We start from the raw sequence: 138,278 nt of genomic DNA, 5'->3' as shown, positions 1-138,278 counted from the left end.
GGACTGAAGAATCCAGGCGCAGGGGAACCCAACAGTTAGTTGAAGTAAACTCACTGATACGCTTACAGTGACCAGAGTCCTGGTTCTGGACTGAGGAAAGTGAAAGACAAGAAAGTGATGAAATAAAGACAGACAGTCGACTTGTATGAGAGCTCTTTATTGTCTTCCCGGGGCAGTCGTCTGTCACTTTTCCATCTTTCCCTTCTCTACATGTTTCTAATGCAGACAGCGCCGTGAGGCCACGCCTCCTACTCACCTACACAGAGTTCAACTACCGTGACATCGTCATACGCCGTGTGACATCATTATAACACCGTGCGAACGTGTTCTGCTCCCCATCCACGGAAGATAACGCCAGCGGGCAACATTCAAGCTTTATTCATCAAAAATAAAAAACACACCTTTTGACAAGAAACAGTACCGACATGGAGGACGGGCGGTGGGCGGGGCCACGGGTGGAGCAAAGGGAGGTGGAGGCGGGCGGGTCAAAGATGGAGGACAAGTGGCACATTCACAGTTTTAAGGTGAACAGAGAGGGCGTATGTTTGATCTGAAAATCTGAAGATTTTCTGATGGAAGTTCTGAATAGTTTAAAGGTTCAGGTCACCAAAAACATCTGGATTTACAAAAGATGACATCACTTCCCCTTTTCCAGCTGTCATGGAAAAAATATCTGACTAGAAAGATTTTTTGAAGCATCTTCCTAAATACCAAAACACATGACCGACTTCCGGCTGCTGTCATCCTCGTGTGGGTGTTTTTGGAGAGCTGATCTGGGACCTGTTCGCTCGTGCTCAGTGAGGGTTAAAATAAAGACGGTGCTGGAGCTGAATCTATAAACCAAAGGGAGGCGGGGGGGGGCACGAAGACCCTGACGGATCTTTTAGAAGCACTTGCGGTGGACGATGGATGGTCCGGCCTCGTCGTACTCCTGCTTGCTGATCCACATCTGCTGGAAGGTGGAGAGGGAGGCCAGGATGGAACCGCCGATCCACACTGAGTACTTCCTCTCTGGGGGGGCGATGATCTGAGGGAAGGGGGAGGAAGACAGTTCAAGTCAAAGGTTTAAACGCTGTGAGAGTACTGAATATTCAATCTGGCCTTTGGTCAGCCCCTGAAAGACCCGAAGACAAGGTGCGTTTGTCTGTGGTATTTGTGATAACATTTTATTTTATTTTGAACACAGCTCCGCTTCCGATAGTTTGGACTTTACCACTTCGCTGAGCCAAGTACCGAAGGTTTTAACCTGAAAATATCATGATTTTACTCATTAGTCATTAAAGTTGTAATTAAAGTATGTGGAATGGGTGTTAAAGGGATAATAAAGGAACAAAGGTTGTTAATGATTTTAATGGGTTTATTGTGCATGCTCTTTTACCACATATAATGAAAGCCATCACTATTTTATACCTTAAAAGAGTTGTTAAGTTTTTACCTAAGGTGTCTGAGGCATCTAAGTGGAGGATTACTTAAGGAGGACACTTTTAATTAATGGGAAGTCATCTACCTCTTATAATTTACTAAATGCGTTAATGAAGAAATGAAGTTCTTTTTAAGTTTGTGGCTCTTATAAGAACTTGAGAAATGAAAACTCTTGAGATCAAGGTGTTTTTAGTTTCTCCCTTTTCAGAATGGGTTTTCAGAGGTAAGGAAGAACTACGAAGAACCCTCGTAACACTTTCGTCTGTGCGACATCTTAAACTGATTTTGAAGTGAAGCGATGAACCCGTAAAAATCTACTTCACTTGTTCAGACAGACCTTTTCAAATCACGATGTTTTTATGTTTTTCGTCCTTGTAGAACCCCTGTTATACCTTAACAAATCTTTACATTGATGCTTCAAGCAAGTCTATGTGACCTTTGCTGAGCATCGTTATTCTGCAGTTTCAAGCGATAATGTCATTTTGAGAATATTAAGAAAAGCCAGACTTCAGCGTGTAGCGAGTAGAGTCAGCAGAAACATCCGATGGCGTTTACGAACCCAACATTTTATTTCTAAGAGAATGGCTGTGCTGTTTCTCCTTCAGAGCTCTCACCTTGATCTTCATGGTGCTGGGAGCCAGGGCGGTGATCTCCTTCTGCATGCGGTCGGCGATACCCGGGTACATGGTGGTTCCTCCAGACAGCACGTTGTTGGCGTACAGGTCTTTACGGATGTCGATGTCACACTTCATGATGCTGTTGTAGGTCGTCTCGTGGATACCGGCCGACTCCATACCTGCAGGACAGGGGGCGAGGCGATGGGTTAAATGGTGGCCAAAGTGTCGACTTCACCAGGCAAAGCGACAGGTAAAGCGACGGGTGTCTGACCGATGAAGGAGGGCTGGAAGAGCGTCTCGGGGCAGCGGAACCTCTCGTTGCCGATGGTGATGACCTGCCCGTCGGGAAGCTCGTAGCTCTTCTCCAGGGAGGACGAGGTGGCCGCCGTCCCCATCTCGTTCTCGAAGTCCAGAGCGACGTAACACAGCTTCTCCTTAATGTCCCGGACGATCTCCCTCTCCGCTGCAGACGGACAACAGAGACAGTCAGACAGGTTAGGAGACACTTCGGCAGCGGCCGGAGTCCGACGGCTACCGAGCGGCGAATGTGTCCAGGTGCGCTGTTGGTGTCGTACCGGTGGTGACGAAGCTGTAGCCTCGCTCGGTTAGGATCTTCATGAGGTAGTCGGTGAGGTCGCGTCCCGCCAGGTCCAACCTCATGATGGCGTGAGGCAGAGCGTAACCCTCGTAGATCGGCACGTTGTGGGTGACGCCGTCACCGGAGTCCAGGACGATACCTGGACAGACATACCGAGACAATCTTTATGTTCTCTCCAGGCTCCTGCCACATACATTCCCATATTCGTGTTCATGAACTTTACAGCGCTGTTTTGTTTATTGATCTGGGATTTAATATTGAGTCACATAACTGGCCTCTTTTATAACTTTGTCTCTTTGAGGTTTGACCTGAGCAGAGCATCAACCCCCCCCCCCCATGAGAAATACCCTCCCCCGGGCAGAGAGCCATAAAAACGAGCAGCAGAAGAGGACAGCACCAGAGCAGAGAATCGGCTGCGACACCCCTGAAAGGTGCGGCGGTTTAGAGCCTCTGTTTTCTTACGGCGCTTCAGCCGGGAGGAGCGGCGACTGTTCGACACCGCGGCGCCTTAGCTGAGGTCAAATGGTCAAAACAACGTGGCAACGCGGTTCCCTGTTGCCGCTCTTCATCATAAAAGCTTTCTAAACAGCTCAGGCTGTGACACAAAGTGAACGGCTGCTCGTTTACAAAGTCAGACAAGGCTCTTAGAAACAAAACAACACGCTTTACTTTTTATTTGACAGGACACAACCATGGAGACACCTCGCAAACTGAGCAGAACTGAGTATCTGACAGCACCGAATAAGGAGGATGAGTGTGGTCCAACCTGTGGTTCGTCCGGAGGCGTACAGTGACAGGACGGCCTGGATGGCCACGTACATGGCAGGAACATTAAAGGTCTCAAACATGATCTGGAAGCAGAAGGAAACACACAAACAGATTACTCCATCGATACACGTTTCTCAGTTCATCAGTGACAAAGCTCACGAGAGACAGAGATCGGTTAACTCATTTCTCCAGTAAAAACATTATCTCCTCTAATGTGAAGATTTGTACTGTTTCTTTGCATTTTGTCAGCGGTGGATTCTGGGGGCTCAGTCAGATCCTGAAGAGACCTCAAAGATCTCAGATCCGTCAGGTTGAATTTGGGGGGAATGTGTGCAAGAGACGTGTGGGTCATTTCACAGGATGAGAAAAGTGGGATGTAATGATCTGGTATTCGGGGATCTGACGGAGAAGGTTTTTTTATTTCACTGTTCCTCAAAGCGTTCAATTGGTCAGACTGAAGAACCAGTTTGAAGCGTCTTAGCAGAGTAAATGTAAATCTCCATAACTAAGCATCTTAGGTGACTACAACCACTCCAACTGTTTTCCTTTACACAATCTGACGTCAGCTACGTCAGCCGACGCCACCGACATGTCTTGTCAGTTGTCAGCCGTGTAATTACACGCCTATGTGACAGTGCGGTGTGGTTGTACCTGCGTCATCTTCTCCCTGTTGGCTTTGGGGTTGAGAGGCGCTTCAGTCAGCAGGGTGGGATGTTCCTCTGGAGCCACTCGCAGCTCGTTGTAGAACGAGTGATGCCAGATCTGACCAATCACAGAGCAGAGACAGTCATCAGCATGAGCTGCGATCATCAGAATAACTACTGCGCATGAGCGTGAAGACGTGTCTCCATAAATATCGTTCAGTGTGAGCGAGACCTTCTCCATGTCGTCCCAGTTGGTGATGATGCCGTGTTCGATGGGGTACTTCAGGGTGAGGATTCCTCTCTTGCTCTGAGCCTCGTCACCAACGTAGCTGTCCTTCTGCCCCATGCCCACCATCACTCCCTGAGACAGCCAGACAGACAGTCAGACAGACAGACAGGCAGAGAGACAGACGGCACGGTGTCGGACGTTCTGGAGACGCCGCCTGCTGGACGAACTGTTTAGATCAGAATGAGCCGTGTTACATCCGACACTACTTTCGATGCTCAAAGTCTGAGCCTCAGAACTGTAAAAGTGGCGTGACTGACTCTGTGAGTTCCAGGGGTTCGGGTCGACAGAACCCGAACAGGACCCTGGTCCTCGCAGCCCGTGACGATGGTTCCTAATGTAAACTTTTCTGAACCGATGTGTGAGTCCTGACGTGTGATGCGGCCGTTGTGTTCACGCTCTCAGCTGCTAAACCTGGATCTCTGTTTGCTGTCACTGCCTCTTGTGACTTTACACCTGTTTGTATGTGTGAGGCGATGAACAGGTAGTAGCAGTGTTAGCATTAGCATCGGCCTGTGCCTGTGTGTGGACCGGTCAGCTGTCACCTGGTGCCTGGGCCGGCCCACGATGGAGGGGAAGACGGCTCTGGGGGCGTCGTCTCCGGCGAACCCGGCCTTACAGAGACCGGATCCATTATCGCAGACCAGAGCGGTGCTCTCCTCATCATCACACATGACTGCAGGGGGCGCTGTGGACGAGCAACGACACTATGACACTGACTCACTCTGTGGAGAGACGGAGAGAGGTGAAGATTAGGTGTAGAGGTTATCGATAAAGCGAACGCGAACACACCGCAGGAACGAAACGGAGTCTGGAGACATGCTCGAGTTGTTCTGGAGGTTTCGTGGTGTGACCACCTGCCGGAGGCGCTCTTCTGTCCATCGACCTAACATCTGGTCCACACATTACACACAGGCTCAGAGAGACACCATGTGAATTCGAGTCTGACAGCAGACTACGACTAACTCACTGTATTTATGAGGTGAAATGACGGGGAAGCGTCTGTTTTCTCCTGCGTTTCAACCCTCAGCAACTTAACTGCGAAAAAGAATTTCGCAGCCGATGAAACTCCAGGGATGATTATCTCTGCAGCGATACCAAGGGAATGCATCCGCTCTATGGGGTTGGGGTATTATGTTTTAAAACTTAAAATATGAGCATGTAAATGTAGACAAAAATCCTGAAAATGATCAAATGACCCCTGAGAGGACATGATTAACTCGTTTAATTGACTCCACACAGGGAGCGCTACTGCTCTGCATGTCAGCAACCAAGACTTTTAAGGACTTCGTTACCCAGAGACCCCTGCTAGGTGACATGTGCAGCTGCCTGTTTAAAATGCTCACTGTGAGAAATGTTTCCCCGGATTTAATCGATCCTGTTAACAGTGAAACTACCTTCATCTAATAAAATCATCATCTCTTCCAGCTGTTTGTGTTTCCAGCTGAAATTCAAAAATATAACGATATAATAATTTATGAAATATGAATAGGATATAAGGGATTAAAATAAAATAGAAGATGGAAAATAAACTAAAAAAGAATAAAACAGCAGAATAAAAATTACAGTGCAATGTGATATATGAGTAAATAGAGCCACATTTAATGTTGGTGTCTGAAGGAGGATGGATTTAAAAAAAGGTTAAAGACACTTTAGCAGCAGCCAGACAAACTGAAAACAGTTTGAATCGAGAAAATAGATTAAAAGGTGTAAAAAGAGTCATCCAGGCTGACGCTGTGAGGTTTCTGCTCCACCCCGAGACAGAACATATAAAACGGCGTAAACAGCGTCGGTGCATGACGCTCTAAGCCTCCAACGCAGACCACAAACTCTGGGCTTGGGAGACTTTACAGCAGGTAAACAAACAGAAAGTGACTGAAAACAGTCAGACAGGAAGATGAAAATAAGAACCAAACACACACAGTGAACGACGTCAGTTCCCAGACAGAAAACACCATCTACCATCCGACCCTCAAACTACAGCATCCAAATCACCAAAATTGGAGTTGTGAGGTTTTCACGTGACGGCAGTGACCCCCCCGCCCCCGGGCCCCCGGGCCCCCCGGCCTCCTCCGCTGAACTACTACTGTCCTTTACTGAATGAACAAGGCACTCTGGGAAAACTTCCTAATTAGGACATGGAGCAGAGTCCTGGCTGTGTTTGGTATGCTCTCTCTCCCTGCGTTCACCCTACCTCGCTCGCCCGCTGCTTTTCTCCTTTTATGCTCTCTCTCTCTCTCCGTCTGTCCTTCCTCGTCTCTCTTCATCTCCCTCTCTCACTGTGAGACAGAGATGACTTGACACCATATTTAGTCATGAAATTTGGGAATCAAATATTTATCAGATTTTTTCTGCCAACAAGAGCCTCACAGGAGAAGGTGGGTTCATTCTGCCCTCAGTTTCGTCTGCTTCTCGTCCGTTGTATTTTCATCATAGTCACTAAATTCGCTGAAGAAGCAAATCTTTAAAAGTGCCCCACACGCATATATAGTTTCATTTTTAAAGCAGACACGCAACCGGGTGCACTGGGCTCGACACAACCCACCACAACTCAGAACCAGAGGCTCGCCGCCCAAAGCCGGCTGCGAAACGCAGGCGCCAGCAATCCTTCAACGCGTCTAAACATCAGAACGTATGGTTGTTTTCCTCAAACAGCCGCTCAGCGTAGTTTTTTAATCAAACGAACAGGAGGAAACAGTGACTTTGCGGGGGACTATTTTCAGCGGCGGATGAATCCATATCTGGTGCCGTAGTGAGCGTCTGTGGCATCAGGACCGTGTGTGCGTGTTGGACTGAGTCTGAATAAACTACAGTGTGTGTGTTCACGGTGATGGAGGAACATGTGTGTGGCTCACTGATGTGTTTTAAGAGTTTCTGGAAACAGAGGAGCTCTGAGGCTCAGGGGAACCAGACACACCAGACTCTTGGATTTGTTAAAAGTCTGTTTTAAATGTAATGAAATGCAAACGTCTCTGTGTCTTCAAAGTTTTAAATTCATTTTAGAACCTCTGTAGAAGGAATGGAGCTAAAGACAAAAGGTAAAAATATTAATAGTAAATCAAAGTTATGAGATCGTGAGACAAATCATCAGCAAGGAAGTTGGAAAGTGTCAAAATGTCACTCAGTAAGTCAAAATTACGACCTGCTATCTGATACTTTGACTGATTGCGTCACAGTGTTGACTTTCCATTACCTTTTTTTTCCTACTCAAAAAAATCTATCTTCACTTTTGCTGACTTCCACGGTTTGTTTTCATCAGGCCTCGGATTTTTTGTGATTAAAATCACTGCAGGAAAATCTCTCATGCAAAGTGGTTTTGGTTCAGGTGGATCAGATTTCACTCACTGTCCCTCAGTTTAAAAAACTTCACCTAGCAGCCCTGCAGGCGGGAGCTGGATTTACTGCCCCCTGCTGGAAGAATTTTAAACTATCTCAATAAAAATCACTGAGTGAGACAGAAAACTTTGAATATTCTCAGACTTGTTAAGTCGCAGCCGCTACAAACAGATGTTGTTCAGGTCACAGTAAAATTAAAGATGTAATTATCTGGGGAATAGAGATTTCTGTGCACAGAGACTGAGATCCATACGATCGATACGTCCGCAGGGTTCGGTTCCTAGCTTTTTCTGGAGCCTCCATCGTGTCTTTCATCAGTGAGCGAGGTTCGCTCAGTTGAGCTGCTGATGACGACCGTGAGATGTAGTAGAAAGCTCTAGGAAATGCTGAAGATTGAGCAAGATTGAGTCTGAACTTTCACATTTAAATAATGAAGTAATTATCTAAGGAAAATTGACAAAAATTAATTTATGAGCACCACAGACACTAACCTTTAAAAATTAAAGGCAGACTGTCCTTCTGGGCCTCCGTAGTTTGTTTTGAAAATATAACCCCTGTCTTCATATCTGAGCTGTACAGATGTGTCAGGGTTCGAGTGTTTCATGTCAGTAAATTACTTTTGAATTGGCAGATTAATGTGTTCAGGCGTGGTCGGACTCTGTGAATGAGCCTGCCAGTCAGAACTCGGGGCCAAAGGAGAAAAAAGAGGCAACGAAAGCTTCAACTCAGCACCAAGAATCACATCACACTCACATCTCCACCTGAAAGATTCAGCCAAACTTCACTCAAAAAACGCAGACTTTTAACGGACACACATTACAACTCAAGATGGACCTCAAACATCAGCAGCTCGTGTAGAGAAGATATTATTCACAAAATGACAGTTTCTGTTTTCTGAAGCAACTTTCAACAAACTCTGAAGCCAAAGGAAACTGAGACGCTGCAGTTTGGAGACTAAACTTCAACACTAAAAACACTCAAAACACAAGTCTAGTCTGGTTTGCATCTGTTTGGTCCGATTCTACCGGCAGCTTCGGGACCAGCAGGTGCAACGCGATGGGGAGGAAAAGGAGAAGTGAACCATCAGCTGCAGAAAGAGGAGACAAGGAGAGGGAGGCTCGGAGGTCATTGAAAGGAAGAGGCGAGGAGGTGAGAGAAAAGACAAGGAGCTGGCTGAAGCAGAGGCGAGATGATGGAGAAGGAGACGGGAGGAGTATCACGACAGTACAAGAGAGACAGCTGAGGAGGAACAGAGAGGAGGTGAACTCTTCAGAAACGGAAGACTCCGTTTAGAAGCTTCTGAAACACTGAGGAAATGACAGCAAAGAGGAAAGGAGGTGAAAGAGGAGGAAAGTGGATGAGGGAGGAGGAGAGGAGGAAAACTTCAGCCACAGCTTTTCCATGATCAGAACACTGGAGCAGAAGAGGAGATGGTTCAGGAGCACCCAAGACATGGTGCAGGTTTTTCCACAGGCGAGGAGGAGGTGAAGACAGAGAGGAGGTAGTTTAGGAGCAGACGAGCTGATCAAAGAGGAGACGGCAGAAAACCTTTCGCAGCTTTTGTCAGTTCTGTCACATTCACTCTGAGAGCAGAGGAGCAGAAAAGAGAGGAGGTGTAGCAGGAGGTGCTGAGTCTTACCGTGGCAGTGCAGGGCCTGCTGGGACGTGGGGAGGGGGGCAGGACAGAAGTGAGAGTTTGAACTGCTGCGACTGAGTTTATCAACCCTCCACCTCCTCCATCCATCCCTCCATCCCAAACATGGCACGGACCTCCTCCCTTCTCCCCCCCCACCCCACCCGCACCCCCCACCCCCCTTCTCCCCTGCTTGATTCCTTATAGGGCAGACCCTGAGGGAAGCAGCCAATCAGACGGCTTGTGGCAAGCTGAGTTTTCTCCCATCATTCACTGCATTCCTCTGAGAGAGAGAGAGACAAAGAGGGAGAGAGAGACAGACAGACAGACAGAGAGGGAGAGACAGAGACAAAGAGGGAGAGAGAGACAGACAGAGACAGACAGAGAGGGAGAGACAGAGACAGACAGAGAGGGAGAGAGAGACAAAGAGGGAGAGAGAGACAGACAGAGACAGACAGAGAGGGAGAGAGGGAGAGAGAGACAGGCAGAGACAGAGACAGACAGAGAGGGAGAGAGAGACAGACAGAGACAGACAGAGACAGACAGAGAGGGAGAGAGAGAGAGAGAGACAGACAGAGACAGACAGAGAGGGAGAGAGAGACAGACAGAGACAGACAGAGAGGGAGAGAGAGACAGAGAGAAACAGACAGACAGAGAGGGAGAGAGAGACAGACAGAGAGGGAGAGAGGGAGACAGAGACAGACAGAGACAGACAGAGAGGGAGAGAGAGACAGACAGAGACAGACAGAGAGGGAGAGAGGGAGAGAGAGACAGGCAGAGACAGAGAAAGACAGAGAGGGAGAGAGAGACAGACAGAGACAGACAGAGAGGGAGAGAGGGAGAGAGAGACAGGCAGAGACAGAGACAGACAGAGAGGGAGAGAGAGAGAGAGAGACAGACAGAGACAGACAGAGAGGGAGAGAGAGAGAGAGAGACAGACAGAGACAGACAGAGAGGGAGAGAGAGACAGACAGAGACAGACAGAGAGGGAGAGAGAGACAGAGAGAAACAGACAGACAGAGAGGGAGAGAGAGACAGACAGAGAGGGAGAGAGAGACAAAGAGGGAGAGAGAGACAGACAGAGACAGACAGAGAGGGAGAGAGGGAGAGAGAGACAGGCAGAGACAGAGACAGACAGAGAGGGAGAGAGAGAGAGAGAGAGACAGGCAGAGACAGAGACAGACAGAGAGGGAGAGAGAGACAGAGAGAGACAGACAGAGAGAGAGAGAGAGACAGACAGAGAGAGAGAGAGAGACAGAGAGGGAGAGAGAGACAGACAGAGACAGACAGAGAGGGAGAGAGGGAGAGAGAGACAGGCAGAGACAGAGACAGACAGAGAGAGAGAGACAGACAGAGAGGGAGAGAGAGACAGATACTTTACTCAAGGAAAAGTACTCATACCACACAGTAAAAATACTCCATTACTCCAAGTAACAGTCCTGTATTCAACATATTACTCAAGTAAAAGTATGTGAGTATAATACTTCAAGAAAAAGTGGAAACAGCGGTAAAATGTCCGAGTGTTACTGTTTCATATCAGATTCATTTCATTTTTGAATGAAAAGTCACTTTAGCGATTAATAACATGGCTGCTATGGATTTTCTGTCAGTCAACTAATTGATTAATCGACTAATCGTCTCAGTTTTATTTTAGTCATTTAACTGGTAACTAAATGCAGTGCGGAAGAAAGTACGATACGTAGTCGAGTAGCAGGGAAAGAAATCCTCAGGTAAAGCACCTGTACCTCAAAACTCTTACGGCTACTTAAGTGGTAGCAGTACTCGAGTAAATGGACTTAGTTACATTCCGCCGCCGGCAAAGCATTTCGTATCCTGATAAAGTTATTTGAGAAACATGTGATTGAGCAGCTGATTTTCTCCAGTCGGACGTTACTGAGAATATTTTGAGCCATAAGACGAGAGAGGGCGCCGAGCAGAAGAGCCGCGGCGTCCGACCACACTGCGCTTGTCCGGCTGGAAACGAGGGAGAACCCGTCGCCTGACGCCTGACAGTTATCTTCGCTGCCGGGGAGTTTTTGCCCGTGATCTTCTCGGTTTGATCGTTTCATGTGCAGCGTTTAACAGCAGAAGCACAGCAGCTTTGAAGCGGCAGCCCCAAACAGTGATCTATGAGCGCTGGGCTCGAACCAAATCTCATTCGAATCTGAGCGCGTTTAAAAAACGTTTCTCCTCTCATGGCATTCAAGACGAAAAATTTAATGTTTATATATTACACAGAATATATCTGTTCTTTCTTTCTTTAATTTAGCCATTTTTCCCTCCATATGAGAACAGCCCTACTGGTCCAGCTCTCCTAAAGGCGTTTTGTGAGTTCCAAGGCCTTGAGGGCAGAGGGTCTCGGCTGTTGGACAGATTGAAGACTAAGGTTTAGCCTGAAATAACAGGGACTTGACGTTAGAGTGACACAGTCAGTGTGTCTGGTTGAGTGTCTGTTGAAGGTCAGGCAGAGTTCGGTGACACTGTCGCACACCTCAAACATCGCCGCCACCCACTCTGTCTTCTAGTTTCTGTCTCGCACCTCCCGTTAGCGTGTCCTCAGTCCAGCAGCTAGTCAGCAGTCTCCAGCAGTCCTGGAGCCAGTCGGGTTCAGACCTGACAACCCCAGAATGGACTCATCTGTTTTTCTCTGTTACTTGGTTACAGTTGACATCTTAAAATAGCTAATTTCTCAGTTAGGGCTCAAACTCAGACGTATCTCTGTATCTCACACGGATTTAATCTGCCGCTGGTTTCTGAAGGGTTGACGATGGACCGGTTACCTCACCTACTGACCTACTGCAGTTAGAAATCAGTGCTTTGTCACTGGGGCTTGACGGGGAGTGACGGGGGAAAGTGATTTCTCTCCGTCCATTTCACTTCCTCGTGGCCTGGTACTGGTCCGTGTCCCAGGTTGTAGGATCCACTGCTGGAAGTGAGTGAGTGATGAAGTCCAGCTGTGTTGATGTGAGCCCTCCACACTGCTCTGCTGCTCTGTCATGAGACGGAGACACTGACCTCCACTTCAACTCTGCAGCTGCACACTGACTTCACCGCAGCCGGTGACCGACAGAGTCACTGCTTGTCCCACGGAGGCACCAGGCTCAGCCACCTAGTGACCAGTGAATCCAACCCGCTGACCAATCACAAACCGCCCTGTCGGAGCCGGAGAGTCCAAAACGGACAAAGCTGTTGTAGCTCAACAGCTAATGATGTTCAGGCCTGGGAACAAAATGTAAGAGAGGAGTAAAAGGGCCGGTCCAGAGCGGACAGAAAGAAGGTCAGAGAGATGATGTGTCTGGTGGGTTTCGCCAGTGGTAGAAGAGCTGCTCACATCCTTCACTCGAGTAACAGTACCACTACAACAATGTTATATATGCTGCTCCTTTACAAGTCCTGCGTTCATAATCCCACTTAAGTAGAAGTACAGACGTATTATCGCAGGACTACACACGGACTTTACACTAGTTTTGTATTTGTATCCATAAGTTTATCAGATGTCTTTGAATGTACAGTCATGTCGACATAGTGCAATGAAAATTAGAATATGTTTCCCTCCGAAATGCGGTGGAGCAGAAGTGTAAAGTGGCATAAAATGAAAATATTCAAGTAAAGTACGTCACCGAGTCTACAGAAACAAATACTTTGTGAAGACGCACGGATGAATGTTGCCGTGACAACTTTTTTAACACTCGTGTCCTGGAGAGAAGTTGAATGCGGTGGAGTCTGATTTTTCTGACCGCGTCAGCCGTCGGTCGGCTGTTGATGATCCTGGCTGGTCCGCTGCCCGGTAGGTTCAGACTCGGGTATTCCGCCCGCTGGATGTGAGGTCGAATCTGCAGCTGACTCAGATATATGTTTGAATCCTCCTGAGGCGGCCGAGTTTCCATTCTCAGCTGTGTTACTGACTGATTTACACCCATTACCAGCACACACCGAGCCCAGGGCGAACACGCTTTCTATGAAGCAGCCAATCGGAGGCCTGAGATGTAACTCACCTGTCGGTCACATGTTCTCGGTGTCTTTACACAGTAGTAATCCAAACCCGAGTTACACATGTGGCTACGAATAAATACACTTAATGATTTGTGTCTCCAACTCTAATAGGTATGTGTTAAATAGACATGTTGTGCTAATAAAAAAAATCTAGGGGAAAATAAAAACAGTATTTTCATTCGACCATAAAAAAAACACGGCTAACCCTTCGGGTCTCACAGTGCGACACAAAGCGTACATCTGTGTATGAACACGGAAAAAATAAGCTGCAAATATTTTGTCAAATAGTCGATCAGTGAAGTCAGTGCCAGCAGCTCCTCGGCCGTCTCAGATTTCCTGATTTCCTCTGTTTTCAAACCACAGGAAACAGAATATCTTGTTCTGGACTGTTGGTCGGACAAAAAAACACATTTGAGGACGTCAAAATAGACTGCGGGAGATTCTAACCAGCGGTTTTCACAGTTTTCTGACGTTTTATAGACAAAACGATTAATCAATTCATTTACAAAATAAGCAGCAGCTTATTCAATAATGAAAATTATTGTCCTACTTTCCTTTGAGTCCCCGATTTACCTTTTATAATCAGTATAGAAACATGTAATAACTGGTTTGTGAGCAGGTCTAAGAACAGGTTCATTAATGGTCAGTGTTTGTTCTGCACGTTTTATATTATTCGTGCTGTGTTTTACTACGTTTTCTTCATTATCTGCAAGCTGATTATTTAATATTTCAGACCCTGCATCCTTTTCATCCATACGTGGAGGCTTAGTGCTTCCTCTCTGTCTGTGTCGGTGCATTACTGTATATCTTTGCTTCTCACCGCTGCCCACGACACAAACCGAGCGGCGACATCGCTCCGTGGCGCCGCCAGAGGTCGAAAGCTCCCCGGGGAACCTTTGAGGTCATCGTCAGCTCTGAAACTAAATGTGATTTACTGGTTAAATACGTGCTGACGTTCCCTCCGCTGAGGCCGTTGGTCTGTTTTGATCAGGTCGCTGATCGTTGATATCACTGATACATCATCACACGTGCAAAACTAGTTCAGATCATACACTTAGAAAAATAAGAGGATTTTCTGTTGTAAAAAAAAAAAGAGACAAAAAACCTTTTTGACTCAGTGGCACAAACATAAGTTCCTCTTCGACACAGTATACGTGATGGCGCATATGTCCGTATACTAAAATACGTACTCTATCCATTTGTCCCTGTGCAACCAGGGCTCATTATCACTGACAACAGTTTAATCCATATAAACCACCTCTGTGTGTTATTTACTAGTTTTTACATCCACTCGTCTTCTGTCTGTCTCTCTCATCTCCTCATATGGCAGTGTAGCATGTTCATTCACACACACACACACACACACACACACACACACACACACACACACAATACACTTAAGCAGCGTGCCAAAAAGTGACATACTCAGTTTACATGATGTAGAAGAAATCCCCATCTGAAGAGATCCCAGACCTGATCCCGGACCATCCCGAGCACACACATAAACTCACACACGTTTTTCTATGGCTGTGAGGACGCTCATGGACATAATGCGTTACCCTGACCTAAACCTGAATTCTAAAACCAGGTCTGAACCCTCAAACACCCTTGGAAGTTGTGAGCACCAGAGAAAATGTCCTCACAGCAAAGGTTTCAAACTTTTTCCACACAACCAAAGAAACACGTGAGTACACACACACACACACACTGATCCCAGACTCATCCCCATGTTAGGCCGGCAGGAGATCCTGAAGCTGTGACGTGACGTCCAACCTCCAGCTCAGCCCTCCACCTACTGCAGAGTCTGAAGATTAAAGGACGATTCTGCTATTTTACAAAGCCAGCAGATTATGGAGCCCTGAAACTGACAACACCTAGTAAAAGGTTGTCAAGTCAAAAACGGAAGTGAAGGCATCAGGAACAGCATCTCATTTTCTTCACCTTGAAACGGGGCGGATGATGAAATGTGTGTCGAGACAAAAAAAGAAGAAAACGGAAAATGAAGGAGCTGAAATGATAGAATGAACTGTTTAAATAAAAAACGGTCACGTGAAATGAATGAGCTTTAATTCATTTTATCATCTGACTGGTGGTAAAGGAAAAGTATAAAGCTTTATATTTTTTCTACGCACCATTAGAATAATTTAACAACATTATTCTTTGACGTATTTAGTTATTTATTTGATTTGTCTGACATCCTTTGACTACATTTTGTCAGTTTCAGGGCTCGATACCAGCTAACTGTGATTAGCTGTACACCGTCAGTCCTGCCAGCGCCCCCTAGAGTCCGCACTGGTCGTTACAGTCTGAAAGTGTTGGGCAGAACATCAACATCCTGATCATTTCTCTGTTCTAGTGAGGACAAACATGTAGAGTTTGTCCTGAGGGCGGTGCCTTCGAGGACAGATCAGGGGTCATTTAGAGCAAGAGGGTTCATCCTCTGGAGAGCAGGAAGGAGATCAGGACTGGATTTACAGCTTGTATTTTTAGGCAGATTTGATCATGTGACTGAGATCTATTAGTTTTAACAATGATTAGTATTTGCAAGTTTCTGTAACAAGTATGAGAACCATGTGTGTATTTACGACGTCCCCTTGATTGTTTTTTCGATCCAGAGATCAATTAGCATCTTCTCAGACTTTCATCACGGAGGAGATGCGCTGAGGATGACGTGTCTTCCTCTGTGAAGGCCGAGCCGTTGACTCACGTGACCGGTCGTTTAGGTTATGAAGAACGACGGTCATCACCACAGTGTATCAGATGGCTGCTGATAACAAACAGCCTTCAACTATCCACAAGTTCAATGCCTGCTTCTCTTGAGAGAGGCCTTGTAAGAAGACACTTACAGGTTAAGAAGGGTTTTCTGAATACATCCACCTGGATCCATAAGGCTTCCTCCACACTCTCATGTCATTAAGTCTACTGGACCCTGACCTGTCATCTGCTGTCCCCTGTTGTTTTTTCTCATTTTCACTTTTAAACTGAGTCTGACTTTAAAGCAGCTTGAGCAATGTGATTTTGAAGTTGTACAACAGAATTTCACTGATTGAATTGGAGATTGCAGAGCGGGATCTAAACACCAACACTTCAGACTGGTGTTTTTTTAAGTGAAATATTTCAATGCTTTAAATTCTGTGGTCTTTTAATTTCAACGTGAGTTATTCAGTAGTACTTGAACTTTACAAATAGATATAAACGATAACGACTATATGTTGCTTCTGTTCTGAGCAGTGGCTGTTGCCAGGTTTTCACTGTTCATTCCCTCTGGTCCTCTTGCACAAACACTGTTAATGCAGCTAGTGTGTAACATTACGGAGCGGTCTGAGGGGGGGACAGCAGTCTATCTCCTTAAAAAGACAAGCCCAGCAGGCTGGAGGATGGAGGGAGGATGGAGGGAGGAGGTCGGTCTGATCGTGGCGGTGAAAAGAAGCAAAAGAATGTTTTCTGTTTCCGAATGTTTTGACTTGAATGTTTGGAGGCCGCTTGTCTCCGCATGTGAAGGACGCCTGAGTGGTATCTCTGTGTTTGACTCATTCAGGAAAAACTGTCCATATCTCACAGCACAGAAAAGCCCCTTGTATGGAGAATTCTGGGAAATGTAGGAAACCTCGAGCTGAAGCAAAGGAGTCACAGGAGGAGGAGGCTGAGACAGAGTCTTGGCAGGGATCAGGATTCACCATTCTCCCATATCTCAGCATGGAAGCAGCTCATCTCTTGAGAAAAGCAGCAGTTCTGATTTCCTTCCCTGAGCAACAGATCCTGAATGCTGCTCCCCGACTTCCTCTTCTGGCCAAAGTCTCGAGTCTCGCCTGTTGCTGGTTTAGAGACTAGAGCACTTGAGGTTCAGGAGCGAGAATGGTTGTGTTGAAAACGTCAACATGATTCATGCTTCAAGTCAACGTTGACTTGTAAGCTTTATCACAAAATTGAATTAAAATTTTATTTTTGCTAAGAAATCAGTCTACTGTGAATCTCCTTGGTGTTTGGTCAAAAAAGTCGTCTCATTTATTTTTATCAGTGGCAGCAGCACGGTTCTCTGGTTGGCAGTACCTGTTGGTCCAGTGCTTTGGTCCAGACTGAAACATTTCAACAACAGTCGGACAGACTGTGATGAAACGAGGTTCAGACGTTCATGTTCCCCTCAGGATGAACCTTAGTAGCTCTGGCTATCCTCTGACGTTTCCCCTGCGCCATCATCAGGTCGACATTTTAATTTGTCCAGTACTTTGGTTTATGACCGGATACCTGCGCAGCTAACGGCGTTCCCACCAGCCTTAGGCTGTACTTTGTTTTTAGTAGTTGAGATAACAGTTGTTATTATCAGGCTTTCACAAAGACAACCCGAAGGTGGCGCTAGAATAAAAGTCAGGAGAACCTCAACAGTTGGCATTAGAGTCCAAGGCTCAGGAGTAGGTCCTGATACCAACCCGTCGTTGAGGGTGCTCAGTGATTCACACCGAGTTGTTTCATCAGTTCTTCGGCCTCTTCGTCGACGTCACCGGTGGTGAAGACTTTCCCTGTCGATGTGTTTCCCCTTACCTAAATCTGAACCAAACCTTATCCCCAACCCCACCCGGTCGTCTTAGGACATGCTTAACCTGACCCCGCCTAGTTATCTCTGCTACGCCTAACCATAACCTAACCTAAGCCCTAACCCCAACCACAGAGGCCGGGAGCCAGGGGAAGCACTATTCAAAGGGGGAATGGACACAAGCCCGGCTTTCTGCTCCATAACATCCTGGGTGGGACCACCTACTCCCAAGCCCTGGAATGAAATGCCCCCCGATCATCAGCGCCAGTGGGATTCACCCTCTGGGAATGTGTACAATGTCTGCCGCTGGTCTCTACTACAAACATCCTGTATTGCAGTTTGTAGGATGAGCGGTTTGAAACCGTTGCTACGAGCAGGTATGAAAGGAAAACCTATGAAATGCGTTGTCAGTGAGCAACTGCTCCTCATTGTTATTGAAAAACGGAAATCCAGGCAGCACTACGTTTCTCTCACAACAGATTCCTTCTGCAGATTACTAGTGTGCAAACGTCATTTCTAGGGGACTGGGTCTGGGGAAAAGTGTCTCCTTCCATTTGGCAGCTGTTTGATACAGCTCTGGATGGAGTCTTCTCCAGGCCACAGTGACTGAGGCTCATGGGTATCGTAGTATTTAGAGCCGTCCACCTATTGTACCAAACTGAGGGAGGAATGTGTCAGGATGGAGATGAACCTTCTCTGCACGGTGACCGTAACATTTCTCTGCAGCGTGTTACAGTTATCCAGCAGGCTCCACAGTTCGGGATCACTCAGGTTCTCCTTAAAAGGAAACTTTACTACGAGGAAACAAAACTTCCTGCAACGGAGACACCGCCCTCTTTACTACTCCTCTGCAACCGAAACGTTCTGGGAAACTGCAGGAAAAAATGAGCGACACATAACAGAAAAAGTCGAGTAAGAACAGATGAAATAGAACATAAAACATGAAACAACAGACAGCAGTGGGATCTGTCTGTGTCTGTGTCCTAACTCCAAAAAAGGAAGCTGGTCGGTAAATAAGAGGAGACTTGGCATCACGTTCTGCCTCCTCCTCCTCCTCCTCCTCCTCCTCCTCCTCCTCCTCCTCATGTAAGGAGAGGAAACATGGTGGGTGTGGTCTGCTCGTGTCTCTGCAGAAAGTGTGTGTCTCCTCATAAAGACTGTGTACAGTAGTGTTTGTCTCTGAGTGTGCGGTGTCCGTCAGTATGTCCTTGTTTAGTGGTACAGTGTTCGTCTCCTCCTCCGCCCCTCCCACAGCCTGTGTCCTTCATAACTTCATACCAAACTAAATTATTTCAGCTCATTATTTTCACCCAGCTTCACTCATCATGCCTCAGTCCATTAGCTCATCCTAAAGGTTTGACTTATTTCAGAGGCACCATTGTTCTGCCTTCCAACTACACATGTGTAAATCTGACCCTCAGTGCTTAATATCTTTATGTTCCAGCTGCTGAAAACATATTTGGTTGTGTGTTTTGGTAACCTAAAAACAACCAAATGCCTCGCACACCCAGAGGGGCCAGAGCGTCTGTATGAAGTGACCGTCAACCAAACAACCACTAAGAGACACAAAACCACCGTAAAGAGACGCAAAACCAACACAAAAAGATACAAAAACCACCACAAAGAGACGCAAAACCACCACAGAGACGCAAAACCTCCACAAAGAGACGCAAAACTAACACAAAAAGATACAAAAACCACCACAAAGAGACGCAAAACCACCCCAAAGAGATGCAAAACCAACAAAAAAAAGTTGCAAAACTACCACAAAAGACGCAAAACCGCCACAAAAGATGCAAAATCACGAAAAATCACACAAAAAAATCAACACAAAAAGATGCAAAACTGCCACAAAAGACGCAAAAACCACCACAGAGACGCAAAACCAACACAAAAAGATGCAAAACCACCACAAAATCAGACAAAACAACCACTAAGAGACGCAAAACCGCCATAAAAGACGCAAAATGAATAAGACAATAACAAACGTCAGTCAGCTACGAACAGCTGCGCTGAGTCATTTCAACGTGGTTCCACTGGTGCCTTAAGACGTGAGCTAACCAAGCTAAAGTTGCATAATTGGCTCCACCTCTTTTTATGAGTTGTAAAATGTAAATCTGAGTTACCTTCACTGAACTTGGGAAAACATTCAGGTTTTCACGGTTCGAAGAGTCATTTTTTCGTTTTACGTGGAGCCGCTGTCGGAGACGTTTTGCACCAGTCGGGAAAAGACGCGTGAAGCTGCTCCCAGTGACCGTGTTCAACTATAAAGGTGCGAGGATCCGAATTCAACACTGACCTTCATCAAGGTTCACACTCTTTTCATTGTTAAGAAAGAAACAACCGGGACTTAATTTAACGTGTTTTAAAGACACACGAGTTCACATCACGCCTGGTTTTTTTTGTTCAAACTACAGAACACGAGTCTCTGGAGAGCTTTGCCTCTCAGAGCGTGCATGCTGGGAAGTCTGTTAATGTGCTAGTGTTGTGTGTTTGAAAGCTTCATGTGATGAGCTGAGCGAACTCTCAGCACTTCATTCATTCACCTCGTCGTTTCCACTCAAGAGACCTGAAGTCAGAGCAGCTCGCGTTTAAAAGTTCCGAGGTCGGAAACTGAAAACCCGACGCTCTCAGTTAAATGAACTCGAAATGACCAAAACTGAACATATTTATGTTACGTTGATGAGAAAGGACGAGTTGGTTCTACTGAATTCCTGCGGGATGTTTCACAGTCACCATAACGTCAGACCCCAGCTATCTGAGCCCAGTTTAAGATGAACGAGTTACAGTGTCCACGTCCGTCTGCAGCAGCCACGGTCACGATAATGTCGTAGCGCGTCGACTGTCAACAGGGACGGTCTCGGTCCCGAGCCGGTCTAAAGACTGGGACTGTGGGGAATGTTGGAGTGGGAACATCTTTCCGTCTCCTCCGTTCGGTTTAACATCTCACTCACTTTACACTTTACGTCATTCTTCCCATTTTCATGTGTTACAGTCACAACGGCCTCAGTGTGACTCCACCTGCTTCACCTCCATTCATTCCCACTGAGAGCACACACACACACACACGTGTCCCACATCAGTTCTGAGGACGCTCATTGACACGTTGCATTCCCTAGCCCCTGACCCTAATCTGGACCCGATTCTGTCCTGGGCCCTAAAACCAGGTCTGAACCCTTTAAACAGCCTTCTGAAGGTGTGAGGACCAGACAAAATGTCCTCACAACGATGGTTTCAAACCCTAATTTGTCCACACAACCATAGAAAGAAATGTACACACACACACACACACACACACACACACACCCTGCCTGGACTTTGACCGAAAATGGGAAAACAGCTGGACTCCTTACAGGGACGGTCTGAACCTGTTTCTGATTGGTCAACTAACATCAACACACAGCGAGCCGGCGCGCACAACCAGCTCAGGAATGTGTGTGTGTGTGTGTGTGTGGTTGTGAAATCCTTTATCTGTGTGTTGGTTCAGTGTTTTTCTGTCTCTGGCAGCAGGAGACTGAGAGCTGCTGCAAGCTGTAGGTTAAAGACACAACGAGGGAGTGTGTGTGTGTGTGTGTGTGTGTGTGTGTGTGTGTGTGTGTGTGTGTGTGTGTTTATGGAGTTGGAGGAACAACTCTGATCCTGGACTTCAGTAAAAGTAAAACTACCTGTAAAAATACTCTGTTACAGGTAGAAGACCTTCATTGACAATGTTACCTCAGTAAAAGTCCTTAAAGAATCAAAGTAACGCGAGCAGGGAAGGAGGTTGTGTTATATCTGTATATTCTACGGTCCGATTATTGTGGCTGATGCATTCATGCGTCAGCAGCGGTTCACAGCTGGAGCCGGATGTTTGGAGCCGATTGTAACTATTCTGCCGGAGACCGAACCTCGTGATTCTTTTTATTATGGATTAATCTGATGATTATTTCCTTCCTATTCGGGAAAAACAGTGAGAAACGTGAAAGTGAAACCTTCGCAGTCTTTGTTGTGTCCGACCGACAGACCGAACCTAAAAATGATCAAACATAAATGAAAATGATTGAAAGGAGAAGAGAAGCTGGAACCAGGAAATATTTGGTGTTTGTTCACGGAAAGTGATTTCAACATTTATCGGAGTAGTTGCCAATTAATTTTCTGCCAAACAACCAATCCCTAACTGCTTGTATTTACTGTTGGGTCGTTGAAAGCATTATTTTTATAAATCCTAATTTGTCACGTAACTAGGAACTAAAACTGTCACATACTTTAAATGTAAGTGCGGTAAAAAGTAGGATATTTCCCTCTGACCTGTGGTGAAGAACAGAATAAAGTAGCATAAAATGAAAATATACCGAAGTGAAGTACAAGTACCTCAAACTCAAGTACTTCAGTACTAGTGTGAATGTACCGTGTTACCTTCTAGGTTTGTGTCGTTCTAATAATAATCTGTATGTAACTGTATTTACATAGACATCCACGTATTGCACAGATATGTTGTTCAATATACTGTGCAACATAAAGCGATGAACTCAGAACTTTAAACATGGGATTTTCCTACTGTGGGAATGGAGCTGTAGGATCCTGAATATAGGCTTTTCCAATATGAATTACACCTACACTCAGGGACAAAGCAGCATCGGATGCAGTTCTCAGCTTGTTTCGTGTTGCTCCTCCACAGGTCTCGGGGGTAAATCGGGGCATTTAGATCAAATGTCATGTGTTTCATCACATGACCTTACAGCACAAAGCTGATCTAACCGAGCCGGACATACATAAACCAGCGGTTTCAGCTCCTAGCGAGGGTCTGGGGTCCGGGTCTGACTGCCGCAGCCGATGCAGACTCCCGCGAGATGTGACCGGAAGTGCGTACCTGCAATAGTGTGTTTGGAAACGGCATTTTTCCTGGTAGGTTCGACACGTCCTTCACATTTGTAGTTTTTGGCCCAAATTAACGAGCCATCGTGGGGTTCATACACAGCAACGGACTGGCCGAGGACACGCACCTTCTCCTCCACCTCCCGCCTCGCGCCGCAGCGCCCCCCGCTGGCCGGCTGCTGTCATCGCCGCGTCGCTGTAGTAACACTCGGCGGCCCGCAGGCGGCGCCGTCTGCCTGGATCCAACGACTGAAGGCGAAGGAACCTTCAACGTCGGATTCGCGCTGCCGGTGGGTGGTTGAGTCCCCACGTGCCGCCGTACGCACGGTGCGTCAGCGTGTTGACGGTCGAACACGTGGGAGACAACAGCATCAACAAGTCGCCTCTTTTTCACCCGAAATGAAACACGAAATTCTGTTTGTAATTAAATGTACTTTGCTGCTCGGGGAACTTAGATGCAAGTCTGAGGCATTTGTACTTCATTCCTCTTCAGCAAACGTCAGAGGGGTAAAAGGAGTTCACTGTTAATTCGCCATTTTCATCTCATTACTGACGCATGATCATCATGCGGCGAAAGAAAAATGAATCATCCAGAGCGTTTTGCGTGGGGGTATTCCCGGAAAACATCCAGACATCTGGTCGGACTCCACAGAAAGAGAGACCAAAAAAAACCCCCAAGAATTTCCCTCATATTATCTCACACACACACACACACACACACACACACACACACGTTTGTACTTCTACTCTTGAGACGAACGTCACTGACAACTTCAACTTTGATCTAATTTTAATCTCAACCATAACAACAAGTCTTCAGAAATGAAAAGTGGACTAAATGTCTCCAAAATATTCGGACTTTCTAAAACTGTCTCTAAAAACAGCACAACCTTTAAGAAATGTCGTCACTTTCTAGAAATCTAGTGACTTTCCAGAAATGCTTGACATTTTCCAAATGTCCCCGCTTGAAGAACGCCCCCTGGGACAAAAAAAAGGAAACCGGTTCTCACAAAGATAGGCCCAGAACAGGACACAAACACTGAGCTTTCTCCTGGTGTTTCCCCAGAGCCGCCCGTCCTCTATTCTTCCAGGACATCACGAGAACTCGCGGACAGACTGAAGTTCATCCACTCAATTTCCCGTTTCCTGTGTGAAGTCACGGCCGTGAAGAGCAGTACTAACACCACAGTGTAGAAGTACTCTGTTACAAGTAAAGGTCCTGCATTCAAACTGTACTTAAAGTTGTAGTATCAATGTATAAATCTAGTACCAAAACTAAACATACTCATCATGCAGAATGGCCCAGTTCAGAAAAACACAAGTTCCTGATTTATAATTACTGACTTGAATTCACCTACAAGCTGCTGGGGGTCTTAGCCTGCAGCAACACAGCAGAGTACCGTTGTAATTTCTGTCTGAACAAATACTATGAAATATTTATATACGTGTACATGACACTCACATGTACACAAAATACACCTCTACTCAGAGGTGAGTCCGAAGCGAACGAGCGTTCGTGCAGGAGAGGGAAGAAGCTAAAAGCTTCCAGAGAGCTCGTGACGAAACATCAGTTCACATCTGTCACCTGCTGTCTCCAGCTGTTCGCAGCTGCCCGAAGCGAGGCGACAGCCAACGTTCCCGAACGTCACCGACCGAACGGCCGCTTGAGACTCCCATCATCATCATCATCATCATCATCATCGGCGCGTCCACTGCAGACTGTGAGAGACAGAATCTGAGCCACAGAGCAGAAGTCCAGACACACTGCATCTCCCATAATGCAACACTGTCTTTCATTAGAGCTTCCCTTGCATTCTACTTCCGTCTCCAAAATGTCTGCATTTACAGTCATAAAAACGTCTCAGAGTACAAAAATGTCTCCAAAATGTCCTCACTTTCCTATAAATGTCACAACTTTCCTAAAATGTTCCAACTTTCTAAAAATATCCTCGCCTACTAGAAATGGCCGAATTTTCCAACTGTCCTGACTGTCCATAATGCCGTCAAAATGTCCTCACCCTCTAGAAATGTCCTGCTTTTGGAGAGTGTCCCGACCTTCCACATGCGCTGGCCAAGCTCCTCTGCAGAAGCACAAAGAAACGCGCTGGAGACACAGCGGAAAGTGAGCGCGACAGACGAAAGACGCATCGAGCTGCCCCGCCTCTGAAAGCGGAAGATGTCCAGCAGCGCCATCAGGACTGGCAGAAACCAGTGGGACCCCGGCACACCGCCTGCAGTCCAGAGAACTCTGGTCAGAGATGGTTCCTCTGATCCCGAGCAAAAGCCAAGCGACCCACCACAACACCAGAACTGGGTGGCAGAGGAACGGCAGCCGGAGCTCTGGACTGATGAGCCGTAATCTGGACCAGAGTCTGCAGGCAACCGGGTAAACTGGTTCCTGCAGCCTCCTTTTGGAGTTGGAGCTTTTGGTCAGAATTACTCTTCAGATTCTTCTCCGTCGTCGGTCCCATCAGGAGCCACAGGCCCAGTAACCCTGTGGCAGGTTCTCCAAGATGCTGGAACAACCTACCGGCCAAGAACCTGGCAAACTGTGTGCAGGTGGACTGAGGTGACGGGGGTCACAGCAAATACTGATCACATCTAGGTTTTTTCTCTCTACTGCACTTTGGATGAAGTTCACTGAGAAGTAACAACTGTTTGTGACCTTTTGTTTAAAAACGCCCTCAGTTTTCTTCTAGAAACTAAAACCTTTGCTCAGTGCTGTGTACATACGTGTCCGTACATGCTCGCGTGTCTTGGACCTCGAGCCATTGTGTGGTCTGGATTGTGCGTATTGCTGAACTGATTTCACAATTAAACTCTCACCATTTTTTTTCTTACCACAGCAGTTGGCAAGTGTTTTTATTTTCAGTCCGACTGAACAAAACAAAAGACACATCACGCTGTCAGGACCATCATCGTCCTCATCCTCGTCCTGCCTCGACATGCGATCCACCTCGCTGACTCACAGTGTGTGTGTCAGGTCACGTACTTGTGGAAGGAAATCTACCAGATATCAGATCCAACCTGGGGAACAGATGTCGAGAGCTGCCAGGGGCTCGTGTTCATGTTTTAACAGCACACAGGCAGCGTCCGTGGGGGCAGGTCTCTACAGGTTCAAGTGGGAAGTTGAAACGCCCGTCAAAGCGATCCGAGGGTGCGATGGTTGAAACCAGCGGTGGCGAAGGCAGTGTGGACGTGAGCTGTGCAACAAGTCCTCCAGTAACCTCCAACACCAACATATGAATCAGATGCAGACTCTCATTTCCATTGAGGCAGCTGTGAGGAATTTTAGCTCCAAAACAGCTCAGATGAGACGAGATTCAGCTTCATTGTTACTGGAACAAGTTCAGGCACCGAGGCCACAAAGTGCAGCTGAGCGTCTCACCAGAATCGCAAACAACTTAGCAGTTGTTCCTTTGTCTCGATGACAGTGAGCCGTTATCTCGGGTTTCTGTTCTGTTGTGGACGCAGCTCGGATCGGGCTGAAAGACCGCGGCATGTAGGACATGCAGACTGAAGTCCGGAAGCAGGTCCCGAACGACCCAGAACAAACCCGCCGCTCTCCGGTCGGCCCTGGTTTGGGTTTAGTCAGGTTTGAGCACAAACAGTGGTGGAATGTAAGTAAGTACATTTATTGAGTATTTTCTTGTCATGCTGCTTTCTACTTCAACCCCACCGCACATCCAGTGTCTCACTGCTCTACATTTCCCCGACAGCTGTAGGTCCTGGTTACGACTACTCCGATAAATGTTGAAATCACTTTCCGTGAACAAACACCAAATATTTCCTGGTTCCAGCTTCTCTTTTCCTTTCAATCATTTTCATTTATGTTTGATCATTTTTAGGTTCGGTCTGTCGGTCGGACACAACAAAGACTGCGAAGGTTTCACTTTCACGTTTCTCACTGTTTTTCCCGAATAGGAAGGAAATAATCATCAGATTAATCCATAATAAAAAGAATCACGAGGTTCGGTCTCCGGCAGAATAGTTACAATCGGCTCCAAACATCCGGCTCCAGCTGTGAACCGCTGCTGACGCATGAATGCATCAGCCACAATAATCGGACCGTATAATATACACATATAACACAACCTCCTTCCCTGCTCGCGTTACTTTGATCCTTTAAGGACTTTTACTGAGGTAACATTGTCAATGAAGGTCTTCTACCTGTAACAGAGTATTTTTACAGGTAGTTTTACTTTTACTGAAGTCCAGGATCAGAGTTGTTCCTCCAACTCCATAAACACACACACACACACACACACACACACACACACACACACACACACACACACACACACACACACACTCCCTCGTTGTGTCTTTAACCTACAGCTTGCAGCAGCTCTCAATGTCCTGCTGCCAGAGACAGAAAAACACTGAACCAACACCCAGATAAAGGATTTCGCAACCACACACACACACACACACACACACACACACACACACACACACACACACACACACACACACACACACACGCATGAATGCATGAATGCATCAGCGACAATAATAGAACCATATAATATATAAATATAAACAGTGTAAGTATAAACTATACTTAAGTAAAAGTAGGAGGAAAGGAAGTAAAAGTCTTGCATCAAACTGTAAAAGTACCAGAGTGGTATTAGATAATTTACTGAGGTCCAGGATCAGAGCACGAAACCTGCTTTGTCGAGGTCAGTGAATGATGGTGGTCGTGGTTAAAGGCGACTGTTGATGAAGCTGTGTTGTTGCAGCCTCTGTGCGGGAACCGCTGCGGTGTTTTGACTGAAATACATGAAGACCGTTGTCGATGCGGAGCCGCTGTCGGTCTGGATGAAGTCTGAGACGTTAAACGGGGACTGAACTGTGCAACCGGGTCTCCTGGACTCTACACTTGTTCTTTCTTTACAGCCGCTGACTCACGTTTCTCTACACAGCAGCTTCAGTCTGGTCTAAACTGGGCATCACTTTTCATTGCTTGGTCAAAATACATTCTATCGGCACATCTTTCAAAATGTATCACCTGTTTTCTCTCTCAGACTGAGCCACCACCAAACCTCTGTGGATTTTCAGCCCATTTTACACGTGTTTGCATACTGTTGTAAAAACTGTTAAAGGTACGTTCTAAACCTAAAAACAGACCCGACATTTACAACAGTCTGCTACATCTACACCTAAAAAGACATAAAAACTGAGGCCTGTTTTCATCCCTTCATGACCTCTATGAAAGACCTGTTCCAGGTGAGGAGAGGGGGCAGGTGAGGCTGAACCCAGGACAGTGTGTAACCGTAGGGGACGATGTGGTGTGACAGACTTGGAGAGAACAGTGAAAGTCAAGTTCCAGAAACATCCCTGAGATGAGTCTAGAACTGGACTGGAGTCCACCTGTGGAAAACTGAACTGACTGGGCTGAGTCTGGAAAGGCACACGCCTGTGTATATGAGGTCTCGTAATTCAAAAGGGAGAAACCGGGCAGGAAGGGCCTCGGTCAGGCAAGTGACCAAGAACCCAACGGTCCCTCTAACAGAGCTTCGAGAGTCCTCTGCAGAGGCGGGAGAACCTGCCGGAAGGACGACCGTCTCGGCAGCGCTTCCTCAATCGGGTCTTTATGGTAGAGGGGCTGGACTGAGGCCACTGTGAGTAAAAGGCAAATGACAGCCCGCTTTAAAGGCGTCTGAGAGCAGCAGCCGACACAACACTGGAGTAGACGTAAACCAGTCGGCATCACGTTTCCTTCCAAACGCATTTGCTGCTGTGAAATAACTGGCTTTAGATATAAGTCCCTGGAGACAGCGTTCACTGAGTTGAGACCTAAAAGCACAGATGAAAACCGTGGAATCCGGTTCAAACTCTGAAAAAACTAGTAAGCAGACCTTGAGTCGAGAGGATTTTGTCTCACAGTCTCTTTATAATCTAAACGAGGCTCTAAAGACCTGTAGATTATGTGGAGCTGTGTGTAAGAGTGTGATGAGATTTCAGAACCTTGTCGTGGACAGTTGTTGGACTGATGGATCTCACAGGCAGAAGTTCTGAAGCAGGACCAAGACTCTCTGAGCCTTGGAGGATCTGCATTTACTGGCAAGAGAACAAGTCCCGACCAAAAAGACGAGATAAAATCAATGAATAGATCAAGTTTGGCTAAAGCTTTGGCACAAAGAGATGTTCGGATCGGCTGCGTTTGTGTTTCCTTGGCTCCAAGACCACGACAGGCGGCTTTAAGACCGACCCTGTTCCTGTTTTCTTTGATTTAACTGAACCTTTAATAAATTTCTGTCGTAAGTGGGCTTTTGTTATGAAGGAAGTGAACAGTTTCCCTTAACAAAAAGTCATTGTCTTGGACCTGATTACTTAACAACGGGGTGCGTTATTTTCACGAGAAGCTGCCGGGAAAATCCGAAGCATTCGCTCCTTTGAAAACAAACAAAACGTGGAAGTGAACGATAGACGGGATTAAGTCCTCGCAGCCGTGAACGTGATACTCGGTGCCACAAAAGTCGTTCGATGGAAAAGATGGGGGTTTTTTTTCTTGCTACATCAGCTGAGTAAAAAAAAAGAATTTGGGTTCAAGTTGATCCTTCTTTAGTGGAAAGCAAAACTAGAAAATGCTGCTTAAGCCAACACTGACCTGATACCTGGATGGTTGTGGTTTACACTCAGTCCTTTACATCATTTGACCAGACTTCTTTGAGTTGTTTGTTTCTATGAACTGTCACTGTTGCTTTTATGTTTTACAATCTCTGTTGGTAATAAGAGTCTAATTTGAGTTAAGATTGACAGGATTTGGCCTTGATTGAATCTATTGCCAACTGCAACAGATTGAAGTAATCTCACTGTATTTACAGATTTATGAGTTTTTGAGAAAATACGACATTAATTACAGATATAAATGACCCGTAACTGTTGTCTTTATGGCTTCTAATCTTAGTTCTGCTGTTGCGTGACAGGGTGGAGCTTTGGATATCCTACCCTGAGGCTTTATTCCAAGTTGAGGTTTTTCTCCTGGAAGTGTGTCTTTGTGTTTCCAGCCCATTTCTGTCTCCGCTGACTATTTGAAATCCCTGCATTCTGCTGCCTGACTAATTTCCTTCCTGACGATTTCTCCTTTCAGGAACTTTGTTGTTACCTCACTGACTGTCCCCGCAGGTCTTTATTATGGGCTGGGTTTCCCTTTCCTTTCTTCTTGTGAATTGTTTTCCTCATTGTTTTATCAGTCCAGACTGAGTCAGACTTTCATTTCACTGCACCGAATCCCTGCTTGAAGGAAGTTTCCTGCACATTACTAACGACTGTTGCTCAATCCGTGATGAGTCATCTGGAGTCGAAGCAGTGGCTGCTGGGAGCAGAGTGCTTTACCTGTTACTCACTTCTGAGTTCATACCTCTGTGATGTATTTGATCCTACCTGTGCAGGCGTGCGATCACTCGGGCTTGTAAACAGTTTGACCTCTTCATGGCACTGAAATGTACGTAAACGGAGAACATAGAACTTTTTGGTCAAACTCTTACAATTTACACAGACTATGTAAACTGTGACAAGGTCACAGGTCACTAGTTTTTATAAAGGCTCAGGAGTCAACAGGATAGAGTCGAATGTTGGACGGATGGTAAAGAGTTGTTTGGAACTAATTTGTGAATTTGAGCTGTTTAAATAAAATAGCTTTAACATGATTTAAGGCTTCTACGCTCAATTCAATTCAATTCAAAAGTTTTATTTGCATAGCGGCAAATCACAACAGACGTTATCTCAAGGCACCTGAGACGGAGTCGGGTCCGGACCTGATAATGTTGTGGTGAGAAACCCGTAATCCTGTGAGAGCCCGTATCAGCAGCGGGTTGGTCTGTCATCTGTAGCAGTTCATCATGCAGCTGCCACTTTTTGTTGTGTTCTGCATGAATCCAAATGGCAACAAGCTCTCTGAACGCCACACTGTCGACCATCAACAGACTGTGTGTGTGTGTGTGTGCGGTACGAAGGGACCTCTTTGGTGATTTCTGGGAAACGAATCCTCATAATCCTCCCCCTCCCACTACTATTAATACCAGATGATGCATATTCCAAATTCACACAGTCATTTTGTTTTTAATCTCCTTTATAAATAAATCTCAGAATCTCAAAATCCAAACAGGGGAAATTAAAATCTGGCAGATTATCCTCTTCACCAGCCGTCAGCCACTTAACTCACAGGACTCGCTGTCGATCAATACATAGCTAATAATGAGCCAATCGAATACACAGTATGAAAACTCTCTGAAAGGAGCCTTTCTGCATAATTTGACTTTTGATACTTTAGTACATGTGGTTGACAACTTACTTCGCTTTACTTTGAATGCAGGACTTGTAACAGAGTCTTTACACAGTGTGGTAAAAATAATCTGAATCTGTAAAGTAATGATCACAAATAAATGTAGTGGATTAAAAGGTAGAATATTTCCACTGAAATATGGAGGAGTAGAAGTAAAAAGTAACAGAAAATAGAAATACTCAAGTAAAGTACAAGTAGCTCATAATTACAGAACTTGAGTACATGTGCTTTGTTGCTTTCCACCACTGCTCGCAAGATTCCAATGATTATGAGTGGTATATAAATCCGTATAAACCATCGGTTTGACATTCAACACACAACGTACAGTGAGTTCGGTAGAGTCAAGGCACATTTCACTGATTTCAACGCCTGAGCTGCTGTTGGAGAAATATTGTAATTGACACTTTCATAACACACGACGTGGAAACCTGCCACAGGAATTTCTCATCCCGTCCTTCATGAGCAGGTGAAGCTGATTCAACAACGCGATTGCATTATGAGAGAACTCCCGGTTTCTCATCATCAAGTGACTCTCAGCTCTGACATTTGGCTGCTGGATGATCCCGGAAACGCACCGTTCAGATCCCACCTTCCCTCAATCGTCCCTTTCTCAATGTGAACGTCGGCGCACGTTCAGTTTAACCGAGAGGACACAGAACAAACAGTCAGCTAACCAATAACAAGGCCGAGCTCATGAAGGACTACGCGTGTTTTTTGTGCTTGTGCGATGAAAATATGTCGATTGTTTTCCATTTTTTCCAGTGTTTTCCCTCCTACGTAGTGCCACGTCTCCATTTGTCATGAGTCTGGATCACTCTCTGTCAACTTGGGATTGGCTGAATCGAGCTTATCGCAGAAGGAAACAGGAGAAAAAGAAAATTCAATGGCGTTTCATCAAAGCCAAATTTCCCATGAGAGGTGTGTGCTGCTTCAGACAGTGATGTACTTTAAATGACACGAACGGAATGGTCCTGAAAGTCACACCTATGCAAAGGTCTCCCGTGTAGTGAGCCTCGTAAATCTGCGCTCTGCTCCGTTGGGGGGGGGGTTTCAGTTTAAGTTCGTCATCCACGATGAAAGTAGAGCTCAGTAGACAATTAAGCTGAGATTTCAGCAGGATGACTGCAGCAGTCTGAGTATCCGTAATGAGAAAAGTCTCTGAGGTGATCCAGTTCACTCAGTCTATGGGCAAGCGTTCCGCTGACACTCTTCCTCTAGACATCGAGCCGACGCGAGAAAAACCTCTGATTAAAGTCCGTTTCTCAATTCGTGATTGTGTCTTGGCATCGGTTTCCCCTCAGACAAGTTCGGTCAGAGACACTAACGTCAAGGAATTTTCCGTTTCTAACAAAGGGTTGAAACAAACACGAACATGTAGGAGAGACGAATTAGACGCGGTTGTCTTCTCATCTCATCGTCATGACCGTCCTGGTCTCGGGGTCTAAGGACGAAGGTGCCACATCCTGTACAGACTGAGAAGCCTGAGGAAAATGTTTGATTTGTGACAATTCATTTCATCAATAAAATGGACTTGACCAGATCTATTCATCTATATGTTGTTACTACTGTTCGTAATGTTTTTCCTGTTTAAAGCAGAAAGAAAACTAACCGGGACCAGTGTTGTGTTCCCTCACAATATTTTGTGGTACTTGGCGATTGGATCCCCCTGATCCGCAGGGAAAGGCTGAGCTATATCGTGTGTGGCTAGATAACTGGTGGAGCCAGTTATTGGAGCTACTTCAGCAGCGCTGATTGAGACAGACTGTCGATGTGATTATGACTATAACCATGGCAGGATGCTGTCTGTGTAGTCTCGGCTGTGCTCTGGTAGTTCCGATCCTGGCTGGGACAAATTTGTTTACAACAGCTGTTACACGGAGCAGTGAGCACATCAGCCGTAACTTCACGAGGGCCGCGGGCCAGCCTTTTGGAATGAGGAATGAGGACTTGCCAAAAAGGTTCTAAGTCAGAGTTCTGGAAGTTCGACCAGAGTGAGAGGAGCAGAACTCGCTGTCATAGCTCAGCCGGACCGACATGAGAAACAAAAAACTATCGGATACATTTTTGGTTTTGTTCATAAAGTTTATTCTCAGATCACAGATCACGACAGAAACTGTCACTTCACAAAAATACTGTTTTCACTTTTCAGAGTCATTCGGTCGTCGTTCACATTTTCAGTCACACTCGCCACCAAAACCTTCTGTGTAGCTTCATTGCGAGAGAAATGTTGGTCAAAAAACATTCATTATGTCAGTTCATATCAGCAAACTTCACAGTTTCCTTTGACTTTCACTTTCTTTGACGAATCTGAAATAAATCACTCAGTTTCTCAACCTCAGAGACTGGTTAACATCTTCTCTTCTCTTCTCTTCTGACTCTGGGTACAAAACTATTTACCTAAATCTTTATATAACTGGAGCTTGTCCACAAGTTAGTTACAATATGTTAATATCAAATAAATATTTAATGAAAAACCATGGCGGTCTTCATTTAGCCGGTTTGTTCAATATGAACCTTGTATCTGTTGTGTTAAAGATGATCTTAACCCTAATGCAACTGCACATGAACATAGTTCAAAGACGATTCAATTAATAAACGTAGTTTCCCATTTTAACAAGCCGCCCTGTCTGTTGTTGAATCCTAAAATCCTGCTCTCAGCTGTAGTCCAACGATATCTTTTATTTTGCCTGGTCTGACACGTAAAACAATTTTTCGTGAAACAAGTTGATTTGCACTGGAAAAAATTTGGCTCCATCTACTTGTTTTAAGAAAATTTGCATTTCAGGACAAAAGTATGAAAAATGTTTTGCAGCGTTTACGTACAGCACTTATGCAAAGAAGGGAAACGTTCATAAATTCCAGCACTTTCATAGCTCTGAGGTAAACATTTCTGAACAGCACAGCGGCTGCCCACCACTTCAAAAACCTTTTGGTCAGTTAAGAAAGCTGCCAAATCCCTTCTGAAACCCGTCAGTCACTTCGAGCCCCTATCCATCGCTTCAGAAACCAATCGGTTCTGGGCCCCATGAGCCAGTTCGTAAACGTTCAGAATAAATCAGTTCAGGAAGTTGTCGATAGGTTCCCAAATCAGTTCAATCACTTCTCCGCCAGTTTATAAACTCTCCATCAGCAGATTTGTACACAGCGTCCCAGCCAGCCAGTCCCAGTGGGTGAAGTAGGGGGCGTAGTTGCACTTGGACTGGAGGTGGTGGAGGTCGTGGTGGCGGGCCCCGCCGTACAGCCCCAGCGGCACCAGGCGGTGGGTGGCCCAGGGCAGGTCGTAGCCGCAGTGGTCCTCCACCGACAGCCAGATGTTCACCACGAAGAAGGCCAGCTCGGTGAGCGGGTGGCAGCCCAGCAGGAGCGGGTTGGCGGCGGCGAAGAAGCCCAGGCTGAGAGTCTCCCAGGCTCCGGAGTACTCAGCGGTGAGGGCGAAGGTGGAGGTGTAGGTGTGATGCATCTGGAGGAGGAGAAGAAGAAGCGTGAAAGTGGAGGAACGACAAAGCTCGGCTCTGTTTTAGGATTTTTAATGAAGCGAAGAAAAATTTAATGAGTAAACCCATCAGTGGATTATTGATTGTTTTATTGTGTTATTATTGATAGTGAAGGATACATTTATGGATAAACAGTTGTTCTTGTCAGACCAGGAATCCAAAACCCAAAGAGGTTCAGTTTAACATCCACAGTTTAGAAAGCAGAGTCAGGCAAAGGAGGGCCTTTTACTTGAAAAATTACTTTAGCCATCAATCAATTATCAGCACAGTTTGGATTATATTTCTGTCTTCGGCGACTTAACCGATTAATTGACTAATAATTTCAGCTGTAGATACGGAGTTTCCATCCGGCTGAATCAAGTCAGTCTTCAACAGCCCAAAATCACAGAGGTCTTTATCACTTAAAGGTCTTTACACTCTGTACGACATGCGATAGATTAGGAAAAACTCCCCCGAAAAATCCCTTTCACAGGAAGAACATGGAAGAAAGCTCAGGATGAGCTGCAGAGGCGGCATCGGAGGGGATTTAGAAAGAGTTAAGACAAATGCTACGAACCTTGTGGAAGTTGTGGTACAGCCAGGGCACTCTGTGGTGCAGCAGGTGCCAGACGAAGCTCTGGAAGTCAAAGAGCAGCAGGCAGACCAGCACCTGAGCCAGCAGCCGGGGGAGGGTCGGGGCCTCCTTGGGCAGGTGGACGGGCCTCAGGTACCAGTGCATCACGGTCAGCGGGAAGATGAAGAACAGGTGGTTGTAGAGCGACCGAGCCAGGCATCTCTGCACCGACTCCCAGCTGACGGAGCTCTGAGGCTGCAGCTTGTACCTGCGCACCAGGGCCCACCTGGTGGACAGCAGGTCCAGCAGCAGGAAGGGCAGGCAGAAGGACAGGTAGACGAAGAAGGAGAAGAGGACGGGGAAGAAAGGTGAGTGCAGAACGGAGGAGTGATCCAGGAGGAAAGTCCAGAGAGGCTGCAGCATCCTGCGTCAGATGACTAAAGTCCCTGTCAGTTCGGATTCTGAGTCTGAACTCAACAGCAGCTTCATCATCCCAGCTGCTCTTGCTCAGCCCTCACCAGAAAGAAAACATCTAACCCCACCCCCAAGCCCGTATAAGGAGGTGCTGCTGAAGTGCCCAGCAAACGAGTCCTTACCTCTAAGAGGGTTCCGGGAGACGCGGGCCAGGCTGAGATATTCTGTGGCGGAAGAGAGGAAGACATGTCCCCCTGTCCTCAAAGGGACAGAGAAGCTGTGGCGTTTGTTTCTGTCACAAACAAATCTGACTCTGGCCAAGTGTGGACTCATTCATTTCCCACTGCAGATGTGACCGTATCATATGTTATGCTACGAGTATATGATATTAATGATAAAAAATATGAAGATGAGGAGTTTTCTCACTGTAATAATCAAACTTTCTGAAATAAATCCTGTCAGGGCTAAAAGCCAGTAGAATGACTTCACCCCGATCACCTTGGATTTATTCAAACCTACAGGACCGTGTAGGTCCAGTGAACTGTCGGAGCCTCCGCACGAACTAGCATCACACACTGAAAACAGCAGAAACAAAAGGAGGCTGGTTGTTTTCAAGTTTAAGGCTTTCGACTAGAAGCCACTTGGAAGACTGCTCAGTGTGTGAGTTCCCTTTATCAATGAGTGCTGGGTGGACGAAGCCTTATGAAGCTCTGTGGTTTTCAACTCAGCAGAACAGGGACATCTGGTGGTTTGTAAAACGAAGGGCAGCTGAATCACTACAACACCCCGCTGAATAGTTTGAGTTTCGCACGTGGCAATAAAAGTCCAAGAAGTGTGTTATTAAATCTTTTGTGCAGAGGTGCTGCATTGAATATAGATGTTAATGTGTAATATGTGACAGTAAACTGATTAATCAATGCTTCGTCCAAAAAGCCTGGACGCCAAACGTTTGTGCTGACAGGAAACACGATTGTACGTCGCAAAACACTGACCACGATCTGCGCCCCAGCCTGCGACACCCGCCCCTGGTTTTGGACAGGTTGAAGAATTACCAACCCCATGACACCGGGCCTCATAAAAAGTCTCCAGTTGGAGACACAAGGTTTCCACATGACAGCATGTTGATTTGGGAGAGTGACTGTGTCTGTATTTGTTCACAAGGAGACAGAAAATGTTTTATTTTTAGGTTTTGCTCTCTGATAAATCATCAACGTCTTTGTCATCTACTCTAGCTCTCTCCTTTACTTGATTTCAGAGGTGGCAGTGAAGGCGTCGACAGACTGTTCAAGTATTGTTTCTGCGTCTGATCTCAGGTCTGAGTTTCTGTTGATTCTCTGAGCTGACGGAGCAGTCAGATCGATAACTGCCCTGGTGAACTCATCGTCGTCCTCCTCCTCCTCATCATCATCATCATCGGGGGCTCGATTTCTCTCTGGGGTGAAGTGAAGGGGTGTTTTTGAGTCTGAACCCTGGACATTTCAGCACAAGGTCAGTTTGCTTCAGTGTACATTAAGAAAAGCGAAGAATAAGGCGTCCACAGTGAATCAATCTGTACTGCCTCATCAGATCATCAATGTTGTCTCTCTGCAAGTGCCTGAATGTCGCTGAAGTCTCGTCTTCAGTGACCGAGATCCCCAGAGATCAGACTATAAACCAAATCACAGTCGCTTATCCCTCGATTCTCCCATTCAATCCAGATTCTTCATGAGTTACCAGGGTTTTTTTAAACATTTTTATCGGTGACTTGATTAAAGCGGCTTCCACTTATTCAAGATTTTTCGATGACTTTTGTGAAACTCCAGTTTCACATAATTACTAACTGTAATGATTAACAATGTGAAAAGATTTGTTGAATTTATCTGATAAATGTGTGGAACTTGGGCGATGTAAAATTGCGATTATAGCACGTGGGGAGAAATAATCATGAGAGTGATGGGGGGGCGTTTCCGAACTGACGACTTTATCTCTGATGGGGAAAATACCACACTACTCTACCCTTCAAAGGCAAAACACAGTAACGACATACTTGGTCAAAAGTGAATTATAACCTGTATCTGACTTTCTGACATCTGTTCTACCTTATGAAAATATTATGCCAATGAAATGTGTCATTTCCATGAAAACAGCTTTTTCAATCTGCAGTGACAAAATGGAGCTAAATACCAGGACACAGTATCCGTACTTTGTGTAATTATACTGCACTCTGACAGACTGGGTCTACTCCTCGGCGTGTTCCAGACAAACCGAATCACCCAACACGTTTGATGCAGTCGTGATAACTCTCGCTAGGCTTTTTTCGAAATTTTCAGACATCGTGGACAAAGCCAGTTTACGCGATTTGTACGACTTGTACGTGTTTGCGAATGAGCACGTACATCCGCTCACACACTGCTAATGGAGAGAGCAGAGCCCAATGTGCAGAAGCTTTATTTTGTATTTGCTGGTGAAGCATGTATTACATGGATGTGTTTTTACTGCATGGTTTGTGTGTGATGACGGGGGGCTTAAAAAACTTTGCTTAAAAATAAGCCAAAAGAATCAAAAGTAGTTGTTGGGAGGGTCCATGCATAAGCTGGTTGTCATATGTTGCCAATGCGATGAGGCCCAGGACCTGCGTCGGGATGTTTGTCGTAGATCAGGACCAACTGGACCCATTGTCATCTTTGGAAGGCCGGGGCCAGAAGTCTGTAATGATGCTCCTGCGGTCCGATGGTATCAAAAGAGATGATGAACGATTATTTAAACATCTCACATTAGTCTGTTAGAGTTGTTCCGTACATGCGTGAACGGGTCTCTTTGCACAAATCAGCAAACTGAACTGAACAAAGTGATTCGATTCAGCGAAATGATTGGCGATTTCCACCTCTGCAATCTGCCGGAGGAGGCGGAGTCACTTCTCAACCAATCGGGAATGAAAGGGAATGACCGACGGCAGTGGCAAATCCAGCGGGAAATGTATTCAGCTGACGAGGAGTCTTTTGTCCTTTAAGGAAACCGGCAGGGACACACTGATCCGACTCATGTTCCTGTGAGGTAAAGCAGTTTGGGCTGTTCGGAGGTTAATCTCCACCGTCCTGTAGGTTTCCAGCATGATGGAGTTCGCTCAGAGTGGAGAACCACAGCGTGAAAACAGCAGCCCTCCTCCAGAGACAACAAAGAAAGATTCAGTAGGGCTGTCGCTTTTTTAAAAAGTAAAGTTCGGACAAAGTTGAACTGTCACTTGAACCTTTCGTATTAATTCAACACAGTCTGTAAATCATTATGCGTTATCCTCTGGTTTCTGGGCCTCGGCCGCCTCACCTGGGCTGCAGCGGCAGGTGAGTCCTCAGATTAATGGTGGTTGTAGAGTCAGAGTCCAAAAACAGCCTCATCTTTGTTGCTCGTTTTACCATCTACAGTGAAGAACCCAGAAAATTCCTCACTCTGCTGCGTTAGCGGCACGTGCATCTTAAATGTAGATTATAAAGACACTAATCCTGCTCTGACTCTCGCTGTCACATGACTTCAAATAAATGCTGCTTTTTCCACGATCCCGTCCCCATGTGTTTAGCTTTGGTAGCGGTGACCTGGTGTGTTTCAGGCCCGCGCTGTCATTGTTACTGCCGTCTGAAAAGACACTGGACAAAGAGTCTAATGAAGACGCAGCCGGCGAGCTGACTGAGCATCAGCGGGACAAAATGAAACCTAGAGAGAGAGTGTGATGCTGCCTTCATGTGCTGTGGGAAAACAGGCCAATGCACAACTACCCAGAGCAGCTTCAGTCATGGACAGATTATGAGATAATGGGGCCCGTCCCCCACATAAGAGCGATGCACCCTGAAGTTGTTTTGTAGCCTTTTCAGTGTTGCTGTGGTGGTTGTGTGTCTCTTTGTGGTGATTGTGCGTCTCTTTGTGGTCGTTGTGCGTCTCTTTTTGTGCGTCTCTTTGTGGTCGTTTTGTGTCTCTTTGTGGTCGTTGTGCGTCTCTGTGGTCGTTGTGCGTCTCTTTGTGGCCGTTGTGCGTCTCTTTGTGGCCGTTGTGCGTCTCTTTGTGGTCGTTGTGCGTCTCTTTTTGTGCGTCTCTTTGTGGTCGTTTTGTGTCTCTTTGTGGTCGTTGTGCGTCTCTTTGTGGCCGTTGTGCGTCTCTTTGTGGTCTTTGTGGCCGTTGTGCGTCTCTTTTGTGGCAGTTGTGCGTCTCTTTGTGGTCTTTGTGGCCGTTGTGCGTCTCTTTTGTGGCAGTTGTGCGTCTCTTTGTGGTCGTTGTGGCCGTTGTGCGTCTCTTTGTGGTCGCTAGGTCAGGCCTCTTTTGTGGCAGTTGTGGGTCTCTTTGTGGCCGTTGTGCATCTCTTTTGTGGCCGTTGTGAGTCTCTTTGTGGTCGCTCTTTGTGGTCGTTGTGCGTCTCTTTGTGGCCGTTGTGCGTCTCTTTGTGGTCGTTGTGGCTGTCGTCTCTTTGTGGTCGTTGTGGCCGTTGTGCGTCTCTTTGTGGTCAGTAGGTCACAGCGCCTCTTTGTGGTGGTTGTGGTTGTGCGTCTCTTTGTGGTCATTTTGTGTCTCTTTGTGGCCGTTGTGCGTCTCTTTGTGGTCACTCTTTGTGGTCGCCTCTTTGTGGCCGTTGTGCGTCTCTTTGTGGTGGTTGTGCGGTGGTTGTGCGTCTCTTTGTGGTCATTTTGTGTCTCTTTGTGGTCGTTGTGCATCTCTTTTGTGGCCGTTGTGCGTCTCTTTTGTGGCAGTTGTGCGTCTCTTTGTGGTCTTTGTGGCCGTTGTGCGTCTCTTTTGTGGCAGTTGTGCGTCTCTTTGTGGTCGTTGTGCATCTCTTTTGTGGCCGTTGTGAGTCTCTTTTGTGGCAGTTGTGCATCTCTTTGTGGCCGTTGTGCATCTCTTTTGTGGCCGTTGTGAGTCTCTTTGTGGTCGTTGTGGCCGTTGTGCGTCTCTTTGTGGTCGTTGTGGCCGTTGTGCGTCTCTTTGTGGCCGTTGTGCGTCTCTTTGTGGTCGTTGTGGCCGTTGTGCGTCTCTTTGTGGTGGTTGTGCGGTGGTTGTGCGTCTCTTTGTGGTCATTTTGTGTCTCTTTGTGGTTGTGCGTCTCTTTTGTGGCCGTTGTGAGTCTCTTTGTGGTCAAGCAGAGTCTCTTTGTGAGTCTCTTTGTGGCCGTTGTGCATCTCTTTTGTGGCCGTTGTGCGTCTCTTTTGTGGCAGTTGTGCGTCTCTTTGTGGTCTTTGTGAGTCTCTTTGTGGTCGTTGTGGTTGTTGTGCATCTCTTTTGTGGCCGTTGTGCGTCTCTTTGTGGCCGTTGTGCGTCTCTTTGTGGTCGTTGTGGCCGTTGTGCGTCTCTTTGTGGTCGTTGTGGCCGTTGTGCGTCTCTTTTGTGGCCGTTGTGCATCTCTTTGTGGTCGTTGTCAAGCGTAGCGTCTCTTTGTGGTGGTTGTGCGGTGGTTGTGCGTCTCTTTGTGGTCATTTTGTGTCTCTTTGTGGCCGTTGTGCGTCTCTTTGTGGTCTTTGTGGTTGTTGTGCATCTCTTTGTGGTCGTTGTGGCCGTTGTGCGTCTCTTTGTGGTGGTTGTGCGGTGGTTGTGCGTCTCTTTGTGGTCATTTTGTGTCTCTTTGTGGCCGTTGTGCGTCTCTTTGTGGTCTTTGTGGTCGTTGTGCATCTCTTTGTGGCTGTTGTGCATCTTTTTGTGGTGGTTGTGCGTCTCTTTGTGGTCTTTGTGGCCGTTGTGCGTCTCTTTGTGGTCTTTGTGGTCGTTGTGCATCTCCTTTGTGGTCGTTGTGCGTCTCTTTGTGGTCTTTGTGGTTGTTGTGCATCTCTTTTGTGGTCGTTGTGCGTCTCTTTGTGGTCTTTGTGGTTGTTGTGCATCTCTTTTGTGGCCGTTGTGCGTCTCTTTTGTGGTCGTTGTGCGTCTCTTTGTGGTCTTTGTGGTTGTTGTGCATCTTTTTGTGGTGGTTGTGCGTCTCTTTGTGGTCTTTGTGGTCGTTGTGCATCTCTTTGTGGCTGTTGTGCATCTTTTTGTGGTGGTTGTGCGTCTCTTTGTGGTCTTTGTGGCCGTTGTGCGTCTCTTTGTGGTCTTTGTGGTCTTTGTGCATCTCCTTTGTGGTCGTTGTGCGTCTCTTTTTGTGCGTCTCTTTGTGGTCGTTGTGCGTCTCTGTGGTCGTTGTGCGTCTCTTTGTGGTCATTTTGCGTCTCTTTCGCGGCTGTTGTGTCTCTCTTTGTGGTGGTTGTGCGTCTCTTTGTGGTGATTGTGTGTCTCTTTGTGGCTGTTGTGCATCTTTTTGTGGTGGTTGTGCGTCTCTTTGTGGTCTTTGTGGTCGTTGTGCATCTCCTTTGTGGTCGTTGTGCGTCTCTTTGTGGTCTTTGTGGTCGTTGTGCATCTCCTTTGTGGTCGTTGTGCGTCTCTTTGTGGTCTTTGTGGTTGTTGTGCATCTCTTTTGTGGTTGTTGTGCATCTCTTTTGTGGCCGTTGTGCGTCTCTTTTGTGGCCGTTGTGCGTCTCTTTTGTGGTCGTTGTGCATCTCTTTGTGCGTGTCTTTGTATATTATATGTATGATAAATTGTACATTTTCTGGTCCATTTCCATGTCTGTAGCGTGTTTGTCTCTCGGTCAAGTATTTGTGTGTTTTGTTGTCGTGTCTGACGGTAGACTGAGAGAAGAGTTGTGTTGCCGTTGCTCCTAACGTAGAAACGTTTTTGAGTTTTCCTCTGTGATGAATCATCCTGACCAATTCTGCTCTGTACCGGATGTCAGGGGAGACAGTGAAGGCATCGTGATTTCAGTTTTGTTTCCTGCTGTCAGCTCCGACTTCACGTTCAGTTTCCATCTTCCTCATTGTTGATGTTGCTTCACTTCACTACGCATCACAACTGACGGGACGTTTTTTCTCAACTCAAAGGTCGAAGCCTGAAGAACTGACAATGAGGTGAGCTGTTTCTATCCCGTCTTCACTCTGCAAAGTGCTTCATTAGCTCTGTTCTGTTCAGGACTGTCTCAACCCGATCAGCTGTTTGTCTGTTTGAGCCCCTTTCTGACCACAAAAGCAGGAACCCGATGATGCCCAACGTCCGAGTGAAGCTGGGTTTCGTTTTTCAGGAAATTATGACATTCTTTGGTTTTTAGGTTTAAAGGACAGAATCTAAGAGTTTATTTGTGGATCGACATATATGCCAGTGAACATATTATACTGGGTGTGTGTGTGTATATATACATAGAATTTTCTGCATTAACTTTTCTTTTCATCAACCAACCTCATACTCTACATGTTAAGGCCTGGTTCCTCTGCGGCAGAGCGCAGAGTCCTTGCACGCCTGAACATGTACCTCACTGGAAGTGATAATAGTAAGGACGCAGTACGAAGCCGTCCATTATTACCGTGCGCTCACAGCACCGGCGTCCGTCTCACAGGACTATGTTACCGAGGACTGAAGCTGCTGCTGCCTTTTTACAAAGGCCATGAAATGGCTCGTGTTTCACTCGCAGTATACGTTACATACCTCCAGTGTCTTTTCTACGGAAAGCCACAGAGGCCAAAAGCACGTGAACCTGACGTCTGAAGTGACAGGCTGACAAAGCCTTATGAGATTTTCGTTTGCGTTGCAGTGATGCGGGCGAGGACATCCGCTCCAGGCTGCGGCAGCTGCAGAGCCGCTTCACCTGGGATCTGAAGAAGGAAGACTTGGAGCTGGACGACCTCAGCTGGCGGCTGCAGCACGATATAGACCTGGGGTTGGGACAACGGGGGGCAGTGGCCCATGCCTACAGCTTCTTGGCTTACGTGAGGTACAGGACGTTGTGGTGTAGAGATGAAAGATTGAGACAAAAAGGGGGGTTAAAACCACTCGTTACCCACCTGACTTTGCACGACCGAGGTGAAAATGCGTGGATCCGGGGGGCAGATGTAATATAGCTGCTGCTGCTGTGGACAGTTGGTACACGGTGAGGTACAGGCTGCAGTTTAACCTTGTCTTAAAGACATCTTACAATGATTAACAACAATGATCTCATAATGATAATATCTTAAACATTTAAAGTTACCAGCCAAAATACTGTAATTTTATCTACTTTATACATTGGGTTAGTGTCACCAGCTGTTTATGAGTTTCTCTCTTTAGTAAAGGTGAGACACTCACTGCTGGTGTGTGAATTCAGTCAAAGGCCATTAACAGAACCTAGGTTATTATTACACCGCTGCATTTGCCGCTTTTATTTTGGTACATTTTACTTTGATTGTGAAGGCAAGTTTGACTTCTGGTACTTTTCAAGGCGTTTCTCAGTTTGAAAAAAAGCTAAGCACAGTGAAAGATCATGCAGTTCTGTCTGTTAGACTCTGTACAGCAACAGAAACTCAGCCTGCGTCTCGAGAACTTTAATGCAGATCAAATTTTAAAAAAATTGTGATCTTTTTTCATTTAAAATTTTTTAAGTTTTATTAAATATCTGCTTATGCCTCAGCGATGTCAGAGCTAAATGTCCACTAGCATCGAATTAATGTTATTCTTCCCCGGTACATGAAAACCAGAAAACACTGGGACAGCCAGTCTCTGTCGTCCTCACCTGTCTGTCCTCAGGTATCTTCAGGACCAGCTGGAGGAGGCGGAGTCACTCCTCAACCAATCAGAGGAGAAAACCAGAGAGTGTTTTGGCGAGGAGAGCGAGCCGCGGCTCATTGTGACGTATGGAGACCTGGCCTGGCTGAAATACCACATCGGAGACGACGAACAGTCACAAGCCTACTGTCAGAGAGTCCACGACATACTCGTATGTGTACATATACTCTTAAAGGAGTAGTTCAACATGTTGGGAATGCCTGCGTGTTAAGTACAGATGTGGTTAGCTTAGCTTAGCATAAAGATGCAGCTGTAGATTGGTATCTAGAGAACAGTCTGTGTACTCTCTCCAGCCTGGGACAGTGTCAAGAAACGTAAATCATGGCTGTTCGTAGTTGATCTGCTCAGGAGCACCGCTCCTCCTGTGACCTATGGAAGGTAAAGAAGCAATAAATGGAATCATGGGTGTTTGTTGTTTCATGTAAAATGACTAAAAGTCTTCGTAATCTCTTGAAATAAGTGCTTTGTTGGGGGTAGAGGTCTACTCGGAACCAAATATAAAAGCCTTGAGAGAATATCCATTTTAAAAATACGGATTTATGCCAATTTGAGTTTGGCTGGTTTGTTGACGTGGTGTTGCAGCAGCAGTCACACTGAACAAAAACTGGCTCTGTTTGGTCACCAAAGTTTTCAATCATTTGTGGGTGGACCAGACTCACAGTTAGAGCTAGGACCCCTGTTTGGGACTGATGACCAAAGATTTCACCATTGTTCTCCCACAATCGTCAACTTTCATCTCAGTCTAAAACCCCACAGGGTAGAGGAGCCTTCCGGGAAAGTCATTTCTATCAGTCTCAGCAATTTTGTGTTTTCATTTTGGCTGATTTGACCTGTTCTTGGGCTGAAGTTGCTAAAAGTTTGTCGAGATCATAAAACTCCAGATGGTCAAAAGATAATTCTCTTTTTTTTTAAAACAACCTGTTAAGAATCAGGAGCAATCAGGAAAAGTCCATTTTCTGTTAAAATCCCTCTCTCAGTGGGTTTTTTAAAGACTTGTCATGCATCTCAATCCCTGCAGGTGAAGTATCCTGTTGAGTCCTCCACCGATCTCAATCCAGAGGTTTATGGAGAGAAGGGCTGGACCTTCCTCAAGTTCTCCATGTCCTACTACCTCAAAGCCATCGACTGTTTCCGCAAAGCGCTGGATCTGCAGCCTGACAACTGCGAGTGGAACAATGGCTACGCTATCGCCCTCTACCGCACAGAAAAGGTACTTCCATCAGTCGATCGATGAGTCAGACTGATCTGCTCGATCAATATGACGACAGCTAATGGAATGACAGCTGTAGCCGTTTACCACACTGAACCGGTCCAGTCATTGAACTGATGGCTGATTTAACCAGTTAATTTCCACTAGTGAGTCAACTGTTATGTTGCGACACCTGTAGCCTTCAGCTGTACCAAACAGCGACACGTAGTTCATAGATTAGCGATTTGATCAGTCGCTGGAATGTCAGGGTTTGGTCAGCATGAATGATAGCATACTTCACTTCTCTGACGTGGCAGTTGAAGTTCACCGTAGATTCGTGTAGTCCGGCAAATTAACTTTGGTCTGATCCGCAGAACACTTCGGAAACATATCCAGAAGAGTCGCCGGCCACCAAACAGCTTCGTCGAGCCCTGGAGATCAACCCTGATGACGGCGTCCTGCTTTCCATGCTGGCTCTGAAGCTGGTCATATACCAGAAACACAGAGAGGCTGAAGCCCTGATGGAGAGAGCGCTGGAGGTCGGACCCGATGACACTCAAGTCATCCGCTACGTAGCCAAATTCCTTCGCAAGCAGGTAGATTCAATTAATATCTTATATATACATATATCGGTTTAGATGAAATAGGACAGAAGGTAAGCTCACACTTGGGGACGGTATCGCCGAGGATGGATCTGATTTGGGTGTGACAACTGATGGGACTAAGCTGGTCCGGATCTGTTCCAGTCCCGGTGAGTTGGTCTGTTCCTGTCAGTTGTTTCTGCAGATTAAATCCTATATTCTGTGATATGTAAAGACTCTAATCTTCAGTCGTTCGCATAAAGATCTTTTGACCATGTTTGATATCTGCAACTGACGTCAGCGACTGATGATGTGGCTTGTGTGTTGCCAAGGGACACGTACAGGTAAATAAACATCCTTACCTGAGGCTAGCTTCGTTTTACAGAGTTCACTCAGCTCCAGGTCTCCCTGTGGGTTCTGCGTTCCTACTCACCTCCCCGTCCAGGATCTCACCAAGCTCTGAGCTTTTCTGGCCTCTTCAACACAAACGTCTTTGCAACAGAAACAGAACGAGCCGCTGTTGTCGTCCATGTTTCTTTTTGGAACAAGATCACGTGACAGTCGGTGTTCTCTGTGGAATTGTGGGGTCGACAACCTCCAGAACTCCAGTGGTGACTGAGCAGTGGTTCAGGGTGTCTTCTGGTGGATTCAGTCAGTCTGCTCCTTCTCGACTGTAAGAGGCTAAAACATCTGAAACAGTCCACATGTTGGTTTGTCTGGTTTTTAGAGGTTTCAGATCGTCTTCTGGTTCAAGGTCAAATCAATAAAACTTAGTTATATTCTCTCAGATTTCCGTCCTGGATGGTTTTTCGACCCCTGTGGTTACTGGTGGTAACAGATGAGTTTGGTTGCTACACGTCCTACAGTTGTTGCTCTGCTCGCTTAAGTGGCCTGCTGTTATTATGTGGCCCACGGCAGCGACGTACCGACAGTCAGCAGTGCTGTGTGCCAGTAAGAATCGTCATAAACTACTGGGGAGTTTTGACAGTTGGCAGTGGGAGAGCAGTGCTACACCACAACCGTTAAGACATATATAACTAGGAAGCAGCATTATTTTAAAAATAACTATTTTATTATCTAAAAATCTTCTTCAGCACAAAAAAGTAGTTGGCAGCAACACATTAAGAGTCATTCACACGCACACCATCTGACAACGTCTGTATCAGATTAACACACTAACGCAGTGCAGGAGAAGCTAACAGGCTATACACTGGTCATGTTATCAATACCGTCCATAGGGGGCCAGCTCACAGCAACGTGGGCGGTGGGCACTAAAGAAAACAGTCCAACCAACTCCACGCAACCATTCGTCATAACAGTCCAGGAAGAAAATCTACTCAAACCCACCATCTGCATATCAGGAGTTCTACAACACACAGACGGACACGTAACCTTGGGTTTACAGAACACAAGATACATAATGAATGTAAATATGGATGGACCTCACACACCCACACACCAGGCTCTCCTACAGACACGCTGCCGTAACGAACGTCTAAACCACTATCCACGAGAGAACTCCCTCACAACGCAGCGGGGTCGTCGGTCATAGTCAGCGCTCTACAGGTGAGCATGGAGCCGCAGGATGCAAAACTCGCTCTACTCTCATCAGTAGTACCAACATGCTGCAGGCCAAACCTTCACAGAGGGGAGAAAGGCCAGAATAAATCGCCAACAGGTGCCCCTGCCGGTGCAGTCAGACACCCATGGCTACGTGGAACAGGGAGGGACAACTTCACTTCCGGTCACAAACTGACCCACCGCCTTCAGTGTGACTGAGGCTGAGTGTGAGCACAGTGTCATACCTGATAAGTGCTGTTTCAGTGCTTTAAACGCTGTCCCTGTTCCAGGATCAGCTGGATGATTCGATCGAACTGCTCCAGAGAGCGCTGAGGAGGGGCAGCCACTCGGCTTTCATCCACCACCAGCTGGCTCTGTGCTACTTGAGGAAGAAGAGGAACCTGTTACCCAGAAAACCCCACCCCGAGAAAGGTACCCCTCACCGTCCTGCACTATACCACTGTAGGACGGTGTACTGATGTTATAACATACCGCGCTATGTGATACTAACTTCCACTACCCTGTGATATACTGTGCAATGCCGTATTGAACCGTGGATTTGTGCTATATTAGTGTCATATGGTTCGCTGTACCGACCTGTGCTATGGGTACGGTATACGCAGCCTCGCAGTCGGCAGCATACCGTCTACCGGGAGCAAACCTGTCCAACTTCCCTGGCTGTGGGAAATTTGAAGTTCCAAGCAGCAGCTAATTAATGTTATGATTTCATTTTAGAATATTTAAGGGCATTTATTTGGTCCCTTTACTAAACTGACTAAACAGTGGAACCACTAATCATGTTCGGTTTGTTATTGCAGAGAACCAGGACTTTGAATTTGAGTCTGAACACATTTTTTTACTCATTTTACTAATGTGCCCCAATCTGACCCTCCCATTAACAAGTAACAAGTAATGCAACCCATCACTTCTACTGCTGAGGACTTAGTAATGTAATTACTTTTCGAGTAACTTGGCCAACACTGTAACACGTGATGCCACACTTTGTTAGAGGTGCAGCACTGGAGGCGTCTCAGCATTTATCACCTGGAGGAAGCCGTCAGGGTGAAGAGCTCCTTGAACCACGCCAAGGCTGCCCTGGCGCTGCAGTACGCCGAGGAGGATGACAGAAGCAGGTACCGCAGCGGTTTGCGTTTGTGCACACAACTATACTGACTTTCTGTCTTTCCCGCTCTCTCCCATCTGTTTTCTAGCCCTTTTTTTTCTTTTTTCTGCTAGCAAGGACATAAAAACAGCGACATTATCAGGCACCGGTCTCCTGCATCAGCTTATAGCTAACGTGTTAGCTGCATGTGCAAATTCACAATATTAATCTTTATTTCCCCCTAAAAATGCAGAAAGACTAAAACAAGCCTGAATAATAGCCTAATAATATATAACAGACCTGCACCACGTGTATTCAGACCAGACTAACGGCCACAGACATGCTCCTCTGTCCGAACGTGACAGTAAACCGAGTCTCTTTGGGCTCTGGACGCCCGGCCGGACAAAACGCGACATTTGATAACGTCACCGCTGGCTGACGACATTGTGGCGGGCATTCTTACTGGTTTCTGGTCCTTTACAGGAAACAATGCACAGACTGATTGGTAGGTTAATCAATAACGTAAATAATCGTTGGTTGCAGCCCTTCAACAACTGACAGCATCAGTTCACCAGTCACTTGAGGACTTTGGTTTGCCCTGGGCCAGAGCGTCTGAAAGAAGTCACTGTTAACATTCCTCGCTGGAAAATCAATCGAATGACCACGATGACTCTCTTTCAGTGTGTGTGTTGTAGGGGGGGCGGGTTTCACACGTCTGTGCCCAGCATCTGATCTGTCCATGGTCACAGGGAGTCTTCTGTCTCCTCCTTCGTCTCCCCGCAGGGCTCAGGAGATGTTTAATGATGTGCTGCAAAAGTTAGCGGGGGAGAACGACAGCATCTGTCAGTTTGTCTATCGCTGCTACGCCGAGTTCTGCCACTACCACACCATCCAGAAAGACCTCGCCATCACCTACTACACCAAGGTGCGGCTGACTGCGTTTGAATAGTGCGTCAAGGTCCAATGGGACCAGATGAGGTTTGGGGATTTTAACATCACCTGCTCTGCTCTGTGATTTTGATCCTGTTGTACTCACTTCACAGAAAAACAGGTCATTGCGGCTGTAATATGACAGGATTCGAGTCACTGCCCAGAGCAGGTGACGTTAAAAAAACCCCAATTTTGAGAAGTACGGTGGCCCCTAAGGAGAAAGCACATTCAAGAGAGGCGGGGAGTGCGGGAGTCTGAACGGGGCAAGTTCAACTCGAGAGTCCAGACTCCCGAGGACGTGAAGACCTCAACACTGTACCTGGTCCGCTCCCAGGGAAAAAAAAGGAATTGACAGTGAACAATACATATTAAAGAATAGCGAAACTGAATAGAGCCCGCGCGACCTCTGTTCCTTTTATTGTTATATATTCTTATATATTTTAAGTAGCGTAATAACGTAACATGTATGGGCCCCCAGAGCTCCACGGGGGCAGTGCTGTTGTTAAAGGGGACAGATCGTGCACACTTCCAGGTCTGTATGCAGCCCCTCGGCTCAGGCCCCCCTCCCCGTGAGCCCACTCTGCTCTGATTGGCCGGATCTGGAGGCTACGAAAACAAGCAGTAGTCACATTAGTAGTCATTTTTTTTCTCATTCTGTCCTTGAAATGTCGAACTTCTGAGAGTCTGAAAAATGCGAGTGGACAACCCACTGAGCAGCCTTAGCAACAGCCATAGCAACGACGGCTGTTTGTGGGCGTGATGAACGGTCTGACGTCTGTTCCGGGGAGAAGTAGCGTTATCATTGCAAACGAGGCGTTCAGGGCTTTTGATTTACACCTCAAGTTTGGAGGTTTGACCACGTGTGACAGACTTTTAACATCACGACGGGATAGAAATGACAGAAAACCTTTAAACTGTCCAATAAAAACATCTCTTGATTATGGGTCGAGCTTTACTTTCAGTAAAACTGGCACCAACAGATACATTTCAACTCTGAAACAACATATCAAAATGCTGCGGAGATGTCCGAGCCAGCGACAGGGCTGCCGAGAGCCCCCTCTCTCTGGGGTCGTATCAGGAGCCCAGCTGCTGAGACGACCGCTCAGTCCTCATATCTAAACATTGGACCAAATTTACGACAGGCATTATTCGGATAAACTGACCAAATATTCGAAAATCTAAACGGTTACTTTCTCTCCTGATTAAAAACAATCTAAACTTAAAAACCGGACATAATAACAGTTGCAGGATTAGAATCTATAACAGCTTTATCAAGTCGCTGCTTATCGAACCCATCACTGTCCCCCCAGTGTCCAGGACGACTTCCAGCGCAGTACGTTTTGGTATAAGTTGCATTTCTGGATTTGCATGTTTCCCTTGACGTTTTTTGCTTTGACTCTTGTACGTGCTTTGTCCTTAGGGGCCACCGTACTTAAGAGGTGGAGAAGAAACGGCCTGGCAAAGGTTTAAAGAATCCTCAGTCCCCAGACCAAATGATCGACACTTTAAAACATTACAGACACAAATTGAGCAAAGAAACACGGTTCAAAGTGTTCGTCAGCTGACAGCACATTCATCCCTCTGCGGTTTTCTACTCTGTTCTGTTCAACAGGGCCTGGAGTTCAGCACCAGGACGTCGGAGGGGAGGCACTGCATAAAAGTCTGTCAACTACTCACTGCTGTTCGATTTCAGGCCATGTATTCTTTCGCTCTTTCGCTTCTTCTTCCGCGAGAAAGTCATTTAATCCTTCAGCCAGACTCTGCTGCTCGCATGAAATTCAGTCCATTCAAATCTGATGGAGTTAAATGTATGTGCTGATAATCGAGTCTCATGTTATATACACCGATGAGCCAAGACACCGTGACCACTCACAGATGAGGTGAATAACAGCGACGCATGTCGAGGTCTGGGTTGTATCAGACACTAAGTTGACAGTCGGCTCTTGTAGTCCACATGCTGGTGGGAGGCTCCCGGTCAGTAGTGGTGAGGACCTACAGACAGCGGTCTGAATGGGGACAGACCACGAACTGGAGACAGGGTGTTGAGGGTGACACAGTCTCTCCCGTCCTGTCCCAACCGACTGAAGGACGACTGTGGCACGAGTTGCAGAAAATGTTAATGACGGTTATGGGGGGAGGGAGTCACAACACACAGCGCGTCGTCCCGCGGTGGATGAGGCTGTGTAGCCTCAGACAGGTCAGAGTCTCCGTGTCGACCCCCGTCCACCGACGAAAGCTCCAATAATGAGCATGGGAGCATCAGAACTGGACCTTGGACCAATGGAAGAAGGTCTCCTGGTCCGACGAGTCCCGTTTTCTCTCGCACCACGTGGGCAGTCGGGTACGTGTGCGCTGTTTACCTGGGGAAGCGATGGCGCCAGGATGGACTGTGGGAAGAGACCAGGCGGTGGAGGGATTGTGATGCTCTGGACCCGGTTCTGCTGGGAGACCCTGGTCCAGGCATCCGCTTGGATGCCGCCTACCTAAACACTGTTGCAGACCAGGTACTACACCCCTTCATGGCACTGGCCTCTTTCAGCAGGATACTGCTCCCTGCCACATTGAACATGACAAAGAGTTCAAGGTCTTGCCCTAGACCCCAAATTCCCCAGATCTCAGTCTGATTCAGCATCTGTGGGATGTACTGGAACAACAAGTCTGATCCACATCGGCTCCACCTCACAGCTTACAGGACTTAAAGGATCTGTTCTTGGTGCCAGATACGACAGGGACCTTCAGAGGTCTTGTATAGGTCTTGAAGAGTCCAGGTCTGGGCAGGTCACAGGCGTTTCGGCAGCATGTGGCGGAGGTGGTCATAATGTCTTGGCTCATCAGTGTCGCCTTAAATGACTCACTTTTACGTGTATCGCTAATCTGGTGTATTTGAACCACATTATGTAATTGAATACATGTGTAAACCAGTGTAATCGATTACAGTGCCCTAAAAAGTTACATCATATCTAGAGTCATTTACTATAACCCTCTGAATGTAACCTGATATAATCTGATCTGATAAAGTTAATCTACAGTAACTGAACTTCATCTTTGAAACAAGAAACAGGAAGTAATTTTCATGCGTTTTTCTCCAGAAACTGAAGCAGATCGCAGAGCGACGTCTCTCCAACAACCCCAGAGACGCCAGGGCCTACGGCATTCTGGGAGCGTTGGCCAAAGCGGAGGGCGAGCGGACGAGGGCGGTGGAATATTACGAGAAAGCTCTGGAAAGTGACGGGAACAATGACGAGTATCTGTCGGCTTTGTGCGAGCTGCGTCTGGAGCTGGAGTGAATCCCCACGAGGATGATCAAGGATCCTGAGTGAAAGTACAAGTTTTACAGGCCACAGTGATAACACTATAATCCAGCCTGTGAGTTACAGTGTAATTTCCCTGTATGAGTCAGGTCCCAGTGAAACACTGACTGGTTCCTCCTGGTTTGAGTGGGAGAAAACCAGACTGTGGAGAAACACGGGAATCTCTGAGAATTTCTGCAGACACTGGGCACCTGCAAGCCAAACCCAAGTTCGGACAAAATGGCGTCAAGCAGACGTTGTCTGATTAAAGAGTGAGAAGGGCAGAGCAGCCACACATCATATTCCAGCCCACAGACTCTCTCTCTTTAAGTACAAACAATTTATGTCTCCTTTCCAGTAAAATACCGAGCCGTTTTCTTCCACTGGACCAGTAGGACCCAGCCAGTGGTTTATTGATTGACCTGATTCACACAATGAAATTACACAGGCTGGAGAATGGTGCTGCCGGCGCTTTAAACGCAGCTTATTGTACATAAATTCCCGTCAATGCCGACTGTCTTACTGCACTGAACATTTTTTGATCATTTGAAATGCCTTCGTTCACCTCAGCTGTTTCCCAGCGACGCAGCTCATTCGTGGTTTCTATAATTTACCCAATGTCTCTGCACGTTGTTTCCCTTGAAAGGACAAAGTCTACATAGCAACTAACGATTGAATATTCCCAGTATAGGGTATTATCATGCTTCTACAGTATTACATGAGTGTTTCTGGGTACCTGTGGCTCTCTGTGCATTGTTTGATATGCGACAGGAAGTTAGGATCAATGCTAAGTAAAACATACCTGCTGCATCGACAGTATATCTCTATGTTTTATGACATTTCTCTTATCTTTGCTGGCTTATGTAAAATGCTGCATAATTTCACATCTTCAGTCAAATAAAGTTGGTAGAGTTGGTCCAAGTGCTCGGAAGAATATGTGACCTTATGATTAGATAACTTTATTTTAAAGGGTCACAAGCCAACAGGGTGGGAACCACATGGGGTGGATTAAAGTACTTTCAAACAGCTGGAGACCGATTGTGTCAAAAACTGTCCCCCTCCTCAGTCCTAACCGAGTCCAGCCTGAACACAGACATGAAACACATGTTGACATGATTCAGTGTGACCTTCACTTCCTGAGGACGTCGTGATCGCTGATGTCCCTCCAGAATAAAAGCTCCAGAAATCCACTGAGAAACCAGAGGAAAAAGAGGCTGCAGAACTTCATTCAGCAGCTTTTAATGGGACACTTTGACTGAATGTGAACAAATACAGGCTAAATGGGGCTCAAGTTGTAGCTCACAGAGTAACTCTGTGAATCTACTGCAACATTATGTTCCTTTACTTCCTTACTTGCCCCAAAGCATTGTGGGAACTGCTCCTTCCCATCTCCAGGCCCCGGTCAAACCCTACACCCCGACCCGACCGCTGCCTCCTCTGCCTCTGGATGTTTAGCCGTCCCATCGCTCAGAGGACCCTGTGGTCCCTCATCTGGGTCAGACTCTTCTTTGGACAAAAGTGTTTGCCACATGAATGTCATGTAGAATAGTCACCAAAATAACGATAAGCATTAGTGGTGTGATACACAGACGGACTCTGAAACGAATAAATGATTCAAACACAAAAGGTCAGCACATCTATCCAGAAAGACCGGCCCCGCTTGTCTCCAGCTAAACCAAACTACAACCGTCAGTCTGTACGAGAACAAATAATCTAAAAGGAAAAGTAAAGACTCTCTTCTAATAAAACACCAAAAAGACTTCTACATCAAGTCAAGGATATAACGCTTTTACGTAAGCTCTTAGAGAATACATCAAATCTTATCAAGGTGATCTGATTATTACTGTGATCTTCATTTTGTGCTCTGCTCTCTTCTACTTCCCTTTCTGCCTGTAACGGGCAGTTGAGGCTTTTATTTTGAAGGATAAACTGGTCTTTCTGTCATGAACTTGTCGAAGCGTCATTTTAACGGAAAAACCGGTCTCGGTCCTAAAGACAAGTCCCATTACAGGGATTCACGTTTTTAAGATTCGTTAGAAAAGATTTTTATTTTAAGCTCTTCAGACTAAAAGAACCAGCAGAAACCTCAGTATCAAAGTGTGTGTGTGTGCGTGCGTGTTGTGTGTCAGTGTTGGCTCGGTGTGTGTGTTGCAGTAAAGTCCAGCTGTCTGTCCTCGGCGGCGGTCAGGACGCTCTGCGCTCGTCTCTGCAGCTCGGCGTCCAGCAGCGTTGCTCCGGCCGTGAATCGATCCTGATGAACGAAAAGACGAAACGAAAAAACATTAAACGACCTTTCAACATTTATCCACTAAAAATCACCGAAAATGCACGAAGGTGCGTTTGCTTTCTCTACCTTCTTCTTGGTGCCGGGCGGTGCTACTGGCGGTTTAAAGGTCATGTCTTTGACACTGTAATCACCAAACAGATCCACTGGAGACCTGGACAGGAAGTCAACACACATCAAGCTGATTTCATATTAAAGGAGCATTACACTGCTTTTGAAAGGCTGCACGATTCCCTGAAATACGATCTCGATCTGGATTCAGGCCTTTTTCTGGGACAATTCTGCTTAAACATTCTTAAACAAGCAGTGCGTCCTTTACCAGTAACTAACGACCCTAATGTTTGCCCTCCCAGCATGAAGACAACCTGGGTGAATGGAGACAGCTGGAGCCTGAGCTGCTCCTCTAGGGCCACGACACCTGCAGGTGATCAGCTGTTCATACCTGCGGCTCAGCTCCAGTCCGAGCGCCGCCGAGCCTTCGCTGGGAGCTCCCTGACACAGGTGAACCGCGAACTGGCGGACCGTCGGGTGGTAATGTCTCTGTGAACACATACGGGATGATATACGTATGTATACCTGCAGAGTGTGTGTGTGTGTGTGTGTGTGTGTGTGTGTGTGTGTGTGTGTGTGTGTGTGTGTGTGTGTGTGTGTGTGTGTGTGTGTGTGTGTGTGTGTATACCATCAGTGTGTGTAGCTCCCACAGTGCTGTGTTTTGGGCGTGGCAGTGTTCAGGTTCGTCCAGCTCTGGCAGGTAGAAGCCGCTGCCTTGAACCTCGTTATCCAGTAGGAAGTCACACTTAGGGAATGACTGACACACACACACACACACACAGAATTAATTAATCACACTGTATTTAGGCAGGTACAGTTACCTACCAATTTATTCATTGGATGAAAAACATGAAACTTGAACCAGGTTCCGTTTTCATTTAAATAGTCAATGTCCTCACACACACACACACACACACACACACACACACACACACAGACTCACACAAGCACACACACACACACACACACAGACTCACATGCATGGCGGCTCTGTTGGCGGCGAGGATCCCCACGCTGGCGTTGGGCAACACGTGCAGACTGAGCGTGCTCAGTCGTTTGACGAATGCCATCGCCCTCTGCAGGGTCACCTGCTTCCTGCGGCGGGTCAGCATGGCGTTTAGGCACCGCAGCACGATGATGATGTCATCATTGGGCGCCCCTGGGTCGGACAGAATGGTTTCGTGTTCAACAGTTTTCAGCGTTACACCTCCCCGGACCGACACACACACACACTCAGCGAAACACAACGGGACGGTTGCAGCTTTTCCTCGCTGCAGCGAAACGTTTCACTCCTGCCGCTTCACACTTTTCTCCGTGTCTCTCAGCGTGTCGCGGCAGGCGTGAGCCGCTCGGGTGAAACAAACGGACGCCACTGACCTGCGTGCAGTCGCAGCAGCATTTTGTAGAGCTGAGAGTAGAAGGTGAGCGGGTCGATGTTCAGCACGTCACCTGATACACAAACACACACAAACACGAATGAAGTTTATTGATGCAGGAAGGTGACCTTTGACCTCCTGACTGTCAGCTCTGCAGTCAGGATATCCATCTGTCCTTTCAAAATAAAACGGCCTTTTAGAATTTCTGTGTGATGGAAGCATAAATTGAATTTATTTCTCTGACACACACACACACACACACACACACACACACACACACACACACACACACACACACACACACTCTCTCTCTCTGACCTTGTCCTGACAGGATGGTGAAGACGGTCTGGATGCAGTGGAGACTCTCCCGATTGGTCACATCCTGCAGAGATCAGTAATCAATCAATTGATCAGTTTGTGAAACTGGACCAACAGCCAGTGGGTAAGGGGCGGGGTCAAGGTGAATACTCACTCCTGACTGGATGAGGCTCTGCAGCACGTTGAGCAGGTCGTCAAAGAACTCCAGGTTGATCAGGTGAGCAAAACTGACAGGAAGTGACAGCGCAGTCAGTACTACAATAGTACTCTGTGTGTGTGTGTGTGTGTGTGTGTGTGTGTGTGTGTGTGTGTGTGTGTGTGTCATACTTGGCCAGTCCCTCCAGTACAACAGGAAGAAGAACAGACTTCTGAGCTTTCTTCAAAATTCTGAAGTAGATGAGGAAGACGATGTTCAGAGTCTCTGTGTGCTGAGGAGGAGGACAGAGGAGATGGAGGTGGGGGAGGAGGAGGGGAGAGAAGAGAGGAGGAGGAGAGAGAAGAGAGAGGAGGAGAGAGAGGAGATGGAGGTGGGGGAGGAGGAGGAGGAGAGAGAGAGGACAGAGGAGATGGAGGTGGGGGAGGAGGAGAGAGAGGGAAGAGGAGGAGGAGAGAGAGGAGGAGAGAGGAGATGGAGGTGGGGAGGAGGAGGAGAGAGGAGGAGGAGGAGAGAAGAGAGGAGGAGGAGAGAGAGAAGGAGGAGAGAGAGGGGAGAGGAGGAGGAGGAGAGAGGGAAGAGGAGGAGAGAGAGGAGGAGAGAGGAGATGGAGGTGGGGAGGAGGAGGAGGAGGAGGAGGAGAGAGAAGAGAGGAGGAGGAGGAGAGGAGGAGGAGGAGAGAGAGGGAAGAGGAGGAGGAGAGAGAGGAGATGGAGGTGGGGGAGGAGGAGGAGGAGAGAGGGGAGAGGAGGAGAGAGGAGATGGAGGTGGGGGAGGAGGAGGAGAGAGAGAGGAGAGGAGGAGGAGAGAGAGAAGAGAGGAGGAGGAGAGAGAGAAGAGAGGAGGAGGAGAGAGAGAAGAGAGGAGGAGGACAGAGGAGATGGAGGTGGGGGAGGAGGAGGAGAGAGAAGAGAGGAGGAGGAGAGAGAGAAGAGAGGAGGAGGAGAGAGGAGATGGAGGTGGGGGAGGAGGAGGAGTAGAGAGAAGAGAGGAGGAGGAGTAGAGAGAAGAGAGGAGGAGGAGAGAGAGGGGAGAGGAGGAGGAGAGAGAGAAGAGAGGAGGAGGAGAGAGGAGATGGAGGTGGGGGAGGAGGAGGAGAGAGAGAAGAGAGGAGGAGGAGGAGAGAGAAGAGAGGAGGAGGAGAGAGAGGGGAGAGGAGGAGGAGGAGAGAGAAGAGAGGAGATTAGTTTCTCGCTCTTCTCACTAATAAACTTTTCATGTTCAAATTTTGTCTCAGCTTTCAACTCACCAGCTTGATCTTCTTCTCTTTGTTATTCATGAACTTCTTCTTTGGTGCCGTGGCCTCTATGTCCTTCTTCATCTCCACCTCCTTAATCCTCAGACTCAGCAGGGTCCTCAGCACCTGAGGGGGGTGGAGGCTGTGGACTTCAGATCTGCTACCAACATGGAGCTGTTTGTTTGGTGTTTGTGTTAAATTAGATGTGGTTTGGGTGCGTTTGATTTGTTACCTCAGGCCTGACGTTGTAGTTGAGGTTCTTGACGAGGCCGGAGACAACCCTCACAGTCGCCAACGAGGCCACGCCCACTTTGTCCTGCTGGAAGAGCTTCCTGAAGGCATCGCAACACATATCTGACACCTGTAACGCACAGAGACACCCGAAGGCATCGCAACACATATCTGACACCTGTAACGCACAGAGACAACCGAAGGCATCGCGACACACATCTGACACCCGTAATGCACAGAGACACCCGAAGGCATCGCAGCACATATCTGACACCTGTAACGCACAGAGACAACCGAAGGCATCGCGACACACATCTGACACCCGTAATGCACAGAGACACCCGAAGGCATCGCGACACATATCTGACACCTGTAACGCACAGAGACACCCGAAGGCATCGCGACACACATCTGACACCCGTAATGCACAGAGACAACCGAAGGCATCGCGACACACATCTGACACCCGTAATGCACAGAGACACCCGAAGGCATCGCGACACACATCTGACACCTGCGACGCACAGAGACACCCGAAGGCATCGCGACACACATCTGACACCTGTGACGCACAGAGACACCCGAAGGCATCGCGACACACCCGCGACAAACACATCTGACACCTGCGACGCACAGAGACACCCGAAGGCATCGCGACACACATCTGACACCTGCGACGCACAGAGACACCCGAAGGCATCGCGACACACATCTGACACCTGCAACGCACAGAGACAACCGAAGGCATCGCGACACATCTGACACCCTGACACGCACAGAGACACCTGAAGGCATCGCGACACATCTGACACCTGTGACGCACAGAGACACCCGAAGGCATCGCGACACACATCTGACACCTGCGACGCACAGAGACACCTGAAGGCATCGCACACATCTGACACCTGTAACGCACAGAGACACCCGAAGGCATCGCGACACACATCTGACACCCGCGACAAACACATCTGACACCTGCGACGCACAGAGACACCCGAAGGCATCGCGACACACATCTGACACCTGTGACGCACAGAGACAACCGAAGGCATCGCGACACACATCTGACACCCGTAATGCACAGAGACACCCGAAGGCATCGCGACACACATCTGACACCTGTGACGCACAGAGACAACCGAAGGCATCGCGACACACATCTGACACCCGTAATGCACAGAGACACCCGAAGGCATCGTGACACACATCTGACACCTGTGACGCACAGAGACACCCGAAGGCATCGCGACACACATCTGACACCCGAAGGCATCGCAAGCACGCTGATCTACCTGATCTACCAACGCAACGCGGTCTCTCACCTGCCTGACGGGGTCGTTCATGAGTGGGACCAGGACGACGACGATGTTGTTGTGGAAGTTGAAGTGAGGCAGAGCGAGCAGCAAGTCACACAGGCAACGAATGGCAACTTCAGCCAGGCCGCGGTAGGACTGGAAACCCACCGCCTGACTGCGCTTCTTCTTCTTCTGCTTCCAGTCTGAACGGGAAGGACACACACAGTAATACCTGTGCTTTTCTTTGCTGACACGTGCTAGTGGGGTGTGTGCGCGTGGTGCCGTGGTTGTGTACCTTTGATGGTCTGCTCCAGGTCCTCCAGGTAGAACTTGTACTGACTGACCAAACCCTCTTCAAACTCTCTGAGCTGCTGAGTCTCCTTCTTCACCTGCACCACAAAGCAACCAACCATTAACATTATATGCTTCAGTATTATATCATCCATACTGTTACTGCTGGACTTTGTCAGTTATACTAAGATATTGAACCATAATGACGGCAAACTGGTTTTTTACTGTCACCTCTTGTTTCTTTGAGTAAAAAAAATCATACTGCCATTATTTTGACAGATGCTGCGATGAGTCACGATTAAAGTGGGATGGTGATTTTTTCATTTCATTTTTCACTGAAGAAAAAATATTAAAATGATGTGATTTTTTTTTCTGGGGTCTGCATGTTAGCTAACATCTGGAGAGTATGATTCGTCTCTGCAGCACCACGGTGCTTCGTTTACGAGGGTACGGTGTGACACATTTGACCTTTATCAAAAAATGGCAGCTCCAAGTTGCACTTGACCACATCGTTATTTCGATATTATTTCAAATAGTTGTTCAGCCGTGTTACACATTTAATATAATATAGGTTTATAATCTGGTTTATTGCCACTGCTGTACTAACAAAACGGGACGAAGCCCGGACCAAACACACATGCTGGATACCTTGGCGGCCTTCTCTGCGGGGGTCAGGGGGCGGATCCTGTAGGTGGGGGCAATATCTTTAAAGATCTCCATCAGAGAAACCATCACCAGCTTCCTGACGGTCACCGCAACACAGGGGTCCGACTCCATCAGCATCCCACGCAGCTCCTTCACCCGCTTAATCTGACCACACACACACACACACACACACTATTATACTGACTGTCCCTTTAAATCAAGCGTCTTTGGCACTGTGTGTGTCTGATCCTGGATCAGTGGTCCAGACTTACGTTACCGAAGGGGTCTGAGATGATGGCTGATCCCAGGCTGGCGATGAGCAGCTTCTTCTGGTTGATCTTCTGAACTCTGAGCTGCTCCTGCTGCTCTGCTGTCAACTCTGCAATGCTCTCTGGCTCCTCCTCTGCAAAGGAGGCCACATTACAACCACGTCAAGACCAAGTCCTAAAACAAGCCCCGAGTCAGGACCAACAAGTCAGAAACTCTTCTGCAGATGAATCGAAACCTTTTTCCATGACAATGATAATATGATGATAGAAATAAGGATGCAAATGAGTAAGACAGAGCACCTCACGTCTATTTTACCGTCTTTACACTTCCAACTGATTTTTTAATGCTAGAACTAGTTTACAAAGCTGAACCTGAACCAACAGTTCAGACAGAACCAAGAGAGGCAGCTCTTTGTTATCATGGCTCGGATTATAAATATCCAACTTCTTTAAAAACATGTAAGAAACATCGGAACTTTTAAGTCGCCTGGAGCCTTGATTTTACTGGATATTACTAAAACGGTTTATTGTAATTTCATTCTAAGTTTTATTCCTGTGATTCTAACTTGTCTGCTTGCATTTTAATGATTGTGTTCTCCACCTTTTCATGTATTTGTTTACACATTTTAAATATTTCATTTCATTTTGATGTGAAGCATTTTAAGCTGCATTCAATCAATGAAGGCTACTAAACTAATAAAATATATAATTAGTATCTTAATTATTTCCATGTGTGTCTGGTTGTGTATAAAGTCGTTTTCAGTGCCAAACTTCATTCGTACCATTTTCTAACTCGTCTGGCTCGTCAGCAGCTTCTTCTTCCTCCTCTTCCTCCTCCTGCTGCTGCTTTTTGACAACTTCAAAGAAAAACATAAAAAACAAAAAACAAAACAGAAGTGACATTTAAGTCTCCGATACAGTTAACCAATCAGATTAATCGCTGGATCAATAGTGTGTCGTACCTCTCTCTACACTCTGTGGGATGACTCCTCTCTTGTCTTTGATAGGCAGCAGGTGGATGACCTCCTTCTCCTCTGTCCTCGCCATCTTCCTCGGCACCTTCTCGTAACTCCGAACGACCTCTGAGCTCCGCTTCTTACCGCCGTGCACTGGCCCGCTGGGACGCGCCGCCGCACAAAACAAACACACCTCGGTCACTGTTTTCTTTATGCATATTCTAATTTATCAAAACTTTATCCGCAAGTAAAGAAAAACAGCCGCATGCCTTGTTCCCGTATGTGTGTTTGTGTTGGCTTTGGTTACCATGACGACAGGTCTCTGGTGATGAAGGAGGCTTGTCGAGCCATGGCGGTCATCTGCTGTAGGTCGTCGTCCTCCATCATGTCTGTCGGCAGACTCTCCAGAAACTCCTCCTCATCCTCCTCTTCCTCTGTCAGAGAGATTCAGCAGAGAAGGTAAAACCACCAGGACAGCTGGGAAAAACCGCGGCAGTGCATTATGGGAGACGAAGCACGAAATTCCCCTCGGCTGAAAATGTTTTCAAAGTCTGTTTTTATGAGGAAGACGTAGAGGACGACAAAAAGGACCTGAGCTGCCGATGCCTGAACCTCATCAACATGAAATCTGACACAGAGCTTTGCTATGAGGTCGTTACTTAAGCTAATTAGCACATTAATTAGCCAAAAAAGCTGCTCCTCTAAATGTCCTTTGCCTAAATGTCCAGGCAAAGGACAAATGCCTGTAACTTCAAGAATTAATACTCAAAGTTTTGGTCTGATGTCGGTGTTGCGCCACTCAACGTTGCAGTAAAACTATCAATTAAATTCATCACCGAATAATCTGCTGATTATTTTATTCATTAATAGTTAATAATATCTGTTTCCAACAGCCCAGGCTGATATACTCAAACCAACAGTCTAAAAGCCAAAAATATTTAAGAAGCTGAAACCAGCACAAGTTTTAAATTTTTGCTTGAAAAATGACCTAAATGATTAATTATTTAAAAAGTTCTTGATTAATTCCAGCCGAGTGACTAACTGATTAATCAACGAATCAGTGCGGCTCACCAGGCTGGTCAGTGTAGTCCGTGACGGTCAAAACAACTGAAACTTTCTTTCACGTTTTTCCTTCTGGATGTGTAAAACTATGGATGTGTTTTCGTGGATCATTAGCTCTTTCACGTTTTCGTCAGACCAGGTTATTTTTCTTACATGACTGTTAAACTGCTTTTTGAGCACTAATTCAAAAGCACAGAAGTGTTCACACGGCTCATTTAACTCTGATAAATCCCAGAGGAGTGGTTTATCAGACTGAACCACTTCTGGAAGGAGCCTGAAAAAGAGGAGATTCTCAAAGTGAAGTTGGATGTCATCTGCATACAGTGATATACTGTAACGTGGCTTCATGCGTGGCTTCCGGTCACATTAATTAATGTTTGTGGCACTGGACTCAATACTCATATGTATACAAATATTCTCGCTTTTAACTGTCTAACAAACTGTGTGCGACTTTGTGTTACATGTCCTGTTTGTTTTGTACTGCTCTGTCACTTATGTTTATGTTCTAACTGTGACCTGCAGAGGCAGATTAGCTTTAAATGACCCTGGTACAACACATCACACAGTAACATTCATATTTAATAGCTGTACATTGTACCGTACAGAACAAACATTATGAAGGTGTCTCATTGGGCTCCGAGTGGCTGTGACAGCATTTCTCAGAATTTCCTGAATTTCTACAAACTAAACAATGAACTAAGTAATGAGGAAAATAATCAGCAGATTAATCAATAATGAAAATGACCATTAGATGCAGTTAAAGTTAAAATTAGCTCCAAACATCCAGCTGAAACAGTAACACACTGTTTACACATTAATGCATAAATAATAATAATCTAGTTTCCTGATTATACTCACGTACTTTTACTAAAGTAACATTCTGAAGTTTTACTCGTAACAGAGTATTTCTACTGAGTGATATTAGTACTTAGTAAGTACTAATAGTAACGGATCTGAGTACTTCCTCCACCTCTACAGGATGTTCTAAAAGAATCATCTCCCTGTCATGCATTTGTTTCAGTTTGTTACATAAAACTGTAAAACAAAGTTACAAATCAATCACAGAGCGACACATCATTTGGGCCTCTCTCACCTGGTCTCTTCCTGTACGTCTCCAATGGGCGCGGCGTCCTGATGGCGGCGTCCTTCACCGCCTGTCTCAGCTTCTTCTGTTCTTTGCGCTGCTTCTTGGCAACGTTCTGCTGCTTCATCTGACGGTTCTTCAGCTTGTTCTCCAGCTTCACGCCGCTCGTCTTCAACAGGCGGCGGAACGTCGGGCGACGCTTTTTCGACCGAGGCTGCCCGGAGGAAGGTGGGAGGGGGCGGAGGGATGGAGAAGGGAGGAGGGAAACAAGAGTCAGGTTTGTAAAAGACATAAATCATATTTCACTTTAACAAGTAAACACGTCTAATGACCAAAGACTGATTCAGAGAATTTATTCTGGCAAAACAAACGGTGTAAAGATCTAAAGTTAAATCTGATGATCTGTGCATTTTCAAAACACACTCTTATTTTGAAAGTTTCGGTTTTTTCACAGATTTAAGGGCAAAAAAAAAATCTCTTCTATTTTCAGGATAACACAGATGGTGAAATATGTTTTTATTACCAATCTTCTCATTTTATTGGATGATATTTTACTCATTAAACTACATCGTTAGAAAGCAAATCACTAATTTGTTGTTTGTTTTTTTTTGCTTTGTGGTTTTCTCAGAGAGACAAAAATATATTTAAGAACTACCAGAAACTGGCAGAAAACAAAGGATTGAACCACTCAAACATTGGAATAAACATGATCTATTTTCTGTATAAAACGTATTATACATACACATGTATGATACGTTTTGTTGTCAGATTTACTCACTAACTTTATATACTTTTTTTGTATATATGTCATTCAAATGTTCACAATAAAGCCACATTTTCATGTCAGCAGTCTGAGAAACAGTCAAAATATCCAGAAAGATGAAACAGAGAAAAGCAGCAAATCCCCACAAAAGACAAATGACTGATAACAACTGAGTGACGGCAGCCGCCAGGGGACACAGATGATGAACTTTAACTGTGCATTAATAATGTGTAATGTACATTAATAAAAACCCCTCCCTGGATGCTGTTTTTATCAAAAGACCCGGGAAGTTCGGGAAACACTTTATTTCAAGTTCAACACAGCGGGTACCTTTCGCTGTAGGCACGGAAACCTTATATTCACAGATTTCTCTATGGAGTCTGGTGACAGACTGCAGGGAGCCAACAGAAGCTACTTGCGCTGCACCAGTTTTACTGAACCCAAACAGCGGCTTCCTCGGTGGCTACATGAGGCTCCGGGAAACACTCTGAGTTCTGTTAAATGTTAATTTAACGGTAGGAACTTTCCGTTCCTCCTCTTTTCAAAGTGCTCCGGTGTGAACTTACCGGACCCATGGCGGCAGGAACTCTCCGTCTCACTCCGCAGGGTCAAACCGAGGTTTTATCAACCCTCCCCGGTGCTTGTGGTAACGTGCACCGGTGTGTTTTGGTGAAAAGCTGCAGTTTGTTGCCACACGCGTGTTGAACCGGGGTCAAACCGACGACCCGGAAACAATTAAGCAAAGTCCTCGTCTGTGGACCCAACAGCGACACCCGCGGCGGGAGGACCAGAGGGACAAAATAATGTGGACAACACGAAATCACGCGACGGCTTTGCCATGAAGTTGTAATTTAATAAATACGGTACAACAAAGGGGACATTAGTTGAGCGATGCAGAGCAGAAAAACAGTCTGTTGGTCCAAATGTCATTAAAACTGTACCAAGAACAAAACTAAAGAACTAATGTGACACAAATTGTAGCAACAACAGACAAACAACCCAAATGTTCAGGCGTCACCATCAACAGCTGAGCACTGTATCAGCTTTCCTTATAATTGCTGACAAATTATAAAGTGATTAAAATGATGCAATCTTTCATTTGAATTATCAAATACATACAAGTTTTTTTCTGGGAACAAATAAGATACTACAGGACCTGTAAAATAATTATATAAAACAATACATTTATAGTTACCAACACAGTCCAAGTCAAGTCTCCAAGTCACCTGAAACGAGTCACCTTAAGTTTCAAGTTACTCAGGACAGGAAAATATCCTGCCTCAGGCAAGTTGGGATGAGACTGCGACAAGCGTCAAAGTTACCTGTGACAAGTCCGGGACGAGTCTCCAAGTCACCTGAACCGAGTCATAAATAAACTTATCCTAAAGTTTATTCAACAATAGTAGACAAACTCAGAAACAGACACACCACAATCACTTTGCTCTGCTGTGAAGTTTAATTTTTAAAAAGAACATTTTGATTATAATGAAATATTATTTTAATATTTATATATGGTTTTTGTTGGACTGTCTTGTTTTGTTTTCCATATACCAGCCTCTTTCTTAGAGCTCAGCTTTTAATGTTTTATTACAGAAAATCAGACAGAAGAATACAAAATAAATAAAAACCTAAACCTTCTTCACAAATGTCAGTTTCATCTGACTGTTTTCCTTCTCGTGTTTTGCATTAACCCTGTAAAGCCCGGATTATAAGGCTGAGTCCAGAACCTTTAGTAAAAATAAAAAAAATAAAAAAAATAAAAACAGAGCGTAGGTCGGTTCAGCTGCCGCTTGGCTCCGACTCTCTGCAGGAAGACAAAATCTGAGGGAGAGAAAAGAAGAACTCCTCACAACTCGTTTATCTCGTCTGAGTTTATTTTATCCTACAGAGTGATGCGTCGGGCCGTGACATGACTCACCTCACTCCACTTCCTGTTTCCACTCAGCATGGACGTGGCCGATATGCAGGAGAACAGCCTATCAGAGAGCAGCTCTTCATCAGGGAGGCGGGACAGGAACTGAGCTGGAGGAGGGACACAACAGACTGGAATAAAGTAGAACCGTTTTTTTCCTCAGGCAATCTGAGGGTCAGTCCCCGTACCCACACATGATACACTAATGATGCAATAATCATTCATGGTAGAGTATGGTCAAGTGTCAAAGTCACCTGGGACAGATCCAAGTCAAGTCCCAAGTCACCTATGATGAGTCCAAGTTACTTAATACGAATCCAAACCGAGTTTCATGTCATTCCAAGTCCACGTTGGGTCACTTATCGCTGCAGATGAGTCCAAGTCAAGTCTCGAGTCACCTGATAGAAGTCAAAATTTCATTCAAGTCCAAATCAAAAATCAAGTCGCTTGAGACAAGGCCAAGACTAGTCTCACATCACTCCAGAAGAGTCCAAGTTAAGCCTTAAGTCACCCGGGATGAGTCCAAGTCATTTCTCATGCCACCTGAGCTGAGTTCAAGTTGAGACTCAAGTTACTTGACACGGGTCTAGAAAACATGAAAACAACAAGTCTTCATGAGCAAATTTCAAGTCAGCTGCAGGTGTTTTGGGCCTGTGAAAGCGGATTGGCCACTGTGTGGATGATGTCCCTGAGGTAACAGCAGGTGAGGTGATGGCTCACCGATGCCGATGAGGTCCATGTGAAGCAGGACGTCCTGGTACAGTCTCAAGATCCCCAGAGCCGTCCTGAACAGGAACTCCTCCCCATCCCGAAAGAAAACGTCCCAAACTCTGCACGCCACGTCCAGAGGGAGGGGCTTGGTGTAGAGAGACAGGATCCTGTTTGAATGTACATTAAAGAAAGGTTTCAACATCTGGAAAACACTTGTCCCTCTGAGTCAGATGTCTCGGACAGATTTCAGTTTCACCTCTGTGTGTTCAGTACACAGATGGGTCCAAAATCTACCTTATACTAAGTAACAGAAACATTCCAAACATCGAAATCTACATCAAAGTGGGTTAAAAATCTCTAAAAATGACCAAATAGCATCAAAAACAACCCTGAATTTTCATCTTAACTGGGAAACGAAGACCCTTTCAAGGTATTTATTAATGAATGGCTGTCATGCGATTGGTATTTGGTAAAGTTTAAGGTGTTTTTACCTCCTAAACCCCTTGAACGGTCCAAAACCCTTTATAACACATCAAATTACCCTTAAAACTAAAAATTACATTATTATTATCGTCTGAATTAATGGGCAGCCAGGCTAACAGTTTCCCCCTGGACTCTACTGGACTATGTTGGACTGCTCCTTTAAAGCTGGCTTTATTTGTGGTCTGATGTAATTTTGAGACTCACCAGTCCATGAGGTAGAGGTCAGGGGTCAGACCTAAAGACTGGAAGTGAAGAAAGAGACGAGGAAGAGTCTCCTCCAAAAACACCTGGAAGGCCCCGAAATACCTGACCATCTACAGACAGACGCAGACAGAGGGTTTTACTGTTAACTGCAAAAACAAAGACAAAGACACTGAAATAAAATACAGTCAATAACATTTCATGGGGGTTAGTGTTCTACATTTAATTTAATATAAAGATGGAGCTTGTTTTTCTTACTCATCACATTAAATCCACAGTAAGAAGAAATCTCAGACCACGACCCAAATTCACTTTATAGGTAAACTGATCATTTTTAGAATTAAATCTAATAAATAGATTGATTGTCTGCGTGTGTGTGCTCTTGTATGTCTATCTTTGTTAGGACCGAGTTTGTGGAAAGTGAGGATGTTTTTGGAAAATGTCCACAGCTTCCAAACATGTGTTGGACTTAAAATCAGCCTCAGGTTAATGTTAGGGGCTGGGGAATGCATTACTCCACTGAGGGTCCTCACAGGTATAGACAGACCAATGTGTGTGTGTGTGTGTGTGTGTGTGTGTGTGTGTGTGTGTGTGTTTGTGTACCAGCTGGTGGTCCACTCTGTAGAACGCCAGATGACAGGGTCTGTTGATCAGGTTGGAGAAACTGACGAAAGCTTTGATTTCGTCCATGTTCAGGATCAAAACCGCTGCTATGGAGGACATACCCTGAACCTGGGCGAGAGACATACAGAGACACTGTGAGACAGAGACAGCAAGAGAGAGAGAGAGAGAGAACTGCGGCAAAATGAGGTCAGGTTGCATCTTCAGTCACCAAGAAAAGTCCAAGTCCAGTCTCACGTTGGACGAGACAAAGTCAGGTCAAGTGTCAAGTCACCTGAGACACGTCCACATTGAGTCTCCAGTCTCAATAAAGACTAACATCACTAGAGAGAACTGTAAGTCAAGTCTTTGCTTGTTTTCCCTGTGTGTGTGTGTGTGTGTGTGTGTGTGTGTGTGTGTGTGTGTGTGAGAGTGTGTACGTGACTCACATATCCCACATCAGGTCTGTAGCAGATGTAAGCTCCCAGGATGCTTTGCAGCAGGTCATGGTAAGGACCCCCCTACAAAATAAAAGCCTGAATTGACTTCCTGTCTCTCCAGTTTAAACATCCATCTTCTGTATTGTGAAGGCCATGACTTTTCTGTTTGACTCTATTTGACTCTATTGTCCCGAGCTTTATTGTCCCACCTTCTGGAAGACGCACAGCGAGGGCAAAGTTCTGGAAATGTCCCGTGTGATCAGGTCCAGACTGGACTCTCCGTCGGCAGGCGACGCTCCGTCTGCAGGTAAACGTCTCCAGGTGAGTCATCGGGGGGAGATTCAATCTGACACAGTGTTAAGAAGTTAGACGACCTCTGTCTTTTCCTACCTTCGGTCTCTGGCTCACTGAGGCTCCTCCACTTCTCCTTCGCTCTGCACAGGAAGATCTCATACAGCTCTGAGGAGGAGCAGCGGGAGGAGGAGGAGGAGGCGGAGGAGGATGGGGGCGAGGAGGAGGAGGAGGAGCATGAAGGTGAGGAGGAGGATGGTGGGGACGAGGAGGAGGAGGAGGAAGGTAAGGATGAGGAGGAGGAGGATGAAGGTGAGGAGGAGGAGGAGGAGGATGAAGGTGAGGAGGAGGAAGGTGAGGAGGAGGAGGATGGGGACGAGGAGGAGGATGGAGGTGAGGAGGAGGAGGAGGAGCATGAAGGTGAGGAGGAGGATGGTGGGGACGAGGAGGAGGAGGAGGATGAAGGTGAGGAGGAGGAGGAGGAAGGTGAGGAGGAGGAGGAAGGTAAGGATGAGGAGAAGGAGGATGAAGGTGAGGAGGAGGAGGATGGGGACGAGGAGGAGGATGAAGGTGAGGAGGAGGAGGAGGATGAAGGTAAGGATGAGGAGGAGGAGGATGAAGGTAAGGATGAGGAGGAGGAGGAGGAGGATGAAGGTGAGGAGAAGGAGGTGGATGAAAGTGAGGAGGAGGATGAAGGTGAGGAGAAGGAGGATGTTGGGAGGAGGAGGAGGAGGAGGAGGGTAAGGATGAGGAGGAGGAGGATGAAGGTGAGGAGGAGGAGAAGGAGCATGAAGGTGAGGAGGAGGAGGAGGAAGGTAAGGATGAAGAGAAGGAGGAGGAGGATGAAGGTGAGGAGGAGGAGGAGGGGGATGATGATGAGGAGGAGGAGGAGGAAGGTGAGGATGAAGAGGAGGATGATGATGATGAGGAGGAGGAGGATGGGGAGGAGGAGGAGGATGAGGATGAGGAGGAGGAGGATGAAGGTGAGGAGGAGGAGGAGGAAGGTGAGGAGGAGGAGGATGGGGAGGAGGAGGAGGAGGAAGGTGAAGGAGGAGGAGGAAGATGAAGTGAGGGAGGATGAGGAGGAGGAGGAAGGTAAGGATGAGGAGGAGGAGGATGAAGGTGAGGAGGAGGAGGAGGAAGGTGAGGAGGAGGAGGAAGGTAGGGATGAGGAGGAGGAGGATGAAGGTGAGGAGGAGGAGGAGGAGGAAGGTAAGGATGAGGAGGAAGGAGGATGAAGGTGAGGGAGGAGGAGGAAGGAGGAGGAGGATGAAGGTGAGGAGAAGGAGGTGGATGAAAGTGAGGAGGAGGAGGACGGGGAGGAGGAGAAGGAGGAGGAGGAAGGTGAGGAGGAGGAGAAGGAGGAGGAGGAGGAGGAGGAGGAGGATGAAGGTGAGGAGGAGAAGGAGGAGGAAGATGAGGAGGAGGAGGAGGAAGGTAAGGATGAGGAGGAGGAGGATGAAGGTGAGGAGGAGGAGAAGGAGGATGAAGGTGAGGAGGAGGAGGAGGAAGGTAAGGATGAAGAGAAGGAGGATGAAGGTGAGGAGGAGGAGGATGGGGACGAGGAGGAGGATGAAGGTGAGGAGGAGGAGGAGGATGAAAGTGAGGAGGAGGAGGAGGAAGGTGAGGAGGAGAAGGAGGAGGATGAAAGTGAGGAGGAGGAGGAGGAAGGTGAGGAGGAGGAGGAGGAAGGTAAAGGTGAGGAAAAGAAAGATGAAGGTGAGGAGGAGGATGAAAGTGAGGAGGAGGAGGAGGATGAAGGTGAGGAGGAGGAGGAGGAGGATGAAGGTGAGGAGGAGGAGGAGGAAGGTAAGGATGAAGAGAAGGAGGATGAAGGTGAGGAGGAGGAGGATGGGGACGAGGAGGAGGATGGGGACGAGGAGGAGGAGGATGAAGGTGAGGAGGAGGAGGAGGAGGAGGATGAAGGTAAGGATGAGGAGGAGGAGGATGAAGGTGAGGAGAAGGAGGTGGATGAAAGTGAGGAGGAGGAGGAAGGTGAGGAGGAGAAGGAGGAGGAAGGTGAGGAGGAGGAAGGGGAGGAGGAGGAGGATGAAGGTAAGGATGAGGAGGAGGGAGGAGAAGGAGGAGGAGGAGGAGAGGAGGAAGGTGAGGAGGAGGAGGATGAAGGTGAGGAGGAGGAGGAAGGTGAGGAGGAGGAGAAGGAGAAGGAGGATGAAAGTGAGGAGGAGGAGGAGGAGGAAGGTGAGGAGGAGAAGGAGGAGGAGGATGAAGGTGAGGAGGAGGATGGTGGGGACGAGGTGGAGGATGGAGGTGAGGAGGAGGAGGAAAGTGAGGAGGAGGAGGAGGAAGGTGAAGGAGGAGGAGGAAGGGAGGAGGATGAGGAGGAGGAGGAGGAAGGTGAGGAGGAGGAGGAGGATGAAGGTGAGGAGGAGGAGGAAGAAGGTAAGGATGAGGAGAAGGAGGATGAAGGTGAGGAGGAGGAGGAGGAAGGTGAGGAGGAGGAAGGTAAAGGTGAGGAGAGGGAGGATGAAGGTGAGGAGGAGGAGGAAAGTGAGGAGGAGGAGGAGGAAGGTAAAGATGAGGAGAAGAAGGATGAAGGTGAGGAGGAGGATGAAAGTGAGGAGGAGGAGGAGGAAGGTGAGGAGGAGGAGGATGAAGGTGAGGAGGAGGAGGATGAAAGTGAGGAGGAGGAGGAAGGTAAAGGTGAGGAGAAGGAGGATGAAAGTGAGGAGGAGGAAGGTGAGGAGGAGAGAGGAGGAGGAGGAAGGTGAGGAGGAGGAGGAGAAGTTTTCTTGAAACATCAAAAAACTGAACTAGGAGCAGAATCTGAAAATTTAAACCGAAGTCCTCCGGTCCTCCAGGTCGTCCTACCCGCAGTGATGTTGAGCTCGTTGCTGATGGCGAGGCTCCAGACTCGTCCCCGGACGCTGGGGGGTAAACCCCCCCACCACAGGTCCCGAGCACGCCGACTCGACCTCCTGAAACAACAGCAGAACCACCGCTCAAAACGTGAAACGGACAGAATGTGCTGACCCGACCGCAGTACGCCCGACAGACCTGTCGTCAAGTCAAATCGATGTCAAAGACCCGAGTCTCAGGTCCCTCAAGCCAAGGGTTGAGTCTCAAGTTCATCATGGGGCTTGTTGCCTCGTCCGTCTTTTAAATGCTGAGAGAAGCTGAGTCAGACGGTTTAGATTTACTCCAGTTTTGTTTTGCCGGCAGGGTAACTATGATCCTGGGTTAACAGGAACTGAGCTTCTATTGGTCTCATTGGTTTGGCTCCACCTGCAGCCCTCAGGTCTCTAACTGTGTCACTACGTGTTAAAGTCTAATCGTCTAATCATCGCAACAGATGTGGTCATTGGATGAGCTGAAAATCCGTCAGGGAGTGATGAAGAGTCAGGAGAAGCCACGGATACTTATTTTACATAAAACACACGCACAAATACACACAGTGGACGTACATGGTGTCCCAGTGTGGCAGGATGTGCTGGTTCCAGACCAGCGCGGCGCTGGAGATCACCTCCTCCTGTCTGACCCTCTCCTTCCTCTGCTGCTGCCTCCTCTGAGACTCCTTCAGCTCTGAAAGGGTGAAAGACGCACAGGAGCATCATGGAGAGATACTGTGTCTGTGAGTGTGTGTAAATACTCTGCCAAACTCCACCCGTGAGGGCGGTGCAGCAGATTAAAACAAACAGACCCCTCCTCCTGGCTCCCGCCACCATCTGTTCGTACTGCTGCCTGTGTCTCTGGGTCTCCTCGGCCGACTTGGCGGGAAGATTCCTGCTCACAAACACACTGTCAGGACACAAGGTGACGGACAGGAGGTGGTTAAATAAACCGTGTTGACCTCATGCTCCGACTCCGTTATTCTGACTTCTGCCTCCATTGGATCAAATATCTGACCAGTTTTATGCGGTAAACTGATGGAGCCTAACAAGCATCCAACAAGCATCCAATGATTACTGGATCGGATCTGGGATCAGCTGCTGTTGCCGTGGTGATATTCTCGGTGACCGGTGGGATGCGTTGGTGTTCCTGTTTTATTATGTGTTTACAACAGTGGGAGGTTGTACCACAAGCTGCCCGACTGCGGTCGTTCAAAACGAGTCGCGGTTTGTTCCGCTGTTAAACCGAGTCCAGTAACCGGCTGACACGATCATACGATCAGTAAAATCTATCCCACTTTTTAATTCGTGTTTATAAATCAGATTCCAGACCAGGTCTAGTGATCATTTGTGACGTAAGCTGTACGATGGTTAATACCGGACAGTTCTCTGTGCCTGATAAATGAGGACGTGCGTTCCCAGCTCTGACAGATGTACGGCAGGCTGTCTGAACCAATCAGGACCGAGACTCTTAACCAGTAACAGAGACCGAAAGGTAACCAAAAAAAAAAGAGCATAAGGTCAATAACGGAGACAGGAAGTGGTCGTACGGCGGGCGGTCCTCCAGGATCAGCGCCGTGGTCGACAGCGGCTCAAACTCGAGCTTCCTCCTGCTCTGCTGCCCCGTGGCATGATGGGTAGGAGAGCTGCGGGCCTCGAACTCCTGCAAAGACATCACAACACATGCCTCAGTCGCCATGACGACAGGGGAGGACAACTGACGACAAGAAACGGACAGACAGACTGACAGTGATGGACGTCCTGAGGTCGCCTGACACACAATCAGGTGACATGACACAGAAATAAGACAACTCGACGCTGCCTCAGGTCGCAGGACGTCACGCTGGTCGACCGAGGCCGAATGACCAGCGGACGCAAGAAGCTCGTTCATCACCGAAATAAGTAACCCGCACTTTCTCCCGCCATTAACGTGACGTGCCGAGCAGCAGTTTGTGTAGTTTACACCTGTAATCCTGGCGGCCGCGGACACAGAGAAGAAGAACCCCAGGAACTACAGAAAGACCTTCTCCTGCACAGACGCTAAACTTCCTGTCCCGTCACTTTTTCTTTGCTGGTTTTTTGGAAAATCACTATAAAGTTTCCGGATGAATTTTGCCCTCATTTGCAATAAGTTTCAGTTTCTCAACTTCATACAAACAACGTTTTCCGCGCCGCTGGTCAGTTCCACATCGCCCGCAATGCCTCACGAAGCGTTTTGCACGTGTCCCACAGAAAATGAAAGAGCGCAAACTTTGCATCGCTTTCACTGGGGCTTTACCGTGAGACATTCAGGGACACAGTGTGAAGCCAATGATTCCTCCAGGTTGGACTCTCTGGCTCTCCGGTCACTCAAAGGTCAGCTCTGCGAGGACGCCCCGCTATTTGTCAGCGGAACAAATTCACAGGTCAAAGTTCACCAAAGATCAACTTGGTGCGAAAGATGTGCACTGATTTACTGGCCCCTTCTCCTCATGTGTAGCTTTAAGGTTGGACACAATCTCGTCCAAACCGTTTGACAGTGCGGGTATATTCTGTACCGGTGGGTTCCAGGTTTTCGTTGAAGTTTGATGTTGTTAACACTGAGTGAAATATTCAAACCCTTGACTCCCTGAAATGTTCTGGACAATTTCTGTAGCATCGTTTACACATTTCCCCAGAAAGTCAATGAATAACTGCTGTCTTCTTCTGTGGCAGGCTGAAATATTTAACTCTCAAACAGTCCTTGCCCAGCTCAGGGTTTTGGTGACGTCAACCTTTACTCTGCACTAAACTCAGCAAGCACTCTGCTTTTCGGCACAGCTCGTAGCGGTGGTCACGGGCAGAGAGCCGTCACGGGTTCAGAATGAATGTGGAAGGGAATCTTAGAGGCAGCAAAACTACCTACGACCTCGACAGAAAGGTGTGAGCAGATGCAGTAGATGCAGTAAACTGACATGAAGTCACTTTGCACATCAGCACATTCAGTATGTTCCAACCTGCGCTTATCACAAAGCGAAGTGTGGCGAAGACTTAATGACGCCTGCGGGAACAGATCTACAGACTGACGGATGACGGAAGCCCGACATGACAACGTGCAGGAAGACGAGCCGTTGAGAGTCCGTACCCCCGAGTCCTGCAGGTCAGGAGAGGACAGACGGACTGCAGCGCTCTGCTGGATCATCGTCTTACTGATCACTGATCTCAGCGTCAGACACTGCTATACATCCCACGACAGCTCTGGGAACGCTGGGACTGGGAACAATCAGCTGCAGTTTCTCTGATGTCCACCAGAAGCTGCTGTGATCAAACGCTAGCTCTACTGAAGTGGGTAACGTCTCTAAGGTACAGGTTTTATTCAACAGGTTCAGCTTCGTCCGACAGCCTGAGTCACAGACGCACAGAGCGGCTGTTGTTTTGCAACTGTTTTTAAATCCTGTTTCTTCGGATCATGACTGAATTGTTTAGGGAAAACAAATGGGGCCTAGTTTTCACAATCCAGCTCACAGGTGCTTCATGAACAGAGGATGAGGGAAAGCGAGGCCTGTGGACACTGTGGAAAGAGCAGCTCAGCACCGACCAGTTCAACTTTGATTTCGTGTCTGTAGTTTATGTCTTGTTCTTTGTGACGTCTGATATTTTTATTTAACTTTAAACATTAGAGGAGATCTGCTCAGTCGGTACCTGTTGGATGACCCGGGCCTGTTTGGATGGACTCTGTCTGGGAGGAACTTTACCAAACAACTTCCAACCAGCAACACTGTGACTGATGGACTGCTGCTTCCTGCTGCACGCACACACACACACGCACACACACACACACACACACACACACACACACACACAAACACACGCACACACTCACAGAGTTAGATATGTTACGTCGGTCAAGGACTCGTTCAGTGATTTACAGTGAAACAGGCAGACTGGGACACGGGTGTATCGGGGGGTAAAATGAGCAAAATGGTGTTAAGACTCTTGGCAAAAATGAATTTTAAATTATTAATAGTTATATGGTTTATTCAGTTCTTTAAATTAAGCCAAATAAACAACTTCAAACAACTTTGGAAACTATTAACAGACAATTCTCTTTGTGGGGGTTTAGTGTCTCTGTGGTGGTTTTGTGTCTTTGTGGTGGTTTTGAATGTCTTTGTGGTGGTTAAGTGTCTCTTTGTGGTGGTTTAGTGTTTCTTTGTGGTGGTTTAGTGTCTCTATGGTTGTTTAGTGTCTTTGCGGTGGTTTTGAATGTCTTTGTGGTGGTTGTGAGTCTCTTTGTAGTGGTTTCAAGTCTCTTTGTGGTGGTTTAGTGTCTCTTTGTAATGGTTTAGTTTCTCTTTGTGGTGGTTTTGAGTCTCTTTGTGGTGGTTTACTGTCTCTTTGTGGTGGTTTATTGTCTCTTTGTGGTGGTTTATTGTCTCTTTGTAGTAGTTTTGTGTTTTTTTGTGGTGGTTTTGAATGTCTGTGGTGGTTTAGTGTCTCTTTGCGGTGGTTTACTGTCTCTTTGTGATGGTTTTGTGTCTTTGTAGTGGTTTTGAGTGTCTTTGTGGTGACTTCAAATCTCTTTGTGGTAGTTTCAAGTCTCTTTGTGGTGGTTTAGTGTCTCTTTGTAATAGTTTAGTTTCTCTTTGGGGTGGTTTCAAATCTCTTTGTGGTGGTTTACTGTCTCTTTGTGGTGGTTTTGTGTCTTTGTAGTGGTTTTGAGTGTCTTTGTGGTGACTTCAAATCTCTTTGTGGTGGTTTTGAGTGTCTTTGTGTTGGTTTAGTGTCTCTTCGTGGTGGTTTTGAGTGTCTCTGTTATGGTTTCAAGTCTCTTTGTGGTGGTTTACTGTCTCTTTGTGGTGGTTTTTAGTCTCTTTGTAGTGGTTTTTAGTCTCTTTGTGGTGACTTCAAATCTCTTTGTGGTGGTTTTGAGTCTCTTTGTGGTGGTTTCAAGTCTCTTTGTGGTTGTTTAGTGTCTTTTTGTGGTGGTTTTGAATGTCTATGTGGTGGTTTCAAGTCTCTTTGTGGTGGTTTAGTGTCTCTTTGTGGTGGTTTTGAGTCTCTTTGTGGTGGTTTCAAGTCTCTTTGTGGTGGTTTAGTGTCTCTATGTGTTGGTTTTGTCTTTGTAGTGGTTTTGAGTCTCTTTGTGGTGACTTCAAATCTCTTTGTGGTGGTTTTGAGTGTCTTTGTGTTGGTTTAGTGTCTCTTCGTGGTGGTTTTGAGTCTCTTTGTGGTGGTTTCAAATCTCTTTGTGGTGGTTTCAAATCTCTTTGTGGTGGTTTACTGTCTCTTTGTGGTGGTTTTGTGTCTTTGCAGTGGTTTTGAGTCACTTTGTGGTGACTTCAAATCTCTTTGTGGTGGTTTTGAGTCTCTTTGTGGTGGTTTCAAGTCTCTTTGTGGTTGTTTAGTGTCTTTTTGTGGTGGTTTTGAATGTCTATGTGGTGGTTTCAAGTCTCTTTGTGGTGGTTTCAAGTCTTTTTGTGGTGGTTTAGTGTCTCTTTGTGGTGGTTTCAAATCTCTATGTGGTGGTTTCAAGTCTCTTTGTGGTGGTTTAGTGTCTCTATGTGGTGGTTTTGTCTTTGTAGTGGTTTTGAGTCTCTTTGTGGTGACTTCAAATCTCTTTGTGGTGGTTTTGAGTGTCTTTGTGTTGGTTTAGTGTCTCTTCGTGGTGGTTTGAGTCTCTTTGTGGTGGTTTCAAGTCTCTCTGTGGTGGTTTACTGTATCTTTGTGGTGGTTTTGTGTCTTTGCAGTGGTTTTGAGTCACTTTGTGGTGACTTCAAATCTCTTTGTGGTGGTTTTGAGTGTCTTTGTGGTGGTCTGACTCACACGGTGGCTTCAATAAACAAAATTAAAAGACATTTGCATTTTGGTCATATATTAACTGATTTTTTTCATAATTGTCGTTACTAGTATCCACCTCGTCCAGTACTGATGTTCTTTACCTGCTGAAGTACTCAATGATCCCCGGCCTCCTGGACTGCAGTTCAGACTCTGAGCCTCTACCATCGTCCTGAACCAGTTCACCAGGAGCGCTCTGCCTGCGACCTCGCTCAAACGTGTTCCTGGAGCAAGGTGCGGCGGTGGTGGGGGGGCTCGGCTGGCCCGTGATGAAGGCCTCGTCATCAGAGCTGAACTCCGCTAAATCAGAGGTCACATCCCCCTCCTGCGATCCAGAGTCTGAGGCTTGGGTCACAGGGTTTTTAGCTACCTGAGAGGATTTTGATGTCTGTAGAGAAGGGGTCGGAACATCCAGGTGGTGGTCTGTGCTCTTGGTAACCCCACAGACACCATCCAGCCCATGATAGAGGTTAACCTTTGACCCCTTGGAGCAGGACGCCACACTGTCTGAGCACAAACAGCTTGTTTCCAAATTTGGACGCGTACTGTCCGTATATGATGCATTGGTGACATCATCACTTGTATTAAGCCCCGCCCCCTGATCGTCACTTGTCTCCCTGACATCAGAGCAGATTCTCATTGGTCCTCGTGGGCTGTAATCTGACCCGGAGTGACGTGAGCAGGCGACGAGGTTCTCCTTGCCGTCTCCCGAACGTGCGACCTGCCGAAAACAGAGACCGGTGGTATGACCTCGAGTGATGACATCAGCAGAGGAGGCGGGGTCATGAGGATGATGACGATGACAGGGCAAGGACTCGTCTGTACTGTTTACGGTCGCCGATGGCAACGAACCATCGTTGCTTCTTTCCATTTCACTCCACCATCCACAACAGGGTGAAAATAACCAGATTACAAGCAAACACACTTCCTGTCTTTAATTTAAAAGTTAAGTGTTTCCACTGTAAGTTAATGTCCATAAACACCTAATGTTTCCTTCCTTGTACAGCAATTCAGTATTAAAATGAAATGAAAATGAAAATGAATTATATTCCATCCATGTTATGATAATTTATGTCAATGAAGTTATCAAAGGGAGATTTGGTGGCTCTCAGTTCTCAGGATTAAATGATAAAATTAAAATTTACCAAAACCTAAAACTCTAAAATACCTGGGAACATAAATTTTCTCAAAAATTGTTGGATTTTAAACAAAAAAAACACAAATAAGAAAGATCTGATCAAACAGGACAAGTATGAGTTTTCACTACGTGATTATGAAAAGTTTAGGAAAAATGACAACATACTGTTATTGGTTGAATATTTTCGACATTTCAGGTTTTTTTAAAAGTCTGATTTAAAGAGATCTGATCTGATTTATTTCAACCTATTGAAGCTCGATCTAAATTTCAGCTTTTATTTTAATGGAAAGTTTGTTTAATTACAGTTGAATTATCTTCTACTTGTTTGTTTATGGCCATTCTGCTGCATCCCAGAACACTGTGGAATCCCATTATTTTATCTGATATCGTCAAGTCTTATCTTGTAGGTGATGGAAACCTTACGTGAAAATCTGGCCTATTGGAGGAGAGATATTATCTCTCTCTCTATATATATATATATATATATGTATATATATATATGTGTGTGTGTGTGTTTATTTCTTTATATTTTTTTTTAAACAACAGAAGTGAAATTTCACCTATTACTTTGAAGCCAAAGTTACTTCCCTTGTAATTATTAAAAAAGTAGTAACATTTGACATTTTATTTATATAATAAATCAACCTTCTTAGTCTTTTTCTTATTGATATATCAAAGTTAAACTGATTTTTTTTTTCCAGGTTTCATGTCGGTGACTCAAACTCAGGTGATATATTAACTATTATTTTGAAGGTCTTGTCATTAATTTATCATATAGGTGATATTCCAGGTTTTATTTGAAAGTAAAACCCGCTGGCTTCCGGTCTGGTAATGTTTCAGGTTGTATTTTGAAAGTACACCCCGCTGGCTTCCGGTCTGGTAATGTTTCAGGTTGTATTTTGAAAGTACACCCCGCTGGCTTCCGGTCTGGTAATGTTTCAGGTTGTATTTTGAAAGTACACCCCGCTGGCTTCCGGCCTTGTTATCGATAGCTTGTCGTTACCACCTCTCTCTGGAGCTCATGTCGGCGCTGCTCGGCAGAAACAAACGCGGCCGCGACTCCCCTCTTCTCGGTGAACGGACAGCGGACTCCGCCGGAGCTTCGTACCGGGACACGGAGCTTTCGGGCCGTCAGAGGGACGGTCGGTCCGGTCGCTCTCATCCTCGGCGGTGGCAGGTGAACTCGGGGCGGAGAGGCGCCATGTTCTAAGTTCCGGTGACGTCATACCGATGACACGAAGGGTATATTTATATATGACCATATACGTAAAGATCACTCCGGAAGCAAAGTGTTTCTTAATCAGTTAATTAAAAAATTCAAATTGAAATAAAACATTTGAGAATCCCACGAACACGTTTCACCGATGTTGACATTAACTGAGCTTTTTGTGCAAAAGTAACTGAGTTTGTGACTTTAACGCCCAATTTTCTTCAGAATACATTTTAAATGTAAAGACCCCAAATTGATTTTATTGGTAACGTGATGATTTTATTGGCGAACTTTCTAAATTTACAAATTATTTTCTCCTTTTCTTTATTTGACCACAAAAACAAAGACAATACACACAATTAAATATTAGAACTGCATTTCTGAAAGTACTTAAATTTAATCTCTTGATTTATTTACTGTATTGTACTTCATTGTCCTTCCTTAAACACTGAGTACTTTCCATAAATGTTTTAACACTTTAACACTTCCCAACACAAAGAATGAACTTCTCCTCTCGTACTGAATTATTGCTTAAAATCTTTCTATTATTTGCTTTTTTGTGTGTTTTCATTTTCAAACAGAAAACCAAATGAATAGTTTTGTTTTGATGATTGGTATTTTGGTACTCTGTATGTTATTAGATTGATTTATCTATTTTCAAACTATTCTAACATCTTTTTATGGGATTGGATCTTATCTGTGAGGGTTTAATGAATATTTAGTTTATGTTCTGCACCAACTGAATTCTGGTATTTTCTACATTGTTTTTTGTGATTAAAACTGATGCTGGTTTATGGATTTTGTGTAAAAGCATATAAAAATATTTAGAAAGTTTATCCTAGTTAATTTGTAGTGTCATGTGACTGAACATTGAGGCTCAAAATGTTGAACGGTTCCTGTAACAGCAGCTGGATGGAGGCAGACAGATGTGTTCTTTTTACAGAACTCTGTGGCTTTTATTCATATTTTCCAAACACATGAAAAATATCATCTATAAAATTATAAAAAAGAAGCAACAATGTGCATATTTACAGACAATCTCAGCAAAATAATTAACTTAAATTCACAGTTTCAACCAATCAGAATACACTATTTCAGCGGGCAGGGTTATATTAGGCAGCTGTCAGGTGTCTGATCCAATCATCCTAATAATCAATAATCAATGCGACACTGAACTGAAAAGGCTTGGCATCACTCAAGTGTCTGTTCAAAGGAAAATCTTACTTCAAACAGAGGCTCCGCCCACATCAACACGTATGAGCTCTGATTGGTTAAAACAGGTCCACTTCCTGGTTCACACCCACCACCCCCTAAACAGACTGAAAAAATAAATTCTATCTTGAACAAAACATCATTTACAAACATTCAAGTTTGTTTATGTTGTCTCTGAATATTCAAAACTCCCTTAAAGGGGCTACATGTCCGTTTTCTCTGCCGCTGAACGTGGTTTCTTACCGGGAACAGGTGGTGGCGATGGTCGCTCACCCAGAGCTTCAGCCGTCGTTGCGTTTAAGACCAGAGCTACTTCTTCTGGGCAGACTGGACGCTACAGTGAGTCGCTGTCGGTTAGCATGCTAACTTCAGTAGAACAAAGTAGTGATAGAAATAGAAGCAAAACTAGAGTTAACGCTGGCGTTGCTTTCTACTGCCGGAGGCATCTGTTGGTGAGGAAAAGGAGGAAGTTTGATGCGGAACTCTCGACGTTTCTTTCAGACCGGTAAGTAAACGGCTGTCAATGCTAACCTTGGCTGTGTAGCGATAGCAGACACTTACATATAGCACCTTTAAAACAACCATGAATTTTAATCCAAACATTCAAAATAAAATTTAGCTTGTTCTCCCTGAATGATCCAGACTCCTTTTAAGAAAAACTAATTTTTACTTCAAACATTTTGTCAAATCAAACAGACCTGACGAGAAGAGGAAAGTATTCCTGGTCGTGTCATCACATTCATGCGTAGCCGCACTTGTGCAGCTTCAGGTTGCGCTGGTCCGAGTATCTCTTCCCACACTTGTCACAGATGTACTGCTTGCCGCCGGCGTGGACGTGCCTCTTGTGCGTCCTCAGGTGGCTGCCCTGGCTGAAGGTCTTGCCGCAGATGTCGCAGGCGTACGGTTTCTCTCCGGTGTGGACGCGCAAGTGCAGCTTCAGGCTGTTGGCGTTGTTGAACTTCTTGTCGCAGGAGCTGCAGGCGAACGGCTTCTCGTCGGAGTGCGTGCGGCCGTGTGAGATCAGGCTGCTCTGCTGGCTGAACGTCTTGCCGCACTCCTGGCAACTGAAAGGCCGTTCGCCGGTGTGGATCCTGCGGTGGATCTTCAGGTTCACCGACTGTCGGAAGCTCTTTCCGCAGAGGTCGCAGCTGAAGGGCCGCACGCCGCTGTGGATCCTCTGGTGGTTCTTGAGGTTGACGGCGTGGCGGAAGGTCTTGGGGCACTGCTCGCACTTGAAGGGTTTCTGTCCGGTGTGGATGAGCTCGTGAGTTTTGAGCGTGACGGCGCGGGTGAAGCCTTTTCCGCACACGTTGCAGACGAAGATCTTCTTGCCGGTGTGGGTGTGCGCGTGGCGGTGCAGGTTCTGCAGCAGGTTGAAGCGGCGGCCGCAGACGTCGCAGCCGTACGGCTTCTCCCCGGTGTGGATGATGGAGTGCGTTTTCAGCTGCGCCTGTTTGGAGAAACACTTGCCGCACTGCGGACACTCGTACGGCCGCTCTCCGGTGTGTGTGCGCATGTGGCTCTGCATGCTCTGCCGCTGGCGGAAAGCTCGGCCGCAGACGCTGCAGGAGAACGGCTTCTCCCCCGTGTGGATGCGGTAGTGAGACTTCAGGTTGCTCTGAGACGTGAAAGATTTACCGCACGCCGTGCACATGAAGTATTTCCAGGTGACGCTCTGCAGGACAAACTCAGGTGTGCTGGACACTTTCTGCTGCTGATCCAGGTCAGGGGGAGCCGGCTGAGCGGCTTCGACTCGAGCTCCTGGAGGGAAGAGCAGAGACTGTTTAGACCACGATCTGCTTCTTCACACCAGGTGAACAAGGACGATGTCCCCGACACATCACCTGTCTGCCGTTCGTGTTCTGTACCGGCAGGGATGTAACGTTTGATACCGAGGCTCTGAAGCTTGTGTCGAGTACGTTCGACAGTTTCCGCTGAAGCTTCGTATCAGTTTTCAGCAGAATCACGTGATTGTTTAGACCCTTTATTTAAAAACAAAACAAAAACCAAAACGCCCGGTGAAGACGCTTCTGGAATAAAAGCTTCGTCTTCTCTCCCAACACGTCTCTATGAGCCACACCAGGTGATGCCTATACTGATGATAACAGACAGGTATGGAGACAGGTAAGAATCCTTAATGGATTCAGCAGCGGCGGCAACATGTCAGCAATATTTTTAAATATTTTCCATTTGGACTAACAAATCTTTTGGCAACACAACTAGCTGCAAAGCCTCAGGGCCTCATCTCTGGCTCAGTGTGAGCTGGACCTGCAGAGACCTGGTGTCCTTTAAGGCTTCACCTGCACAGTGTCGATTTTCCAGTTTACGACCCGAAAACCTTCCCAGACTGAGATTCATGGTTTCGTGTTCCAGCTGGGCGACAGACAGTTCAGGGACCAGGACTAACTGATAATAAACAGAACTCACAGACTGATCTGGGACCTACCTGAAAAGATAAAAGACAAACACCTTCACCTGGTCTGGATCACAGAGTTGAAAACATCCGAAACATCTCAAACCGCCATGTTTTCATCTGCAGGCTGTGAAGCTACTGTTACGGAAACACCACACTTCCTGTCAACCTGTCAGAATAAAAGCCTTTATAGGCATCACTACATCGGCTCCTGAACTACTGCAGGCTTTTAATGTGAAAGAGAAGAAGCAAGTGTTGAATGAACAACAAATAGAAGCTGTGATCTGATAAGTAACAGATATTGATCGATCTGCGTGATCGGGGACAGATAATGATCCCTTGAACTGATTGGGAACAAATATTGATCTGTCTGGACCGATGGTGGAGAATGATCTCTGGGTTTGATCGGGGACATGTATTGACAGATGCTGATAAGGTGCTCACTCTCAGCGATGGCTCCCAGGTCAATGTTTCCGTGTTCGTCTTTAACGGTGACCGCCAGCACAAATGGCGTTTCGGCTCCCTCCTCCTCTGGTTTGGTCTGCGGGGACACAGCGTACAGACATCGCAGTCAGCTCAGCGAACGCACCACCGGTGAGGTGGCGGGCGAGTCGGCGGCTGAGGAGAGGTGCCTTACCTGAACGGACCTGTCCGTGTCGGAGCTCTCCAGTCGGAGTCCGTACGAGTGTTCCAGCTCTGTGACGGACAAATCACACTTCACGTTACTATGACATCATCACGGGGTAGCCTTCCCGATCGGTGTGTGTGATCTGCGGGGGCGGGGCCTCCGTACGTACCGACTCGTGCGTTGTTGAGGACGTTGAGGACGCTGGTCTGAGGTCTCTTGCCCCCCCTGCCTGGCTCCAGCTCCACCAGCAGTTTGGCTTCATCCACGATGTTCATGATCTTTCCCAGAGCCTCGTTCCCCAGAGTCTCCATGATGGAGGCAAACAGCACCTGTCACAGGTCAGAGGTCACAGGTCACAAGTCAGACACGCCCTCGACGTAGTCGGATATCAGTCATTTCGCGCTTCGCTTATCACCCACAAACAGATCGACAACTATATGACAATAACATAAGAGTGAGTTTTTCAGTAGAAACACCAGAGATTCACTGGTTTCAGCTTCGGAAACGTAACATCTGACTTATGTGTCACAGTAAACTGAATATTTTGGGTTTGGACTGTAGGTCAAATAAAACGAGACATCTGAGGACGTCAACCTGAGATGTGAGAAGCTCCGACGGCTGATTTTTTACAGTAATGAAAGTCATCGTTAGTTGCAGCTGCAGTTCATTTAAACACTGTGGAGACTTTTCTGATTTTCTGATTTGATGTGCTGCTTGTTCCAGGTATTTCTCTAACACAGATTGGATGAGCGTTAATATATAAAAGGACAGGAATAAAGAATTTCTGTCAAAAAATCTGTGGATATTGGAAAAAAATAACTGTATATTCCCAAGTGTAGATTCTCCAAATGAGTCCAAACAACCTATTACCGTAGTGGAGCCTGTAAATGTGGAGCCTAAAGCCGCAGTAGGACTGTAAACACGACCACGGTCTGTTTTAATCGTTAATAATCTGCTGATGTGCTGCTCGAGTGTCGACACTAAACTTTTAGCTGAACTCTGCCTTTTTCACTGAATGGACCTAAAAGCAGAAGACAGAGAAAACTCCCAACTGTGCCTTTGAAGCGACTAAATTCAAACTACATCCAACCCTTTCAAGAGCTGAGCAGAACCAAGCAGGTAAAAACACAGAAATCCTCCCCAGCAGTGAGTCATCACCCAGGGACCAGCTGCCCGGCCGCCCCGCTGCTCACCAACTTCTCCCGGCTCTCGGCCTGAACTCTGGCCGGCAGAGGCAGCTCCTCTCCGGCGCCGCTGCCGGGGCTGTCCTCCACCAGCTTCTTGAGCTCCGCCACCGCGGCGTGGACCAGAGACTCCATGACGGTGGCCAGCTGGGTGTGCAGGGCCACGGAGGAGCTCATCCCGCCGCTGAACCCCGGCGAACCCCGGCTAACGGCTGACGGCCTCCGGCCCGGCGGGGAGCATCGGCCGAGCCCCGTTGGTTCTGTGTCAGGAGATGAGGCAAATCAAACCGACTCTTCAGGCGAAATCACTCCGACATTAACCCCCGACAACAGCCCAGCGCAGCCGGACCAGGGGGAGGCTCTTATTTCTGTTCCGGGTCGGACAGGAAACGCATCATGCAGTGTTTTAGAAGATACTGAAGTACAAGTAAAAGTACTCCGTTACAAGCCAAAGTCCTGTGTCCAGACAGGATCGTCCTCTCGAAGTCTCTAAACAGTTTGTACTGGATCACTTTCATTGTATTTGAAGAACTTTATTCATCTTATTCGGACTTTTCTTCCCAGAACAGGGTCTTCAAACTTTATTTTGAAGGGCCACCTGATGGTCCGGTGAACTGCGGACTCCTGACAGATGTTTTCTCTCTGACAGAGAATCCGGCTTCAACAGCTGCTTTGTGTCCTATACGAAACATCATCCACAAAAGAGCCAAAATAACCAGCCGCTGCAGCTGCCAGAGGAACGAAAGCACGAAGCGAAACGGGAATACTGATACTACTGACTGTACTTGAGTAAATGTACTTAGTTACATCCCACCGCCTCTGATCACATGTCATGATTTGAGTTTCTGCAGCATGACATTCGGTTTTGCCAGTTTCCACAGACCCAAGGAAGAATAAGTCTGATATTTTTCTTCCAGAAACCTCGAATGAAAACTGTTGAATCTTCTGTTCGAACCAAGGTCTCGAACACTGTCTGCGTTTGAGTGGACATCCGTCCTGCTCGTCGGTGACTCTGTCTTCATCCATTTCCCTTTGTCTTTGGTCCTCCGGGCATCGGCGTATTGGCCGACACCGGGGAAGAGAGTTGGCAGAAAATCAGAAACAATATGAATCTGATATGATTCTGGATATCAGACTCTCAAAATCACACTTTCCCCCGCGATGACTTTATCGGTAACTATTTAAGTTTTCACGTGTTTTCTGCAGCAGAAATGTTCAGAGACGAACTCACTAATTCAAGTGGAAAATGTTTCCACACTTACATGTCGCAGCATCATCATTTTTCATAAAGGACCTGGATGTGTTTTACACATCTGTACCTGGTCTGGTCCAGTTGGTTCTGTTTAGTCCATATCTTACTCTTGAATCCTTTTTTAATATATTTTGCTGTCGATCCTCTGATTGACTTGCCCCTGTTACTTTTCCATGTTTTTCCTTCAGTGCATCACTTGAGCCTCATTTCTTTGTCTAGAAATAGACAGAAATATGACAAATGTACGTAGAGATGTGATGATTGTAGAGATAAAGAGATGAAAAGTTGAAACTGTGTCTGTTGTGATCCAGCCACGGTCACAGACTTCCTTTCTCTCTTTTCCAAAGTTTTTCAGTTCGTGTCCTTGTTCATCTTTGGGGAAGATTTTAACTCGATTAGAGAAAATTCCATAAAAACGTAAATGTGATCTAAAGCGATGTCGCGATGAAATGACGCACTGTCGGCGCAGGTTAGCGGCGGATGAAAACAGCGGCAGCGACGTTTCTGGGGCACAAAAACACAGAAACGCTGATCTCAGGTGAGAGGAGGTGGTTATTTCATATGAGGAAACATTCCTGCAGGTTTCTGACAAACACAGCGGGGACGGAAGCCCGGCCAGGCGGGGACAGGAGCCGGGAGCAGCCGGGACGCGCTCCGGTCCGTCGGAGCGGGGAAAAACTCCGTTCAGAAATCGGTTAATTCGGTGTTTGACTGGCTGAAAAATGAAAATGGAAAGGTGTCGGATGATGTTTTAATACGTGGCTAATCGTGAGGGTCTTACGGTTAGTTCGGCATACACAACGTTCAGCCAGCTAACTGCTATTTGATAAAACCTGTCATCTTAGAAACACTGTGCCGTTACTGCAGCGCACTGTCTGTCTGTGTGGTTCCAGCCCGACGATGGGTCTGCTGGAGGACTGTCAGAACCTGTTTGGATCCTCAGACCTGTATGAGGTCCTGGGTGTGCGGCGCTCGTCCTCGGAGGCCGAGGTCAGGAGAGGTTACTACAAACACTCCCTGCAGGTTCATCCGGACCGTGCGCCCGAAGACCCTCAGGCCACCACCAAGTTCCAGGTCAGATCCCGGACCCGGGTCTATCTGTTCGTTAGCGGGCAGGACGGGGTGCGCGACTGGTAGAGGAATGTTACATGATTAACATCCGGTTTCTGGTTTTATGAGGTTTATGAAATAAAGATGATGCACCTGCGCTGAAAGTCTTTCATTGACTTCTACTCAGTAGAAATGCAGGTGAGAATGATTGGGGTCATTTCCTTGTAAATCACGTTACGTTCGCTCGTGAAAGTTTGTTTAAAGTCGTGGAAACGCCATGGAAACGCCATGGAAACCCCTCGTACTGAGGATAGAAGGTGGAAATATGGAAACTGCCGAGTTTCCTTGTCTCAGAGGGATAAAAACAACCAGACAACACACAGAAAATATTGTGTGTTGTGGTTGGATTTACACGATGTCCTCACATACATTTAGATTATATGGTTATATTATCTTCTTCCTCTTAAAATCCAGATTTATCCTCAGTGGCGTGTACGATTTGTGATATTAACACTTTACTGTTTAAAAGTTAAGATTTTATTTGATTATTTATTTTACAAATTTGAGTTTTCTCAGTCAAATCTCGACTTTTTCTGATATTTTGACTTTTCTGTAAAACTGCATCCCAATACGACGACTTTGTTTTACAACATTCTCTGCTTTCAATATTCCATCCCTTTAGTGGAACCTCCGAGTTCATTTTAAAGTGATTTTCTTTTCATCCAAACGACTGAGAGAATATGATCCCGGTTGTTTTATATTTGGAAGGTTTTAATGCTCAAACTGGAAGTTTTACTTTCTTACGTCTTACAAACTTGCATAAAAGAAACGATCAGTTCATAGTTTGGCTCATATACAAACAGTTGAGGTGGGAGATTGTTAAACCGCGTCCCGCGACCAAAAACAACGAACCGTGCCGTTGTGTTCCCATTTCCCGTCTTTCCTTCAGCACCTGAATGCAGCCTGGTGGCAGCTGTGTGAAGTTCACGGTCTGCTGTTTTTCGCAGACTCTGGGGAAAGCGTACGCCGTGCTGAGCGACGCGGAGCGGCGAGCCGTGTACGACGAGCAGGGCGTCGCCGAGGAAGAGTTGGACTCTCTGAAACAAGAACGTAACTGGGACGAATACTGGAGACTGTTGTTCCCTAAAGTAACACACCTCTCTTCCCTTTCTCAGCCTTTCATCTGTCCATCCTTTTTTCTTCTTTTCCTCCCTCCAGCACTGACACAGCTGCAGCTGTAGTATAGACATTTCTGACAAATGCTTTCTCCTCTTTAAAACAAAAGAGGAGAAACTTATCAAGGTCTTCGGGGTTTAATAACACAAACAAACGAACAGGAAAGAGAATCACATAAAATAAAGATTTAACCCAGGAAATAGCCAGGTCCCGTTCTCCAGACATACAGAACAGGTGTTTTCAGCTCTCACAGTCAGCATGAATGAAGCCTGACATCGGACTTGTGTTTTACAGTGTGTCAGTGAACGCCTCTCTGTCCTGAACCAGATCTCCGAGCAGGACATCCTGGACTTTGAGCAGACATATAAAGGTTCAGAGGAGGAACAGGTGGACCTGCTGCGTCTCTACAGAGACCGCAGTGGAGACATGGACCGCATCCTGGACTCAGCGCTGTGCTGCGGACCGGACGACGAGCCGCGAATCAGACGCATCCTGCAGGTAAACAGGAAGAGATCAGGATTTCATTTATTAAACCTCCAGCCTGGACGTAAACAGTCTGTCTGACCTCTGACCTTGGCAGGGGATCTGCAGGTCTTCTGTTTTTAGTCGATTAATCCATCCATCAGTTTTCTGCCTCTGGGTCCAGGCACGGACGGATTATGAGCCAACGGGCCCCTCGGTGTAGAACAGTGAAAGGCCCCCCATCCTCCTATACTGGACCCCCAGACTGAAGCAGTCGTTTGTGGTGATGGTTTTGAGTCTTCTGAGATCTCTGACTTCCAAACAACAAATATTAACAGTCCCTTCATACAGAGGCTCTGGACCAGGGGCCCCCTGACCCCCCGGACCCCTCGGGTCCTCAGGCCCCCGGACCTGTGCTCTGTAGGCCCGTTGAGTGATCCATACATGGGTCCGGGTCACGTTAACCGATCAATTAAATGATAAGAAATTCTTGACATATCCAGCTGGGAACTACTGACAGAAATGTGGCGGAAACGTCAGTAAATTCATGACTGAGGAAATAATCTTGGTGCTGTTCTTTGTTTCGCGTCATTCTTTCATCGCTGTGATTGTGAAACTGGCGGTAAATTAAATTCTCTGGTGTCAAAAAGTCTGACATTTGATTCGGTCAACTCTGCAGAACCCCCGCTTTGACCCTGACCTTTGACCTCCCGCAGGCGGCCATCGACAGCGGTGATCTGCCGGCTCTGCGTGCGTTCACACATGAGAACAACAGGAGGAAGGCGGCACGCAAACGCAAAGTGAGCTCGGCAATCAATACACAGAACTGATCGCACTAATCAGAAAAAATCAATCGTGTTTAGAGTTGAATGTTTAGATTCACAGTTTGATCTTTATGAAAGGACTGCGGGGACGAATTGATGTCACACTGTCCACTGTGACATCAACAGCCGTGTGTGTGTGTGTGTGTGCGCGTGTGTGTGCGCAGGCTGACACTGAGCGCGCTCAGTCTGAGCAGCTGAAGAAGGAGCTCGGTCTGGACGAGGTCGACGATCTGTCGGCCGTCGTCAAGGTAACAAACTACAACCAGTTTTATTTGAGTCTGTTTGAAGTTAATATTTGAATATAATAACATTTAATAACATTTACTCAGAATGAATTAAAATTAACTCAATTAACTCAACTAAAATTAACTGTACAATTTAAAGTTCACTGAAAAATATATAAAATGTAGTTTATTCAAAATGACTAAATATTGACACGGAAAAAATACTGTCTGTATTTTAAAATGACAATTAAAATTTTTGACAGATGTTTAAAATTAATTTATTGAAAATTCCTTAATTTGTAAAATGTATTAGGTTTAAGTTCTTAAGTTAATACTGACTGAAAGGTAATTAAACTGTAGAAAGAATTACATGTAATTACTTCGTTTTTTTTTGTTTTTTTTAAATTTGCTGGAATGTAACTAAAATGTGTAAATTTTAGACTTTAAAAGATCTACTGATAATAACTTTAATTGTAGCTAATTTTAAAACTAAAGATTTCCTCCGTACTTTCTTACTTCATTACTTTTAGAAATATTTAAAAATGACTTAAAAGTTAAGTAAGACAATGTAGTTACTTAAAACTTTACCTAAAATGTTTAATTAAATAGAACAAATTAAACATTTATGTTGCGACAAATGCTTGTTACTGAAGTTGTTGAAAATCTCCATAAAATGACGGACGTGTGTGTTTTCTCTTCCCTGGTCTTGTCGCGTCTTCGTCTCGTCAGAGGAGGACGGCGTCCCGTGCGGCCGGCTTCAGCTCTCTGATCGGCAGTCTGGAGGAAAAATACTGCAGCAAGAAAACAAAGAAAACAAAGAAGTGAAGACGGGTCGACTGTTTCGTGAACCAGTGGGTCGGTTACTGAGACACAGGTTTATTCCAGTCTACGTGTCTGTGGGGAAATGGTCCAGACTGGTTTTTGGGAGGTGGAACAGATGAAGTTGCAGAAGGGGAAGCTTTGGGATTTTTGTTCTTCCTGTTGTTTGTAAAAAAAACTTTGACTTGTGAATACATTTTTAAATGTTTCTCCTCCTTTTTTTTTTTTCTGAGAAAAGTTTGAATGTTAAAACTGAGTTCACATTATAATGACGACTGTATTTCTTACATTTTTTTTTTACAATTTCTGACTGACTTTAAACAGGGTCCTGTGATAAATGTGTGTAACACATTCACGCTGATATAAGTTAAGTATTTTTTAAAATATTATTTTATTGTAATTTTAGATTCATTCGTCAGGGGCCTTGCTCACTGATCAACAGAAAGACTCTAAAGGAACCAGAGTCACACGTTAAAGGTTCGCCAAAAGATACAGTAAAACAACAAATGAGATGTTAGCACCAACTGAAAGTATCTTAATTCTCAACCAGGTAACTCAAACATTTTTCTGTATTTATCCCCTATCAGATAAAGTTGATTCCTTTAATAAGTCAGCATCATTTTTAGAGTTAAAATCTGATGAAATGTCTCAAACGTAACTTTGATTTGAAACTGCTGACTCGGACCTGTGTCTCATTTCAGTAAAAATGGCTTCAGGGAATCAGTGGAAACAAAACGTTTTCGTTTATTTCTACAAGTTTTACTGAAACATCAACAGTGTAAAATAACTCAGAGGTAGGTCTGGTGTGTGACTGTAGAAATGCTATTAAAATGTTAATTACTAGAGTCAGAGTCTGCACAGCTCTCAGTCATAAAACAGTACAAACGTAATATTACAGTCTGTTCCATTAAGAAGGTATCTATAAAAAACAAAGGACTAAACAGCAGGCAGCAAACACTAAAACCAAACTGAAACTAGCCTGTAGAAATATACAGATGATGACTGATGAACTGATCAGAGATCTGTTCTTACCACAGGGTTTTTACCTGTGGTAAGGTGAGGGATCCCCATGTTTTTATGGGGTTTAAAAACAGAGCCATTGTGTGAGAGGAAAACTTCTATGTGACATTCTGAGCTTCAATACATATTCACAACGCAACGTGAAAAACATTCCTATTAATGGTGTTTGTAATTCCTGTTATTATGCTACGTTTTTGGAACTACCGTTCCCATAATGCCTTGGGGGAATTTAAATGGAGGTATGTTGCCATGGGGTCAGTGAGTTAGCTGTGAGCTACGACTTGAGCCTTCCCCTTTTTAACCTGTATTAGTCTCTGGTTCACTGTGATACTGGGAATTTTTTTTTTTTTTTTAATGAAGATTCTGAATGAAGTTCTGCAGCCTCTTTTTCCTCTGGTTTCTCAGTGGATTTCTGGAGCTTTATTCTGGAGGGACCTCAGAGATCATGACGTCCTCAGGAAGTGGAGGTCACACTGAATCATATCAACATGTGTTTCATGTCTCTGTCCAGGTCTGACTCAGGTAGGACTCTGAGGAGGAGGACCAGTTTCTGGCAATCAGGCACTAAGTGCTCTAAAGAACCTTAATACTCCCCTTCAGCTGTCCTGCCCCGTCCCCCAGTTTGAAGACCTCTGTTTTACACGCTTCAGAGTGTTTTCGGATCCGTGGAGCTCAGAACTTTTCCTCCACAGAATCGGGGCTGGTTTTTGGATCTGGCCGTACATATGAAGAAATCTTTGCGGGGGTCAGGACTCGTCGGACTCGGGGAACCCTGAGCTCTCAGTCTGGATGATTTCTGTTTGTCAGGAACATGTTATCGCCTCCTCAGAGTTTGGACGTTGCTCTCCTGCCCCGCTGCCGCTCCGTCCACTCCGTGATGAGGCGGTTGGCGATGGCGTGTTTCGGGGGGAGCCAGAGGACGGGGGGGTCGCCTCTCCTGGGCGGAGTCTTCACTTGCAGGGCGGATGTGATTTCCTCCAGACTGAACCAGCGAGCGTCCTCCAGCTCCGCGCGGTCCACCTTCAACTGGACGCGAAAACGCACAGCAGGTCACGTGACACGTCATCAAATGCAACTGGTAGTTTTACCCGTCTATCTAGAAACCAGCCAAACACGAGATACAACATATGAATCAAACAGGTGTGTCTGTCAGAGCTCACCTGGGTGTGGGCGGGGCTAACAGAGGCGTGGCAGCCCAGCATGAGAGAACTGTGAGGAAAGGGCCAGTTCTGTGAGGAGCTGTAGGAGATGCTCTGAACCTCCAAACCCACCTCCTCCGCCACCTCCCTGCAAAGAGTCTCCTCCAGCGACTCACCTGAACAGCCACAGACCGACAGGTGGGTTAGCTTGTTAAGTATACAGGAGGCCAGGTAAACAGACAGGCCATTAACAGGTGTGCGCATGAACAGGTAAGACCGACCCATGTCGCAGAAACCAGCCAGAGCGCTGTACATCCCCCGAGGGAAGGATGACTGTCGGCCCAACAGACATCGTTTCCCATCAGACACCAGGACGATCACCACCGGAGACATCTGCAGGAAGTCCAGCAACAACCAGTCACAAACAAGGAAAGACCAGGAGAAACCAGATCTGGTTTATATCTAGTTTGGATCTGGTTTTGACCTGGTTCGGTTCTGGTTTACCTTTGGATAGTAGACAGTGCCGCCGCTGCTGCAGACTCTCTGACTCCCTGCCTGGTTGCGCTGGGTGGGTTGACCCGTAGCGCTGCAGAACCTGCTGGTTTGATGCCACCGCAGCAGAGCCTGACCCTGCAGGACAGACCAGGGTCAGGACCAGAACAGACACAGACGCACACAACCGGTCAGCGGACAGTTACAGTCTTCAGTTTGAGTCAACTGACCCTTTAAACTGCTTGTCAATGACTTGTCATGAAGATTTCCTGCAGATTTCAAAATAAAAGCATGACTCAAATGGAAGACAGAAACACTCAGAGTCCAGGTGTAGTTCCTGACCTTGGCCACTAGAGGCGCCTCTGCTCCGGTCAGCAGAAAGAAAGATTTCCTCAGGTCGACAAAGTTTCCTTCACATTCTTCTTCTACTGCTGCCTGATCCAGTTCTCCTGCAGGACCAAACACAGAGCAGAAAATCAGACCAAAAACCCACACTAAATCAGTAATCTGGATTAATGTGTTCTTACCAACGTCCAAACAGAACTGAGCCTGGTTCTGCTCAGTACAGCCGATCAGAACCGACTCCTTCAGCAGGGATCCATCTGAACCGAGTCTCTCCAGGATCGACTGCACATCTGGAACATAAAACATCAGGCGTGTTGGAATGGGAGGCAAATTTGTGCCTCAGGCGACGGTTCTCGTACTGAGGTTCTACAAGGTTCTCAATGTGACATTGTCTAGTATTTGTAGATTTTTTTTTTACTGATACTCTCTTTCTGAAGTTCTCTAACCGTAGTGCCCTTTCTGAGCTTCTGTACTTTTGGTTTTCTACCTGAAGTTCTCTTTCTGAGGGTTTCAGTTCTCTACCTGCGGTTCCAAACACTTAATATCTAAGGCCTTCTACTGGATGTTCTCTACCTGTGATCCTCCTCTTGGTTCTGAGGCTCTCACCCTGTTGTTTTCTACCTGAGGTTCTGTGTTTCTGCTGTTCTATAGTTGTGGTTTTATATCTTTGGTTCTGTACTTGAGGTTCTTCTCTTAAGATTTTCTACCTGTGATTTTCCCTCTTTGGTTCTCTACTGGATAGTCTGTACCGAGGTTCTCTCTCTGTGGGTTTAGTTCTCCGCCTTGTGGGTTTTATACCTAGGATTTGTACTATTGGTTCTGTATTTGAAGGCCTCTACTGCGATTCTGTGCCTGTGGTTCTGTACCAGTGGCTCTAAGGTTTTGTGGTTTCCTACCTGATGTTCTTTACCTGAGCTGATAAGTGCTGCTGGTCTGAAGGTTCCTTTCTCAGTGCGTTGCAGCAGAGGAGACAGACGGTGGAAGAGGAAAATGAGACCGTTCTGCAGTGCTGCAACACACGATGCATCATCCTCCTTCAGCCTGTTCACATACCTGAGAGGACGATTAGTCAGTCTGTTAATCAATCGATCAATTAATCATTCTGTTAATCACTCTTTTAATCAGTCAGTCAATCATGTCTCTGGGAGTTACGGAACCTCATCCTGGAGACGAAGCCTGAGCAGTGGCGGGTCTGCGGCAATTTCATAGCAGTGAGGAGGACCCTCAGTGGACTCAACATGGCTGCTGAACCAGTCTGACCCAGCCTGGAGTGGTTTGAACCGGCTCTGATGCCTAGAGACAGGTTTAAGGGACCAGCAGCACAGATGAGCTGCCTACAGACACAGCTAGAAGAACTAATGAACATGTAAGAGAAAACAACTGGCAAACTGTTTGACTAGCTTAACACGAAGACTGGAAGACAAACCTTTAGCCTAGCTTAGCACGAACATTGGAAAAGGAACTGTTAGCCTATCTTAGCAGAAAGACTGGAAGAGGAAGGCAAACTTTTAGCCTAGCTTAGCACAAAGACTGGAAGAGGAAGACAAACTTTTAGCCTAGCTTAGCACAAAGACTGGAAGAGGAAGACAAACTTTTCGCCTAGCTTAGCTCAAAGACTGGAAGAGGAGGGAAGCTGTTAGCCTAGCCCACCAAGCGTTAAACATTATGACCTTCTTATTACCCAGATGGTGGATATTTATGATCTCCAGAGGACGAACCCTTTACGTTTTAATGACTCCATGATCTTTCCTCCATCATCAGGACAAACTTTACACTTTAGCTGTGACAAGAGACTCTAATAATAAATACATCAATAGTAAATCATCAATACAATACAGAAATCAATACATAAATCACCGGGATGTTGTGGTTTCTTTCTTGGTGAATTCCAGTTCTTCTAAAGGTCTTACTGGAACATTCAGGTAACCAGTCCCAGGACCGTCAGAAACAGACGCCCTTCACAATGTGAACTAGGACGAGAAGTAGCTCTTTGGAGCCACAGCAGTGGCAGTGATCAGTTCAACAGCCCGGGATAAGTTGTTCACGTGTGGTCAGACAGCAATGGCGAACCCCATTTAAGAAACCGGGACTTGGGGCGGTTTGTTTTGGGTAACTGTACATGTGAACCGCCATCTTATTTTAGATAAACATGTGGATGTACAGGCTTTACCGGTTATTTCGCCACACGTTTAATCAAAGAAGCTGCTCTTATTTCAACCGAAATACAACATGTAGGCCGGTACAGTTCCTCCACCGGACACCGAGTTATCGCTTGTGTCAAACGATGATAAACGTTTGACCGTCACCTCATTGTGCTACACAGCGGATGAGACCTACGCCGGTGTTCACCGGCAAACAGTCCGGTTTCAGGGCTCACTTCTGCTCTGACTGGCACGTTTACCAAAGCGAGGGATGATCCGCCAAACAAATGGTCAAAGGAGGGGACGGTGACCCAGTGACCAGATCAGCGTGTTTAATAAAGAAATGCTTGTACTGTCCGTAGCGTGCGTGCGTGCGTGCGTGCGTGTGTGTGTGTGTGTGTGTGTGTGTGTGTGTCAGTGTCTCAGATACCTGCGGGAGCTTCCGCGACCTTCTCTTCTTCTGCTTCTTCCTCTGTTGGTTTGCAGCAGACGTGTCTCTGCCCCCTGCAGGAAACAAGCGAAGAAAAGAATCAAAAACTGATTGAGAATCGATCGATTGGTCTTTCTCAAGTCACAAATACGTTTTTTATTTTAGAGGCTTTTTTCGCCTGTAAACAGAAAAACCTGCTGGAAGCTTCCCACCAGACCCCTTTCAAAAAGCTGTCATTTAAAAGCTCCTCTGGTTTTTGCTAAAAAACACATTTCAAATCCCTGGTGATTGATAAACAATTTATATTTTAATTTAATAAGTTATAGTTCTGCTTTGAGGATCTGTGTTTCCCGCCGTAAGACCGACCGATGTTTAGATAATAATCTACAATAATGATAAAACCTACATTATTTATCATCAGTGAAATGTCTCATTATTTTTAGTAAGAAAAATTTGAACGTCCCTTAAAAAACCAAGTTCCTCTCCATTCCAAACCTCATTCATAAATGTTTAGAATTTTATCAGTAACTTAAAGACAATAAAAATATTGTTACTGAAACGTGTTATTAAATTGTGATATTAACCAAGGCAGGATATATCTTTATATTTCTAAGAATGGGGAAAATATAATAGTTAGTGAAGGTAAATGACACATTTCAGCCTCAGAAACGAGAGGACAAAATATTAAGTTTTTAAAAGATGTCTTGTACAGTTGCAGCGGGTCGAGGACAGCTGGTTACGAGGAAGGACTACAGTTCCCAGCAGGCCGTTCGGCTGTACACATGTGGCAGAGATCCCCGGACTGTAGGCAGCAGCATCATGTCTGTGTTTATGGATTTAAACCTGAGCTACACCGCGGACAAGAGCATACTGCGGAGTCTGATAGAAACGGCGGCTCACCGTGAGTCTCCCCAGTCCAGGTTTACCTTCAAAAACCCCGGTTTAACGGCCGAAGTTCTGTTACCGCGGAGCGGGACGCTAACTCGGCTAGCATCGGCACTTAGCTCGGGGTGTTATGGAGCTGTTGGTGTGTTTGTGTTCAGTTGATTCTCTCAGTAGCGGATCCGACACCTGGTAGACCAGTGTGTTACTGAGTTCATCAGTGCATGCAGTGCCAGAGCTCCGAGAACGGGCACTGCAACGGGACCAACCTCACACCAGACTCCTTTCAAAAATATGTCATTTTAAAGTGTCCCTGCTCAAACTACAGACCGTCTATAACTAAACTTGACACGTTTATAGTCATGTTTGTATACTAATTGATACTAATATTAAGTTTTCAAGGTTCAGTGTTTTCCACGCTAACACCCACAACCATGGTACCAGACTCCGTTCAAAAATCTCTATATTTTAGATTTCTCTTCTTGTTTTTTAAAGCTAGAAACAGTCCGGAACATCATTTAACAAATCAGTCAAACAAATAAGAGCCAGTGAAAAACCCAACTGAACCAACAATCCACATTATAATTCGATAAACCTCAACTTTTTCCAAGGATCCTGCTGTTTGTCAGCACAATCTACTGTCGTGAATAGAGTATTTAAATATTTGAATATAGTGTATATAGAGTAAATGTTGTAATATATTACTAATTAGAATATTGGAGACAACCAGACCGACAACCATCATTCAGTGGTTACAAGTGATTGTTCAGTTTCATGATGATCGGTGAGTTTTTGTCCTTTGTCGTCTTCCTGCAGTCGGTTTCTCCACAGTTGCCATCAACTATGTGTTTGAACCCACGGCCAAAAAGAAACAGGTGAGTGTCCTCACCTGCTGCGCCGCGTTCAGGAACACAGTCATGTGCAGGAAAACACAAACACCAACACAGCTCTGTTCCTTTATTTTAGTTTTTGAGAATCAAAAATGAGGAAAACGTAAATGATTGTTTGATTTTATCGACAGAAAAACCATTAGACCACCAACAGGCAAGTTGATCAGCACAAAAATAATCGGCAACAAGTTCGCTAACGGATTCCTCGCTGAAATGTCAGGATCTGCAGGTTTTCCCAGTCTCTTCTCAGTAAACTGAATCTCTGGGTTCCTGAATGTTGTTTGGACAAAACAGGACGTTTGAGGACACTGGACTCAGAACTGTCATTATTTCTCTGACATTTTATAGAGCAAAAGATCAATTGATCAAACCAGGAGATAATCGGTAGACTAATCGATTACCAATAAGTCTGAAAGAATTTTTTTTTTTTTATGCAGACTTTTTAAATTAAATGTTTGGAAACAGGAAGCGTCTCTCTGCCTCTTGACTTTTATTTAACTCTGTTTGTTTCCTGTTTTTGCAGGAAATCCCCACCCCAACGCCGATCAATGAGCTGATCGATCAGCTGCCGGTCGTACAGGTACAGTGAGAATGTAGCTGACGATGATTCACATGTATCATCAGTATGTTAACACCCGCGCGTGTGTGTGTCTGTCAGGGTCGCTCTCGTCCAATCAGAGTGCTGAACAGACTGACGGTTGTGATGTCAGACTCCAGTCACTTTGTGAGTGTTGATTTTATTTTGGTTTCACTGTTTCTGCCTCAAACTTGAAACAGAAAGAAACTGTGTGTGTGTTTACCTGTGTGTGTGTTCAGAGGCCGAACGCTGCGGAGTATCGTCGTTTCGACCTTCTGGCCGTGCAGCCGACCACGGAGAAACTCTTCCACGTGAGATTCACTGACACACCGTTCTTCACTCTGTTTGACTGACAGCTGCGTCACCGGTTCCCGCACAGACGCAGATTTTCCATAAAAAACCTCACGAGTCTGTAAAATGCAACATGTTGTTATGAACGACTCAACAGGACGTAAAGTTGTTCAGATCAGCGGCACCTGCCGCAACATTAAACACTGCTGCACAGTAATCCATCGGTGGGAATAGTAATAACAATGTGTGTGTGTGTGTGTGTGTGTGTGTGTGTGTGTGTGTGTTCAGGCAGCCTGTATGTTGTATGATGTCGACATCATCTGTGTTGTGGTCACAGAGAAACTTCCCTTCTTCTTCAAGAGAGCGCCGGTCAATGGGGTGAGATTCATCATCGTCATCATCATCATTGTTGTTGTTGTTAGTTCAGCAGCCCAAACCTGACTTTTCTCGCAGGATTCTCGTTGGAGTGTTTCAGTCAGATTCATCAATCTTGTTGTAAATCGTTGGTTTCAGCCTGATGAAAACTTCCTGACCAAGCTGATCGATAACGTGATCAGAGACCCTAAAATGATCGTAGCAGAGTTTCAAATCCTGCTGCAGATAACTAGTTGAAGAAATAAAGACAGAACGTTCTGACGTGAGCTTAGATGACGAAGAACCGTGAGTCTGGAACGGGACGACGATCCAGCGTCGTCCAGTCTGACTTTACCAACGTCTGCTGAACTGTAGAAGCTTCAGAAATACGACATCAAGATTCATAAAATCGGAAAAAGCTCCCGGTCCACCTGTAGCCATGGCAACATGTTTTAGTCCGAGCTGTCATTTGACCATTTGTTTCATATTAAAGTTGTAAATTCGTTCGTCCTGATGTTCCCACGGTCGGGGACCCTCTAGTGGTCAGTGTTGGAACTGCTGCTCACCGACAGCGACACCATCATATTTTCTGTAAATTTTACTTCGCCACACATTCTGCAGTAGAAACACTGAGTCCAGCGTCCTTCAGTCGGCCTATAAAACATCCGCCGCGTGTCAGGTTCAGTTTGTAGAACATTCACTCACCCAGTGTTTCAGATTCACAGGCTGAGAGTCAGCTGTTCTTCTCAGAATCATCTGTGTGTGTGTGTGTCCAGGCTGCAGACAGAGGTCTGGTGTTTGAGGTCTCCTACTCTGCGGCCATCAGGGACTCCACCATGAGACGTTACACCATCGCCAACGCCGTCAGTCTGATGGACAGCTGTAAAGGGAAGGTACGTCCTTTTTGTCCCAACGGGCTCCCGTAGCTGACACATGACGTGTGATGTCACCGCTCTGACATCACGCCACATGTTGAACTCGGACCCGGTTAAAGACGAGTTGACGTCACAGAGTTAATGCTTCCGTGTTTGTCGACACTCGCCGTGTAAACCCAGCCTGTCGCTGTCTTTCAGAGCGTGATCCTGTCCAGTGCAGCTGAGCAGGTCAGTGATCAATCGATCAGTCAGCGAGCAGCACCGATCGGTATCGATCAGTATTGAATGTGAGCTCGTGTCTGTTTCAGGCTCTGGAGCTCAGAGGTCCCTATGATGTCACCAACCTGTATCCTGCTGCTGTAACAACGAACTGCAACTGAAGTTTTTGTCCCATGTTTTACTGTGCGATTGGTGTGTGTGTGTGTGTGATGTTGGCTTCCTGATCTGCCTCCTCAGAGGTTTGTTGTTCGGTTTGTCAGACGGAGACGCTAAAGAAGCCGTTTCCTCCACCTGCCGATCGGTTCTCCTACACGCAGGTAAATACGAAGTACCGCTGCCGCGACCACTAGTGCTGTAAGTAGTACGTCTACGTCTGAGTCTCGTGTTTCTTAACAGTGCTTCGTTATAAATGAAGCTTACAGCGGTGATAACAGGTGAATCCGTTGATCACTGTGGACGTGGCTCAAAAGCTCAGGACAAGCCCGTTACTGGACCTTTGGGTTGAGATAATTCCCGGAGGTGTTGACGCGTGGCGCCCCGAGTCCGGCCGATCTGATCCGACCTTTGTTTGTTTGTGTTCAGAAACCAGGAAGACGGCCAGTGGGATCATCTACACCGTGAAGAGCTGCAGTGAGTCGTCCCGCCAGCAGGAGGCTCCACCGGACCCCGAACGCTGTAGGTTCAGAGCGTCTGAGGGGAAATGAATCCTAACTGGTGACTCGTTAAACAGGCACCCCGCAGGTCCAGGTCCAGGTTCCTCAGATAAAAAGGTCTCAGAGAGTCAGATGGTGCTGGACGTCATGACCAAAGTGTCTCTGCAACTCCACCGTCAGACCTGTTCAGGATCAGCTCAGGATCAGTTCAGGGCAGGTTCAGGGAGGGTTCAGGATCAGTTGAGGATCAGAGAAGCCGAGACCACAACAGGTTTGATTCGTCTACAAAAAGGCCTGAAGCAATGAATCAATGATTTCAGTTAGTTGACCGACTTCCTCTTTCTATCGACTGATTGTTGCAGCTCTAAAAACAATTCTTGATTTTTAATGAGTAGTTTCATCCTCTCATTTGTTTCCAGGTCGATTCATTTAAAAAGCTTAAAAAGCTGACAACAGTTTATGGATCATTGCTCTGTTTATATCCAGGTTATTGATTAGCTTTGGAATGTTAATAGCCAGTTCCGTGTAATTCCAGGTGTGGCACAGGTAACTAGTCTGACTTCCAGCCGTAACATCTGTATTTGTTGTCAGATTGGATGAATCATAACGTGGACCCGTTCTCCTGCTTTGCTCTTGTTTCACCTGAACAGGTGAAGCTCCTGCCGCCAAGAGACACAAACCTCCCCTGACTGAGTGAGTGATTGACGGCTGAGGAGGGTGGGGCTCCTGGAGCTGATTGGCTGACTCTGATTTCCTGTGAACAAACTGTTGTTTGACAGAAAAGAAGTTGAAACTGGACTCTGAACTGTTTCCGCTCGTTTCTCTTGTCAAGTCCACGAACTTGATCTGATTTGGTGATTTTTGATGTTTTTGTTCTGGATAAACAGTTTGAAGATTCACTGGATGTTTGGTTTTGTTTTGGGATATGAGATATTAAACTTCTATGTATTTTCTAAAGAACAGTCTAAAGCTAAATGACTTAAAATGACATTAAGATTTTTCTCTTTAATAACTGAATGAACTGGTTTTCATTGTGACATTAAAAGAAAAGTACAGAAGTGCTCATAAAGGAAAAACACTGGAAACCTCATCTCAGAATTACAAGATTATGTCCGTTAGACTAATGGGACAGGAAGTGGAGCGCTGCAGAACTTCATTCAGAATCTTGATGTTTTTAAGTTTCCTTCAGTATCACAGTGATCCAGTGACAGTTGTCTGAACGTCCACGGCTACGCTGAGAACAGGAGCTGATCACAGCTGATTCAGCAGCTTTTAATGGGACGGCTTGACTGAATGTGAACAACAAACGCACAAACACGCACGTGGGCTCCAGTTGCAGCTCACACAAGTGAATACTTAACGTTCTATGCGACATTTTCCAAAATACTTTGCTGAAAAAACAAAAACCGATTATACTGATATTTCAGCTCCTTTTGGGGAGGGCCAGATATTCTCCATAACCACCTCAACATTTTTTAATAATCCATAATGATAATGAGACCAGATCTCGAGATGGATTACAACCACGAAGAAGTCTCGTCCTAGAGCTCGGCTCGTTAAACAAGTCACAAACATTCACCGGAGAAAAACCATCAGTTTACAGTAGAGCTGCAACTGCTGATTCATTTCATTAGCAATTTGTCAACGACGTTTTTGATCAATCGCTTTATATAAAACATAGAAAAAACTAATGAAAAATGTCCATCGTAGTCTCCTAAAGTCTAAAGTGACGTCACACCCCTCAAACACAGATACGCCGCCTCCAGCCAACAGGGACAAGAGGAGCATTTCTGATGGCTCCCTCTTTTTTTCCCCTGTTAACGATAGAAAACATTTAAAGGACACTTGAGATTATTTTAGACAGACTAAATGTGATTGGGGCCGGACTGTAAATGTCAGCAGGGGTCAGGGTTTATCTACGAGTCTACATGAAGATGTCTGAATTTCAAAACGAGGCTTCAGTGAGGATGCGGAGAGAGCAAGAAGTTTAACGTCCTCATTAAGCCAGTTAACTTTAATTCATCACCTCGACTGTGGTGTGTCAATCTGAGGCACAGCGGCGATAACAACTGGTGGAAAGTTACTACGCACGTTTAACTCCACCTCACTGATGGTTTCACAACCAGCCAACTGCACAGACACACACCAACCTCTGTCTGATCCTGTTTCAGCTGGATTAATGATTGGTCTGCGGTACAGGGACTAACGGTGACGGGGTGTGCCGGTCGAAACAGGTGACGGGACAAATTATAAACAGTATGTTGTGGGTTAGATCTGATCGTGGCCTATAATCGCTGTGTTGATCCGTGTTGATCGGACTCACTGCGGCCTGTCAGACAAAGTGCTGGGTTTAGTGTATCAGTCGAAGAACACAGACCTCAGAGAAGTTTTCAATCAAAAGTTTTATTTTGAAATTAGGCTGCGCTGCAAATGCTGCCCTCTGATTGGTCAGACCCACAGCAGGAAATGATGTCATCAAAACAGAACTGTGCAGAAAGCCGTTTTACATTCAGTCACGTTAAAAATAAACTGGTTTAAAATATAAAACTCTGCTTCATAAAAATATAAATCTACAAACAGGAAGAGCTCGGACAAATTAACGTAATTTATTTGATTTCCCTCGTAATGAAACCGGGTTCAAGGAGAAAACACAGTCGCTTTCATTTCAGCTGCTTCATTTCTAGCAAAGACACAAACTCATTAATCATCCGAGAGCAGGTGTGTCAGCTTGGAGGTTTACGACGAGACCGCTGCTCTGACACATCCAGTCTATTTTACAAACCCACAAATTGATTTTTGAGGCTGATACAGATATGGATCTTTGGGAGATTAAAGAACCGGATCGGCTGACAGTAAACACGTGACGTAAACCAACGATAAGGATGTGGATCCCTTAGATTAGTTTTTTTTTTTTACAACATCCTGAGCGGAGCAGCCTGACATTGCTTGTTGCTGTACTGGGTTTTTTTTCCTGGGAGTTGTGTTCTATTCCAGGACGAGGCAGATACAGCATCTGAGATTTTTCTCTGAGTGGAGAAAGTGCTGCTGCAACAGCAGCTTAAGTGAAACCAGAAAATCCAGGTTCCGTTCCAGGAGTTCAGAACCCACTGACGGGGTTGGGGGCAAAAAGAGACCCAGAGTTATGTTTCATCTGCTGTTTGTTCTGCCTTACAGCAATGTAATAGCCCTTTACCGTGTGCACTCACAGACAGTAAACATCTCATGACAACGGGACATCGGAGGCAGTGCGGAGGTCAAAGGTCCAATCGCCAATCACAGCTGGGAGTCACTGATTATTGATTACGCATCATTATATAAAACGGATATAAAACTACAATCTGTCAATGCACACCGGACGAATCACTGCCGCTGCGTTCAGGCGCCTGACAAGATGTAAACCAATCAGACATCAGGTAGGAGGAGGAAGACAGTTTGATTTGATGGGAGAGGCAGAGGGGCGGGGCTACAACAGCGATGCTGTTTATTGCTATTACGGCTCTTCGTTAAAGGAGCATTACGCTGAATTTTCTGCCAAAATAACATTCCTGATGGTGTGTTCAAGGACACGTGGACATCTGACATCTAAGAGTGGGCTGCTGAAAAGTGATAAGCTCTGCTGTCAGAAAATCAAACCCACAAAGAAAGACAAGTCAGTTTGGTTGATTCAGGTTCAGTCTGGAACACAGAGAGAATTAATGCAGCAAAGCTCACTTCCAAATGGTTTCAGCTGATCTCAGGTCCCGGACATTGGACTGTCCTTGAACACGTCAGCAGGAATTAATAAACCCGTTATCAGATCAAAGGGAAACGTCGAGGGAGCGTCTAGAAAACAATCGGCAGGTTTGTAAGAATTATCATCTGGAGTTAAAAGGCCAGAACGTGACAAAAAAGCACCTGATTGGTCTCTTAAGTGGGAGTGGTCAGAATGACATCATCCAACAGCGTTAGTGAAACACCTGAAGCAGAAATCTGAGTGGACGGCTGAGGCGCTGCAGTCTGGATGGTTTCCTCCTCCTCCTCCTCCTGCAGGAGTGTTGCTGATCAGCTCACTGTCCCATGATGTGGTTGATGTGACCCTGAAACGAAAACACCGTTTACATCCTGTAAATAAACTGTCCTCTTAGTTTCCATGACCAGTTTCTGCACTGACGACTAATCAACGTGAAACTCTCCCGCTTCACTCGTCAGGACAAAACGTCAACAACTGTGTCAGACAGTATATCTGACATGTGGTCTGAGGGTGGACTGTGGAGCCAACGCAGCCTGTGAAAAGCTGCAGGGGGACTGCTGTTGTGTTGACCATGAATCCATGGTGTCTCTGCACAGTCTTCATATATCTGTGTTTCTATGGAGAGTTGTTGTCAGAGGTCAAAGGTCAGATTATAAACCAGCTTCAGCAGGTTTGATCATCTGACCAGCAGCCTCTCCCTCAGTCCCTCGGCCACAGGTGAGCTGAACCTTTATCAGCCGTTTACAGCCTCACAGGTGTTTATTAACTTCAAGTTGCTGACATCAGAACAACAACAACCTGGATGCACACACACACACAGACACAGACACAGACACACACACACAGACACACACACACACACACACACACACACACACACTCAGAGCTTACTGGTTCTCCTCCGAGACATCTGGGACAGCAGAGCTGAGGAGGTCTGGGTTGCACCACACCAACCTGCATCAACACAGACACACACACACAAATTAACATGTTTCCATAGCAACGACTCTTTACTCCACGCTGCCTTCGCGGGAATATCATCTAAGAAATTTCACCAACATGGCGTTTACTGTGTCAGCTCGGGAAAATGGACGCTCTCTTCTTTGGTTTTCCCCCCAGGAGGAAATCAAAGACCCCGTCCGATGAAAATCAAGTTTTTAACCTCGTCAAAATGTCCATAAGGTGTTTTTATGTGATACAAGACACATCATGAGCGAAACAAACAGTCAACGCCATGGTCAACGTGTTTCCACCTTGGAGCTGCAGTGAACCAATGACAGTCTGAGAAACACGGACTCAAACAGCCTGGGTTTGACACGTCACGTCAGCTACAGGAACCAGCTCCAGCTCGTTTTCTGCTCCAGACGCTTGGAACAGTTTTCAGAGGGAAATGAAAGAACTTCGTCTCTGTTTTAGCTCATTTTATCTTTCTTAATATTTTACAATAGTTTTGTAACTTTCTCTGTTCTTAGCTTATTTGAGCGTTTCTACAGTGGCACCTGGTTTTGAGTTTTGTTTTATTTGTGTGTCTGATGTTGTGTTGTTCCGTCTGAAACTAGTACTGCTGACGTCCCGACCTGGTCCGCTTTGAAAATGAGGCTGCCAACCTCTGTGGGATTTACCTGGTTAAATGAAGGTTAATAATAATAATAATAATAATAATAATAATAATGACGACACACTGGTTAGCCAGTGTATTAGCCGTGGACCAGCCCGGGCTGATGAGAACACCCTACAGACTCATGACGTGACAGGAGATGTTTTGGGAGCTCCTGGTTCTTACAGTTAAAGGTCCTGTTCCTTTTAACCACAGATAACGTTAATGACTCACAGTTCAAGGTGAAACTCTCCTGCTTCAGTCATCGGGACAAAACATCAACAACTGTGTCAGAAATCGTCTTTGTGATGGACGTTAACTGCAACGACCCCCAGCTGTGGAGGAATTCAGCAGCTGTGGTAGTGACGAGGTGTTTCAAATTCACAGTTTCTATGAATGGCTTCTTCTCCATGGCAACGGCACCCGAGCCTCATGGGAACTGAAGTATTTAGACCCGTCCGCAAAGATGACCAAGAAAACCCGATTTCTCAGAAACAAAGTGTAAATAATTCAGGAACATCAGGGAGATGGTTTGAAGAAAAGAGTAGCGTGAACACCCGAACCCGTGGCCTCCTCACACTTCACAACTCTATGAATGGGCTTTACAGCCTGTCGCCATGACGACTTGCACTCACCTGCTGCTCTTCTTGCTGATTGGTCACAGAAAAACTGTGGGTCGTTTCCATTGGACATTCAGCTGTCTGCAGCTCCGACTCCAAACACAGCCGCTTCTGAAATCACACATTATCATCACCATCATCATCATAGTAAAAACTCCTGTTGTTGAATAAAACACTGAAGCAGCAGCATCAGTTTGACTGAACATGTATGTAACTGAGTCTGAGTGAAGTCTGGTGAACCTGTGAACTTCTGTCTGTCAGAGTTTCAACCAGCCAACAGACTCTATAAACCAGTGGCTGTATCCTGGACCAAGACAAGGATGAAAACTGAAACCTGATTTATGAAAACCGATGAAACAAACTGATTATTCATGAACAGAAGTTGGGAGATTCTCACTACACAGATCCGCCAGATTGTTTTCACAAATGAGACTGAATCCAGCTACTAATCCAGGGGAGAGTTAAACAACGACACTGAGCGACTGGTTCTCAGTTTCTAAATCCACTTATTGTGAGAGGTCGTCGGACATCGTAGTTTCAGCCGTTTACTCAGATTAGCAGTAGAAGATCTACTACTGCTACTACTACTACTGCTAATGTTACTACTACTACTACTGCTACTACTACTACTACTGCTAATGTTACTACTCCCACTATCAACCACCTTCACCATCATCATCAGTAACAATTAGTGGATAGACAGAAAACTAACCCGCAACCATTTTGAATAAACAACTTGAATCCGTTTTTAAAGTAAACGTAAAGAGAAATGTAGGTCTGACCCGAACCGCCTTCAAAGCTTCTACCGTTTCCATGGTAATCAATGTCCAAATCAATATTTGAATGCTGCATCATCATCATCATTATTATTATTAATTAGTATTATTATTATTATTATTATTATTATTATTATTATATATGCATTACCACCAAAACCCCAAATAGCCCATGAAATAAGAAACATTAATCAATATTATTTATTATGCATCAACATTATTATTTAAGTCGAGTGCCAGATATGATGGACAAAATAATAGCAACACCTGTCAACGTAACACGACACAGTTTACCAGCTGCACAGAATACATCATCCACAATGGCCTCAAACTGAACATCAGAAGCTTCACGACGGAGGATTTACTGTGGGACTGTTGCATCAGCCTGACACGGTGTTGGACAGGTGTTCCTCATAAACTGGACGCTGAGAGTCTGAATCGGTGAGTTTGTGGGAATAAATCAAAACATTTAAAGACCTCAGCTTCAGCCGTTTCAGGAACCCTTCACCGATTCATCCCAAAAACCCTCTGCAGATTCATCTACGGGTGGAAAAGACACTGATTTTCATCATCATCGTGTCTCAGGTGTCTCACCGCTCTGCAGCTCCACGGCTCCGGCTCCAGACTCCTCTTCTTCAGGAGGTTAGCACACTGCATGCTAACAGCTAACAGCGACCCACTAGGAACTACCGGAGCCCCGGAGCCTCGGTCCCTCCTGGCGGACCGAGGAGACTTCGGCGCGGTTAGCCTGGAGCCAAGGGCCGACCTGACACAGCCAGCCGTTAGCCCGTTAGCCGAGAGGAGTTAAACCGTCGGTTTCCCGCTCAAAGTGAATAAGTCCACAACTCAAACCGACCCGGGGACTGGCGGCCGCCTCTCTGCCACCTGCTACCTGCTAACTGTTGCTGTTGATGTTGTTCAGCGACCTTCTGTTTGACCGGGAACTTCAATTCACAGCAACTAGATAAACACTTCCGGTACTGGAGGGAGACGGTTCTGCACAATAAAAGCACCAGCATTTCTGATAGAAAAAAGAAAGAGAAAACGATTAAAGGCTAAATCATGTACAATAGCTAAATAGAACAAGAGAAAACTAAATAGAAAAACAACTAATGTTGCAGTATTTATTCTGTTAAAAATGCATTTTAAATACACCATTTTCATACTTTCAAAAACAGCCATAAAAAACTTTTAGGAAAATGAAAAAATCAATCTTTAATTTTTTTTAATTTTACCGGTCCATCATTTCTTAATATTTTAACATTTACTGCAAAGAACTGGGAACTAATTAGTTTTTCATTTACGGTGACATTACACCCTTTTACTGTGCACTATTATTGTTTTGCATATATTCATATGAAAGTTAACTTTATGTTCCAGTCTTTAGTCTTTATTCCAATTTTTATTTGAATCCATTTCATATTCTTATTTTAGTTAGTCTTTATAATTTGGCTTTTTAATTGTATTTGCTTTTCACCTCCCTCATCTATCGAGCTATCAGATCTAATTCTCCGAAAGAACTGCTCCATTTCCACCAAATTCAATGTAACAAAAACGAACTGAAAGCACAACTAAAGAGAGAAGTTGCTTTTACTCTGGAGTGGCTTTCGCCGAGCCGGAAGCCTTATTTCCGTGTTTTGACACATGACGTTTTCACCCTTTTCACGCCTGTTCCATTTCAAACGGTGTGACGTCAGAGCGGAGTGAACCAAGCAGCGCCAGATCAAACTCTCGCGAGGTTTGCGCAGGTGCCGTGAGACCGGACAGCGGACAGGACAGTTTTCAGGGCATCGGTCCCGTGTGTCACAGCACCGCAGTCCGCTACCTGGCGGAGGTGGTGCTGATTTAAATGTTTGAATCTGCCAAGTAGCTGCAGCCGCCGGATCAATGCGGTAAAGTATCGTAACGCGCTGGAATTGATTATTCACTCGCTACCGCTCAAAGTTTGATATGAAGTTAGAAAAAGCGAAAGGTGTTAAACTGATCCCGTCCGCTGGACGCTGCAGTAGCTGTGTGTGAGCAGCAGGTGGCAGCAGACACTTGAATTGGCCTGGATGTGCTTCCGCCTCGCCTCTACTCTCCTGACTCGCAGCCGATTCACCGGGTGATGCTGAGGTTGCGGGTTTGAATCCCGCCGGGTTTTTTCCATGTTGACTCCAACAGACGAAGACGTGTGAATGAATTCAAACGACCTGAGTGAACGAGCCAATGAAAACGGTAGACAGTGGTTTTAGAGTGTGTAGTGGCGTAGGAAGTCCTCGGCTCCTCCGCTCAGGTAAAAGTACTAATACCACACTGGAACTATACTCAAGTAGCAGTAGTAATATTATGTCTGTGCTGAGGTGCTACAGGCCAAACATGATCTGAAGAAGTCGTTCATACTTTGCTTCGTACAAAAGTGAAATAGTTTGTTTTGGATTTTGGTGGCTGGAGGTCAGAGAGAAGATGGACGGACGGAGGGAGGGATGGATGTTCTCTCCTGAGATTCTGTTAAACGAGTGGAAACTGTTTGACCAAACGGAGCGAAAGAACAAGAAAGAAAAGAACGAAGGAAACGAGGGAGTGAAGGTCAGCAGAGTGCTAAATGTTGTTTTAGATGAAGTCTGGTCCCTCGGGCCCTCCACACCTCCACACACATCCCTCCCCCCGCCCCCCCAGACTTGTTTCATATTATCTTGATGTTAAAGGATTCTGAGCGGAAAATATTCGTCCCTGAGGCCCAGAACCACCGAAACTGCTTCATCTGCTCCTCCTCTGCTTTAAGACCAGGATCTGCTGATCTGCTTTATTTTTATCGAACAGGCTGGAGGGACCGATGGGGACACAGAGACTAGAAGACTGCAGGACCACCGAACCTTTAACCCGACATGATGGACTCACCAAGGACCACAGGTGGGTCACTGAGCGGGCCTACCAGGCTCAGGACCAGGGGCCCGGGACGTCTGGGGGCCCCTGGCCATGTAGACCAGGTCCTTCAGGGAGGGGGATTCAGAGAGGATGTGGGTTAATTCTCCTGGGAATCAGGAACTTAATGTTTCCCGTTCATTTACTAAAAAGTATCAGTTTATCACGGATGTATTCGATCTGTGAGAGTTTCCATGATGGTCGGGTCACAGTTGAAACATGGGCACGGAACAAACGGGACAGGACACACGGCTCCGCGTTACACAGACGCAGTAGCGGCAGAGCTCGGCGGTTGGGTCTGGTTCCTCCGGGCTAAAAGCCTCTGAACGGACGACGTCGGTCGCTGACGTCCGTCAGCAAGAAGACAGGAAATCTCTCACCCATCAGAGTCGAGCCCCTGCTCCTGGGTCAGTCCGTCGATTTCGCACCTTCCATTTACCGCGTTGAACCTGGTGAATGATTTGTCACTGAGTTACAACCTCAGTCCAAGAGATCAGGTCGGGGTGGACGGTGTAAAGGTCAGAGGTCACGTCCTCAGTCCACCTGCTGTTGGTTTAGACACTAAAACACTGGGGTTCAGGTCCAGGAAAGACAGAGGTTTTGGCGGAACTCGTCCTGTCGCGTCCACTTCTTAATATTTGACCGCGAAGACCGGAATCTCTCCTGAACCTGGACCCGGAGCTGAAATGGGCAGGTAATGGTGACTGTTGTGGATCTGAGTGTCTGGGAGGCCCGTGCGTCCGGCACCACCCCTGCATTCGGTTGTTTTCAGTGAAAACTGTGAAATGTTCCTTTTCTGTCTCCTCTCTCTGTTCCTGCTGTTGCCGTCGGCGTGGAAACATCCCGATAGAAAACCGTGTCAGAAATCAAAAAACCAAACATTAAACATGAAAAATGAAGTGTGACTGTCAGATTAAAGGCTTCTTCACCTCCTGAGTGACATTTCAGGGGCTTTTATTTTGCTGAGCAGAGACGTTATTCTTCTAGTCGTCGACTTTGTTCTCGTTTCTGTCCGATTAATTCTTTATGAGGCAGAACTGGGAACAAAAAAAGAGACAAAGTTCTGAATATATCAGCAGCACGACGACAGATCTCGGTTGCTCTTTTATGTTCTGAATTTCTTCTTCTTCTGCTGCTTTAAAACTTGATGAAACCAAAGAGTGAAGACAGTTTATTTTCTTACACGTTCACACTTTCCAGCGTCACTCTGCATTATTCTCCTCATGCTGTTTGGTTCCACCTTTTTAAAAGGAACTCGGCAGTTTTCTAGGGACACCCAACTCAGTCCACGGAGGAGGGCGTTCGTGGTGAGTTTCAGGTGTGTCTGCTATTTTGTCCACCCCATTAACGTGAGCGAGGGCAGGCTAAGCCTCCGACACACCTGTGTGTATGACGTAATACAGCTCAGGTGAAGCCACACGTCTCTGAACCGGGTTCAACACAAACAACATCAGAACCATCACGATGGAGGATTATTGAACCATAAAATATGCAAATCTGAAAGGTGAAAAAAGAAATGCATCAGATACCTGAAGTGGATCTGACTGGATCAGGTCTGAGATGGACTTTACTGTGTGACCGGGATCATTCGTTGTATAGTTTGATTTGCTCTCAGTTTCTGGTCAGTGTGTGAAAACACACCGCGTGTCAGTAACACACACACACTCATTCTCTCAGGTTCACTCCCTCCATTAATTGGTTCCCTCGGCAACCGCTCCGATGAAATATTAACTTTAACGGCCTTTACACTTTTATTGATTTCTGCCTGACTGACAGCTGACAGAGACAGAGTGTGTGTGTTACAGTGTGTGTGTGTGTGTCTGTGTTTAGTTAAAAACAGCTGTGACCTGCCATGAACCCCCCCCCCCCCCGCGACAGGTGTGTGTTCACCTGCTCAGATGTTTTCTGTACCTTTGCTTGGAAGGTTGATGAGACTGATCAGAGGTCAGATTTTAGACTAAAAGACAGACACAAGATTACAGTGTGTGTGTGTGTGTGTGTGTGTGTGTGCGTGCGGTCGGGTTTCATGTCAGTTTGATTGACAGGTCTGACAGCTGTATGATTGATTACCCTCCAACCAGCCAGAGCCTGACATGTAGACCCTCAACACTGTGTGTGTGTGTGTGTGTGTGTGTGTGTGTGTGTGTGTGTGTGTGTGTGTGTGTGTGTGTCAGCAGACTGTGAAGTCTCTATTACGGGGGGCGGGGCCAGAGGTCAGACGTCCCGCCCACACAGAGCTGCAGTCTGACAATGAAGAGAAAGAGGATTACATCTGTTAAATACTTCATAAATGATCGAATTTGGACCGAGCACGGGTCGGACCCACGAGGTGGAGGAGGTACTCAGACCCCGTACTGAAGTACAAGTACCAGTACAACAATCTAAGGCTTTTCACCGATGATATTTAGTGAAATATCGATCATTTGATCAGTTATTGAAACGAAACGTGAGAAGTTTAGAGGAGAAATGACTGAAACGTGACGAGGAGACAACTCGAACTGATTTTATGTGATTGGTCACCAGAATGTTGGGAACAAATTGTTTTTGGAGTCAAACAACAATTTGGTTGACTGATTCTGACACACACACACACACACACACACACACACACACACACACACACACACACACACACACACACACACACACACACACACACACACACACACACACACACACACACACACACACACACACAAAATAAGAACAGCAAGTTCACCTCAAAGTCATACCGAAAAAAACTTTGTGAAAAAAGAAGAAAGAAGTTGCTTCGGAGTTCCCCCGAGCAAGGCACTGAACCAATTAAAGCTTCAGACCGTGGTTGTCATGGTAACCAAGTGATGCTCGTTAGGAGGAGCGGCTTCCCGTCATTATTCAAGTGTCACTGGTCATCAGACTGAATCTGAGAGGAGAGGAAGAAACAGAGAGAGAGGAGGAGGAGGAGAGATGAAGGTTGTCATTGATTTTCTGTCAGTTTGCAGCAGAGAGAATAAAGAAATGCTGTTTGGCCAAAATGTTCAAATAATGTCCCAGAGGAGGGGGGGGGGGGTGTGGAGGGAGGGGGAGGGTGTGTGTATGGAGGGAGGGGGAGGGTGTGTGTGTGTGGAGGGAGGGGGAGGGTGTGTGTATGGAGGGAGGGGGAGGGTGTGTGTGTGTGTATGGAGGGAGGGGGAGGGTGTGTGTGTGTGGAGGGAGGGGGAGGGTGTGTGTGTGTGGAGGGGGGGGGCTATGTGTGTGTGTGTGGAGGGAGGGGGAGGGTGTGTGTGTGTGTGTGGAGGGAGGGTGTGTGTGTGTGTGTGTGTGTGTGTGTGTGTCCAATCACAAACAGCCACAAACAGAAACATGAGAGCAGGAAACAACAGAGGAGTGTGTGTGTTTCATGTGATTCCCCGTTAAAGTTAATGAGACTTAACTGAAGTTAATTGAAGTGAATTGATTGGCTCGTTACGGGTGGCGGCCCATCAGGGATCATCATGGTCTGAAGCCCCGCCCCCTCCGTAAACTGCCCCCAGTGAATCATTTGAGACCAAACGTTCTGTTGAGTCTTTTATCTTAATGTGTTTCCATCCGGTTCCAGTTTAAACTAAAGTACAACTAGAGTGTGTCAGTGACCTTCACTCCGAGCTGCAGCTCTGGAAACTAACTGGGAACCTGTGAAGATGAATGTAGACCGAAAACAAACTCGTGAGTTTCCTGTGAGAGGAGGAATGTTTGTTAGGAAACGCTGCTCATTTCGCCACGGAACAAAATCCGCTCTGCTCATGTCGTCCGGCAACTTTTTCATTTTCGTCTGTTTGAAATTCCAGTGGAGATCTGAAAGCTTCAAAGATACCGACTATGTTAAAAAGGTGGAGAATTAAACGAGAGAGAGAGAAAATCGAGAGGTTGATATGAAGATGCTGTGGGAGGAAGAAAAACCACAGAGAGCAAAAGTTTATTACAACAATATAACAAATTAAAACGTTTGGAAAAGAACATTTGCAGCTTACACAAAAAAATCCGAAAAGACTGTTTTTTACATCAAATATGTTTTATACCGTAAATAAAGACGATGAAGAGTCGAACTTGACGGTAAATCTACAAACTGATGATGTGACTGTGCTTCACTGCTTCATAGTAACAGTTTAAAATCTCTTTGACTTATAGAGCGCTGATCTTCATGGTCAACTCAGCTCTGAAAGCAGGTGAAAACTCAGCCTGCAGCTCATGTGTCTGTCAGGTCTAGTACTCCTCTTGTCCTGTTGGGGGAGCTGTGGTTCCACAAATAACACAGTACTACTGCAGTAATACTGCATGAGTACAGAAGTGCTGTCGTACTGCTGACGAGGATGTTTGTAGACCAGATATCAAACTGATCCGTTTCTGTTCAGCTGAAAATACAAATCTAAACGGTCACTTGTATTTGATCTGCCTGATCGTCGGCTGAGACGTTTCTCACCTGAGAAGCAGATTCACCTTAAACCACAGAAGAAGATTAGTCAGTCGCTGCACATCATGGGAATGCATCGGATCAATTAAAAACAAGGAAAACGCGACACGTAACACAGAATAAAACGAGATCGAAATAAGAAGTGAGGCCAGAAATTCAGTTACAGTTGCTCCCAAATCAATAAAGGACAAATCCTAATCCAACCGATGTCTGTGTTATTTAGGTGTTAAATTATTGATCAAATCAGAAGAGTTTCCGTTAAGAGGATCAACACACTTTTCCTCCTGAATGAGGTCAGATCTGAGCTACAAAGACAAAGCCTCAACAGTCTCGCTGGCCTCTGTCGCCCCCGCGCTCGTCTTCTCAGGCGCAGCCTCCTCACTACAGCCGCTCAAAAACTCTGAGGAGGATCTGAGACTTTATCGTCAACGCGACTCGATCACAGACTCAGACGGACACGTTGAGTCGCCTGCTGCGGACGCGTCCCCCACCGATTCGGTTTAGGTGTCACCGAAACGTCGTCTCCGCCTGGACGGTGTTCGGAGGAGGGGAGGAGGACGGGGGGAGGGGGAGGAGGAGGGAGGAGGAGGTGGAGGAGGTGGAGGAGGAGGAGAGGAGGGGAGAAGGAGGTGGAGGAGAGGAGGTAGAGGAGGAGGGGAGAAGGAGGTGGAGGAGGGAGAGGAAGAAGGGAGTAGGAGGGGAGGAGGTACAGGAGGAGGGGAGGAGGAGGTGGAGGAGGGAGAGGAGGAGGGGAGGAGGAAAGTGTGCACTGGAAAAATCTCCCTGTTTGTGACACAGAGACGACCAGAGACAAACGGGTCCTGAGTGGACGTTGGTTCGATTTAAAGGTTCACGAGATAAAGAGACTGAGAAACACTGTTCAACCGTCGTCTCCTCCCAACCGTTGTCTCCTCCCAAACGTCGTCTCCTCCACACCGTCGTCTCCTCCCAACCGTCGTCTCCTCCCAAACGTCGTCTCCTCCCAACCGTCGTCTCCTCCCAACCGTCGTCTCCTCCCAACCGTCGTCTCCTCCCAACCGTCGTCTCCTCCCAACCGTCGTCTCCTCCCAAAGGTCGTCTCCTCCCAACTGTCGTCTCCTCCCAACCGTTGTCTCCTCCCAACCGTTGTCTCCCCCCAACCGTCGTCTCCTCCCAGCCGTCGTCTCCCCCCAACCGTCGTCTCCTCCCAGCACTCGTCTCCTCCCAACCGTCGTCTCCTCCCAGCCGTCGTCTCCCCCCAACCGTCGTCTCCTCCCAGCCGTCGTCTCCCCCCAACCGTCGTCTCCTCCCAACACTCGTCTCCTCCCAACCGTCGTCTCCTCCCAACCGTTGTCTCCTCCCAACCGTCGTCTCCTCCCAAAGGTCGTCTCCTCCCAACTGTCGTCTCCTCCCAAAAGTCGTCTCCTCCCAACCGTTGTCTCCTCCCAACCGTTGTCTCCCCCCAACCGTCGTCTCCTCCCGACCGTCGTCTCCCCCCAACCGTCGTCTCCTCCCGACCGTCGTCTCCTCCCAACCGTCGTCTCCTCCCAAAGGTCGTCTCCTCCCAACTGTCGTCTCCTCCCAAAAGTCGTCTCCTCCCAACCGTTGTCTCCTCCCAACCGTTGTCTCCTCCCAACCGTCGTCTCCTCCTCTCCCCCCAACCGTCGTCTCCTCCCAGCACTCGTCTCCTCCCAACCGTCGTCTCCTCCCAGCCGTCGTCTCCCCCCAGCCGTCGTCTCCTCCCAGCCGTCTCCCCCAACCGTCGTCTCCCCCCAACCGTCGTCTCCTCCCAGCACTCGTCTCCTCCACACCGTCGTCTCCTCCCAAACGTCGTCTCCTCCCAGCCGTCGTCTCCCCCCAACCGTCGTCTCCCCCCAACCGTCGTCTCCTCCCAACACTCGTCTCCTCCCAACCGTCGTCTCCCCCCAACCGTCGTCTCCTCCCAGCACTCGTCTCCTCCACACCGTCGTCTCCTCCCAAACGTCGTCTCCTCCCAACCGTCGTCTCCCCCCAACCGTCGTCTCCCCCCAACCGTCGTCTCCTCCCAACCGTCGTCTCCTCCCAACCGTGGTCCATACGACTGTTAAAAAACAACACATGGACAGTTTTGTGACCTGCCGCTGCTCTGGTTCAGGTTTAGGAACTAAAACTACCGGGTCAGGGTTGGTACCAGAGGGTGGTCAGACTGGTGGTCAGACCATCATCCCTGGTGTCAACGCTGCGGTTCGTCTCCTCTTGTATCAGCGTCGGGACAAACTTCAGTCTCGTATAGAATAAATATCCACATCTGATGGAAAGATCGTTGGGATATTTATTGATCGCATTCGTCTTCGCAACCTGAGTCTAAAACAGCTGATACGACAAAAAACTTAACCGACTTAACTGAGAGAGGTCATGACACACACACACACACACACAGTCGGGTTGAGTTGTGTCAACAGAAAGAAGAAGTTTGTCACTTTGGCTTTTAGAAAGAAAAATAAAACAGATGCAGTGACACGAAGAGACACTGGACGAGTCCCATAGGAAACAATACTCTCCCTCTCATTCTTTCGGGGTCATGTGATGTCGTCCTTGGATACCCCTCTGAGAGATGCAGTATGTAAATCTGTTTCTACGGTGACACTGTCATAGCAAACACACGCGAAGTGTCATAGCTGTGCGTGTGCGTGTGTGTGTGATGAGCATGCGAAGACCTGAACACTGGAAAAATTAAGAAACAAACTAAAACCGCAAACAAATAAACTAAAAGCTGCAAAAAGGCTAAAAGACACCATCAAGCTACAAAACACTGGAAAATGTTTCAAGAAATATTTATTAAAAAAACCTACAAAAAGCTGCATAAACTACAGTAAAGCTACAAACGCCCACAGCAAAAAAACACAGACAGGATACGAACCATCATCTCCGGTGTCACGGGTCGGTTTAAATGTCTTCATCACCTAAAAAACTAGCAGAAGCTAAAGAAAGCTGTAAAAACCTACAAAGAGCCACACGAACCACCACAAATAACAACAAACGATACAAAACCCACAATAACGTTGAAAGAAAAAAAAATCTACAAAAAACGACGTCAACAAACACAAACCAAGAACGAATTTAAACAAAACTGGAGCCGAAAAACCTACAAAAGCCTGAGAAAAAGTTTTAGCAGTTCTCAGGTTTCAGGTTCATATTTCGATTTTTTTCGGTTTCTGGCTGCATCTACTGCAGCCACTTCACCTTGAAAAGACATCAGAGAGGCCCTGGAATAATCTGGAGGATCCTGGAGAATCCTGGAAGTGTTGTGAGCTGAGGGACCGGGATCGGTTTGAGTCCAGACCGTCAGAACAAAGAACAAAGAGCTCGATGAGGCCGGAGCTGATCCAGAGCCAGTTTATCAGAGAGGACAAAGTGGAGCTCTGGGACTCAGGGGCTGGAACACTCACACACACACACACACACACACACACACACACACACACGCACGGAGCATGTGTAATGAAGTATCCTCAGACACAGAGTCTCTACGTTCATCGTATAGATTTTAGTTACAACGAAGTAAAATGAAACCCGAGCTGAGATTCTGCTTCTGTGTTTCGTTTTGTTTTGAAAGTAGAAACCGGTTTGAAAAGTGGAGACATTTTAGCCAAGTGAAGATCTTTACATTTTCTGTGTAATGGTGTGGACTGGTTTACGGGACATTTTTGTCGAGTGGGGACGTCGTTGCAAAGTGGTTTTACGATAACATGAACTTTTAACCTTAGAACAAGGTTGAGGATGGTCCTCAAACATATACAAGTACAAACGTGTGTTTGTTAGTCTCTGTGTGTGTGTTTGTTAGTCTCTGTGTGTGTGTGTGTATGTGTGTGTGTGTGTGTGTGTGTGTGTGTGTGTGTGTGTGTGTGTGTGTGTGTACCTACTTATGCTGAATATTCTGGAGGGAATTAATCTACATGTTCAGAGGGATGATGGAGGGATGATGGAGATGTGGAGCCAACAGATCAGATTATAATCCTCTGAGGGGATATCTGGGGAGTAGGAGGTGGAGGAGGAGGTAGGGAAGGAGAGGAGGAGGTGGAGGAGGTGATGAGGAGGTAGGGAAGGAGAGGAGGAGGTGGAGGAGGACATGAGGATGTAGGGAAAGAGAGGAGGAGGTAGGGAAGGAGAGGAGGAGGTAGGGAAGGAGATGGGGGGGGTGATGAGGAGGTAGGAAAGGAGAGGAAGAGGTGGAGGAGGGGAAGAGGAAGTAGGGAAGGAGAGGAGGAGGTAGGAAAGGAGATGAGGATGTAGGGAAGGAGAGGGGGAAATGATGTTGAGTCTCAGTGTTTTTGTCATGAATGTGCTGAATGTGCAGTTTGTTTGTAATGAACGTAAAGCAGAAGCAATTAACACTCACAACTGAAATGAAGAAAATGAAAAAAACAGCTGGATTGCAATTTGTCCTTTAATGCGATGTTTGTCTGACACGATGTGTGTGTGTGTGGGCGGTGTGTCTCCAGGGTAACGTGTTCCTAATTAAACAGTGATGACTTTCCATAATTTTATGACAATTGGAAAAACACCAACACACACAGAATGAAAGGATGAATTGTGAGAAGTTTCAGCAGAAGGTGAATTATTTTTCCTTACGGCGTCGAAACTTTAAGTTCGTCAACATGTCCCTGTCGGGGGCTTCGTCCCGTCTTTACTGTCGCTCACAGTCGTTGGAAACGCTCACAACAAAGAGCAAAACAACATTTGTCGTGTAAAGCCGCGCGTTCACCGAACATCTCGTCATCAGTCGGGATCAGTCTGTCGGTTTCAAGTCGGGTCAGGTTAAGGGATGTTGAAAAGGGGGGCGTTTTTCTGTGTCGGAGACAGATTTGAAGTGCGGGGACATTTTTGTGCAGCGAGGACATGTGAGGACGAGTGTTTGACACATTGTTTTGTGTGAGTCCACGTGTCCCTGAATCTCTACGACGGAGGAGACACGCGGTGGACACATTTATGGGAAATGCATAATTGTGGATCCTGATCGCGTGGCGAACCGGATCGTCTCCAGATGCGGCCCGGAGGACCTGATCACATTCTGATTGCCGATCCGAGTACAGGTCGCGGGTCAGCGTCTGAAACTCTCATTTGAACAGTGCGATCTGAAACTGCCCGTTCATCCTCACGCGGTCCTGCCGCTTCATCGGTCAATAAACCGCGCGGCCCGGGCTCTGGTGAGTCCAGGTGTCGCGGCGTAAGCGGACCGACCGACTCTAAACCGCCGAGCTCCCTCCGCAGGTCAGAGATCGGCTGTTAATGAGCAAACGTTTGACTGAACTCTGAGTTCGGGTTCACTTCCTCAGGCAAATGAATTCTATCGACTGCTGTTGGTGAGTATCTGTCTCCTCTCTGTGAGGTCGCAGGTCGTGCCGGTAATAAACAACTTCACACTCATGAACGAACTGAGAGCTTCCTCCCGCCGGATGAGCCGACGCCGACTCTTCGTTCCTTGAATCAGACTGCGCAGAGGCAGCGTTTGACACGACCGAACCTCTGGCTCGATAATTAATTCGCATGACGTAATACGATACAGTCAGACCCGAACGCCTTAACACCTCCCTCCACACGCCTCGCTGTGTTTCACATCGATTAAACCTGTTCAATATCAGAGGAGGTTCGGTGTGTGCTCAGCGCCCGGGTCACTTTCGGATTCTCCGAGGTCACCGAGCTCTGGGCTAAGGAGAGAAGAAGAAGACGACGAGAGGTAATTAATGACCCACGGAGAGGAGGAAGTCGTTTAAAGGAGGCTGAAAGCCGCCAACTGAAGAGCGAAGCCTCCCGCTCCTCTTCTCTTGTCTCATCTCCTGCATCGCCACCACCGAGGAAGGGATTAGAGCCCGGATCCGTTGTCTGAGGATATTTAAGTGTAAAGCAGCATCACTAGTCCTGACACTAAACCCAGGACTTTGTTCAGCTGAATTATCTCCGCCGACACAACCGAACCGAGTCGTCTGTCGTCACGGGAGCCGTCAAACACGCGACACTCACTGAAACGTCATGTTTTTTAAATTACTGTCAGGATGGCCGCGTCAAATATGAACAGAGACTTTAAGAGTAGAAGCGTCAACAAAAGTCTGGGAAACCCATGAAGTCAACACCTGAACAGTTACTGTTGGTGCCAGAGACTATTCCCATCGGAAGAGAACGCACCTCAAGTCACACCCGTGTTCTCAGCTAATCCATGGACAAAGTATAAGAACTGGATTCTGGACTCCAGAAAGGTGCCCGGCCACTTGAATCAAATCGTCGGCCCGGTTCATAGGCCTGAAGGGTTTTGTCGTCTAAAGACTGATGACTGACTGTCGACTTTTTCAAGGTTTTTTGGGATGTTTTTGTTGCAGCACTGCGTGCAGCAGTATGTTTTTACTAAGTAACAGCGCGACTGCCGCTCCGTGTTCGGACCAAACTGACACATAACTGGTATTTTGGGGTCCGTCTTGGATATAACCAGTAATCATGTTTTGAAATAAATTGACAGGAACTGGTTGGCAGGGAAGGGACTTTCTCCAGATCAGCAGAGGACAGAAAACACGTAATGCTGGATACGTTTTCATGAAGGGAGCAGCACTGACCAGTCTTCTGTACAATCGGTCGGGTCTGTAAGATGCTCAACTCTAGTTGCTGCCCAAAGCGCAATTACTAAGAAGTAAGTGGTGTAACTCACCTACAGCAGCTGTCTCTGCACAGTCAGCAGCAGCGACTGTCAGGGGGCCGGATAAAATGGCGATGGGCTGGATGAGCAGACCCAACAGCCAATCGGGTGCCGGGCATGAATAAAAGTTCTTCCGTTTTCTACTTTGCATTTGTCCATTTCTCTATACAACAGTCCGTAGACAGAACATTCTAAAATCTTTGTTATCCATGGAAATATACAGGTTTTTCCACTTTTCTCTTATTGACTTTTTATACGTGAAACCGTACAGAACATCTTTTAGTGACGTTGTTTTCACAAGGCGATGAAGAACCTTTTAACCCGTGTTTTTTGTGATAAAGTCCGAACTGTTTCCTGCAGTTTACAACCGGCTGTGTATCTTTGTGTCCGGGGGATTTGGGAAGCTCACAGTTCAGTCCTGGTTTCTGGTCTCTACGGAGCGTGCCCAGATGGTCAGTCTGACACACACACACACACACACACACACACTCACACTTCTGTCCCGCTGACCTCACTAACTTTCTCCTGCAGTGTGTTTCCTCACGAACGCCGACCGACCTTGTTACATCTCGTTTTCAGATGTAATATTTGTTCAGACGGTCCAGGTTTATCTTCGGGTGGTAAAGACGGTGAACGGGGTTCATGTCCAAACACAGGTCAATTCACCTGTCGGATAATAGCGGCGTACAGAGGAAAAGGAGAGGTAGTCCCCAGAAAAGTTTGACCTACAAGGTCCTCATCAGACAACATCCATGGGATCAAACAGCAGACTGGGGCCGAACCCAAACCTCCACCCTCTGGACCTGGACTTCAGTCGTATGTACAGCGACGTCTTCGCCGTCATCACGCCCAGTGTGCGAGGCTGCTGGACTGCCAGGGGACGAAGGGAGCGACGAGACGGGACTTAAAGACCTCACGTGTTTCCATGGAGACGAATCTAAATCGAAAACCCGGAGTTTCCGGTTCTCAGTTTCTCAGACTGTCTTGTGTCCGAATCGAGGCTCCAAGGACAGAGGGAGGTGCCTCTTGATGGCAAGTTGTGGTTTGTGATTTTGGGTTTTCTGAATAAAGCTGACTTGACCATTAGGGAGGGAAAAAGGAAATGACATTAATCGACTTGAGACTTAGATGTAACTTTGCTGGTCTGACCTCTGACCTCTAACCTCAGTGGATAAAATCATTCAGGCCGGAGCTTCACTCAAAGATAAACATCAGTGTGTTTATCGAGCTTCACTCTGTAGATAAACATGTATCTGTCTCTCTGTCTATCCACCGTTTACATCTCAAATCACTTACTGCTAAACACAACACATCACCCGTCCTCCCGTCCTCCCGTCCTCCCGTCCATCTGTCCGTCCGTCAGAGCCGGTCCACTTCATCGGCTCCGAGCTGTGACTGAAACACGGAAACTCCATTAGACCGACAGCAGCAGGCCGCTAACATTGGCCGCTTACAGCTCCACTGTCTGTCTGTTAGATGCAGAGATCCTCTGGAGACCAAGCAGAGACCGTCAGTCCTCTTCTCTCTCCTCCTCCTCTTTAACATCACAGAGGGTTGTCCCCCCCCGCCACCTTTAAGGTGGCTGATATTAAACCAGTTAAGTCAGTGTTTCTGTCAGGAGAGAGATTAAAGAGAGAGAGAGATGAAGAGGAGGAGAGGTGAGGTCTGTCCTCAGATCAGAGTCTGGAGGATTTCGGTGTGCGAAGGTTTAATCAGGAGCTCGTTAGTGACACTTGACGTCTTCAACGAGGTTTTCCAGCCGCTCGGCAGCTTCCTGTTCCTCCTACACACAGATTAAGACTTCGTTAAGGACTGAAACTTAGAGTCACGTGATCCCCGAAAACACAGCCACCACAGCCGGACCAGGGCGAACCAGGACCTCGACGAAGAAGAAATCTCGGACTGGACTGGACCAGTTCCGGCAGAAACTCAGTGGATGGATTATTTTTTTGGAGCCTCCTTCTCCCTCATTACGACCTCAGCTGCTTCGCCAGGTTGAACCAAAGCCTCCTGTCATGTCTCTGTGCCTCCGTCTTCTTTATAGTTCAATCATTTTCCCTCCCATTAGTTTGAAGGGCGGCTGTGTTAACGGTTTCCATGGTAACCTTCATTAACAAAGAGCAGCGCGGCGTCTGTGTGTTGGATCACATTTCTGATCACATTATGTCCACTAATAACAACAATAATGATGGTAAATGTTTAACTTTTAATGCGGAGGGGCTCGTCATTAACACACCTTCACTCCTCTTTTTTATCTTTTATTCATCTCTTCCTCTTTCATCTGCTGCAGGTTTTTATTATAACGATCACCAGTTCACACGGAAGCTTTTCTCTGTTTCCTCTGATAATAGAGATAAAACAGGACACTTCCTCCTCGTCTGCAGACGCAGAGTTTATCTTATTATATACATTAGATTCACTTATGTGAGGTTTCATTTATAAATATTATTTAGGTTTAGATTGGGTTTATGTTCGGGTTCGTTTTAGTTTCATTTGACATGTTTTATAGTTTTATTTCAGACCTTTACGTGCTGCTCGGCGACACTTTGTCCTTTACTGTTACACAGTCGACAAGTTCAAGGCTCAAGGACCATTTGAGGGCCATTTGGAACTCCTCAAAAAGCCCTAGAATCTTTTCAAGGATCCCTGGAACCCCTTCATTCAATACTTGCAGCTTCTCAAGGACTACAACCTCTTCAAGGCCACACGGTGCAATTTACACCGTGTCCAGAACCTGTGGTACCTACTCAAGGATCTCAAGGATCCCTGGAACCCCAGTGAGGCTGGGAGAGAATCCTGCCCTCTGATTGGCTGTCAGGTGTCAACACAGGTCAACAGTTCTAAATCAGAGCTCAAGGTGATTAACTTGCAAGTTACCATAGCAACCAGACTGATGCTTCACGTAACTGGCAGGTAAACTAACAGATGACAGGTTAAACCGTCCACACACATGATAACAGACTCAGACAAAGTCTTTCACATTTTCTTCTTTTTAATTTACAGTCCCCCACACCCCCACTACACACACACACACACACACACACACACACACACACACACCTTGTGGATTCAGCAGGTGTTGTCATTACAGAGAGAGAGAGATGCTGTGTTTTATTGGCTGAGCTCCGTCTGTCTGTCTGTCTTAATGAGCTCTCATTATTAGCTCGTTAGCTCGTTAAGGTGGGAGGGGTCATTAACGAGACAAACTGACCAGCCTCCAGACACACCCTGCACACACACACACACACACACACACACACACACACACACGCGCACACACACACAGCAGCTGTGTGATGACCACCTCACATTAAAACTTTAATTTTTTCTTTTATGGGTCTCATTAATGTTTTTTTTTAGGGCACTGCTAATGCTCTGCCACACACACACACACACACACACACACACACACACACACACACACATACACGGGTGTAATTTGGTTTTATCCCTGTCATTAGCTTTTACTCAGTAGCTGCAGTTGACCTTTCGGACTGACTGACAGATTTAGGGTGACAGACGGTTTCTGATCAGAATCACAGACAGTTCGGCCTCTGACTCTGGTGACCAGGATCCAACATAAGCAGGAGAAGAACCAGCTTCAAACAAAGCCACGGCGGAGAACATCTGCGCGACAGAGGATGAGCAGCGGAAACCTCAGCCGTGTGGGAACAGACACGTTTCTCGAGTGTTGCTCTGCAGCCGTTGGGCTGGAGCGCCGAGCTCGGAGACTCCACATCTTCTGCTCTGCTCCTCCTCCTCCTCAGTCTCCTCATATCCAGCACCTCCTCTCCTTCACTACCACCTTCTCTTCCTGCTCTTATTCTTCCGGAATAACAGGATGGACTGTTTCCTTTGACCCCGACTGCAGCTCTGCCGTAAACTCAAAGGGCCATTCCGTAGATTGAATTCAGTCAAGGATACCTTGTTTGTCCCAAAGGGCCAAGTGGAGTCAGTGAATCCACAAGCACAACAGCGAAAAACATAAAACAATCCATAAAAACAAACATTAGAGAGTTCAAATACACAAGGATCGAGAACATTGGTCAACAAAGTCCAGCAGCCCAAAGGCTCATAACATGTTACAGAGCAGAAGTCAGAACTTCCCTCCACTTGTTTTACATGCAGGTGATCTTAAATCCATCCCGATGGCAGCAGCTCACAGTGTTCACAGAGGACATCATGTGCGGCGGCTGATAGTCTTTCCGGCAGAAGAGATTAAGTTGTCACTGGATCAAACACCGCTCTGATGGAATTTGTAGCTCAGGATGACTAGTCATGGTGGACACTGTCCAGCCTGTGAAAACCGCAGCCCAATGTCCTCTGTGCAGTGACGTCAGCCGATTTGTCTCAGCTCGGAGACAGAACTATAACAGAAACCCTGCACTGCAAAGCGCAGATGCCAGCCAGGGAAGGTTTGAAATGAAAGACACAGTGTCGTCAGGAAATAGAAGTCAGGATTTCCCCACCTCTGCTTCATCTGCTTGGACCATTTAATAAGAAATCCCCAAACGTTATGGACGTGAAGTTCTTTTTGGTGAAGTGCACCTTTAACTGCATAACTACAAGTGTTGTAAGTAACTGCTGCATCTCTTAGCAGATCAACACAGACAGACCCTACAGGACCCCCTATGAAATATCATAGGAAAACACCTCTGACTTCCACGCCTATCCCCAACCCTCACCCTAACCCTAACCTGAACCTGGTTCTAACCTGAACCCTAAAACCAGGTCTGGACCCTCAAACAGCCCTTTGAAGGTGTGAGGACTGGACAAAATCTCCTGTCTGTCCCAAAATGTCCTCACTCCCAAGGTCTAAAACTCAAACTGGTCCTCACAAAGATAGAAGTACAATTACACACACACACAGATCAGAGTCAACATTAGAGGGAATATATGATATTTCCCAGAATGCTTCAGGGCACCCTCGTCCTCTAAACTCTGAGCTCTCTGATAGATCTGAACTGCTTCCAATCATCAATCATCACACACACACACACACACACACACACACACAGATGACCAGTGTGTGATTGAAGCAGTTCGCTGTCCTACAGGGAAAAGTCTTAAAGGGGAATTCCACTTTTCTCATCATTAAAGAAAGTCAAAAACTAAAGACCAAAAGCCAATGTAAGTAAAAATCTGAAAATGTGAGTCACTGAGACACGAAGCCACAGATCTGAGAGCTGATCTGGAGCTTCTTGCGGTTGATCACCGACTCTCTCGTCTACTGCTGAAACTGATCCCTGCTGCATCACGTCCGGACTCTACAACCGCAGCAGTGTGGACAGTTCGTAAAAACCCGCCCTGTCCCGAAGGCGACCCGACCTGGACGTCTTCTCTGGACGCTCCAGCGACGATGCTGTTTCCATCACCAGGTTTATGTTTACAGATTGATTTCTGCAGCTTCATACATCCTCCACGTCTAGATTAGTTACTGTTGCTCTTGAGTTCCTATGGGTTTGAATGCAGACTCGGATTATTCTACCGTTTAGATGAGCTAATGCTAAATTAAAACTGACCCATTATGAATGTGTTGACCATAGGATCGATGCCGACTCGCACATCTTCGTGATGAAACACAAATTTCAAGCTTGAAATCTCCTCTTCTGCAACGCTGCAGGATGCTGAGATAATCCAGCTTTGCACGAAACAACCCATAATTATGACCCAACCGGAACAACAATGTGTGTGTGTGTGTGTGTGTGTGTGTGTGTGCGTGATCACAAGTCGGGATGATGCTGTGCTCATATCGAACCTCAGTGAGAAAAACTACCAAGACGTGACTCAACAATGAATCTTCCGTTTCCGTTATTATCCCGGATAAATCTCACATCCTGGTAAAACTGCTACATGTGTCACTGGCTGACATATGTGGTGACATTTTTCTGTAACTTAAATGAAAAATGAAAAATGCATAAACATGCGGTGCCCAGATGGTTTTTCTACGTCAGGACTACACGAACGTCTGCTCACAACCATTTCACAACCAATTGAAGACCACGTTATAAGTTTCTGTCTGAAAAGAACAGAGAACGAATCCGTCGCGGATGTTTTGCACTTGGAAAGTACTTGAAGGGTTTTCGGTTTTGGGTCCAGGAGGACCGATACTGGACGCGGTCCCCATGTTACCGCATGTTTACAACCATTTCTAACTCGAGCCAAACCGAATACAACTGCGATTAGAAGAGAAAAGGCCACTTGACGTTACCGACTCGCTGTATGTGACCTATGTGCATAGATGTTCACACGTCAGAAAAATTTCATAACTTTATTTGATTTTCGCTTTTCTGTGAATGTCACAGTTTGTGCTTTTAATGTGTTCACCGTCTGACTGATGGTTTGTCGGGTTATGTGAACACTCATTTGGCAAAAAATGACTCGTAACTGTATGTTCTGTGCAACTCGGTCTCCTACACATGACGTTTCTATACAACTAAACTGCAACAGCAAATCCGTTTTCCAGGAAACGGGATCTGGATCATGATCAGAGGCAACGTTTTCTTTGAATGAATGAAGCCACAATTAATAAAAGCAGCAGAGTCTCCAGAAGCTGGACTGTCAGACCAGAGACCAGGTCCACATCCAGAGTCCCATCTGTGGTTTAGGCAACAGCAGCTCTTTGGGTCAGGTTCAGGAAAGATGGTGGTTTTGGTTCAATGGAAATAAACAGGTTTTGTGCGAAGTCACTGTGAACTTTTGCCGGCAGTGGAAAGCTTTTAATGTGAAGCTGTTCTGCAGCTTCACATTAAAAGCTTTCAACTGCAGGAAATGTTGCGTTTGCCCTTAGCAGCAACTTAATACATCATTTTTCCAGGAATGTCTCCGCAGACGTCCAGTTCATAAAACTGCAAATATATAAATACTGCAGCACTGTCATCAGTGGCCACAGGCTCAGTCAGCGCTGCGTTACCTCATTCGGCGACGGATGGTGACTCAACAGACCTCTATTGAAATGAAAGTCTTGGAGACTGACGCTTTAACACAAAACCTGTTTCGGATAAACAGAATGAAGTCAGGTAATTTCAAGTGTTTGAACTGAATCGTGAAGTTTTTCATTTAAATGAAGCGGATTCCACTATTTACCTTTGTTATTCATCAGTTTTATCAAAGTTCATTAGACTTCATTTCACTGTGATGGGCTGGGACGCCCCCTAGTGCGCCCTCGGAGACGCCCTCCCCGACCATCGACATGCAGCTCTGAAGTCGTGTAAATCCCTCCTGACATTCTGCATCAACGCCGCAGCTTTTCAGCGTGAACCAGTTTATTCCGACACATGATGTTTAAATGAAACATTTAGACCCAGACTGAGCTCTGATTCTGGTCTTCATTAAAATAAAAAGTCTCCATGTGAACAGAGACTGTGTTTCTGTTATTCTGTCCAAGCCTGAGGATAAAGAGGAATATTATAATGTGTCAGAAACACTGAAACTCAGAAACCTGACGAGTGTGTGCGTCCCCTGGCGATGGCAGCTAATCTTCTCTGATGACCGCTGGGAACGACACGATCGTCACATCATCTAACGACAAGCGCCCGCGCGCGCACACACACACAACACACGCACACAAACACACTCCTCAGTAATTAGTAGTCCTGTGTTCTTGCTGCCAAGCTGTTACTGTGGGCTCTCAGCTGCCAGTCACAGTGATTCCCTCTGTAATTCAGCAGCCAATCAGCTGCAGAGAGCCCTGCAGCTACAAACAGACAGACAGAGAGAGAGATGAAGAGAAAGGAAGAAGGGAGGAGAGAGGAGAGGGAGTCAATTAAAGAGATGAATAGAGAGACGGAGAGACGCTCTGCTCGAGCAAAAAGACCAAACTTGTGTTTGGATCTACTTGTCCTCTCCTCTGCACTTCCGACCCGTGAAACATAAAAACCCACGGGTCAGATTTTCATTAAAGAGCAAATTAACAGCTCGTCCGAGCGTCGCCACGTCGTCTTCACTGATCCAGAAAATACAAACACAGTTATTTCAAAGAACTGCTTGAAGCTGAGAGACGTAGAACTCTCAAATATTTCAGAGAAAAGTCCAAAAAATACAATATAAACTTTTATATGCAGAACTGTGAAGCACCTGACGACCCCTCAGGTTTACCTCGTGACCCCCTGGAGGGGCCCGACCCCCGGGTTGGGAACCAGTGGACTGAACTCTCTCCCTGTCTCTGACGTAGCTAAAAGCAGCTCCAGCAGTAAAACGCTGCCGAAGCCTCCGTGACTCAGTGATAACAGACGGTGACTGATAATATGTCAGTCAGGACGATCGCTCTCAGCTCTTTGAGCTCATTCTGCTAAAAACTCTTTGTAGAGGAGTATTGTTGCAGTGAGGTATTAGTACTGAAGGAGAGGATTTGAATACTTCTTCCACCACTGGTGCTTGGTTAAGCACTGGGTAACGTTATGTCACACAAACAACGGGGACTGACTCCTTCAGCGGCTGCAATAAACTCAGAAGGCCTGAAACATCCCACGTAGTCCAGCAATTCACAGGAAATAAAGCAAAGATCATGAAAAGGATGAAAAAGATACAGAGCGGACCGGACAGAGATTTAACCCACACTGTGAGACATTACCATAACAATAAATAATGAGCATTTCACTGGCGGAGGCCTCTTCAAGCTGGGAGCACAAGGTGCTTTCCAGTGCAGGAAGACAGCGTGAAAACAGATCGCTTATAAAAACAACAGCTACACCTGTTAAAAAATCATCAAAAGTAAAACAAGTGAAACAATCAAATATCAACATAAAACCTGGTGTTAACACAACGGGGCTGGTAACATCGAAACAAGCTCAGTCAAGCTGAGAGGGTGAGTCTGCGAAAATGTGTTTGTTACGTGATTTACTGCTACTACTGGGTCTGTCAGGGTCTTCACAGTCACATGAAAGTAATAAACTGGGCAAAAACTGGTCATAAACTGGTCACTTACTGGCCAGCGGAGCGTTTCCGTCTCTTCCTTCAGAGTTTCTAATCAGTTTATATTAATTAAAGAGGCGGGGAGATTCGTTAGCGCCCTAACGAGTGACTAACAGCCCAGAGATCGTTTACACACTCAGAACAAACAATTAAACAATTAGAGTAAAACCTGTTCCTGTAAACACACTCAGCGGCTCGTTAGGACACTTTGCTGCTAACGAGCTGATATTGCTACTGTCTGTCTCTCTGAGTAATTAAATCCTTAGTGTTACACTCAGCCTCTTAGACTCAAGGCCAGCTCCTCGCGAAGGCCCTGGAAGCTAACGAGCTCACTCTGTAAACTCATTAAATGTGAATCCACGCTGCTAACGAGCTAGCACGCACAAACGCAACACGGTTACGCGGCATGTTGTTGGTTTAACATCGCCGCCTCCCACCAGATACAGACCAGAGAGGAAGAGAGTGCGGAGCGTCCCCCAAACATGACGAACAGCGACCACGCACACAGTCCTCCATTTGACTGATCTGAATAAAACTTGTATATTCATATTAGAGACCTTATTCCTCCCTGACCTCTGACCTCTGACCCCTGACCTGTTAAATGTCAGGGAGGCGGAGGCTGATCTGGATCCAGCTGTGGGGAATAAAAGAGAAGTCATGTGACCTACAAAGACGTCATGTTGGCGAGACGTTCGACTCGCTGCGGCTTTGAACACAGTCAGAGTCCTGATGCTCAGAAATGTCAGTGAACATGCAGCTGAGGCTGCGGGACGAGGTTCGGACCTGCAGACACGACACAGTCAGAAAATCAAACCAGGAGACGGGAGAAGACGCCAGGCTGAGGTCGCTCGGGAAGATCTGACACAGCATCGTCATGTAGAGGCCACTCTACATTCAGTCATGCCGCTGATCGATCACCTGATCGATCAATAATCTGTCTGTCGGACGATCGGCCTAATTTCTGGTGGGAAACTGTGGTCAGCTGTCTACAGTCTGAGCTGTTCTGAGATCAGATTTCCAACACAGCTGATGTGATAACCTGTAAAGAGCTGGTTTTAACGTCTCTGCAGTGTGTTGCTATAAACTGTGGTGTTGAGGCTGCGTTATTATATTTTGAACAAATCCCAATAATTGGTCATTTGAATTGTCACTGAGCAAAGTGATCAGAGGTTCGGTGTTTAGCTTCAGTGTGAGCTCCACGTCAAGGTCGCTGAGTCGATCCCAACAGTGAGAGAACACGTTGCAGGTTCTGGTCGTGTTAAACTATGAAGTGTGCGTTAACACAATGTACGAGAACAACCGCAACACAGACTCCAGCACTGTCAGCAGTGACGTAGCTTCAGTCCGAGCTCCGCAGTCTGGATGAGAGTTAGCGTCGCCCTCCCCGGTCCCCCCTGGACGGCCCCCGATCGGCTCCCAGCAGGCCCCGCTAAGGTGGCCCCCGGTCGGCCCGTGGTCGGCCCCTGGTCGGCCCCCGTTCGGCTCCCGGTCGGCTCTGTGTAGGTGGGCCCGTGTAGGTGGCCCCCGGTCGGCTCCCGGTCGACTCCGTGTAGGTGGGCCCGTATAGGTGGCCCCCCAGTCGGCCCCTGGTCGGCCCCTGGTCGGCCCCTGGTCGCCCCTGGTCGGCCCCTGGTCGGCCCCTGGTCAGCCCCCGTTCGGCTCCCGGTCGGCCCCGTGTACGTGGGCCCGTATAGGTGGCCCCCGGTCGGCCCCTGGTCGGCCCCTGGTCGGCCCCTGGTCGGCCCCCGGTCGGCTCTGTGTAGGTGGGCCCGTGTAGGTGGCCCCCGGTCGGCCCCCAGTCGGCCCCCAGTAGGCCCCGCGTAGGTGGCCCCGGTCGGCCCCTGGATGGCCCCTGGTTGGCCCCAGCAGGCCCGCCAAGGTGGCCCCCGGTCGGCCCCCAGTCGGCCCCCAGTAGGCCCCGCGTAGGTGGCCCCGGTCGGCCCCTGGATGGCCCCTGGTTGGCCCCCAGCAGGCCCCGCTAAGGTGGCCCCCGGTCGGCCCCTGGTCGGCCCCTGGTCGGCCCCCGTTCGGCTCCCGGTCGGCTCTGTGTAGGTGGGCCCGTGTAGGTGGCCCCCGGTCGGCTCCCGGTCGACTCCGTGTAGGTGGGCCGGCCCCTGGTCGCCCCTGGTCGGCCCCTGGTCGGCCCCTGGTCGGCCCCTGGTCAGCCCCCGGTCGGCCCCTGGTCGGCCCCTGGTCGGCCCCTGGTCAGCCCCCGTTCGGCTCCCGGTCGGCCCCTGGTCGGCCCCTGGTCGCCCCTGGTCGCCCCGGGTCGGCCCCTGGTCGGCCCCTGGTCGGCCCCTGGTCGGCCCTGGTCGGCCCCTGGTCGGCCCCTGGTCGGCCCCCGGTCGGCTCTGTGTAGGTGGGCCCGTGTAGGTGGCCCCGGTCGGCCCCTGGATGGCCCCCAGTAGGCCCCGCGTAGGTGGCCCCGGTCGGCCCCTGGATGGCCCCTGGTTGGCCCCCAGCAGGCCCCGCTAAGGTGGCCCCCGGTCGGCCCCTGGTCGGCCCCTGGTCGGCCCCCGTTCGGCTCCCGGTCGGCTCTGTGTAGGTGGGCCCGTGTAGGTGGCCCCGGTCGGCCCCCGTTCGGCTCGCGGTCGACTCCGTGTAGGTGTGCCCGTATAGGTGGCCCCCGGTCGGCCCCTGGTCGGCCCTTTGTTGGATCTAATGGGGCTTTTTAAAAGTGACATAGGTTTCATACAGACAGACAGACAGGCAGGCAGACAGACAGACAGGCAGACAGACAGGCAGACAGTTGGTCAGGACGGTGTTAACGAGACGTCTGTCAGCCGCCACTTCAGGTGATTAAACTTAAATTAATCGTCCATGTTGGCGTGTGTGGCTGCAGCAGCAGGCCGTCACCGCACAGCGCCGCGGTCTCCACGGAAACACAATCAGTCATCATCGGCGTCACACTCGACATCATCATCATCATAATTACTGTTATTATAGGTCGCTGCGATACTGAGTCCGAGGAACACAGTGACCGGGTTTAATGTGTTTTAATGTGTGTGTGTGTGAAACAGTGAATCGGCTTCTGAAGGCTGATCTACATACAGAGCTGTTAATTAGCTCTGTCAATCATCCTGCACTGTGTGTGTGCGTGTGTGTGCGCTGATCCTCCTTCGTTTTCCAGGTCATCTTGTCATTGGTCACTCTCCATCTGTCAATCAAACAGCTTCAGAACTGAAATTTTCTCCTTTCAAATGTTAAAGAAGCTGAAAGTTTCCCTCATTTGAATCCGGTCAGTCTCCTTTCAAACCCTGAGTCCAAACGGAACTGGTTATCACCGGGGAGAAGGCGGAGCATCAGTCAGAGAGTCCAGGATGTGGGAGCGAGCGGTCGAGGTCGTTGGACCCGATCCGAAACAGACCTGTGGAAAAAAAGAGAGTCCTGATCCAACCGGGGCCTGAGCACATTCGGACCGACATGCTGCAGCAGCATGACGAGCTGTCAGTTAACAGACGTCGCATGATAATGTGCAAAGACCGATTCGTTTATGTCCCGTTCTCACCTCCTGATCATCTGATGATCACCATCATTCATAGACGGTAACAGTCACACCTTTCATTTATTTTATCAGCCGTCTGACCCCAAAGCAGATGTGGTTCAAAAGAACACATTCACTGCAAATACGATTTATTAATTCCATGTTTGTATTCATTTTACGGGGAATATTTACCTCCAGGAAATTTCTTGCCAATCTGACCTGCTTTTGTCGAGACGCAGGTGTTGGACACACTGACATTGTCTTTGTTGGTGGACTCCTGTGATTGTGAGGTGAAACTTGACGACTATGACATGACAGCGACGAGCCTCAGTCATCGGGAGGCTCATCGGGTTTGTTGATCCGGATCACTGAGGGTCTCTTTACTCTGTCAACATCCGCACACCTTCAAACTACTGACGCTTGACTGACACAATACAACAGAACCCGTGAGACAGTCTTCTGTTCAGCAGTGATCTAGAGGAGGATCTGAAGCCACCTGACCTCCCTCGTGGCCGCTGAGGGCAGGAGTGCGGTGTACTGGTGAACCGGCGGTGGGGATGTGGTTGTATCTTGGTCGTACTTTGACACCAGATTCATTTCCTGTCAACAGTCTTTCACCGGGACCGTCTGTCCCCGACCTTAACCACGGGAGTCAGGTGACTTTGGAGCGAGGTGGCAAACATCTCGTTTGGTTTCGTTCGGACGACTTGTTCCAACCTGCTGATACACAGCCGCTGCAGATGAAGGTCACAGGTTTAATCCCTCACACGGCAGCGGTGCCCTGGAGCAAGGCGGCAGCAGAGAGTCCAGCTCTCTACTGACACACACACGCAGAGTGTCCTGCTCGCTAATTAAGATTAATGACCTGCTTTTTAATTTACAATCAGCTTCCTGAGGAGAGACGTGACGGGTCAAGGACGGGAATCAGAAACAGAGGCGGTTTCTACCTGGATGATGAAAACGCTGCTTCGAGGATAAATGAATAAAGTAGAAACAAGTAAAATCATTATTTATATCACAGTTTCTCAGAATCAAAAATTAGATCAAAATAAGGAGACAGAGATCTAGAGACAATCTAGAACAAACAAAGATGAGAAACTACTGGAACTACTGTACTCAATTACATCTTTGAGGTACTTGTAATTGAGTTCAATGAATTCAACTGTATATTTTTATGACACAAAGGAAGCTAAATCTCTGTGCAGCTTTGTTAAGGAGGCACAGGTCTGACGGTGTCGAGAGCAGCGACCGTCCGATGTGAGCAGCACCACAATCAGAATCTTTTCTCCTGCTGAATTGTTGAAATGGCTCAGTGCCTGATCCGCTGGTGATGTGCTGGGGACGTTTGTTGAAAGTTCAGCTTTGTGTCTCTGGTCCAATCGGAGCTCTCGGATGAAGACCAGTCTCGCTCCTGATTGGCTGACTGGCTACAGGTGACGGCTCCCTCTGTGCCGCCATGTTTAATTCAGTCCTCCATAATGGAGCCAGCAGGCAGCGTTAGTTATTAAAATACGGTTAAAAACAGTTCAGTCCGCCTTAAAAACCACTTAGTGAGTTAAATATTAAGCAGGGGTTATCCCGGAGCACTTCCTCCTTAAGTGGCCTCACTGAGTCGAATCATTTACAGCTGCAGAGTTTCACCCTGACTTCGTTCCATTAGGCAGCTGACAGGGAGGAATCAGCAACGAAAATAAATCATTTCTGGACAAATATTAAGCAGAAGAAATGAGTCAGATAATCATCTGAATAACGGAGCGGGGCACGCTCGCAGAGAAATCAAGCGCACCTAAAGTATTAAACAGCTGAGGTCAAGATGTTAAACAGGCAGCAGAGGCTGAGGGGTACTGCAGATATTACCGCTGTGTACGGTCTGTACCGTGAGTGTTTAGGTGTTTTATTAGCACATGTTGTATTATTGTGATGATGATGATGATGGTTATTATTGTTATTATTATTATTATTGATGTACAGGTCATTATAACTACTTTACTGGATTAACCAACGTACCGTATACATCGTGTGTAATAAGCTCTTATTTACAGTCTTAGTCTGCTACGTAAATAGTAATTAAATCTGTCAGATGCATGTGTAGTCCAGTAAATATAAATTACACTTTTATTATACAACACCACACTATATCTTTCATTTCTGATTTCATATATACACATGGCTATAGTGTATATACATATTCTCTATTTTCTATTATATTTGATATTTTTTGTAATAATTACCATAGAATGGAAAGTACTTAAATGTATTTTCTTATGTTGCCTATTTGTATGCTATCGTTGTATATATTAAGATTATAGGCCTCGTTTTCTAGTTTTAGCTCAGCTTTAGGTTTTTTGTTTTTATGATTTAGTTTTTCTTATTTTCCTCTGTGTTTCCTCATGTTCTTTGATGATCCATGTGCGACCTGGTCGCTGTCTCTATCGTACATAAAGCTGTGTAGTAGCAGGAACCGGTACAAGGTCAGACGTCAGTCAAACACTGCTGCACAAACACAGTTTTTATTTACTGTTCAATGATTTGTTAAATTTTTATTTGTCTTAACCATATTTACTGATCACCAATCAGATCTATAGTATACGGCCGCTCCGAGTCGTGAAGAATCCACATCCAGACCTTAAAATCCATTTCCCTTATGATTAGTACCAAGCTCCGTGGGACTTTCTCGGAAATATCCTGATTATTTACAGCTAAATACCAGATAATGTTTCGGAAATTATGAGGAAAGTTGTTAAAGTGTTAGCTGTTTACCTCCCAGTGTTCAGGAGTGTTTCTTATTTTTTGTTTTGACAACCAAAATACATAATGATCACAGGTCTGAGGCTCGACACCTGCAACCTGCCAAAACAAACACACACACTGAAACATACAAACACACACACAGAGCAGGGGGTTATGGGTCGGACAGCATTCAGCCTGCAGCTAAACAGAGATGAGAGGTTTCCTGTTTCAACCCACTCTGACACACATTAATAAACCATTACGCGCGCACACGCACACACACACACACACACACACACACACACACACAAAACACAACAATAACACAGTGAATACACACACTCAGCATGTTTATGTGACTGCACAGATGAGTGTGTGTTGCACAAAAAAGAAATGTTCTGTAACAGACTGAACTAAACTACTTGAAGCTGGGATCTTGGTGTGTCTGTGTGTGTGTGTGTGTGTGTGTGTGTGTGTGTGTGTGTGTGTGTGTGTGTGTTATGCTAATTGCGTAGCCTCGTTGGTTATTTAAATGTGAACAAATGGACTCAGATTCATTAAGACAGAGAGAGAGAAGATCCTCGTTAAACTTTGATGCTAAC

At 46.6% G+C, this 138,278-nt stretch overlaps 9 protein-coding genes across 23 annotated transcripts; 3 read left to right on the top strand and 6 right to left on the bottom strand.

Annotated features, from left to right (window-relative positions):
• Positions 1-139: 139 nt before the first annotated feature.
• acta2 (actin alpha 2, smooth muscle) lies at positions 140-9,418 on the bottom strand. The gene is made up of 9 exons (XM_040134682.1): positions 9,311-9,418; positions 4,881-5,060; positions 4,282-4,410; positions 4,057-4,167; positions 3,404-3,488; positions 2,615-2,776; positions 2,311-2,502; positions 2,037-2,218; positions 140-1,027 (listed from the first exon to the last, which is right to left on the bottom strand). The coding sequence occupies exons 2-9, from the start codon at positions 5,007-5,009 to the stop codon at positions 884-886; spliced, it is 1,134 nt and encodes a 377-aa protein (XP_039990616.1). The 5' UTR covers positions 5,010-5,060; positions 9,311-9,418; the 3' UTR covers positions 140-883.
• A 23,634-nt stretch (positions 9,419-33,052) lies between these two features.
• ch25h (cholesterol 25-hydroxylase) lies at positions 33,053-35,989 on the bottom strand. The gene is made up of 2 exons (XM_040134409.1): positions 35,023-35,989; positions 33,053-34,432 (listed from the first exon to the last, which is right to left on the bottom strand). Exons 1-2 carry the CDS (start codon positions 35,440-35,442, stop codon positions 34,085-34,087), a joined length of 768 nt encoding a protein of 255 aa, XP_039990343.1. The 5' UTR covers positions 35,443-35,989; the 3' UTR covers positions 33,053-34,084.
• A 2,362-nt stretch (positions 35,990-38,351) lies between these two features.
• On the top strand, positions 38,352-53,892 carry LOC120794265 (interferon-induced protein with tetratricopeptide repeats 5-like). Of its 4 annotated transcripts, none has more exons than XM_040135163.1 (11): positions 38,352-38,466; positions 42,195-42,318; positions 42,996-43,175; positions 43,964-44,153; positions 45,021-45,212; positions 45,566-45,787; positions 47,623-47,764; positions 48,342-48,465; positions 49,218-49,359; positions 50,977-51,024; positions 52,454-53,892. In XM_040135163.1, exons 2-11 carry the CDS (start codon positions 42,314-42,316, stop codon positions 52,649-52,651), a joined length of 1,443 nt encoding a protein of 480 aa, XP_039991097.1. In that variant the 5' UTR covers positions 38,352-38,466; positions 42,195-42,313; the 3' UTR covers positions 52,652-53,892. The 4 variants fall into 4 exon arrangements, with proteins under 4 accessions (XP_039991097.1, XP_039991099.1, XP_039991095.1 ...); XM_040135165.1 differs by having other exon boundaries at positions 38,354-38,466; positions 42,292-42,318; XM_040135161.1 differs by having other exon boundaries at positions 38,361-38,750; positions 42,292-42,318.
• A 72-nt stretch (positions 53,893-53,964) lies between these two features.
• Positions 53,965-65,412, bottom strand: noc3l (NOC3-like DNA replication regulator). Of its 2 annotated transcripts, none has more exons than XM_040135159.1 (20): positions 65,237-65,412; positions 63,917-64,121; positions 62,069-62,195; positions 61,768-61,922; positions 61,588-61,662; positions 60,809-60,939; positions 60,540-60,701; positions 59,896-59,989; positions 59,628-59,803; positions 58,307-58,483; positions 58,087-58,200; positions 57,011-57,111; positions 56,838-56,910; positions 56,684-56,747; positions 56,367-56,438; positions 55,967-56,148; positions 55,618-55,746; positions 55,381-55,478; positions 55,008-55,092; positions 53,965-54,905 (listed from the first exon to the last, which is right to left on the bottom strand). In XM_040135159.1, exons 1-20 carry the CDS (start codon positions 65,243-65,245, stop codon positions 54,780-54,782), a joined length of 2,355 nt encoding a protein of 784 aa, XP_039991093.1. In that variant the 5' UTR covers positions 65,246-65,412; the 3' UTR covers positions 53,965-54,779. The 2 variants fall into 2 exon arrangements, with proteins under 2 accessions (XP_039991093.1, XP_039991094.1); XM_040135160.1 differs by having other exon boundaries at positions 58,307-58,435; positions 65,237-65,411.
• Positions 65,413-65,522: 110 nt separating this feature from the next.
• LOC120794733 (TBC1 domain family member 12-like) lies at positions 65,523-80,292 on the bottom strand. Of its 3 annotated transcripts, none has more exons than XM_040135997.1 (15): positions 80,095-80,292; positions 78,055-78,671; positions 75,818-75,920; positions 73,708-73,820; positions 72,970-73,052; positions 72,734-72,851; positions 72,141-72,247; positions 69,408-69,476; positions 69,227-69,318; positions 69,027-69,098; positions 68,581-68,709; positions 67,981-68,090; positions 67,303-67,460; positions 66,589-66,692; positions 65,523-66,491 (listed from the first exon to the last, which is right to left on the bottom strand). In XM_040135997.1, the coding sequence occupies exons 1-15, from the start codon at positions 80,248-80,250 to the stop codon at positions 66,450-66,452; spliced, it is 2,073 nt and encodes a 690-aa protein (XP_039991931.1). In that variant the 5' UTR covers positions 80,251-80,292; the 3' UTR covers positions 65,523-66,449. The 3 variants fall into 3 exon arrangements, with proteins under 3 accessions (XP_039991931.1, XP_039991932.1, XP_039991933.1); XM_040135998.1 differs by having other exon boundaries at positions 75,818-75,917; XM_040135999.1 differs by having other exon boundaries at positions 80,197-80,282.
• A 943-nt stretch (positions 80,293-81,235) lies between these two features.
• si:ch211-207i20.2 (uncharacterized protein LOC568537 homolog) lies at positions 81,236-86,087 on the bottom strand. Of its 2 annotated transcripts, XM_040134363.1 has the most exons (6): positions 85,745-86,086; positions 84,721-84,880; positions 84,561-84,619; positions 84,368-84,464; positions 82,209-83,271; positions 81,236-81,956 (listed from the first exon to the last, which is right to left on the bottom strand). In XM_040134363.1, exons 1-5 carry the CDS (start codon positions 85,910-85,912, stop codon positions 82,250-82,252), a joined length of 1,506 nt encoding a protein of 501 aa, XP_039990297.1. In that variant the 5' UTR covers positions 85,913-86,086; the 3' UTR covers positions 81,236-81,956; positions 82,209-82,249. The 2 variants fall into 2 exon arrangements, with proteins under 2 accessions (XP_039990297.1, XP_039990295.1); XM_040134361.1 differs by having other exon boundaries at positions 81,236-83,271; positions 85,745-86,087.
• A 141-nt stretch (positions 86,088-86,228) lies between these two features.
• Positions 86,229-91,561, top strand: LOC120793921 (dnaJ homolog subfamily C member 9-like). Of its 5 annotated transcripts, XM_040134372.1 has the most exons (8): positions 86,229-86,530; positions 86,653-86,908; positions 87,881-88,061; positions 89,045-89,185; positions 89,508-89,711; positions 90,392-90,475; positions 90,664-90,747; positions 91,453-91,561. In XM_040134372.1, exons 3-8 carry the CDS (start codon positions 87,888-87,890, stop codon positions 91,546-91,548), a joined length of 783 nt encoding a protein of 260 aa, XP_039990306.1. In that variant the 5' UTR covers positions 86,229-86,530; positions 86,653-86,908; positions 87,881-87,887; the 3' UTR covers positions 91,549-91,561. The 5 variants fall into 5 exon arrangements, with proteins under 5 accessions (XP_039990306.1, XP_039990304.1, XP_039990302.1 ...); XM_040134370.1 differs by having other exon boundaries at positions 86,229-86,908; XM_040134368.1 differs by lacking the exons at positions 86,229-86,530; positions 86,653-86,908 and adding an exon at positions 86,960-87,525.
• On the bottom strand, positions 91,300-98,199 carry nudt13 (nudix (nucleoside diphosphate linked moiety X)-type motif 13). Of its 4 annotated transcripts, XM_040134366.1 has the most exons (11): positions 98,010-98,199; positions 97,110-97,183; positions 96,396-96,526; positions 95,696-95,831; positions 95,449-95,591; positions 94,721-94,828; positions 94,536-94,642; positions 94,206-94,331; positions 93,983-94,094; positions 93,723-93,877; positions 91,300-93,588 (listed from the first exon to the last, which is right to left on the bottom strand). In XM_040134366.1, the coding sequence occupies exons 4-11, from the start codon at positions 95,776-95,778 to the stop codon at positions 93,388-93,390; spliced, it is 1,035 nt and encodes a 344-aa protein (XP_039990300.1). In that variant the 5' UTR covers positions 95,779-95,831; positions 96,396-96,526; positions 97,110-97,183; positions 98,010-98,199; the 3' UTR covers positions 91,300-93,387. The 4 variants fall into 4 exon arrangements, with proteins under 4 accessions (XP_039990300.1, XP_039990299.1, XP_039990298.1 ...); XM_040134365.1 differs by lacking the exon at positions 96,396-96,526 and having other exon boundaries at positions 98,010-98,198; XM_040134364.1 differs by lacking the exons at positions 97,110-97,183; positions 98,010-98,199 and having other exon boundaries at positions 96,396-97,065.
• On the top strand, positions 97,841-102,749 carry rpp30 (ribonuclease P/MRP 30 subunit). Its single transcript, XM_040134373.1, has 12 exons — positions 97,841-98,010; positions 98,808-98,866; positions 99,405-99,461; positions 99,540-99,605; positions 99,698-99,769; positions 100,038-100,127; positions 100,880-100,996; positions 101,177-101,206; positions 101,287-101,324; positions 101,435-101,514; positions 101,780-101,872; positions 102,501-102,749. Exons 1-12 carry the CDS (start codon positions 97,929-97,931, stop codon positions 102,545-102,547), a joined length of 831 nt encoding a protein of 276 aa, XP_039990307.1. The 5' UTR covers positions 97,841-97,928; the 3' UTR covers positions 102,548-102,749.
• The last annotated feature ends 35,529 nt before the right edge of the window (positions 102,750-138,278 follow it).

Source organism: Xiphias gladius, chromosome 9 (genome assembly GCF_016859285.1).
Source record: "Xiphias gladius isolate SHS-SW01 ecotype Sanya breed wild chromosome 9, ASM1685928v1, whole genome shotgun sequence".
NCBI lineage: Eukaryota > Metazoa > Chordata > Actinopteri > Istiophoriformes > Xiphiidae > Xiphias > Xiphias gladius.
The sequence above is the reverse complement of the archived record's forward strand: the minus strand, read 5'-3'. Positions and strand labels throughout refer to the sequence as shown.

Excerpts from the sequence above, each read along its gene's own strand:
- acta2 (XM_040134682.1), bottom strand. The coding sequence starts at position 5,009 with ATGTGTGATGATGAGGAGAGCACCGCTCTGGTCTGCGATAATGGATCC. Across the intron at positions 2,503-2,614 it reads CTACAGCTTCGTCACCACCG|CGGAGAGGGAGATCGTCCGG; the intron begins GTACGACACCAA and ends GTCCGTCTGCAG. Across the intron at positions 1,028-2,036 it reads CCAGCACCATGAAGATCAAG|ATCATCGCCCCCCCAGAGAG; the intron begins GTGAGAGCTCTG and ends CCCTTCCCTCAG.
- ch25h (XM_040134409.1), bottom strand. The coding sequence starts at position 35,442 with ATGCTGCAGCCTCTCTGGACTTTCCTCCTGGATCACTCCTCCGTTCTG. Across the intron at positions 34,433-35,022 it reads TGTACCACAACTTCCACAAG|ATGCATCACACCTACACCTC; the intron begins GTTCGTAGCATT and ends CTCCTCCTCCAG.
- LOC120794265 (XM_040135161.1), top strand. The coding sequence starts at position 38,695 with ATGCGTTATCCTCTGGTTTCTGGGCCTCGGCCGCCTCACCTGGGCTGC. Across the intron at positions 43,176-43,963 it reads AGCTTCTTGGCTTACGTGAG|GTATCTTCAGGACCAGCTGG; the intron begins GTACAGGACGTT and ends GTCTGTCCTCAG. Across the intron at positions 49,360-50,976 it reads CCATCACCTACTACACCAAG|GGCCTGGAGTTCAGCACCAG; the intron begins GTGCGGCTGACT and ends TCTGTTCAACAG.
- noc3l (XM_040135159.1), bottom strand. Across the intron at positions 55,479-55,617 it reads GGGAGCTACACACACTGATG|AGACATTACCACCCGACGGT; the intron begins GTATACACACAC and ends ATGTGTTCACAG. Across the intron at positions 54,906-55,007 it reads CGCCCGGCACCAAGAAGAAG|GATCGATTCACGGCCGGAGC; the intron begins GTAGAGAAAGCA and ends TTCGTTCATCAG.
- LOC120794733 (XM_040135997.1), bottom strand. The coding sequence starts at position 80,250 with ATGAGAGCGACCGGACCGACCGTCCCTCTGACGGCCCGAAAGCTCCGT. Across the intron at positions 78,672-80,094 it reads GACATGAGCTCCAGAGAGAG|GTCGCACGTTCGGGAGACGG; the intron begins GTGGTAACGACA and ends TGTTTTCGGCAG. Across the intron at positions 72,248-72,733 it reads CTGCCACACTGGGACACCAT|GAGGTCGAGTCGGCGTGCTC; the intron begins GTACGTCCACTG and ends CTGTTGTTTCAG.
- si:ch211-207i20.2 (XM_040134361.1), bottom strand. The coding sequence starts at position 85,912 with ATGAGCTCCTCCGTGGCCCTGCACACCCAGCTGGCCACCGTCATGGAG. Across the intron at positions 84,620-84,720 it reads CCTCAACAACGCACGAGTCG|AGCTGGAACACTCGTACGGA; the intron begins GTACGTACGGAG and ends TGTCCGTCACAG. Across the intron at positions 84,465-84,560 it reads ACACGGACAGGTCCGTTCAG|ACCAAACCAGAGGAGGAGGG; the intron begins GTAAGGCACCTC and ends GTGTCCCCGCAG.
- LOC120793921 (XM_040134368.1), top strand. The coding sequence starts at position 87,437 with ATGACGCACTGTCGGCGCAGGTTAGCGGCGGATGAAAACAGCGGCAGC. Across the intron at positions 88,062-89,044 it reads AGGCCACCACCAAGTTCCAG|ACTCTGGGGAAAGCGTACGC; the intron begins GTCAGATCCCGG and ends TGTTTTTCGCAG. Across the intron at positions 89,712-90,391 it reads GAATCAGACGCATCCTGCAG|GCGGCCATCGACAGCGGTGA; the intron begins GTAAACAGGAAG and ends GACCTCCCGCAG.
- nudt13 (XM_040134366.1), bottom strand. The coding sequence starts at position 95,778 with ATGTTGAGTCCACTGAGGGTCCTCCTCACTGCTATGAAATTGCCGCAG. Across the intron at positions 94,332-94,535 it reads AGGCGCCTCTAGTGGCCAAG|GGTCAGGCTCTGCTGCGGTG; the intron begins GTCAGGAACTAC and ends TCTGTCCTGCAG. Across the intron at positions 93,589-93,722 it reads TTAGCCCCGCCCACACCCAG|TTGAAGGTGGACCGCGCGGA; the intron begins GTGAGCTCTGAC and ends TTTCGCGTCCAG.
- rpp30 (XM_040134373.1), top strand. The coding sequence starts at position 97,929 with ATGTCTGTGTTTATGGATTTAAACCTGAGCTACACCGCGGACAAGAGC. Across the intron at positions 98,867-99,404 it reads CCACGGCCAAAAAGAAACAG|GAAATCCCCACCCCAACGCC; the intron begins GTGAGTGTCCTC and ends CTGTTTTTGCAG. Across the intron at positions 101,325-101,434 it reads CCCTATGATGTCACCAACCT|AGGTTTGTTGTTCGGTTTGT; the intron begins GTATCCTGCTGC and ends CTGCCTCCTCAG.